This window comes from Adiantum capillus-veneris, chromosome 16, assembly GCF_014529385.1.
Source record: "Adiantum capillus-veneris isolate H3 chromosome 16, ASM1452938v2, whole genome shotgun sequence".
Classification (NCBI taxonomy): Eukaryota; Viridiplantae; Streptophyta; class Polypodiopsida; order Polypodiales; family Pteridaceae; genus Adiantum; species Adiantum capillus-veneris.
In genome coordinates, this window is record NC_140946.1 from 83213494 (window position 1) to 83357672 (window position 144179).

General features: G+C 42.1%; 1 protein-coding gene across 1 annotated transcript; it reads left to right on the forward strand.

Moving 5' to 3' along the window:
* Positions 1 to 31783: 31783 nt before the first annotated feature.
* On the forward strand, positions 31784 to 33480 carry LOC147439359 (uncharacterized). The gene is made up of 3 exons (XM_086485200.1): positions 31784 to 32230; positions 32323 to 32513; positions 32759 to 33480. The coding sequence occupies exons 2-3, from the start codon at positions 32351 to 32353 to the stop codon at positions 33433 to 33435; spliced, it is 840 nt and encodes a 279-aa protein (XP_086341326.1). The 5' UTR covers positions 31784 to 32230; positions 32323 to 32350; the 3' UTR covers positions 33436 to 33480.
* Positions 33481 to 144179: the final 110699 nt, after the last annotated feature.

A 144179-nucleotide genomic window follows, 5' to 3' on the forward strand; every position in this document is an offset into this window, starting at 1 on the left:
CAGAACCTTGCTACCTATTGTTCCAAAGTCATCTTAGGAGCATATCTCTGAAGAGTGACGAACTTTGAATAATATTCTTCGACAGATGAAGTCAGCTTGTCGAAGTGAAAAGAACTCGTTCATCTTCAAGGTTTTATAGGCGGGTGGTAAGTAATGCCCCATCACTAAGCTTTGATGTCTTCCCAGGATTGGGAAGATACCTTAACATCCAAGTCCTTGCCATGTTGCTTCCACCATATCTTGGCATCACTAGACAAGCGGAACATTGCAAGCATGGTTTGATTCATGGGTTGTGTTCCTATAGCTTCAAAGTAGTCGTCCATCGCTTCCATCCACCCTTCCGCATCTCTCTCCACATTTTCCCCCTCGCCCTTAAAGAGTGGAGGTTGGGCTTGTTTAAGGAGGAGCTTCTTCTCTTGCGCTGCCGAGTAGAGAGCAGCAAGCGGTCCTACATGGGTTACACGAGATTCTTGATACCATTACTTGGATTTCAAATAGACACAAGACTTAAATAAAATTCAAGATCCCACTTTATCAAGAGACAGAGTCTTAGAGACAAAAAAAACACTTTATTGATGAAGATTTATTACAATCGAAACCCCTCAAGGTTTAGGATAACTCATGATCAATTCATTACATGGCTTTATAAGATACACGTAGCAGGCTGTGTTCACATGATACTCTACTTTATTCGTGAAGTAGTTCCTATACTCATCCTTGAGTGGATAGTAAACTATGGTGTTGAGCCGGGATTCTTCTTTTGGTACTCCAAAAGTTCTAACTCTGTTTGCCGGGATTCTTCTTTTGATACTCCAAAAGTTCTAACTCTGTTTGCCGGGATTACATTAGTGACTTTCTCCAAAAGCCACTCGTTGAGGGTTTGATTGGTGTCTTCAGAGATAGTCAGGTCCATACGTGTGGGAAGCAAGTAGAATATCTGCAACACCCTCAATTCTTCTCCCCAACGTATTTTCTTCAAATCAGTAGCCAGGCATCCTAGCTTCTGAGCGTTGATGCAGTAAACCCCTCTACAAGTGTCCAATTGAGCCCCCATCCTCTATCGATGCGAGTGGAGTGCGGTGTATGAGCCTTCAACAGCATCTCCATGACATCTCGCCTGAACTGGTAAACTGGGGACCATCGAGCTTGCTCGTAAATAAGCTCAAACACTTGGAACTTCTGATTTTCTAGCACGGGGTCTTCCTGCAACACCAATGCAAGGAATTCGGATCAGCTACCTATATACCCTTAGTTCTTTTTAAATATTCAAACAATACGACTTTATATCTCAGTCTAACCTAAACCTTAGCTCTGATACCAGGTGTGAGGTCCCCACCCCGCCGTCTCAACGACGGATCTGATGGTAAACTTGGTGGCCACTAGATCTATAGCGGAAGCAAACAAAGTGGTCCAGGGTTCATCTAGCGGATGATCTCTCATCACAAAGTGAGTCGAGTTCGAGCCTACTAGCAACGAGATCTAGCTCCACCTCGCCGGGAAAGAGTGTTTAACTTATCTAGCGATCCTAAGATCCACCTTCCAAGATGAGAGAAGTCTCGAGTGCCTTTTTTCCCATGTTCCAAAGGCACGTACACTTGAGACCTCGCCGCTCTTGGGGCAATGAGTATTACTAGTATCGATTTATAACACTATGGGGCCGGAGAGTTCCCGACCAATCGCCTAGCTGCCCAATGGAGTTTTCGATGGAGTTTCTCAAATTTCTGATCCAATGGAGTCCTCGAGATGAGAATCGGACATCACTTCCCTCCTTTGCTTCTTCTCCAAAAACTATGTGTGCTGACAGCACCTCCCCAAGGTGTATGTGTAAGTGAGTGTGTGTGTACTGAGTGGGTGTGTGAGCATGTGTGTGTGTGTGTGTGTGTGAGCACTCTCTTAAATAGGCCCCTCCATGTTGAAAATCGACCCACGCTGCTATAAGCATCTGAATGAGCACTCACTTCATGCATGGCAGGTCTAGTTACATGCCTACCGAGTGTCCAGTTAGCTAGTGTAACTGACTCTCACACTCTCTCTCAAGCTTCACAACTCTCCCACAACTCCCAAGAGAAGAGAAGGCGCCCCCTAGCTGCTAAAGTAGGCTCTGAGTGGCCTGGGACCTGTTCCCACATAGCCTTGAGTCCCAGTGCCTCCCCGCACAACCTTATGAAATTTTGGTTTTAGGCTAAAACGGGTCATACAAGTCGGAATTTAATGCCATAAATTGCTATACTAAGCTCTAACTAAGGTGTATCTGTCCGAGTACCTGCCATATTTAGCAGCCCCCGGGGTCCGAAAATGCATTGTTTTCAAATCGGGGTACGAGTGCAGTTTTTCGAGACGGTCAAAACTAAACGGGTCGGGTGACCAAAAACTTACTATTTTTGGAAATTTTTCACAAATTATTTTAATTCACATTTGGAAGCTTTATAACATTCTAAACATCATGGCACTGACAGAATTTGGAAAATTGCTAAAAATAGTAAGTTTTTCCATTATGTTCATTCCATGGTACAAGGGTGCTCTTTTTGGTCGGGGTCAGAGACCTTACATAAAGTGATCATCATCATTATCAATGCCCGAGGATGCCCGTCAATCGGACATTGTCTGAGAAAGTATTGCATCGAGCACTGAAGAGATGGTCAATAGATTTGCTCTTGGACTCGTGGGGAGCCCTTTGTTTGTTGTCTTGAGTTCTTTGTGTGGTGCATGCACGAGGACCATAACACCAAGAAGGTTTTGGCTATTTTTAGTAGGTGACAAGCGAGGGAATCTCTCCAAATGCAATCACCTATGATATGTATTGGAAAGATATGGTTGCATAGGGATGTAATCTCTTGAAAAAGACTGATTGCAAGATATGCCAACAACCAAACGACCAAGAAGCTATGGGATGCATTAAATGGATGCAAAGCAACGGCGTCTCTCCAACTGCAATCACGTATGCTTGCATCTTGATGGCATGTGGGATTAGGTAAGATGTTGATATGGGCATTGACATTTAGGATGATAAAGTTAATTAGGGGCTATAGAACATAAACCTACAGCTTGGCAATGCCTTGGAAAAATTGTATGCCGAATGTGGTGTGCAAGAAAACACAAAAAATGTACATTTGTCTTTGGGATGCCATCTCTTTACACACACTGATTGCAGTATATGCTCAACAATGGTATGACTAGGAAGCTATGGATTGCTTTCAATGATTAAGGCTTGCTGGAGCAATGCCCTTAGCTCCGCGTAATGTTGTGGCCATTGACAAGAGAATGCATATCCATGATGAGATTTCTAGGTGGGGATTGTCTATTTTGTGCTATGATTGACACTAGAGGGTGAGTTTCATGGATGGATCTCAATGCAAGAGTTGTTGAACCATCGTAATGTGCTAGGTAAATACTCTCACAAACATGTATGTTGTAATCGAAGCCAGTTGAGGCCAACAGGCTCTTCGTCTTTGTTGTAAATCAATCAACCAATTGTGTGCATTGGAGTTGGGTTATTCAAATGAAAGGCACTTTTTTTTGTGAGCTACAAGTTGAAGTTGAAAGGGATTTCATTCACGTGATCACAAACATGTGAACACGTTAATAACATTGAGTGAGCACATTTCAAAATACGTGATCACGTTAACTATTCACATGACTTCCCCTTAACCTATAGAAATCATCCAATTCGGTAAGCCCACTGGGATTTTTTCATTTCTTAATGGTCTCAATTTAGGATTCACATAGTTTCCTAGTAAGCTCGTTAAGAAAAACATATACCTCGGTGGGTTGCCAAGTCACCACTTACTGGCATTTTTGTGATCACGTTAATGTGATTATGTGGATGTGATTATAAACATTGTGATCAGAAGAAATTTCATGTGATTACGTGAATATTAAATCCCCTACAACTTGCCCTACCTTCGTGTATCATCCTTTCTTAGAGTGCTCCGATTGCAAGTTAAGCTCAACTAGGGCTGGGGTATTTTAGAAAGTAGTAATGCTCTCGTTAATATGTATGCTAATATGCTCTCTTTTACCTTTCTCAATTGTTTTTGAGTTTCCATAGGCTTTAAGAATAGGTGACTGTATCTGGAGGGTGACCTTGCTACTACAATTTCTCAAAATAGCTTAGAGTATATGGAATCTACTCTTGACAAACCTGACTAGCTATAGGTGAGGACCAAAACAGAATCTCTTGAGTAGACAACTCATCACATTAAGGACTTGTGCTATCTTCACTAGAGCCTCGCATTTGACATACATCTCCACTAGAGCATTTCTTAAACATAATTATAACTATGATTTATAATCCTCTATTTTTCTATGTTAAAAATATGAATCTTTTAGTTTCATATAATCTAATAATTATGTGAATTAGTGCTCTTAATCAAAGAATTATTATTTTAGCATTACAAATATATAAAATTAAGTTAATTTTTATGTAGAAAGTCTTGATCCTTTCTATTTTATGATGTAAATGTATAAAAACAGTCTTAGATTAATTATCCTTCACTAATCTAAGTGATTTATGGTTAATTAACTTGATTAGGTCACTAGAATTTTAGCTCTCATGGTGATTCTGAGTAGAGTCCTCAAAGCAAGAGAGTATTTTGATAGGGTCTCCGAATTAAAGTGAATTTGGGAGAGTTGGTAGCTTTTTATAGACTTTTGTCTCAGTAAGCTACGTACAAATGAGCTTAAGTATCCTCCCAGCTTCAAGTGAATTTGGGAGAGTTAGTAGCTTTTTATAGACTTTTGTCTCAGTAAGCTACGTACAAATGAGCTTAAGTAGCCTCCCAGCTTCCCCAAGCACCCCTTCTGCTATTTCTAGCCTTCACATGACCTGCTCATAGTCCTCAATAGCTATACAACTTGAAAATGAATCCATTCTATCTTGGTTGCATTCCTTGCTTGAATCAAGAATATCTATCCATGTGGTTAGGACCTTGTGACACCTTGTCCAAGCCATATGATATAATATCTACAAAGGTCTCCTCTTATTTATTCATTTAAAGTAACTATGTAAAGTATTGGAGGAGATTCAAGGATTAATTTACATTCAATATTGATTTGAAAAATTTCTAGCTGAATTAATGTTGTGCTTCACTTATAAATATACCAAGAATCACTACTTCTATGATAAGAATTTATCAATTTTTGACCCTGATATTTTTAAATAGGAACAAAACACCTTTTACTTAGTTTATTAAGCACACAATCTATGGCAAAATGAGGTAGGCTACATGATAATTGCATGCTTGAGATAGATGGCATACCTCAAACACCATGTACACTAGCCATCTATTACAAAAATAAATTTCACATGTACAAGTTGGATCAGATTCTCAAAGCAAAACATGCTCACCTTCCCTTATGTGTGCATAGTTGAGTACAACCATGATTGAAAATAGGGTAGTGTCATCAAAATAGACTTTTTGATGGATGAAGCAATTTTAAAATATTTAATGAACTATGTTGACTTCATTCCATTCCAACTATGGGTCATGCAAGAATTAACCAAAAACAATGATGCTCTCTCTCTTGACCTTAAAGACAAAAATGCTCTAGAAATGCCTCAAACTGAGCTAGAAATGCAAGAGCAACCAAGGCACTACTTATTAATGCTAAATAGGTTGTGGAACATTCAAAAGCCACAAGATGATTTCATGAGAATTTTGACAATCTACTACAAAACTGAAATGGCCCAAAAGAAGTCTTGCAATGTGACTTCCTCTAATTGGAAATTGGGTCTTGCAATGTGACTTCCTCTAATTGGAAATTGTTTTCTATGGGCCCAAGTGTTAATGTTGAGGTTACAATAAACCCAAAAGCCCATGAAAATTGAAAAAAGATTGAAAAATTTCATTTGGTTCAAAAAATATTTTCTAGAACCAAAGGGGGTTAAGACGACCCAAGAATTGGTCGTTTCTCTCTCGTTGCACCCTAGCTAGGGAACAAGGGCTAGTGACCAAATATGGGCAAAGATCAACATTTATTATCATTAAGATTTCATTAAATTCCATTGTGTATAATTTTTGTTGGCCCCATAAGTGAGGGAAGAAGAAATAAAGTTGACTAAAATGAAAAACTGGGCACCCACTTTCCATCTTTTGTGTAGCCTCACCCTGTATCTCCACATGTCATGCAAGCTATGGGTGCACTCTCTGAGGTTTGACGAGTGTGGACTAAGGGAGCCTCACTTAGGATTTGGAGCACGTTTAGGCTCATAAAGGAGCTCTTTGCTCTCTCTCTCTCTCTCTCTCTCACACACACACACACACACACACACACCCACACACACACACATTAATTATCTGTCACATCTTCATACAATGCGATCATGGTGATTACTACAGTATTTTCCTGTCAAGATTACAATGGATATTAATACATCTATATTTATCTAGTTATGAATATTTTGCAAGGCTCTACCTACCCTTTGTAGGTACTTAATAGTTACATAGCTAATAGGCCTTGAGAGAAGGGGCTAGAATTGTCTGGTTTATAGATATTAGATATTGCTTGGTTAAGGAGATAATTAGCATATGTTATGTGATGGCCTTAGACTTCACATTCCATATTAGCTAAACAAGAGTTTAAATCAAACTGTACACAAGCTTTTACTCTCTTTAGTACAAAATCCTTATGGATCAAGCTCACATAGCCGATAGGCCTCAAGAGAAGGGGCTAGGACTATCTTGTTTAAAAAAAATTCCTTATTAAGGAGCTAATTAACATATGGTTTTTGAGTTGAAGAAAAGAAATTAGCCTTCTAAATCTGTATTAGCAAAACAAGATCTAAGGCCGGATTGTACAACATAAGATATTGCTCTCTTTTGTACGAAACCCTTTTTTGTTTTCACTCCGAGGCGATGTTGGCCTCAGTAAATTTGACCCGCATCAAGTCTCCAATTCTCCCTCTAATCTTCTCCATTAGTACTATTACTTAAATTTTTTTGTGATACTACTATTGTTAATGCATGCTAAATAATTGCTAGTCTATTTGTTTCAAATTCTTTCTACTCAAAAGAGAGGGAATGTGATAAAATTGTGGTAGAATGCTACCAATCTTTTGGAAGAGAGAAACATGTTAGATTTATGGATGATGGTGATGAAAATGAGGCCACACATAGGAGCCACTACTCCATAAGTCATTGGGAAAGAGCTACAACTAAAACTTTGGTCGACGTGAGCGATCTTGAGGAGCCATTTTTGCATTGATAAATCATAGCTCTAACATCAATCTCATGCCTTTGAAAAATTACAAAGCTGTTGTACCTATGGGGATGATTGGAAACTTTTGGTTCAATTCTCCAACATTTGGAAAATTAGAGAACATATGTGTGCATGCCATCACATTTGGCATCAATTAATGAGCTTCAAGCCAAATCGATAGTGTCAAGTATTGCATGCAGGGTTTGTATTCAATGCATCTTTTGACAACAAGGTGAAAACATGTATTGGTGGTACTACTCTAAACACTATTTGGTGGTACCCTTTACAAAAAGTGGAGACTCGTCAATTTTTAAGGAATCACAAAACTTAACATACCTTATACTTTTAGATTCTTCTTTAAGAAATCTATCCATTGATATATGACAAGCTTGTTTATTTTATAGGGTGGCCTTTGAAATATTAGATTGAAAGGACTTTCTTCTAAAGAATGAATATGATCAGAACTAGAAAGATTTGGATATACGTTGGATGTATATCTTACATACTCTCTTGCTCTACTAGCTTTATTGTCTCATTAACGGGAATCTCGTCAGATCCCTCTCCAAACAAAAAGACGTAAAGCAACCCTCTCTCTCCTCTCTCTTCCATCTCTCCTCTCTCTTCCCTTGCGTGGTTCGCCATCGTTGCCCTCTGCGGCCCTGGCCTCTTGTTCCATCTGCAACGCATTGAACAATCCTGCAGCTCCCCTTCCCCATGCGCCCAATGATGGTTTGCAAATGTCTCGCATACCAACGGAGCAGACATCACAGGCATTATGGCTTCCGCTACCAGAGAGAGAGAGCCTTTAGGCTCAGAGCGCGGGCGCAAACACACACACACACACACGCCGACATTCTCTGGCTCTGCTGCAGGTCCCTCTCCCGGCTCGACCTGATGCGCCGCCCGTGCACAACGAAATGTCCTTCTCTCTCTCTCTCTCTCTCTCTGAGCGTGTGTTGCTCTCGACGCATTCATCCTCAATTCCTGCAACCTGGCCACCGTCACCTCACCTTTTGCTTGCCTTTTCTCTCACGCCAATCCAGAGTCCATGTATCTTCTTTGATTCCTCTTAACGAGACCAGCTTGAAAATTGGGGACGCTTACTTGATACTTAACCAATTTGTTTCAAGCACAAGAAGTTTTGGACAAATTCTCACAATAATTCCCACATTGTGACTTGCCTCAACATCATGAGCTTCTGTGAGGGAGGCACCACATACCTAGCTAGATACGATTGGGGGCAGGGGACCGCCGGCCCGGTGGGGGGGACCGGGGGTCCCCTACCCCCAATCGTACCTAGTTAGGTATGCGGTGCCTCTCGAGAAGAAGCTCATGATGTTATTCATTGTATGAAAAACACTGAAAAGGACTCGATTTTCCTACATGAGAAAATTTCTGAATCTTCTTGTGAAGGTATCCGACTTGTATTCCTAAGCTGATGAACCTAGATGACTTACTGAAAGGTGCATAGGGTCATATGCATCCTGGACAAGGAACCTTTGCATAACGTACATACTCAAATCACTAAAAACTTTGAAGATGCATATAAAAGTGTACAAATCTACGACATCTAATCAAATAAGAAAATAGTCTTTAGTCAAGATGGAACTCAAAGAGTATTTGCTCCTTTTTGCACATAGAAACAAGAAAAACCTACCCCTAACTTATGCATTAGAGCCAGTTAAGGAAGTTATGGCTCTCTCTCTCCATTGGATAATTTGTCTTTCACATGAGCATGAAAAAATTGTTGTCCTAAAGAAAAATGTCGAACAAAATGTCAATATACTAAAAGTAGAAAATATAATCTTTTCAAATCCTTATGCCTAAATCGAGATTAGATAAATAAAGCCTACCGGCAAAATGCTATGAATTCAAGAAGAGGTTAGATTCAAAGAAAGCGATAGGTAAAGTTTGTACTCAAAAAAAGGATAGGCAATTAGGAACAATTACTTCAGTTTATGAAAAAGAGAGTAGTAACTCAATACAAAATGTCAAGATAATGCATCCTACATAGTTTTGGCAATCTCACTTGACCAACAAGCTACAGTGTCGGATTTGTAAAAACTCCGACAACATTTCCTTTGTTTTATGTCCACATTTTCAAAAAACCATTCATGATATCTCACATTTCCTTTGTTTTATGTACATATTCTAAAAAAAACCATTCATGCGATCTCACATGAGGTTCTAGGCATATCAATACAGCAAAAGTATAATTGTGCTATAATAAACAAAAATCATAACACCAGCTAATGTTGTACAATATGTACCTAGCCATGATGATAGGGCTCGTCTTAGATGTCGGACTCTCTATCGACGTGGCAAGGAGTCGCGTCCACCGGAAACCGGTTCATTTGAAAAAGGTTTAAACAAACCACCACCCCCCGCGAGGTTTAAACATAATAGCCGTTTGAGCACGTGTTGAGAATGAGCAACGTGGTTATGCTAGTGGTAAAGCTGTGGTCTCTCATAGCGGGCGTCCGTGTTCAAACCCTGCTAGTGAAGTTGAAATGATTAAACACTTTTGGTGATTGAGCATTTCGCTTTGTGCAAACTAAGCGGCTTGCGAAAAAAACTAAGGGTTGAAATATGACCTGCTGGACCGGCCCTGCAGGTCAAAACATTTGCCACTTGGACGACTCTCAAGGGTGCCACCTCCTTGAGAGTCCGATATTTAGAGAGAGCCTGATGATAGTAATCTCCACATAGAAAGTAGATATGTTTTGATATGTACATGCCAAAGAAATCATTTCAAACCTTCCTAGCCCAATCTCAAAAATGTATCAGTTCTTATTGAATGGTAGCCACATTTTCTTCAATAAAGCAAACAAAATATGTGAAGTCATACAAACTAGCAAGTAGACTATAAGTCATACAAACTAGCAAGTAGAGACATCCCCATTTTACTAAACAATAAAGTAGACTATAAGAGTAAAGACATCCCCATTTTACTAAACAAAACAAAAAAGATATGTGAAACCACTTAGACCAACTAGCAAAAATAGGTTGTACAAACAATGTACCAAAAAGTGTACTGAGTAGATGCAGTGCACTACCTGGGTTTCATTTTCATAATACAATGGGTTGGTGATGAAGGTTGGATGTACCCAAGACCTCGATTTTGCAACCACCAAATAGGACATGTGGTTGGCTGTGTCTCAAGCAAGAGAAATCTTGTGGCAATAGATGCATCCCTTCAATTATAAGCTCGATAATGATGCCATTTGTTCAATACCCAAGGATTTGGAGGAGCCCATGAATGTTGACATCTTTTAAATAGATACTGATGTTTTAATTTGTGTGTAGTAAAGTGTATGGGGAATCCTTTTCCTAGCCAGTCTCTTTAGTGCTAAATTTTTTGCCTAAGATGAACCGCACACACGCAATGTGCAAGGCTATGTATGTTAGAGAGAATGTTCAAGTCATGAGGGGAATATGCACTAGCGCCAAGCCTACACCTTAATAAAGAATGCAACAAATTCACTAGAATTAAAAAAGGCAAGCATGCGTCTGCGAGAGGGAAGAAAGCAATCTGGGAATGATCATATCTAAATTATACATATATGTGCCAAAGATGGTGTCCAACCTTGCACTAGAGCTTCTATATTTGTTTGTTTGTTTGTGTGTGTGTGTGTGTGTGTGTGTGTGTGTGTGTGTGTGTGTGTGTGTTGATAAAATCCTCATGTGAGGAGCCAAGAGCAAGGCTTGCATAAGAGCGTGCGCATGTGTGTGTTTTGAGAAAATCCCCGTGGCAAGGAGCCACAAACCATGCTTTCCGAGCAAGAGTAGACCCAAAACAAAGGATGCAGTGAGAACTTCTTGATATTTCATAAGAGAGAACAATCCAAAATGATGGATAGAAGCAGTTGAGAGTTTCTTCTTGTTTTGTTGATGATTATAGTCACTTTGATTGACTTTGAGGCTGATTTTCAAGACTTTGTGGTTGTTCCTTGAGAGTGTAATTGATGCATAAATTGTCTTTGCTGCTTTTCTTCAATTGTTTGCATCGTTGAGCCCACTATGTGGGGGATGGTGCACACCTCGGGAGCTTTGGACTTAATAATGGAGTCTTTTTAGACTTGCCTACGGCTTTACCATTATCGAGCCATAAGACGTCCGAAAGGAGCTAGCCCTTGGCAACTCTGCTATGTTAGACCTACTCCTCTACTCTCTATAATTAACCACTCTGAGCCGTGGGTGTAGATATTTAAGAGCCGATTTTTAAAGGATAAGAGGAGTGGCAAGTAAGGTTTTGAATTGCCAAAGCATACACTAAGTACATACATAAATTTTGTTAACATGGCTGACAATAATCAAGAGAGTAGAATGAACATTGATAGCTTTGATTTTGCACATGAAGGTGCTAATGATGATGCTCCCATGTTTGCGAATTATCTCGTCACTAGGTTGCACCAAGCTATGGGCAACCCTGCTTTGCAAGCCGAAGTTACTCAACAACTTCGTGCTTATGGAATTTCCCTTCCTCTCCAAGAGGAGAGAGCTTAGGAGGCCTCTTGAAGAGACCCCCAAAAGAAGACTCTCTCCCATTCGAGAGGAGGAATCCAAAGAGCAAGAAAGCAATGAAAGTTTAAGTTCTTCTGAAGATGTGGCTCCATGAAGACGGCGGTCTAGACGATCGCCCACTCCTCCCAAGAGGAAAAGATCAACACATAGTCCTTCTCCTCATCACTCTGAAAGGCAAGAGAGGAAACAAAGGAAGAAAAGGGCTAGGAAGAGCTCACCCTCTTCTCCTTATTCTTCACCTCCCTCCTCTTCTGACAAAAGTTATGATTATTCTCCTAGAGAATACAAGAGGGGAGGACATCGCAAATCATTTCTTGCATGGCGAAGGTGACAAAAGCTAAAGAATTTCAAGGAGGGAGGAAAGAGTATCTCTTTTCTCACCTATGAGGCACCTTCGGTGCTACCGACAAAGTGTTGGCCTTCATCCAGCAATTTGATGCAGCCTTTGGAGATGAGGGCTTCACAGAGTCCTCTAAGCTACGCCATGTAGCTATGCACTTCCAAAAATCAGCTCGTCAATGGTGGGCTAGCCTTCGTGGAAATGGTGAAGCCCCAAAGACATGGAAAACTCTACGAGTTTCCATCATGAAGCAATTCCTTGCAAGCGATGCAAAGGACAAAGTGCTTACCGAATGGCACAGCTTGAAGCTCCTCTCCCATGATTCTATCCACAAATATGTAGACAAGTTTTGGGATTTACATCTCAAGGCTACTGTCTTTCAAAAGATAGACTTTGCCGAGCAAAGGCAGCAATTCTGTGCGGGATTACCTGAAGAGATGGCCGAATACATCAACTCTCAACGGCATGGTACTATTAGCGAAGTAATCCATCACACCATGGTTTCTTCACGCATCAATTTCCATCAAGGGGCTAGACGTAATGTCAAGCCCATGGAAAACAAAGACAAAAATGATGCAAAGGGAAAAACCAATGTTCAAAATACTTCCCAAGTCAATTCCAACAACAACAACAATCGGTCCAAGGAGAAGGGAGTTTACAAAGGTAAAAACAAACTCTCTCTTGAAGAGCTTGAAGCTTTTCGCAAGGACCATAAGTGTTTCAAGTGTGGGGAGCAAGGACATGGCTATCGTTCTTGCCCCAAGAAGAATACTCGCAATGAGACTCCTAGGGATTCCAGTATCTCTTTTCTCACCTATGATGTCACCTTTGGTGCTACCAGCAAAGTGTTGGCCTTCGTCCATTAATTTGATGCGGCCTTTGGAGACGAGGGCTTCACAGAGTCCTCCAAGTTGCACCATGTAGCTATGCACGTCCAAAAATCAGCTCGTCAATGGTGGGCTAGCCTTCGTGGCAATGGTGAAGCCCCAAAGACATGGAAAACTCTACGAGTTTCCATCATGAAGCAATTCCTTGCAAGCGATGCAAAAGGCAAAGTGCTTACTGAATGGCGTAGCTTGAAGCTTCTCTCTCATTAGTCTATCCACAAGTACGTACACAAGTTTTGGGATTTACATCTCAAGGCTACTGTCTTTCAAAAGATATACTTTGCCGAGCAAAGGCAGCAATTCTGTGCGGGATTACCTGAAGAGATGGCTGAATACATCAACTCTCAACGGCCTGGTACTATTAGCGAAGTAATCTATCACACTATGGTTGCTTCATGCATCAATTTCCATCAAGGGGCTAGATGTAATGTCAAGCCCATGGAAAACAAAGACAAAAATGATGCAAAGGGGAAAACCAATGTTCAAATTACTTCCCAAGTCTCTTCCAACAACAACAACAATTGGTCCAAGGAGAAGGGAGTTTACAAAGGTAAAAACAAACTCTCTCCTGAAGAGCTTGAAGCTTTTCACAAGGACCATAAGTGTTTCAAGTGTGGGGAGCAAGGACATGGCTATTGTTCCTCCCCTAAGAAGAATACTTGCAATGAGACTCCTAGGGCTTCCACCATCGAAGCTCCAAAAGAGGATGCTCATTGCAAAGGATCATCACTTTCCTATGCTTGGGGAAAGGTAAGAGAGCAGGATGCCTTCATCTTGTTTGACCTTGGCTCTGACCTTGGCTCTACTCTTAACTTCATATCAATGGAGTTGGCCACCAAGTTGGGCATTCAAGCTTTTGAGATGGGAGATATAGTAGTGGCTGATGCAGCTTTCAAGGGACAACAAGCCTCCGTTACTTCCTTGATTGGGAAGTTCAGGCTTCATGTCCAAAGCTATGTCGACAAAGAAGACTTCTTCATCTCTCCTCTCCAACATGAGGATGTTATCCTAGGGGCACCATGGTTTGATCGCATGGTTGCCAACATGAAGTTCCCTGAAAGAAGAATCTACTTCACCTCAAGGGAAAGAACATGTATATAGATGCTAGTGAGCGTGGTCGCACTATTCCACTTGTAAATCCTCTTGCTTTTGATAATTCAATGAAGAGCTCAGTTTCTGCGTACATGATTTTTGTCAAAGAGTCTCTAAAAGATACTAATGTTTCATCAAATGTAAATGGTAGGAATCAAGAAGAGTTAGACTTGTCTAATTTTCTAAAAGGATTCCAAGATGTGTTCATCGATGATATCCCTATGGATTTACCTCCAAAACGAGGGGATGATGACCATCGCATTGAGCTCCTTCCTGGAAGCTCACCACCTAACAAGGCTCCTTATCGAGTCTCACAAGCTCAACAAAAGCAGATCATGAGGCAAGTACAAGAGCTGGTAGACAAAGGGATGGTGAGGCCTAGTTCCTCTCCCTTTTGTTCTCCAGTCCTTTTAGTGCAAAAGAAAGATGGTACATACCGTATGTGTGTGGAGTATCGAGCACTAAACCATATCACTATCAAAAACAGATTTCCTGTACCACGGGTAGAAGATCTATTTGATAAGCTACAAGGCTCTACCTACTTCAGTAGGATTGACTTTAAGAGTGGCTATCATCAAATAAGGATAGTGGATGAAGATATCTTAAAGACCGCGTTTCGCACAACGTTTGGTCTTTATGAATATCTAGTCATGCCTTTTGGCTTGACTAATGCACCAGCTACGTTCAATCATTTGATGGAGAAAATTTTTAGACCATACCGCAAATTCACTGGAGTGTTCTTTGATGATATCATCATCTACTCCAAGTCTTTGGAGGAACATAAGCAACATCTCCAAGTGATTTTTCAAACATTGAGGGAGAACAAGCTTTTTCTCAACCAAAAGAAAAGCGAATTCTTCCTTCAAGAGATTCAATACCTAGGTCATATTATCTCTAAAGATGGTATCCAAATGGATCCCCCAAAGTTAGAGGTAATAAAAGCATGGCCTAACCCAAGAAATCTACATGAGCTAAGAAGCTTTGTTGGTATGTGCGCATACTATAGACGCTTCATAGCAAAATTCTCTCAAGTAGCAGGACCACTACACGACTTAACTAAGAAGAACGTTAAGTTTGTATGGACTGCTAAGGAGAAAAATGCTTTTGAAAAGCTCAAAGAGAAGCTTACTTCCCAACCAGTCCTCGTGCTTCCGGATCTTTCAAATCCATTTGAGGTCCATGTGATGCTTGTGGTGATTGCCTTGGAGCAGTTTTGCTTCAAGAAGGGCATGCCATAGCATATGAGAGCCGAAGACTCAATATTGATGATGAACAAGTCTTGGACATTTATGAGAAAGAGCTTTTAGCTGTTCTACATGCCCTAGACACATGGAAGCACTACCTATTGGGGACTCCATTTATCCTACGAACTGACCACCAAAGTCTCAAGTATTTCATGACGCAAACCAAGCTTTCCGACAAACAAATGAGGTGGGAAAATTTTCTTTCGCAATTTAATTTCCATATTGCTCACATAGCTGGTATGCACAATGAAGTGGCCGATGCACTTTCACGATGACCCAAAGTTAATGCGGTGTCTATAGCTACTCACAATGATCTATCCTCTATGATAGATGAGTATGCTACTGACCTTGACTTTAGAGACATAATGTCAGCCCTTGCTTTGGGGAAGAAAGAGGAACCATTCACCTTGCAGGATGGTTATCTTCTCCACGGCAATAGGCTACGTGTTACCCATTCCCTTCGTGAGAAAGTTATGTATGAATCCCATGCTCCTCCATATGCGGGGCATAGAGGTATTCAACCTACTCTCCGAGGAGTAGAGACGTATTTCTATTGGCCTACCATGAAAGTGGACATACAAGAGTATGTTTCAAAATGTGTAGTATGCCAAAAGACCAAGTATGATAGAGGGAAGCAACCTAGATTACTCCAGCCATTGCCTATCCCAAATTCACCATGGGAGAGTATATCCATGGATTTCATCTTTGGATTACCCAAGTCTATCCATCGGAATACAGTAATATGGACAATAGTTGACAGGTTTAGCAAGCAAGCACATTTTATTCCTGTCAAAAAGACTATTAAGGCACATCAAATGGAAACTCTCTTCATATCTCAGATTTTCAAGCACCATGGATTACCCACATCCACCGTGTCAGATAGAGATCCTAGAATGACCAATAAGTTTTGGAAAGGTCTCTTTGAAAATCTAGGAACAAGATTGAATTTCTCTTCGGCCTATCACCCACAAACGGATGGCCAAAGTGAGATAGCCAATCTTACGATACTCGATCTACTCAAGACTTATGTTACCTAAGTAGATCAACGCTCACAATGGAAAAAGTACTTACCTCTTGTAGAGTATGCCTACAATAATATTGTACATACTTCTACGGGAAAAGCACCTTTTGAGATCATTGAGGGAAGACCTAAAAGTCCCTTGCTACTCAAAGTACATGGGAAGATCTTCGCCGCCGCTGATGAGTATAGCCGTGACCTACAAGAATCTTTTCAAAAGATTAAGGAGGCTATATCCATCTCTCAACAAAGGCAAAAAGCTGCTGTTGATAAGCACAGAAGAGCCTTAATGTTCAAAGAAAATGATTGGGTCTTACTCAAGTTTCCTAAGGCTCAATTAAGGCAAACGACGGGCAAAAATCCTACAGGCCATCAAAAGTATTATGCTAAACTAGCAAAAAGATACTATGGTCCTTTCCAAATCTTGAAGCCCATCAATGAGACGGCTTATCAACTCAAGTTGCCCAACCATTGTCTCTTACACAATGCCTTTCATGTAAGCCTACTTAAGCCCTACAAAGGAGAGCCACCAATTGAACCAATTATTGAAGACCCTCCCGAAGTTGAAGACCAAGAAGAGGTGCTACAACCCGAAGCTGTTCTTCGGCATGAAGACAAGGTACTACGACATGGTAGGATTATCCGACGGTATCTTATTAAGTTTAAAAATTATCCTTTTGAAGATGCTAGATGGATGTAAAGAATACAGCTTAAGGATAGTATGAACCTTGTCAATGCTTACAATGCTACATTAGAGTAAGAAAATGTACAAATTTCTTTTAAATGACTCATGTTTTTGTCTTATAAGACTAGTCCTCTTTTAAATTGTGCACAAATTTAACTAGTATGCATGCTTAGAATCATGTTTGTGATGACGAAGTCTCTCAAACACCAAGTAGAATTTGTCACTCTACTTTGGGAGAATGAAATGGACTAAAGAGCAGACATGCTTGCGGCAGCTATGTCTCCCAAGCACCAAATGGACATCCATCTTGGAAAGATGTCGTAGGGTAAAAACGGATCCTCTACCCGCTAAGTAAAATTGACTAATGACTAAGGCTTTAAATCTTCTACCTCATAGTTGTGCGCGTATGTCGCACGTGTCAATGCAAGGAACTTGCCGATACACCGTGTGTGAGCCACAAATGGCTCCAAGTACACAACAAGCCTGAACTAGTAAGCTCAAAGAAGGTGATGGTGTGTCACTCACCGCGCTACGCTTGCTTCGTGGATGATTCCTCTCCGCGAAGAAGAAGGAGCCGTCGCTTCGCCGCGCTCAACCGCTTCGCCGCCGCCGTGCCGTCGTTGCAATGCTCAATCGCACTCTCTCTCTCTCTCTCTCTCTCTCTCTCTCTCTCTCTCTCTCTCTCTGTGTGTGTGTGTCTCACGCATACACACACACACACACAAGGAGATGAAGAAGAAGAAGATGGAGATGGAGCAAGAGCACTCTTCTATTGCACAAATGAGAGAATGAGTGAATTTTAGGTTTAGTTGACTTTTATATGAGCTCGCCCATGCTTAGCCAACTAATCCCTTGAATGTTCCAGTTAGAGTGCGCTAATAAATAATACAATGTCTGCCATAGGTTACAACGTTAGTCGTAGGTGATAGGGTGTCCGTGAGCCGTGAGGGTTAACATGCCCCCCTTCCTGATGTAGATTCCGTCCTTGGAAGCTATTGAGTTGAAGATCGTTGGTCGAGGTGGAAGAGCATTTGAGATGAATGTCCTTAGCCTTCTTCAGTCACTGCAAAATCAAACAACATTGGCACAGTAATTGCATTCTCATAAGCGATTAAAAAGCATATGCAGTTTTAGGCAGACAAATTGATTGGTAACAAAATTTTAAACAATTTGTCAGCAATAAACATTAAATTGCAATATAATCAAATGCATAAACAGATGTAAAGGTAAAAAATTAAACAAGTATGGGGTCGCTAATTTAACGGTCGAAAGGCCCTAGAGATCGACTATTAATACCATGGGTAAGCTTCTTAATTTTCTCTTGTCAATTAAGTTGTTTAATCGCGAGAGACAAGTATTTCATGTTCGAGGGTTGACTAGAGGCTATACCTAGAAGACCTTGTAGTTAAGCTACGATAAAAGTAATTTCTCATGAAATCATCGCCTGACTGATTACCTTTTCTTTGAGCCCCCAAAGTCTTTTCACAGTGATTCAATTTTGATGTGTGTGCTTATTTTGTACACCTTGGGTTTTTTTCTTTTCAAGGAAAAGCGCACACACTGGGAACCTCTAGGGCTCTAGTACCATAGGCGATACATGTGAGTGAAGTACCCAATCAAGCCCAGATTTCTCTTCCAGCTTAAGATTTTACAATGTGGCACTTTGATTTTTTGTTTGTTCATTTTCAACATTTTAATTTTGTAACTTTGGGGGGTCATATAACACTGATACACCTCCCCAGGCTCATCACACTAGTAAACTCCCTTTATAATACTTAAGCTAAAGGTCAATAGGGTCAAGCCCACTAGAAAGCCCTAGTACATTTCACACAATGCTGCCTAAATTGGATTAAGAACCTAACTAACCATTGATTATTAGGAAGGCATTCCCCATGGTATTAAGAGAAGATCTCTAACACCTAGCTTGGTCAAACTAGCTTAGTCAGACTGCTTGATTTTTAAACCTAGACAAGTGAGTATGACAAAAAATCACATTGAATTTAATGTTTGATACTAAGAAAATGTGTTGAATATTATGCTACCAATCACAATCAAAGCAGACAAACATGGATGCAAAAAGATAAGGGGCAATGCTAATGGACAAGAAACACCTGCTTGTGTCGATGGTCGCGCTTGATTTGAAGTGTGAATGAGAGAAAGATCCCATGAAGGTCCAAATCCTAACAAAAGCAACACGTTCCTGTACACACTAAGAAACACAAAGAATACCTCTAGGAGGCACATCAGTGGGAAGAAAAAACGTTGCTAATTACTCAACTCTAAAACAGAAACACTCCTATCATACGAATTCTACCTACCCTCCATCACTCGAGTGATGAGGATCAAAGGTGTTTTATGGCATAGGTTTCTGTTTCAGTGTACCGGATGCGAATGTGTAGGTCTGAGTCAATGTTTTGACTTTAATTGTGCATACTCATTTGCTAATTTCTCTTGATCTTTAAAAATAAAATAAAATGAGTATAAGGCTATATATATACATTCCCTAAGATTGGAGATTAAGAGGTCAGGGAAAAAGGTTGAGAGGGAAGCAAGTGAATGATGGACGTCAACAAACACTCCCCCCTTGCTTGGGTAGATCATACCGTTTGAAATGAGCTTGTCACCTTTTGAAACCAATTGTTCCAGTTGGTAATAGGTGGGGATTTTTGCCAGTAGTTTCCTATTACCTTAGGTGCCTCGTCGAGTTGCAAGGGTGGTAAGGTACCCTCCCAGGGTAACTTGAAGTGGTTCTTCAGGTGATTCTTGAACACTGGGAGGTGTGGATTTCTTTGTAGCTTTATGGAGGTCCACTATTGTAGGTGGAGACTGTGGAGAAGGCTTTACCTCTATGGATGCATTACATGAGGAGCTAGAAGATTCATGGGACTCCCCCCTTCCTGAGCTAGGTGGAACAAATTGTTCTTTCTTCGGTACCCAAACTAGCTCTAGAACGGGTGTGTAGCATTTTGTGATTTTTTTCTTTCCGCGATTGTTGATTTGTTTTGGAGCTACGGGATTGGGCTCACATGGGTCAGGTGACACGTAAGAACACAATCTACGTTTTGGCACCCAGATTTGATCATTTCCTTGATAGTAGCCTTGGGCTTCCAATAGTCGTTTAGGAATCCAGCGCCATGTTTTCTCACATTTCTTGGAGCGAGTGGAACATTTCTTACAAGGCTTCTGTTTTTTTGCACTAGCCATGGTTGCTAAAGAAGCTTTAGGGACCCACTTGTATGTTTTCTTCGTTATTTTAGGATGAGTCTTGTCAGAAGCTATATGCATTGCTTGTAGCATATTTAAGGGTGCGAGTGGTGGTATTTCATCCCCCTCAAGTGTTACCCAAGTCGTCCCCCTATTTCCCCAAGTGTCTATGGTTGCTGCTAGGTGAACCCAATCCACATTGTCCAACTCAATCATCCCAGGTAGTACATCCATATAAGGAGAATCTTCCCCAACATCAGTGTCCGCTTTACACGTGTAACAATACTGCAATGGGGCCAAGTGAATTGTGGTGTCAGATCTATGATCAATTATAAACCTATTTCTTAGAGGATGTGCTCGACCCGTCACAAGATCCACTCGAATGACAGAATCTTGGAACTGCAGGTAGACATGGTTTTTAGACCAGCCATGCACCATTTTTGCTTCCCTCATGAAAGGACGTCCTAAGATCATCTCCGATGCCATAGTGTGTTTGGACAAATCCATAACAATAAAGGTAATCCTTATTTTATGTCCAAAGACCTTGATCTTGAGATCTTCTAGCATCCCAATAGGTTTAACAATAGACCCATTGGCCATCTTCACTACTATGGTTGTGGTCGCAAGGTGAGGTCTTCCCATAGTCTCCCAGCAATTTTTAGTCACAATGCTAACCCCAGCGCCACCATCAAGGATTCCCTTCACAGTTAATCCCATAGTAGTGATTGGTATAGTCGCATTGGATTCATCACCATCAAAGTATTGTCCCAACTTGTTAACAGGTATTTCTATAACAAGGTTCTCATCTAGGTTGGGCTGTGGATCTATGTATTCCTCCTCTATTGGCATCTCCTCAGCTCCATCCATCTGTGCAAATTGTGGTAGCCCAAACTTCAGTTCTCCATTGAGGAAGGCTCGAAGAGCTGAGACTAGCTCAGGGTCTTTATATAGTTTGGACATGATGGTGGTTCTAACTTCTGAAGTCATGAAATCCATCAATTTGGCAATGTTTAACGGCACCTTTTGGCCTTGAGTCCCTTGACGTGGAGAAGATGGGATCTCCATTTCTTCGATAGGATCAAGTAGTCTCTCTGTAAACATTCTTTCCGTCAAGAAGTGAGTACGCCCACTTTCCCATGACTTTAAGTCACTTTCTTCTTGGATGAAACTAGGTATGTCCAAGGGTCTATGGACTTGGTGAGGTTGTTGTTGCGTAAGGAACACGGTGTCTGTAATCTAGATCTTCCTAGGTGCTGGTTCTAGATCCCTTTAGGTATCTTCTACCAAAATCCTTAATTGCTTGACTCGCTCGATCTCCTCTGTAGGGTTTGGATAAGTTCCTATCTTATTTTTGGATTCTGGCCATTGTGGCTCATGAAGATCTTCCTTGTTGGTTTCTATGTTAGTGGTCGTTTTGGTCTCCATGGTTTCACTTGAATCAGAATCTTCTTCAGCGTCATTCATATATACGGGGTCCTCACTAGTCCCTATGTTGGTCTTTGAACTGGGGTCTGACTTCGCTGCTTTTTGCGATCTCTTTCTTCGTGTTTTCTTCTTTTTCTAAGATTGGGAAATTGATGTCGTGTCTCTTTACTCAAGAATATAGTTTTGTTTTTGGAGCATCGATCGTGTGAGTACGTTTACTGGTACCACGGGTGTACTTGGTGATGGATCCTCGGTAACTTCAATCAAGTTTAATGGAATGATCTTTGGTGCATTTGGATTATTTGGACATTGGGCAATCAAATGATCTATGCCACATCGATTACACATGAGTATCGGCATTGTAGACGTACTCGCTTGATTGGTTTGCATTAGTGTGGCGTTCTTTTGTAGCCTAATAGGACACTCGGCTACACGATGTGGACCTCCACACTCATAGCATTGAGGAGGTGGTCTCTTAGCAATGTAATTGATATTTTGGTCTCTTGCCGCAAGAGCAGCTACTTGATATACAGGTTTGACTTGTCCCCAATAGTCCTCCATGTAGTATTGTGGACTTTCTTCAAGCACATCCATCCCATAGGCGATATTAGGATCTATATCTTCCTCACAGCCTTCCAAACAAGAAATAGGTGACTCACAACCCACTTGATTCACATAAGTGATTCTCGGATGTGGTGGTTGCGGTCCTAGCACTGGAGGTGGTAAGGGTGTTGTTTGAACAACATTTTGGGCCCTAGGGACCATATGTTGTGATGTTTGTTTAAGAGGTGGGGCTGGAATCAATGCAGGCACTCGAGGTGTGTCTGTCCATGCTAAGGTTGGTCTATTGGCCATCGCGGGCTTAAATACTATGCAATCCTTAACTTGATGACCATACCCTCCACATGCATTGCAGTTCCCATTGAATTTTACTCTAAAAGTAGGGAATTCACTGGTACCATGCGGTCCATAGCATACTGAGCACCATTGTTGCTCCCGTCTTGGATACATATGATTGTTTTGCGGAGCACGATTGTCTCTAAGACTCTCTTGAATAGCCTTGGTGAGATCTGCTAAAGTCATCTCAGATATCTTTGGCTCTTTAGCAATAGGCTTTAGGGTCATTGGTTGATGCCCTGATGCTTGCGAGCTGATAGATTTAGACTCAACAGACACTCTTTCTCCTTGAATCATTAAATTATCCTCCAATTGGATCGCATTGGTGGTGACTGCTTCCCAAGTGGTGATACCTCTAATGACTAGGCCATTGTAGATATCCTCATGTCGTAATACCCTAATGAATCTATCAAGCAATTGGTTATTGTTGAAGCGCTCATTTGGATTACAACGAGAATTCAAATGCTTCAAGCGACTTATAAAGTCTCTTACCGACTCTCCTTCCTCTCGTTGGGCTTTCTGGAGCTGAGAGGATACACCCCAAAGCACTCTCTCTCATATGTATTCTTTTAAGAACAGTTTCTTAAGAGTAGGGTAAATCGTTTTTTCTTCCACCCTTAGGGTTCTATACCAATCCCCAGCCTTTCCACATAAGGTTAGGCTTAAAGCATTTCTATTATGTAGGTCATTGTGTTCTCCTAGAGAATCGCATATTTGTTCAAACACTTCGATATGCTTTCTCACATCCCAGTCTCCACTAAATTTTTGTGTGAGCTTGGCTATTTGTACTGCCTTACTTCTAGGCTCTCTATCAGGCATGTTACGCATATTCTCAACAATCGATCGACCAATAGCTTGAGCAAATGTTGCCAAGTCACCTAAGTGAGCAGGCACCGTGGGTGAAGGCACTCCAGAGACTACATGTGGAGTAGGTATTGGCATTGGGCTTGGCGCATAGGAAGCCCTTGGGTTCCACGTTGGGTACGATGTTGTGCCATGTGGTGGTCCATAGTTCATATGGGTGGCCCTAGGCATAGCAGACGTTGGATGTGACATGCTAATGCTAGCCGGTATAGTCCCATGGAAATAAGAACTTGTCTATTGTGGTTGTGGAGCATAGGTAGTTGAAACAATGGGGGGAGTAGAGATTACATGAGTACGATGACCCATAGGTGCATACGATTGGTACACACTTGTAGGTACTATTGCAGGCATTGAGCTACCATGTAGCGGTGCTTTACTAACAAACGAGGTCCATGGTGTGTTTCTTGGCATGCCCATCATTGGGGTAGGCATGGTATCCGTGGTGTCATCCAGGGAAAGATGAGCTAGACTTGGAAAAGTAAAGCTATCACTTGTGGGCTCAGATTGCATTGAGACCCTTGGTGAAACAACATATGGGGGATCGATGGGACTCACTGGGGGAGTCTCCATTTGTGATAGAGTGGGTTGTTTCCCTTTGCCCGTGTCTAAAAATTGCATAGGACCCGTCGAAGGTATGTTTATTCCTTGATTTTGCCTCTCGGATTGGATAATCCTATGGATGACATTGCAGATCATGTGTTGTTGTTCTTCTAGACCAGTGGCACTAGATGTATATTGTACAACTTCTAACCAACCCACATGGTATGTGTAGCCCATGTATAGGTCGGTCAAAGTCTCCGTGTGTAGGTCATATTCCCAATTTTCATTGAGAAATACCCCGTCCAAACTTGGTGTACTAGAGGGTTGCCGTGAGGTGAATGCAATGTTGCTTCCCGTGTTTTGACTTTTAGTCGCCGCTACCTTAGAGGCGACTTTGGAAGGTGGTAGCTCGGTAGGGCCCTCATTAAATGAGGTAGGTGGAATGTCCACGTGGACACTCTGAGGGAGTGTGGGGTCTACAGGAGATGTGAATGGTGATTCTAATTCCCCACCCTCTTCGTTTACTTCACTAGCCGTAGGTTCAGAGCGCGTAGCTCTACTAAAATTTTCCATCAAACGGCTAAAAACACTAGTTCCAGGTTGTTGGGCCCAGCTAGCACAGTTTCATTTGTTCCCCCGGGGCTTTGTGTAAGATGCTCTTCCATAATATCGTAGTCAGAGGAAGAGTCGCTAGCCGCTATATTTGGGTCTTGGGTTGCACTACCTTGGGTCCCCGCCGAGGGCGTAGACCCTAGCGTGGAAGGATAGTGAGTACCCCCGTAAATCGAAGCACCAGCTAGTTGTTCGGACTCTAGCACACGACCAGAGCGTAGATACATGTGCTTTGGGTGCCCTACAAGTGTCGGCAAGTACCCTCAAAGGTTACTTGCTTTGTTTTGTGGGTGTTTTGCACCCCGTTTTCTACTTGATTTTTTCTTGTTTTTGATGTTTTTTGAATGTTTTTTAATGTTTGATTTTTTTGATTAAAGTGTGTGATAGCTTGAAACGAGCGTATCACTTAGAGGGTCGCTGTGAGCTTTACAACACAATTTTCGGGCATCTAACGTTCCGTTGGTCCTCAAAAAATCGATTTTTAGCTACGTGTGAAGCTAAAATTCGTTTTTTTAAAAGGCGACTGAGGCCTAGGCTTGAGCGTGAGCTTGGGCTTGGGTCTGGGAGATATTTCCGATCCCGATCCTACCTTTAAAATTTTTAATTTTTTTGATTTTTTTAAAAATTTTAATTTAAAAAAAAGGATAAGTTCGCCGCGACCTGCACGAGAGCACACACACACACACTCTATCTACCTAATTCTAACTAATACACCTACTCTTACAGACTAACACACTCTATTAACTCTCACTAATCTACTTCCTACTTACTGTACACAGAAAACGAACTACCTTAATACAAAGAGAATAAACACAGTACCTTTGAAATCTCTATTAACAAAGAAAAGTAACTACCTTAATACACAGAGAATAAACACAGTACCTTTGAAAACTCCATTAACAAAAAAAACACACAGTATAACACCAAATCCCTCTTCTCAACACACACACTCCTTCCCTATCTTTCCTATAATTGAAATTGCACCACTGAGAAGCACAAAGTGCTACTCGAGCTTGGTGTATGGCATTCCCCGGCAACGGTGCCAAAAATGTGCGTGTATGTCACACGTGTCAATGCAAGAAACTTGCTGATACACCGTGTGCGAGCCATAAATGGATCCAAGCACACGCCAAGCCTAAACTAGTAAGCTCAAAGAAGGCGATGGTGTGTCACTCACTGCTCTACGCTTGCTTCGTGGAGGATTCCTTGCCGCGAAGAAGGAGCCGCCGCTTCGCCACGCTCAACCGCTTCGCTTCTGTCGTGCCGTCATCGCAATGCTCGATCACACACTCTCTGTCTCTCTCACGCATACACACACACACACAAGGAGATGAAGAAGAAGAAGATGGAGATGGAGCAAGAGCACTCTTCTATTGCACAAATGAGAGAATGAGTGAATTTTAGGTTTAGTTGACTTTTATATGAGCTCGCCCCATTCACACTTGGGCGTCCATTCTTAGCCAACTAATCCTTGAATGTTCCAGTTAGAGTGTGCTAATAAATAATGCAATGTCCGCCGTAGGTTACAACGTCAGTCGTAGGTGATAGGGTGTCCGTGAGCCGTGAGGGTTAACAATAGTCGAGGACGACTATGATTTCAAGAGAGAGGTAATGTCATAAAATTTAATATCTAATATCTAACCAACCCAAATGATTTTCTCATATTAAATTGATCACTTAATGTGGGAGAATAAATGGGAACAAGTGTTAAGATATAGACATGTGCTTATAGATCTATCTCTGGTAAAGGGGCCCAAATGAGAGATGGTCTATCAAAGAGCAAGGCTAACAAATAGAGCATAAGACCTTAGGGTTAGCTTCATTGAAGACCTCCAATAATGTGTGTAAAAGGCCTTTGACCTTAGGTACGCTAGGGCTGAGCTTGAGGCGCGGGAACCCGACCCAACTCGAGGTGCTTGTCCTGCTTGTCATGCTTGACGACTAAGGTGCTTGAGGTGCTTGATGATTGAGGTGCTTGAGATGCTTGAGGTGCTTAATTATTGAGATGCTTGAGGTGCTTGACATGCTTGAGATGCTAGGGTTGCACTTAAGGTGAGAACCAAGCCCAAGCTTAAAGTGCTTATGAGCCAAGCTTGTGGTGGGAACTGGGCCTATGCATGAGGGGCTTGAGGTGTCAAAAAGTCAAAGATTCAATCCCTACAAGGAGGGGCGAGCCCTACATGGGGGGGATGAGAGAGAACACCCACACACTCACACAAGGCATACATGGTACAAAGAAAGCAAAAGGGACACTTGTCAAGTTCCTCCTCATGTTGCCCTCATGGTGTGCCTGAAGCCTATAAGTTGGCCACCCAAGGGTCCAATAATAATTTAGGAGATTTATTTATTGATTTAACATTTATCTAGCCCTCTCTCTCAAAGAGGAAAGGGGGACACTTGTCTCAAGGCTACCCTTGCTGCTTGTAATGCCTCCTGCTTGTGATTGGCTAGGCCTGGAGGGGTCCAATGAGCTTCAAGCATGAGCTACAAGAGGGGGTCGACCCAAGCAAGCTAGGGGGTTGCTTAGGGGGTATACTCACCCACACACACTCAAAAACACTCTCATTGTGTGCTATGCAAAGTGCAAGAGCTCTCTCTCCTTCTCCAAGCAAGTAGAGGTTGAGAGCCTACACCAACACTCTTGGATATGGAGTGCAAATCCAACCAAGAGCCATGATTCAATGCTTAAGCTTTCCATCTCCTTCTTCTTCATTACTATGCTATATGTATGCTAGAAACAAGAGTTATGATAAGTGAGGAACTAATTCTTTCTCGTACGAAATGTTTCTTCTTCCTCTTCCCTACCCTCATTCCCTGCTAGCTCTCTCCACCTTCGAAGGTGTTTGAGGTCTTGGGACTGAGGCTTGGGATAGTTAAAGCTTTCTTCAAGTTTATGTTATGTTTGTGATGCATGAAGCTTTCCATCTTCATTGCATCACCTAGGTCACAAGGAACACAAAGATTGTATTGTAACAAGTCTCTCTTAATGGGAGAAATCATAATACAAATGCCTATTGGAGGGGGGACCGGCTCCACATAAATCCGGTCCTCAACTGTTGTCATGTTCTCTAAATTCTCTCTCTTGCAAAAGTATTGTTCATGCCAAGTTAACTAATTGCTATGATTATGTTGCTATCTTCAATTATGTTCACCCGCTATGCTCACAAAGTCATTTCTCAAAAGTACTCTCATTAATTTCCACTACTCTCAAATTAAATAGGCCAATTTCATTACAGTTATTAATCAAGTTATGTTTTGGGTCTACTCTCTCTCTCTCTCTCTCATTACTAGTGTACTTATTAATGCTACAATAATGAATGCTAGTCTTGTTGATCCACCCTACCCATCAATTGGTATCAGAGTGTATGGTTTGAGTAGCAATCTCTAATTGCTTTCTCCATTAATTGCACATCCCAATAATTGAGCACTAACGGGCTTGTCTTTGGTAGACCCAAGAGGCCACTACTCTCAATGGATTAGTCGAGGTTAGCAAAAGAGCAGTAGGATTTGTTAATTAGAAATTAGTGTGTGCTTAGACTAGCATTTAGGTTTCAATTTGTTCTGATTTTGCATGAAATTTTTCTCCTCTATGTAGTCTCTATTCGAGCTCCAAACCGCCGCATTAATCGTATGTGTGATTAGTGCTCCCTGAGCTCTCTTTGAAAAGAAATTAAGTTCCATAAATTGATGCTCCTGGCCTAACTAATATAATTTGTTATTTTTAGGTGTGTGCTGAGCTGTGTGTGAGTTTATGTGTGTCATTTATGGAGATGATGTTGCGTTGTGCACATGTGAGGAGACACACACTATCCTTGGAGAGTTTCCAAGTAATAAGATCGCTCCATCAAGCACTATGAGAGAGAAGAAAAAGCCGTCTTCAAGGGCCGGAGGAGGATCAACAATATCAACTTGTTATGCATGTAGTTTTTCTTGCACCACATCTAGTCTTTCATCAAATAAAGGTATCAAGAAATTTGCTATGAGTGTAGAAAGCCCGAACACTTAGCAAAGGTTTTCACAAAGATTAAAGAATTTAGCAGCAGTAGCAACATCCAAACAATAGCATTGTAGAAGGTATGAATATGAAGCTAGTTTCCCGAGACGTGGCACTGACAATGGCGACTTGTAGGCAAAATATGGGTGAGTCCCAACCTCATTTTTGGAGTCATCTTAGTGGAAAACTCAGCCCCAACCTCATTTTTGGAGTCATCTTGGTGGACATCTCATCCCCAACCTCATTTTTGGAGTCATCTTGGTGAACAACTTGATCCTATGAGACTCATGGTTTGAGGGGAGGCCTATTTAGCCTTTGTGGCACCATACTCCAAAGAGTCATTATATATAACCTGTGTAATCTGGTCTTCGGGACAATTGATCTCTTGGTAGTTGGTTACTAGTCTAGTCCAAAGTCCAAGGGGAGGTTTGTTGGGTTTGTGGTCTTTGGCCTAGCATCCACAACTGTTATGTAAGAATCATCTCTTGCACAGTTAGCAATCCAGTAAGCATGTAAGCATGTGAGGACACATAGCTTAGCACCTCTTGGAAGGTGAGTTGCACAAGAGTCCAAATGCCATCCCAATCAGCATAGATTTTCCACATTCTATGGACACTCTTGACTTTTGGAGAGTTGCCCCTTGACCTTTGGGAAAAGGTACTCGTGACTCTTGAGAGGTGCACCTAGTCATATGAGCTACTATATAAGTAGCAAGAGCTTGTACAAACTCTGCAACCCAATCAATCATTGTAAGCATGTTGTCGATTTATCATTAATCAAGTTATGTCTTGAGTCTACACACACTCTCTCTCTCTCTCTCTCTCTCTCTCTCTCTCTCTAATTCTCTAATTACTAGTGTAACTAGCAATGATATATTCATGAATCTTAGTCTCGTTGATCCACCCTAACCCAACAATAAGAATTATTGTTCTTTTAAAGAAGATGGGATCTTTATTTTGCACGTAACGATCGTTCCAAAGCTCTTTGATGAATGTGTCGAAAACACACTAGCTCACTAGTAACATCTTAAGGGTCAAGATCAAAGATTGATAAGAGTAAAAGCATACATAAGAGTATGAATGGAGGTCTTAATCTACTTGGTCACTAGTCATAAGCCATGTAAGCAAGCTTTGTCATAATCACCAACAATAACACTGATAGATGTAAGGGACTCACATATGTATTTTATCTTCAAGACAAAGTCATTCATAGCTAGGTCCTTATTTTGCATAGCCTATTGAATTCTACGTTCAAGTGAAACTTCCTTGCCTTGCTGTTGGTGAGACCAAATTATTCCAAGTTTCCTTGGGTAAATTGGCATCTTGTAGATGCCGCACCTTGGTATCCTAAACATCGATAGATAACCAATACATGACCTTTCATGCTCCATAATTCAAGTATTTAAAGGTGAAAATTAGCCGAAAAAGAAACCCAAAATACACGTGTGAAGCTCAACACACATGCACAGTCATCTATGTCGAGTGTATCAAGGAGGGTAATGGCTCATTGGACCACACACATGTACTTGCCTATAGTTGAGTAATTGCATATGGATGACTGGAGAGGACACTAGATTAATGAAGATGTTTAGGTTGGAGGTGCTAATTCTCATTGGCTCAATCCACTTAAAGAGATGAGAGAGAGAGAGAGAGAGAGAGAGAGAGAGAGAGAGAGAGAGCCATTCATATTGAAAATATCACCATAACTTGCATTGTTCAAAGCATGTATACAATGAGCATTAGTATATATAGGAGATGGAAGAGGATTTAGGGATGACACACAACTACACACACCTCATGGGCACACATGCCTTAAGTGAAAGTTCACATAAGAAGAGAATAAGCTACAACAAAAATTTTACAAGGAGAAATTGGACCTTGGGAGTGAGCATGCAAGCATAGCCTAATCTACATAATATTAATAGAGGTTAGTCGTCCATGATTAGTTGAAGAACCCGTGTCGTAATCACTTTCTGCTCCCTCTCTCCCCATCCTACTTAAGCAGGCTATCATGAACACTTATTTAATGCAGTAAGAATTATTGATCATAAAAGAAGATGGGATCTTTATTTCGCACGTAACGATCATCACAAAGCTCTTTGATGAATGTGTCAACAACACGCTAGCTCATGGCAAGTAACATCTTAAGGGTCAACATCCAAGATTTTCAAGTGCAAAAGCATACATAGAGGCACATCTATGTCCATAAATAAGTGCGCATAATACACACATAAACAGAAATACTTTTTTTTGCATATATACATGTATAGAAGTATATTTTCATAGCATAGAAAATGACCAAAATACCCCTCTAATTTGTGGAAATTCCCAAAATACCCCTCAAATTTCAAATATTCCCTATGTACCCCCCATATTCCAAAATGTCTTCAAATTTTCAAAATTCCCATTGTTGTGAGAGTAAATTTCTCCAAAGAGATTTTTTTTTGTAGCTTTTCATAAGAAGACTGATTGTCTATCAATACAAGATACTAAAACTAGAGTTTGAGTGGTTATGTAGGCTTTGGAGATGAATTGCTTCATTACACCTTTAGACATAATTGCCTCTTTTGAGAGGTAATTTATGACAAATTACATGCTAAGCACTCAAAAACGAACTGCGATTGTAAAAAAGGAATAAAGATTAGGGAATTGTGAACGATCCAACCAAAATAGACACAAAGGTATTTCGGGAATTTTTGAAATTTGAAGGATATTTTGGGAATTTCCAAAAATTAGAGGGGTATTTTGATAATTTTCCCATTTTCATATTTATATGCATATATGTTATGCACACATGAGTTGAGTATATACATTTATTTGTTGATTAATTAAGCATACATGCATAAAGATAGTGAACTTAGAGAGAGAGAGACGGCGGGGGGCAAAGAAAGAATTCAAAGAAGGTGAAAACGCTAGGGAAGGTCGGTCACGGTCACTGGATCATGGCGTTTGGCTGTCTGTGGCGAGAGAGAGAGAGAGAGAAGAGAGAGATGACGTGTGAATTAAGAGGAGAGAGAACGTCAGTGCTGATGGGTAGCGCCCTAGACAATCTCTGCCCTAATGACTCCGCTTTTGGCAAACTTAGCTTGGTGGATTACCTACCTAAGGCTATACCTTCTCTCTCTCTCTCTCTCTCTCTCTCTCTCTCTCTCTCTCTCTCTCTCTCTCTCTCTCTGTGCCTGCATCCTTCAGCAATGCACGCCCTAATTTTGTGTAGTGATTTGTCATACCATAAAAAAATATTTAGAAGAATAAAACCATCCAGCCAATGCATGACCCCGAGCATTTCCATTATCTGAGTACTTAGTCAGGCCGATTTTGATTGGTGGATTTCAATAAATAATTCAAAGTGATTATTGGGATTTATCTCTAGTTAATGCGGAAGTGGGGCGTGAGCTTGTCCCCTTTGCATTCATGGGCAGGACATAGATTTTGGCTGCCAGCTGGAAGATTGTGATAGAGCTCTATATTATAGGCTCCCATAGCCTATTGCATCTCTTGCTTTTAGCTAACTCATCTTTGCTTAATCCTCCATTTTCTTGCCTAATTATACCCATTTCCTTGCTTAATCCTCCCCCCACTCTCCCTGTCAAGCTCTGACACATTTCCCGCATCAGTATAATATTCCTGATTTTGATGGCCTAGCAGCGAGCATTACCCTCCTTCCTCATCGCCCTCATATTATGGACTCACTCAGCAATTATATTGGTATGTGGGTTTACTCAGCAATGTTTAAATTTGCACCATCACCCTCCATTCCATCTCATCTTCGTTACTATCTTGTTAATGTGTACATCCAGGGCTTTTGGCCAAATACTTGAGTACTCGATGAATATCGACAAAGATGTTCGCACTGCTGCATCGCCACACTTAATTTCCTGCCAAATTATGTCAGATTCAGGGTCGGATGACTACCTACGGTTGACACTATCACCGCCTGGATCGCGCTCACAATCAGAGACATCATCTTCACAGACCCCATCCACAACAAGTGGGTATAGTATAGCCTTTCAACTCAGCATTTAACTTATGATATATCACTAGCTGGCTACATTGAATGTGTCTCTTCATTATTACTATCATGTTACTAACATTTTCCTACTAAGCATTTGGGGCTCATTATGATGATGATGATTGTACTTTTATTTAACTTTGTGTACTTCAACCCAAGCATGACAGCCATACTGTTTTTGTACTTTGTGTACTACATTAAGGGATGCATTTTAACATGTGCAGCCTCAAGGACCGATGACAATATTGCGGCGATGGGTGCGGCATCGTTGCCACATGCGGGCATGCTCTCCGAGGTGTACAGCCACCAAAGGGCAGCTGGAGGAAGCGGAGGGCCCATGCGACGGGCAGGCAGCTCGCAAAGACGTACAGCAACAACAGAGAGGCCAGCGTCTGGAAGTGGCATGCCGAAGGAAGAGAGAATAGAACCACCATATCCATGGGCGACAGACAAGAGAGCAGCGGTCGAAACCCTAGACATGTTGAGAGTGAAGGGCATAAAGAGCATATGGGGGGAAGTGATATGCAAGAAGTGTGATGGGCAACAAAGATTGGAGCTGGAGGTAGAGGAGGAATTTGCAAGAGTGAGCAGTTTTTTTTTGGGCAATAGGGATAGCATGCATGATAGGGCACCAATGGTGTGGTATAGTCCGCGACTCCTCGACTGTCCGCTGTGCCGGCAAGGCGATTGTGTGCGGCCTGTTGTGGCCTCCAAGAAGAGGGCAATTAACTGGCTCTTCTTGTTCCTGACTCAAACTCTTGGGCTTTGCACTCTTGAGCAGCTCAAGTACTTCTGCAAGCACAACCGCAAACATCGCACCGGCGCCAAAGACCGTGTGCTCTACCTCACCTATGCAGGAATACTTAAACAGCTCCATCCTTCTGGCCCTTATGATCCATAGCTTAATTATCCGGTCTCTGTCAATAAGCAAAAGATAATTATTCAAGGTGTAATGGCCAAAATCTCTCTCTCTCTCTCTTTCTGCTCAAATTACGATTAGGGTTTTTTCTCACCATTTTCACTCAATGAGTTGCCTTCGGGACCTTACAATTGCCAAATTATAGTACGTCATCATCCTCTCCCCTCAGTATGTGTCCCTCTTGCACTTCCAACTTCTATCATGCATAAATATCACCTACACAAGAAGCTTCTACAACCTGATTGAGAATTTCCTTCATAGCACCTTTGAAGCTAATGGTGAATGGGATACTAGAGGATGAGAGATTCTCCAAAGCTAGCAATGTTTCTTTCTTTCCAAATGTGGTGGAGAAAAACACCTCTGATACATGTCCAGAGTGGCACATCACTGAAGGTGCACTCCCCGAGAAGGATACAGGTGCACTCCCCGAGAAGGATAGATCTCCAATTGAACTTGGCACTGTCAACCCTAAAAACTCTTTGTGCTAGTAATAGCAAGGTAGATTGTTGGTTGAAAATTATGTGAGGGAAGCAAGCTTGAATGCGAGCAAAAGCCCAACTCTCAATATGATACACGACTCTCAAACTTGCAAGGGGCATCGTTTGCTGTGAGAGAGAGAGAGAGAGAGAGAGAGAGAGAGAGAGAGTGAGGGGGGGATTTCATATGTGTGCAAGAATCTCACTAATTTTGGTGAGAATAACCCCACTAGCCCATTCAAAATTGAAGGCGTTAAGCTATCCTTTAGGGGTATGTCAAAGGGGAGTGTTTCTCTCACCTTTCAACCAATAGATGTGCTGACCTTTTTGTGAATTTCAGCAGGATTTTCTTTTCCTCATGGGTGCAACCACATGATTTCAACTTCTTCAATAAACCCTCATGACCCTACTAGAATCCAGTGCGACTCAGCTCTTATATGTGTGTTCAAAGAGCGATCATATGTATTTTAAGCACACTTTAACTCTGTCTTTCTCACTCACTCAGTCTTACTGTGTGCACATGCGTTGGTGCCGGTTGATAGCCGATTCAAGATGAACGATCACCACCTATCAAGAGTCTACGCACATGAACGATCACCACCTATTGGGAGTCTACGCACATGCTAAGCTCTAGCCGTCGTAGACAGCATAATCAACTAGATCTGTTGCGTTGTCCATTGTGTCAATCAATAAGGCCTCTTTCCCTACTCTCTCCTCCACCGAAATGGCTCTCCATCGGGGGTGACCCGTTTATGCTTTCATTCGCGCGTTGCGGTGGTACCGGTGAGAGCCCCCATGGTTGAGTGTAGGGCATGTGGTGGGGCTTTGTGCACTTTTTGCTGGAAGCATCCAATGTTGCACCGCTTGTGTGTAGGCTCTCTCTCTCTCTCTCTCTCTCTCTCTCTCTCACACACACACACACACACACACACATAAACATTGTATTACTTAAAACCCTTAGCATAAAGGACACATACTTTTTAAGTTTCACTAGGTTGGATCTCCACCATGGGACTTGGCCCTTCTGAGATACTAACACGTTTTGATTAAAAAGAGGGGCGGTTTACTACCTTGGGTAATACTGGCCGTGAAGGCGTTAGGTAATTCTCTCATATCGCTTAATAGGCGGCCTCACTATCGCAGGAGGGGGTCTCTCCACTCATGGCGCTCTGCTCATTACAAAGGATTCACGGCCTTCCTCCTTCCTCTATTTAAAGAGGTGAGGGTGTAACTCTATCCTCACTTAGCTTTGGTTGTTGTTATGCTTGCATTAAGTAGAATTGTGTGTCTTTGTTACACTGAAGTACGGAGCTCACAACACAAGTTACTCAGGTTTTTCACTCTGCCCATGCATATTTCTTTGCGGACCTACTTTTTAAGGGGCAGTTTCACTGTGAGAATGATGCTGTAGCTATTTTTGATAATGTGATTCTTTATATGAATTTCGCTATGTATAAACAGAACCTGGTTGAGGCCCTTGTTGGTCAGTGAGTATATATATGGTGATGGTATTTTGGCATGGCTTTGATCCTTCCACTGGTTTTTGGGTTGCTGTTAACACTGTGACGTAGTTACTGATTCGAGGTGGTAAATAATTGAACTTTTTACACTCAAAAGAACTTTTATACATGATGGTGGTTGGGATGGCTTTGACCCCTCCACTGGGTCCAGGTGGTCGTTAACACTGCATGGTTATTGTTCGTGGTGGTTTCGTTGTATAATATACCAGATGTTTCTGTTTAAAATCTCTGAAAAAAACTGGTTTAATTTTTAAGGGGTGGTTGCTCTACGACAACATTGGTGTTAACCCTCGTGGCTCACGGGCACCCTATCGCCTACGACGGACACTGTAACCGTATTATTTATTTAAGTAGAGTCAGGCACCGGGCTTGTCGGTCCAATAGGAAAAGGTAGAGTGATCGCCGATGAGAGGCGCACTCTAACACGAACATGCTAGGGTTAGTTGGCTAAGCATGGGCGCCCAAGTGTGAATGGGGTGAGCTCACATAAAAGCCAATTAAACCTAAAATTGAGTCATTCTCTCATTGTGCAATAGAAGCTGCTCTTGCTCCATCTCCACCTTCTCCTTCACCATCTCCTTGTGTGTGTGCGAGAGAGAGAGAGAGAGAGAGAGAGAGAGAGAGAGAGAGAGAGAGAGAGAGAGAGAGAGAGAGAGAGTGTGCGATCGAGCGTTGCGGCGGCACGACGGCGGCGAGCGGTTGAGCGCGGCGTAGCAGCGTCTCCCTCTTCTTCGCGGCGAGGAATCCTCTACGACAGGAGCATAAGGCGGTGAGTGACACACCATTGCCCTCTTTGAGCATACTAGTTAAACTAGTTGTGTGCTTGGAGCCGTCTGCGGCTCTCGTACACGGTGTATCGGCAAGTCCCTTGCTTTGACAGTGCGGCAAGGAGTGCACATTTTTGGCGCCGTTGCCGGGGAATCGCCCTGCACTAAGCCCAAGAGGCACTTTGTGCTTCTTGTATGAGTGGTTTGCAGTAGGAAACAAGAGGGAGAGGAAGGCGTATTTTTTCTGCAAGTTGTTAATTCTGTTTTTCTGTTGCGCACAGTTTGCATTTTCTATGTTTTCCGCTGCGTACATTTAGTATTAGTTAGACAATTAGCAAAATTCTGTTTTTCTATTTACACACAGTTAGCATTTCTTGCCTTTTTTTGCATTTTCTGTGTTTTCACTGCACAGTTCTGTCAAGTTTCAATTTCTGCATTTTCTGTGTTTTCTGTGTTTTCTGGTTTGTGCACAGTTAGGCGCACAGTTAGTTAATTAAGTAGGTTAGTAATTAGGTGAACCACTGATTAGCAGGTCAGTAGGTAGGTGAGGTCAACGCGCACCAAAACGCGTACCAAATAATATCTCAAAAAAAAAAAGTTTTCGAAAAAAAATAATAATAAAAAATCGGAAAAAAAATTATTTGTGAAAAAAAAAATCCGAAAAATAAAAACGCGAGTGAGTGGGAGGTTAAATTTTCGAAAATAAAAAACGTGAGTTATAAAAACGTACGGGTTGGTCTATATAAAAGATAGATCGGGATCATTTCCCTAAGCCCAAGCCCAAGCCCAAGCCCAGGCCCAGGCCTCAGTCCTCAATCTTGTGATACATACTAGACTCACTCTTATATATATACCCTACTCCCTCAAGAGAGAATGAGAGCATGTGGGACAAGTCCTCCACTCTCCTCCCTTCTCTTCCCACTTGCACCCTTAGACTTTCTAGTTTGGGCCTAGTTCCCTACTGGAAATTGACAGTTTTAAGGATTCCGAGGACATAGAGTGACCAAACGGAGGGCTGTAAAGCACGGCACGACCCTCTGACCGATACGCTCGTTTCGAGCTATCACACGGCCCATTCCACGACACGCTCTAAAAACTCTAGCAAAAAAACAAACAAAAAACACGCTAAAAACTAGTCACAAGGCCTCCTAGAGCAGCTTTTTGACACCTTAGGGTATCAAAAGCACATGCACTTACGCTCTGGGCGGGTGCTAGAACACGAGCATATTGAGGGTGCCTCTGTTCATACGGACACCCATTACCCATCCACGATAGGATCTAGACCCTCAGCGGGGACACAAGGTAGCACCACCCAAGACCCTAAAATAGCCGCTAGTGATTCCTCCTCCGACTCAGAAATCATGGAAGCATACCCTACCCAAAACACTGAGAGAGAAGGCCATGCACCTCCCGAAGCTCCACAGCCTAGTACTAGTATGTTTAGCCATTTCATGGAAACATTAGGTAGAGCTACTCGCTCGGAACCTGATGCAAATGAAGCACACGAAGGGGGTGGGGAAGTGGACTCTCCTTTCACATCGCACGTGGACCCCACACCCCCAAAGAGTGTCCATGTGGATATCCTGCCAACTTCTTACCAAGAAGGCCCTGTTGAGCTGCCTCCTTCAGAAGTTCCCTCTAGAGTACCGTTGGTGACAAGTAAAACCACGGGGAGCAACATTGCTTCTACCTCACAAGAAACCGTTAACACGTCGACTCTAGAAGGATTGTTCATTAATGATCATTGGACATACGACCTCCACATTGAGGTGTTGACGGATCTACACTCTGGCCATGCCTACCATGTAGGATGGATAGAGATTGTACAATCCACCTCTAGTGCCACGAGCATCGAAGATCAACAGAAAATGATCTGTAATGTTATCCATGGCATTATTCAATTAGAAAGGCAAAACCGAGGGGTAAATATACTCTCAACTGGCCCCATGAGATTTCTGGATACGAGCAGGGCTCAACAGCCTACTCTATCACAAATGGAGACTCCTCTAATGAGCCCCATGGACCCATCTTACGTCATTTCACCTGGGGTCTCTATGCAATCTGAGCCTCCGAGCGACAACTTTAGCTTCCCTAACTTGGCTCAACCCTGTATTAAGGAAAACACAGTGCTTACTCCAGGGATAAGCCTGACAGAGAATGTACCGATGACATCTACGGTTAGCGCAGTGCCACTACCTAGTGTCGTAGTACCTAATATGGGGCCTCGACCGTATGTGCCTCTAGCCCCTTATGCACACATGGCCCCCACACCTCCAATTGTACCACTTGTTTATGCTCCTCGAGTGCCGCTCCCTAGCCCTTATCCGAGTGGACCTATGCCCGGTTATGTTCCATATCCTGCATCATCCACACATATGCCAAGACCGGTACCCGTCCCTCTCCCACATATGATTCCAAGAGTACCTCCACCGGCCCTGCCTCCTCACATAGGTGACTTGGCAGCGTTTGCTCAAACCATAGGTCGATCTATCGCGGAAAATATGCGTCATGCATCTGATAGAGAGCCTAGAAGTAAGGCAGTACAAATTGCCAAACTCACGCAAAAATTCAATGGGGACGAAGATGCTAGAAAACATATTGAAGTGTTTGAACAAGTATGTGATTCCTTAGGGGAACGCAACGAACTACATAAGTGCAATGCCTTAAGCTTGACATTAAGTGGGAAGGTTGGAGATTGGTATAGGACCCTAAGGGTGGACGAGAAAACAATCTACCCTACCCTTCGAAGGTTGTTTCTAAAGGAGTACATACGAGAAGGTGTGCTTTGGGGTGTAGCATCTCAGCTACAGAAGGCCGAACGTAAGGAAGGAGAGTCAGTAAGGGACTTCATTAGTCGTCTAAAGCACTTAAACTCTCGCTGCCCTGTAAATGAGCGCTTCAACAATAACCAATTGCTTGATCGATTCATTCGAGGGTTGAGGAATGAAGGAATCTATAATGGACTAGTGATTAGAGGTATCACAACCTGGGAAGATGTCACTGCCAATGCAATCCAATTAGAGGACAACTTGATGATAGCAGGCATGAGGGTGTCTACTGACACGAGATCCACTAGCTCACAAGCCATTGAGTATGAACCCATGATTGCAAAGCCCATTGCCAATGAGCCAAAGGTATTTGAGACATTCTTGACAGACCTCACCAAGGCAATCCAAGAGTCTCTTAAGGATAATCGACCCCCTCAAAAAAGTCACATGTATCCAAGAAGGGAGCAACAATGGTGTTCCATTTGCTTAGGTCCACATAGCACTAGTGAGTGCCCTACGTTTAGAGTAAAATTTAATGGAACTTGCAACGCATGTGGTAGGTATGGTCACCAAGCTAAGGATTGTTTAATGATCAAACGTATGATGGCAAATAGACCACCTGTAGCCTGGACGGATGCACCTCGAGCTCCTGTATTGATGCCTGCTCCACCTGTTGAGCAACTACCGCAACACATGGTCCCTAGATCTCAAAATGTTGTACAAGCTACACCGCTACCACCTCCTGTGCTAGGACCGCAGCCCCCGTATCCAAGAGTCGCCCCTATGAACCAAGTGGGTTGCGAGCCATCAAATGCTTATGCAGATGGCTGTGAGGAGGAAATAGACACTAGTATTGCCTACGGACTTGATACATTGGAAGAGTGTCCTATATACTACATGGAAGATTGTTGGGGGCAAGTCAAGCCGGTTTATCAAGCTGCTGCTCTCGCATCCAGAGGTCAAAATATCAACACCCAGGCTAGGAGGCCACCTCTTCAATGCTACGAGTGTGGTGGACCACATCGGGCAGCGGAGTGCCCTATTAGGCTGCAAAAGAATGCTGCACAGATGCAAATGAATCAAGGGAGCACGTCTGCAATGCCAATACTCACATGTAATCGTTGTGGCATAGATCACTTGATTGCCCAATGCCCCTATAACCCAAATGCGCCTAAAATCACACCCCTAAATTTGGTCGAAATTGCTAGTGTGACATCGCCAATACCACCCGTCGCACCCGCTTATGCGATTACACGGTCCATGCTTCAAGGGCCAGGCCATATCCTCGAAGAGAGAGATACCGCGTCAGTTATCCAAGCAAAGAAAAAGAAGACGCGAAGGAAGAGGTCGATGAATACGGGAAATTCAAAGCCAAGTTCCAAAACAAACATAGGAACAGGAGATGACCCCGTGTATATGAATGACCTTGAGGATGATTCAGATTCAATCGAGACAATGGAGACTAGAACCAACACCACAAAGGGAAAGACCGACAAAGAAAACCGTAACATGGAACCGAATGAAAACCGAATAAGAGAAAACCATAAAGAGCCTCTGAAAACACCACAAGTGTTTCCAAATCCAATCCAAGACCCCCAAGATAAACCGCAGGGGCAAAAAGGGAAGAATCGTAAAAAGAATATTGGGATGTATCCAAACCCAGTAGACGAGATTGAGCAGGTGAAACATCTAAGAGGTTTAGTGGAGGAGACTCAAGGAAAACTAGAACCTGAACCCATGCATGTCAAAATTCATGACACAGTGTTTCCCACGCAAGTTCATCCAGCCCACATGAACCATAGACCGTTAGCCATATCTAGTATCATCCAAGAAGGGAGTGAGGACGGGGCATCAGAAAGTGAGCATACACCTTTCTTGTTGGAAAGGATGTTTAACGAAGGAATACCTGATCCCATTGAGGAATATGAGATTCCATCCTCACCAGTTCCTAGTCAAGGACCTACACCCTGCAAAATGCCAATGAATGTTGCCAAACTAGTGGACTTCATGTCTTCTGAGGTCCGAACCACGATCATAGCAAAGCTGTATGGAGATCCTGAGTTATTCCTTGCACTTCGAGCATTCCTTAACGGAGAGCTACGAACGGGATTACCGCAGTTTGCGCAACCAAATAGGCCTGACTCGATTATGATTGATGAGGAAAATCATGTGCAATCACTTGACTTAGATGGACACGAGTCTGTGATCGAGGTACCCATTAACGAATTAGGGCAGTATTTTGAAGGCGACGAGTCTAATGCGACCCTACCCATCACTACCAAGGGATTAACTATAAAGGGAATTCTTGATGGTGGTGCGGGAGTTAGCATCGTTACAAAAGATTGTTGGGAATCCATGGGAAAACCCTGCCTCAGTGTTACTAACATTGTGGTAAAGATGGCAAATGGTACCATAGCCAAACCTATGGGGATGCTCAAGGATCTTAAGATCAAAGTTCTAGGACACAAGGTACGACATACTTTCATTGTAATGGATTTCTCTAAACACCTTATGTCATATGAAATGATTTTAGGACGACCATTCATGAGGGAAGCACAAATGGTTCATGATTGGTCTAAAAATCATGTCTATTTGCAATTCCAGGATTCTGTCCTTAGAGTGGATTTGGTGACTGGTAAGGTACACCCCTTAGGGAGTAAAACCATTATTGATCATCGCTCTGACACCACAGTTCACTCGGCCCCACTACAATATTGTTACACTTGTAAGAAGGATACAGACATTGGCCAAGATTCTCCTTACATGGATGTGTTACCGGGTATGACGGAATCAGACAACGTAGACTGGGTACACCTAGCTGCAACCATAGATACCTAGGGAAATAGAGGAACCACTTGGGTCACACCAGAGGGGGAAGAGGTACCACAAATTGCACCTCTGAACATGATAAGTGCCATACATGCATCTTCTAAGGGTAAGGCAATTGTGGACCAATCTGACAGTGACATCGATAGCTCAATAGAAGACTTTGACCAACACGACTTGGACACTGACTCCCAGAGTGAAACGGATTCTGAATCTCATGAATTAGAGAGTGGAGCAAGTTTAGAGTCAAAAAATTCGGAAGGACCGAGCACATCAACCGATGATAGCTCCCCCGAGAGTGAAGAGGACACCAACGAAGACTCCTTTAGTGAGCCAGATCTAAATGCAAATCAAAAGCAGGTCTCAAATAAGAAAAATAAAAACCTTAAGAGGCGTCGATATCGAGCCAATGTACGTGCTAGGATAAAAAAGAAGAGATCCTCAGCAGAATGGCTCAGTTATATAGGGGCATGTGATGCTCATCGAAAATTGGTAGACAATTGGGGTGAATATCTCCAAAATGTTATGTGGTGTAGACCACGACCCCATGACATAGCCCAATTAGAGATCATAGACAAGCCAAAGTTGAGCCGCACTGCAAGGAGGCGTCAAAACCAAGAGTTAGCTCGACAACACAAGAAAGCAGAAATGGAAGCACAAACCAAAGCACAACCAGAATCCACAGACTTGCATCCTGCACCAGAACATTTCAAATCTTACACCACAGGTGAAGCAAAGGTTGTGTACGCAAAAGCCCAAAGAATACCTATCGATGGGAATAATGGAATCTATGATGGTCCGGCAATAGTTAAAGAAATAGAATTAGCTGACCCCGGTGAAGAATCAAAACCTGTTTTTATTGCCCAAGACCTCACAGAAGTTGAAGAGGCGGTCCTCAAAGAGCTTCTCAAGGAATTCAAGGACGTATTCGCTTGGACATACCATGATATGAAAGGTGTTCCACCTTCTGTGGTCCAACATACAATCCCTATGATTAGCACTGCGAAGCCCGTACAACAAAGACCCTACCCGATGAATCCTAAGTACACAAAGATCATTCAAGAAGAACTAGAAAAGCTTATCAAATGTGGGTTCATATATCCTATTGAACACTCTGAATGGGTGTCTCCAATAGTTATCGTGCCAAAAAAGAATGGGAAACTCAGGGTGTGCGTGGACCTCAAAAAAGTTAATGCAGCTACTAGAAGAGACCATTACCCCCTACCATATTCCGAACATGTACTCGAAAGAGTTGCAGGCAAGGAAGCTTATAGCTTTCTAGATGGGTACTCAGGCTACAACCAAATCACGATAGCGCTAGAGGACCAAGCTAAAACTGCCTTCATCACAGAATTTGGCGTATTCGCATTTCGTGTGATGGCTTTTGGCTTAACAAATGCCCCTGCTACATTCCAACGATTAATAAACACTGCTTTTAAAGAATATTTGAGAGAGTTTTGCGAAGCTTTCTTAGACGACCTTTGTGTTTACTCTTCTTGGAAAGAACATCTATCATGTTTGCGGAAGGTGTTTGAAAAGTGTAGGTTATATCGTATCTCATTGAACCCGTTCAAATGCCAATTTTGGGTCAAGCATGGAGTTATTTTAGGGCATATAGTATCCAAGAATGGTATCTCAACCGATGAGAGCAAAATTAAAGTGATTCTAGAGTTACCACCACCAACCAATTACAAGGGAGTTCAAAGGTTCATGGGACACGTGGGTTATTATCGACGGTTTATTTTATTTTTCGCTGAGATAGCACGTCCTTTGTACAAGCTACTCATTGAATTTAAATGGAATGAAGAGTGTGACCAGGCCTATGAACAATTGAAGAAAACACTAGCAAGTGCTCCGATTTTAAGGACACCTAACTGGGATGTCATTTTCCATGTGCATATTGATGCATCAAACTTTGCTATTGGGTGTGTTCTCACTCAACCAGGAGAACATAAATTGGACTATCCCATTAGCTTTGCAAGCCGTCAATTGAACGATGCTGAAAGGAACTACACCACTACAGAGCGAGAAGGTTTGGCAATGGTTTATGCAGTAAAGAAATTTCGCTACTACCTTCTGGCAAACAAGTTTGTATTTTATGTGGACCATCAAGCGTTGCTGTATTTGGTAAACAAGCCATGCTCCACAGGAAGAATCACACGATGGTTGTTAATTCTTCTGGAGTTTGATTTCACGATTGTAGTGAGACCCGGTAAAAGGCACGTCATGGCTGATCATTTGTCTCGCATACCCAATGGTGAAGCCCCTACAGGAGTTGATGATGAATTACCCGATACTTCCCTATTCATAGTTGAGACTATGCCTGAATGGAGTGAGAACATTGTTAACTTTTTAGTTAATGGTTTTCCACCCAAGGAACTTCGTAAGGATATCGCTCGAAGGCTAGTAAAAGAATGTGAACCCTATTGTTTGATTGCCGGAACTCTGTATAGATTAGGCAAGGATGATATTCTTAGGCGTTGTGCCCGGGAGGATGAATATTTGTATATCTTGCAAGAAGCACATATGGGCATAGCAAGAGGACACTTTTCAGGAGACCTGACTGCTAGAAAGGTGCTGCAATCAGGCTATTGGTGGCCAACTTTATTTAAGGATGCATCACTTTTTGCAAAAGGGTGTGATGAGTGCCAACGTTACAAGACCACACGGCGCAAAGACAGAATGCCCTTACATCCTATTAAAGTAACCCAACCATTTGAAAAATGGGGCTTAGACTTTGTAGGTCCAATTAGTCCCGCAGCTCGCAACACTCAATCTCGATATATTCTAGTTGCTACGGACTATGTAACAAAGTGGGCTGAAGCTAAGGCTTCACAAAAAGCTGACGCGAGGACAACAACTAAGTTTCTTTTTGAGAACATTATCACAAGATTTGGTTGCCCTTTTGAAATTGTTAGTGATAATGGTACCCATTTTATAAATGAGGTAATAAGAGAGCTTACCACGACCTTTATGATATCCCACCATAAGTCTACACCTTATTACCCGCAAGCTAATGGACAAGACGAGAGCACCAACAAGACTCTAATCTCTATTTTAACCAAGACGGTAGAAGCTCATCGCACTGATTGGGATTTGAAGTTGACATCTGCTCTATGGGCTTATCGTACTGCTTATAAAGTGTCTATTAATTGTACGCCATTCAAAATGGTATACGGCCAAGAAGCGGTTATGCCTTGGGAGTTTGTCATTCCTAGTCTTAGGGTAGCTTCGCAAGAAGGATGGAATGGTAACCCCTTAACCGAGCGTTTGTATATCTTAGAAAAACTAGACGAAGAGAGACAGTTGGCTGTGCAAAATGCTCTTGTGGAAAAGGATAGGAGAAAGAAGTGGTTTGATCGCCATGTGAAGGACAAGGACATCAAAGTTGGTGATAAAGTCCTTATGTATGGAGTACGTAAAGAGAAGAAAAAGTTGAAATATGCTGGTAAAGGACCATATAGAGTATGTGAAATTACCCCACAAGGTACCCTTCGTGTGGAAACTCTTGATGGAGTTGAAGCCATTGGATTCCTCAATGGGAGTAAATTCAAAAGATATTATGATCCTTTAAGCCAAGAAGAACTACGGGCCATTCATCAAAAGAAGGCCGCCAAAGCACAAACCGAGTTAAACAAGATACAAGCTCAGGCTGAGGCTAAGGAGCGACAACAACGTATAAGACAAAAACGAGAGGCTAACCTTGGAGTCACAAATGCATTCCACGTGGAAATCGAAGAGGATGGGTTGGACTCTGACACACCTCTACGATACCTATTGAGTTAAATAGTGCCTATGGAAAAGTGCTATATAACGCCTTATTGGACACGGGTGCTAAATATAATCTGCTATCCTATGGGGTGTGGTGTCAGTTAGGGAAGCCACCTCTATCTGAGAGTATTATCCAAGTCAAGGGTGTCAACAAGAAAAAAACTACGGTTTTTGGAATCTGGCACACTTCTGTCAGTTATGACAATGGAATTGTAGCTCAAGACTTTTTGGTCATGCCTACTGGAACTATGGAGGGTAATATAAACCTAGGCCGCACGTGGATGATAGCCACCAAATGCACTATTGATTGGGGGACTGGGGGTGTTACAACGCAAAAACCAACTCTTAGCCCTACCACTCAAGCCATAGTCCCTGAGATATCGCCTAAGGAAATAAAACCCAAGACATTGTATGTCCAAGAGGTTGAACCATACGTCCCCATAGCCCAACTCTCTAGAGCTTCAACTGATGTAGTTGAAAGAAAGCTTGAGACACACAAGAACCATCCTAATATAACACAGAAAACATACAAGTGGGTCCCTAAAGCCTCTGTAATGAGCATGGTTGATGCAAAAAAACAGAAACCTAGTAAGAACCGTCCCACTCACTCCAAGAAATGTAAAGAAACGTTGCGTTGGATTCCTAAACGACTATTGGAAGCCCAAGGATACTATGAAGGAAATGATCAAATCTGGGTGCCCAAACGTAAAGTGTACTCTTACCTGTCACCTGGCCCATGTAAACCCAATCCTGTGGCTCCAAAACAAATTGAAAATCGCGGAAAAGAAAAAATCATGGAATGTTACACACCCGATCTAGAGCTAGTTTGGGTACCAAAGAAAGAACGATTTGTTCCACCTAGCTCAGGAATAGGGAAATCAAATGAAGCTTCTTGCTCTTCATGTAGTTCCTATACGCAAATAGAAGCTTCGACACAACCTCCACCTACCACTGTACATATCCATACAAGCACGAAAGAGTTTGCACCTCCCGGGGTAAGTTCACCACCGACAACAACGTTGCCAATAAAATCATGGGAGAGTACCTTACCACCCTTGCAACTAGATGAAACACATAGGGCGGTCGAAAACATTTGGTTAAAACCTTCACCCATAACAACTTGGAACAATTGGTTTCAAAAGGTGACGACCTCCTTCCAAAAGGTATGATCTACCCAAGGAAGGGGGGAGTGTTTGCTAACATCAATCATTCACTCGCTCCCCTCTCAACCTTCCTCCCTGACCTCTCAATTCCAATCTTAGGGAATGTATATATATAGCCTTATACTCACAAAAAACAAAAATAGTAAAGAGCAAGAGCGACTAGCAACGAGAGAGCACCCTATCAGATCTTACATATAAGTCCAAATTCACCGTGTCAATTCAAGCAACACACAAAAACAACTCTTATGTTTTAAAGGCCTAACCAAATCTATCTGTCTTGTCAGAAATGGCTACTTCACCAGACACATGTACTTCTATTTTTGATGAAAGGTACCCCTTGTCTTTTCCTCAAGTGTTCTACGTATGCTACCCTATACTTTCTTGCGAATGGGATTTGATAGAGAGCCTTGCATGTGAGAGAAATTTTGAGGAGTTAGAATGGCTGATACGTCTATGGATAACTAGTGATCCCTACCCAGTAGCGAATGTGTCTCCAATGGCACATGCTTATTCTTTTGCACAAGATGAGTATCCACGCATCGCGAGGTTCTTGATTAGCATGCTTGCACAAGAGGATGATGAAGAGGAACTAATAGAGACCGAGGAAGACTATGGCCTCATGGACAACGATTTTATTTATCTAGATGATGAGGATAGAGGTGTTGAGATGTCGAGCTCTACACCTTGAGCTGGCATCCACTACGGGTCTTGGCCGATTACGGCATTTACTCACTGGCGCGTTAGGTGACCGACACGGAGGATCTCTGCCAGTGATTCTACAGCTGGACTACACTTATAGTGCCAGCCTAGTACGCTTCTAGCGAGTTCACACTTAGTGACCGCATGTACATATGTGCTACTTTTCAGCTTTAGCACTTAGTCATTTTGTACTCTCTTTTCTGTGAAGAAGAAGAAGAAGCTTTCCATCTCTGTGTGCTTTGTGCTTGTCTTGTGTAGCTCTCTTGCATTCTCATTCTTTACATGGTATCAGAGCCTGGTGCAGGCAAGAGAGGCTAAGAGAGCAAGAGCATCACAATCCCTTCGTTCGCAATCCACGACTAGAGTGCAGTATACAGAGATTTACTGTACAAGTGCAGTGGTTGTATGTACGCTTGATTGTGGACACTCGTTGAGTGTAGAAAGCGTTACAAGAACCACAATAGCAGGTTCAACAGATTTGCAGGTTTTTGCAGATTGCAGCTATTTTGTCTTAGTGCTTCAAGATGTCTGACGGTTTCAGTCAGATTGTTACTGAGAAGCTTGAGAAAAATAACTACCCTGCATGGAAGTTCAGAATAACAAATTTCCTAAAAGGAAAAGGTTATTGGGACTATGTAGAAGGAGACAATGAAAAGGAACCAGAGATTCCCGAGGCAAATGCTACAGCAGAACAAAGGAAAGCTTTGAGGGACTGGCAACAAGGCCAGAGCAAAGTGATGTATTGACTTTCTATGAGCATCACAGATGGCATGATGGGCTATCTACAGGATGCTGAAACCCCCGCCATTGCATGGAAAAACTTAGGCAGAGTGTTCGAGGTGAACACCAAGGCCAGGAAGCTTCAACTAAAGTCGGAGCTAAATCAGGTTAAGAGGAACAACCTCTCCATCAATGATTATGCTTTGAAGATCAAGAGTATCATTGAGGCTCTTGGATCTATTAAAGTCTCAGTGGAAGACGATGACATTGTCCGTGCATGCTTGGATGGTCTAGGAGATGAGTATGTACATTTTAGGTCTTCCATGAATACAAGAGACGACATCCCCGTGTTCCAAGATTTGATTTCTATGCTTATTCTTGAGGAGAAGAACCTTGACACATCTTCTTCTCATGGCAGAAATAATTCTGAACAGGCCTTCTATTCTAACTCCAACAGAGGTAGAGGTAGAGGTCGTGGTCGAGGCCCAAGGGATTGCAGGGACCAATTTCTGGAAGGTCAATCAAATCAAAACAATACAGGTGGCAGGGGAAACCAGTCTCAAGGCAGGGGGAGTCAAAGAGGTCGTGGTGCAGGATCAAGCAGGCAGCAACATACTCCAGATAGTAGAGAATGTTGGACTTGTGGTGAAAGAGGTCACATGTCACGTGACTGTCCAAAGGGAAAATCAAGTAGAAAGAGAGAACAGGGCAACTATGCATCTACTAGCAGAGATGCAGATGACAGCAAAAACGAGCGCATGTTTGTTATGCAGCATGTAATGAATACAATGACTGCAGAGAATTCCACCTAAGATGATGTTTGGTATGTGGATTCAGGTGCCTCTAATCACATGACGTCTCGTGGAGAGTGGTTTAGAGATATGCGCAAACCAGATGTGTCAGGCTATGTGCAGACAGGAGATGACACAGCTCACCCCATTGCTCATGTAGGGGACATACCTCTAAATACGAAGAGTGGGAAATCAAAGTACTTAGCAGATGTACTTCATGTCCCAAACATTACAAAGAATCTTGTTTCTGTTGGACAAATGGTTGAGCAGGGTTTGCAGGTTCGCTTCAATCCAAATGGCTGTTATGTAGAAGATTTCCAGAATGGCTGTAAGCTGATCACAGAGGGCAAATGTGTGGGCAAAATGTTTACGCTGAATGTAGACATGCCTGAGGTAAAAGCTGCATTATTTGCACAGGGCACAGGTGTTGTGGCTGATGTTGACATTTGGCACAAACGCATTGGCCATGTCAATGAGCAGAGATTGCACAGCATGCAATCAAAACAGATTGTAAAAGGTTTGCCCAAATTCAAGGTGGATGGTATGCATAAAGTGTGTGCAGCATGCCAGTTTGGAAAACAGTCAAAGGGCTCATTTCCACATGAGCGCAATGTATGTAAAAAGCCACTTGAGGTGGTGCACACAGATGTTTGGGGTCCAACCGATACTGCAAGTATACATGGTTGCAGATATTATGTCTCTTTCATTGATGACCATACAAGGAAAGTATGGGTCTACTTCATGCGTAACAAAAGTGAAGTGTTTGGTCACTTTCAAGACTTCAAAGTCATGATTGAGAAGGAGACAGATATGCAAATCAAGACATTGAGGTCAGATGGAGGGGGAGAGTACTTCTCCAATGATTTTTCAGATTTTCTGCGAATGCATGGTATACCCAGGCAGTTTACATGCAGATATACTCCACAGCAGAATGGGGTCGCAGAAAGGAAAAACAGGCACATTGCAGAGGTTGCACGTGCATTGATGAATGAGAAGAACATGCCTCATCATTTCTGGGCTGAAGCTGTGAATACAGCTGTGTACATTATGAACAGGACACCTACAGCTGCGGTGCATGATGTAACACCTGAGGAAAAGTTTACAGGTACAAAGCCTGATTTGGCACACTTGAAAGTGTTTGGCTGCATAGCTTACATGCATGTACCAGATGAGTTGCGTAGAAAATTGGATCCTAAAGCAGAGAAATGTATTCTTGTGGGATATTCCCTTGAACAAAAGGGGTACAGGTGCTACAATCCTACTACACGAGAATTACGAGTGAGCAGAGATGTAGTCTTTGATGAGATGAGCAGCTGGTACAGTAATGCACATGGCACTATTGGGGCTGATGTAAAAGATGATGTGGTTGTACAAAATGTGAGGCCACAGTCACAGGTTTTGAGTGGACCACAAGAGTCCTCTTCTCGTGGCTCTGTTGAGAAACCATGGAATGGTAGACTACGTACGCAGGTTACTCCACCAACAGGTACAGGGAATATATCACGAAAAGGAAAGGAAAAGGTTGATGAACCTCCCTTTATGGTTGATGCATCATCAGGTTTTTCACATGTAGACATGGATTCAGATGGTTCTGAACAAAGTCTTGATGAGGAATTTGGAATTCCGGCTGTCAGGACAAGAAGATGCTAGAGGGCAAAGGAGTGACCCAGGACCGCGCAGATCTAATAGAGTCAGAAATCCAGTTCAGAAATTGACTTATGATGGGTATCTAGCGCATCACCAAGCCTACATGGCTAAGGTGATATAGGATGTGGAGCCCACATGTTTTGAGGATGCAGTTGGAAATGTGCATTGGGATGATGCAATGAATGAAGAGATGGCTGCATTGGAAGCAAATGACACATGGGAGTTGGTGCCATTGCCAAGTGGCAAGAAAGCTATTGGCTGTAAATGGGTGTATAAAACCAAGCATAAGGCTGATGGTAACATTGAGCGTCACAAGGCAAGGCTGGTCACAAAGGGTTATGCACAGACGTATGGCATAGACTATGAGGAGACCTTTGCTCCAGTGGCAAAGATGACGACAGTGAGAGCTGTCATAGCAGTGACTGCATCTAGAGGATGGATTATGCATCAAATGGATGTAAAGAATGCCTTCTTGAATGGTGAGTTGCAAGAGGAAGTGTATATGGATCAGCCACCTGGTTATGTCGATCCAGGTTACCCAGATTATGTATGCAGACTTCTCAAAGCTTTGTATGGTTTGAAGCAGGGATCTAGAGCATGGTATGACAGGATTGCCAAGTATCTTGTCAGTATTGGTTTTAGGAGAGCTCATGCTGATCATTCACTCTATGTACGTGAGAGTGATGTGGGGATTGTGGTCATTACCATATATGTAGATGACCTTATTATTGTTGGTGACAATGCTATGGAGATTGACCATGTGAAGGGTCTTCTCAAACAGGAGTTTGAAATGAAAGATTTAGGCGAGTTGCGCTACTTTCTTGGCATTGAAGTGATCAGGACTCCAGAGGGTGTATGGCTATCACAGAGACAATATGCTTTGGACATGTTGTCAAAGTATGGTATGGCTGATTGTAAGCCAATTTCTATTACCTTGGATGTGAATGCAAAGCTGAGTGCAGAGAAGGGTGATGTTGTTGAGGATGTCAACATGTACAGGAAGATTGTGGGTAGTCTAATCTACTTGACTATCACGAGGCCAGACTTGAGATACACAGTAGGCTTGGAGAGTCAGTTCATGCAACTTCCGAGGAAGCCACATTTGGATGGAGTACGATGCACACTTAGGTATGTGCAAGGTACTCTTAACTACGCATTGTTCTATGCAGCAGATGCACCATTAGCATTGTATGGGTATACAGATGCAGATTGGGCAGGTAGCATTGTTGATAGGAGATCTACGAGTGGCTTCATGTTCTCTTTTGGGAGTGCTGCTGTTACTTGGAGCAGCAAAAAGCAGCCTACGGTTGCTTTATCGAGCACAGAGGCCGAGTACAAAGGTGCAGCAGTTGCGGCGTGCGAGGTAGCTTGGCTACGCACATTACTTGAGGACTTGGGAGTGCAGGTGGACCAGCAGATTTTCATCCATTGTGACAACCTCAGCAGCATGCAGTTGGCTAGGAACCCAGTGTTCCATGCCAGGACCAAACACATAGAGGTCCATTACCACTACGTTCGAGAGCGAGTGTTGGCGGGCGACATCGACTTGGTCTACGTCAGCACAGAGGAGCAGATAGCGGATATCTTTACCAAGGCCCTCGGAGCTGAGAAGCTTCGACGTTTCCGGACTATACTTGGACTCTGCGACATGCAGAGCTCGAGGGGGAGTGTTGAGATGTCGAGCTCTACACCTTGAGCTGGCATCCACTACGGGTCTTGGCCGATTACGGCATTTACTCACTGGCGCGTTAGGTGACCGACACGGAGGATCTCTGCCAGTGATTCTACAGCTGGACTACACTTATAGTGCCAGCCTAGTACGCTTCTAGCGAGTTCACACTTAGTGACCGCATGTACATATGTGCTACTTTTCAGCTTTAGCACTTAGTCATTTTGTACTCTCTTTTCTGTGAAGAAGAAGAAGAAGCTTTCCATCTCTGTGTGCTTTGTGCTTGTCTTGTGTAGCTCTCTTGCATTCTCATTCTTTACAAGAGGCTTAGCCTTAGGGTGGCCACCCGGTTTATATAATATCCTCTTTCCTTGATTCTAAAAGGGGTGACAGATAGGTAGGTTAGGGGTCTAGATTGTGTTTTGAGTTTGTTTTTTAGGATTTTTCACACTGACATGCCTCCTAGAGGTATAGTGCTTGTTTTGGATGTGTTAGGTAGGACTTATATGGATCTCCATCCACATGGCTGAGGACATCTGCTTCAACGAAATGAGCCACTCCATACCTCCAGGTGTACTACTTTCCATGATTCATGTTGGTGGATATGTGTAATTGCTAATAATGATTTTTCATTCTTTGTTTGAGTGTAATAGTTATGATGTTATCTGCCATTATAGATGTATAAATTTGTCTTTGCTTAAGTTGATTGAACTCCAGTTTAATCTTATGGATGAGCTTGGAGATTAGGAGACCGTGACTTTAGGTTAACTCATTTACTTGACCACTAGGCCTAGCTAATAAAATTATCCGAGTATTTGAGACCTTAGGAATGTTTTAGGCAGAGAAAGGCTTGCTCACTCAAACAACAAAAAACACTAGTGCGAATACCAAGGAAATGGAAGCAAAAAAAAAAAAAAAAACATAAGTGCCACAAATGAAAAATCTTACGCTGGAAGAGAAATCCTGGCTTGAATTGGTACTTCACTCACATGTATTGTCTATGGTACTAGAGCCCTAGAGGTTCCCAGTGTGGGCGCGTTTCCTTGAGAAGCAAAAAACCCTGGACATACAAAATAAGCACACACGTCACATGATTGTGACCTAAAGTAAAAAAGTATTAAAAATAAAAATAAAAATAAAAAATTAAAAGACTTCCATTGAGCTTACAGTTAACATTTCAAGCTTTTGTTTGCAGTTGTGAGAGCGAGTTGGCTAATCAAAGCTGAAAAGCATAATTAGGGAATCTTGCATTTAGATAATCTTCTTAGCTTAGCTAGTACTAGAGTAGTTGTTTTAACCTTAGTCATAGCTAACTAATTGATAGACTCACCCATAAGCTCAAAACTCTTGATTAATTAATTTACTCAAAGTGCAATTTATTTGTCCTTAATGGCAGTCTAACATTTCATAAATCTTGCATTTACTCATTTCCACATGTACTTTACATTCCCCTCATGATTTATGGCCATATAATTCCGCTTGCTAAAACAGTGACTTTGCCTTGCAGATTCAAATCTAGATGCTCTACAACATGGACATACCAAGCTTCAACTCAATAGCTTCCGAGGACGGAATCTACATCAAGAAGGGGGGCAATGTTAACCCTCGTGGCTCACGGGCACCCTATCGCCTACGACGGACACTATAACCGTATTATTTAATTATTTAAGTAGAGTCAGGCACCGGGCTTGTCGGTCCAATAGGGAAAGGTAGAGTTATCGCCGATGAGAGGCGCACTCTAACATGAACATGCTAGGGTTAGTTGGCTAAGCATGGGCGCCCAAGTGTGAATGGGGTGAGCTCACATAAAAGCCAATTAAACCTAAAATTGAGTCATTCTCTCATTGTGCAATAGAAGCTGCTCTTGCTCCATCTCCACCTTCTCCTTCATCATCTCCTTGTGTGTGTGCGCGTGTGTGTGTGTGTGTGTGTGTGTGTGTGTGTGTGTGTGTGTGAGAGAGAGAGAGAGAGAGAGAGAGAGAGAGAGAGAGAGAGAGAGAGAGAGAGAGAGAGAGAGAGAGTGTGTGTGCGCGATCGAGCGTTGCGGCGGAACGACGGCGGCGAGGCGGTTGAGCGCGGCATAGCGGCGTCTCCCTCTTCTTGGCGGCGAGGAATCCTCTACGGCAGGAGCATAAGGCGGTGAGTGACACACCATTGCCCTCTTTGAGCTTACTAGTTAAACTAGTTGTGTGCTTGGAGCCGTCTGCGGCTCGTACACGGTGTATCGGCAAGTCCCTTGCTTCGACAGTGCGGCAAGGAGCGCACAATTGGTTTTTGTAGGGTTTTTCTGCTGCTTTGCTTAGCATGGCCGTACTCTGACCAGACATAACATGGGGGCTTACTGAGCATCAAGAAGCCTTGTGATTTACTTGATACTGTCGCTTTTGCATATGGTTTTTCAGAACTATCATAAGAAGCCTTGTATAGGCCCTGTATACTGGTTGGCTATGGGTACTTACATGGGTGATGGTGTTTTATGTCCTACTGCGCACTGATATTGAATGGTTTTTTTGGGATGTTGGGCCCTATTGCACACCATTGCAGTACTTGGTCTTTACTTTATTTATTGGGTTAGGATATACATTACAGTATCTACATTCACTTGGACTAATGTTGCTCCTTTTGTAGCTTTGGGTATTGAGGTGGTACTAGCATTTAAAAGCATGGTATATTTTTACCTTAAACTTCATGGTTCGACTCAAGGCCTGGATTTTATCAGGGCTCCTCGTTACTTGGATTGCTAAAGAGAAGTATATGGCTAGTGATATACAAATAGTGGGATGATTTAGAGTCCATTTACCATGATGGGCGGCTGACCTAAAAACAAACTTAAACAAGCTTGATACATTATGAGAACTGTAAATGGAATTTATAAAAAAACTTCTTGTATAAACTTCATTTTGTGGAGCTTTCATAACTGATAAAATTGATGAAAATATATAAAAGGGGGGTGGATTCAGACACTTGGATTAGAAGGGGTGATGGCCTTCTAGTCAAAATGATATTCTTTTACTTGAAACTTTGGGATTTTTATAAGAAAGAGAAAACATCTTTACATAAATACTGTGGACTAAGCTTGTAAGTTAAAAAGGTTTGTAAAGTGGACATGAATAACAACTGGTATAGTCCATTGATACCTGTAAAACACATCCAAGGCTAACATATTTGTTGTCTTCTTTGGATGGATGCAGGTAAGGACTCTATCTTGTCTTGGAAAGTTTTTTTGGTTGTAGCAAGTTGTCCAACACTGGATTACACATTCATCTACTGCTTGGGAAGTTCTTCGGTTAATTGTATTAACCTGGAATAGGGCTTCATTCTTACAATCATTGTACAAAGATATTTCTAAGACTGAGTTGTTTTTGTACTTATCATTTCCTTTCTTCTAAAGCCAGCTGTCTTTTGAATGTAAAAAGTTCAGTTATGTCATATTATTTATGATAAAACAACTAAGCACGCACGCACACACTCACACACGCACGCACACACACTCACGCGTACGCGCGCGCGCGCACACACACACACACACACACACACACACACACACACACACACACACACGACATAGGTTTCTTGAAGAAGACCTTTCTATACAAAGAACATCGCATCAAGATACTCAAAGAGAGGATGTTTGTTCAATCGGGCACATTATAGTAGATAATAATGGAAATTTTAAACCTCTAGAGAGGCTTTAGGTCTTTCTTTGGATGTATTTGTAAATAAGAGTGGGTCCTCTTGAGGTGTCTAGGCTAGATGCCATTTTGAAAGCTCCATTTAAAATGTTGAATGTCTATGGAGGCTTAGACTGCCCCCATAGACCCTATTAAGGGCATGTTAGGGTTAGCCAAACTTCAGTGGCCAAGATGAAAATGTGAACATTGTAATAGACGATAACGGCCTCAAAAACCTAATAACAAATCCTCTTCATTGTGTGCAGTTGTGTCTCTTATCTCCTGCTATCCTCTCTCTTGCCAGCTCACTCTCTCCATAGCCATGTCCATCTGTGAGGCTATATGCTTCTTCTCCCAGCAAATGGTATCTGAGCTTGGATAAAGAGAGTTTGAAGCTTGAGGTTAGAGAGCTTGTGGAGAGCATCCCACAGGCGGCTAAGCAAGCACTCAACAATCTTCAGCAGTCAATGGTGCACATTCTTAACAGCCTTTAAGGGTGGTGGAGAACCCCTCCACATTAGCATCGGGGCGCACTCCACAAATTGGTGGTTGAACAACTCCTGCAATTGGCGGTTTGAGCCAATTAGCGTGTATGTACAACATAAAAAGAGGTGCAAGAAGACCCTAGAGGGATGGGAGACATAAGCCCAACCAATGGCAGCCATATTCAGTAGCCAAGTGGCCCTATCTCACTTTTAGAGGTTGTTCACACGACTATGACTATGTATGACAAAATCCATTTGAAGACAAGTGTATCACATTGTGTATGATGATTGAAATTTGGTACAAAGCCCCAAAAAATAATTTTTTGTAAATGGACTAGGCACTGCCTTGGCTAAGAGACAAAGGACAGAGTTAAGAACACAGAGTTAAGACATTCCCTTACTAACAATATGATTTGTATTACCTTAGGACTACCTTGTGAGCCTAAGATGAGTACTCTTGTGAACCATGGGTGATGAATCCGTTATGAGAACAACCATGATGTATCAAGTACTACACCTAGATATATCAGTCGAGCCTAGGAGTACACTTATGATGAAAATTATGCCAAGTCTGGTTGAAGGAGACGTTTGTTAGGGTCAACCCTACTTGGGCGGCCAAGATAGAATGTGAACATTGTATTAGATTATAAAGGCCTCAAAAACTTAATAACAAATCCTCTTTTCATTGCATGTAGTCATGTGCTTTATCTCTTTTCTCCTCTTTGTTGCTTACTCATTCTCACCATAGCCATGTCCATTTGTGAGGCTATAGGCTTCCACTCCCAACATCGTATTGTAGAGAACCCTTCAACACTAGATTGGTAACATGACACCTTTATGTCCTTGGACACTTTTGTGTCCTCTTAACTCAACAAATTTCTAGAATTATTGCTTGTTGAGATGCCAAGGAGGTTTTAAAGTGCTCTATATCTACAAAGCTGGCTTATGACCTGAAAAACTTGGAAATTTTTGGGACTCACTTTTTAGAGTCAGGTTTGAATAATAGTTTTAAACCTAACTCAAGCCAAAGAAACATGAGCTATTTTTTGTCAATTTCATGAATTTGATTAGATCACCCTAAAACACAACTTAGTGACCTCTAAAGTGCTATATAGCTAGCATATGTAGTTCTAAAGGTGTTTTTGTGCTTTTTTAAAATGGAAAGCCTATGTATTGGAAGCTATGGCCCGTTCATAGAAAAATTGTTGTGCTGAGTTTGCTAGTAGAATTCACATTTTTGATGATATTTTGGAAGTGTCTTTGTAATCAAAAGGAAATTTTGAGTGCATATATGGGGTTCTTACTATGTAACTCTTCTTCCTTGAGCGTTGGGGCACCTAATACCCTATGTAGCAAATAACACAAAGGCAGAAGCAATTTTCCATCTTACCAGAATCGGAGTCATTTTGAGTTGAACTATGTTGTCTTCAAATTGCTAAATTTCACTCAACAAACATGGTAATTTCAAGATTAGATCCAAATATAAGTGTACAATTCCAATTTGGTGCCAACTTGATAGGCTTACATACCATACACAAGGCCACATTGTGGAAGCCAATTTTTCCATCCATTGTCATGTCGCTCCACTTCCACGATGGGAAATAGGAATGAAAGATGCAGATTGAATCCGGTTGAAGTGTACATATTAATTAATTAATGAGCAAGGCACAATAACTGGCGAATGTATTGTTAAATGTATGCTAATAAATGTATGCCAAATGAGGTTTTAAAAGAAAATAACTATGTTTTTGGTGTTGTAAATGAAGAATTTCAAAGTTGTCAAAATGAGAGTTTATGGACTAAGAATATAGTAGTCCAAATTCTTTACAAATCTGTCTTTACGGCTCATTGATTGGAGTTCGAATGGAGAAGCTATGGGCAGCTTGGTATTTTCTAGGGGTCAGATTTGTTGTCTTTAGACCGGACTTGAGATACATGCTCGAGTGATGTGCTTCAACTTGATAGGGTTCCATGTGATAGAATCTGGCACAGACTTGAGTATGTGCTTTACAATTCTCAAATAGGGCAATTGGTGCACAATTTATGGACGGATGAGTTTACTTTGCACTCTCGGATATCCATGAGAAGGGAAAATTTATGGGGTGCGATTGCATTTGTGCTCGACAATGGTTCAATTGATATTTGGATCAAATATCCATGAGAAGGGAAAACTGATGGGGGTACGATTACATTTGTGCTCGACATTGGTTCGGTTGATATTTGGATCAAAGTGGGTGCTTGGCAATGCTTGGATTGATATGTAAGCTCAATGCTATACTTGTCAATGTTTGGGTGGATATGTGTTTCGTATGTATGAAAGCATAGGAGATTCAAAAAGGGTGTCCATACAAAAAGTCACCACTTGGGATGCATTGTTGAGGACAAGCCTAGCATAGAAATGTCATGAGAAAGAGAATAAATGATGGGTTGTTCGGTAGGAGGTGTCGGAGAAACAAAAGGGGGCAAGGCCACCCAAAAGCCTAAGGGGTGGCCGCCCATTTGATCGCCGTGACTATCGTGCACGGGTTGAAGAGGGGGGTTTTTCTTTTGAAAGGGGATACATAGCATGTGATGAGGAGGATACGAAGGGGAGGAAGAGGATTGGAATCTCTCTCTCTTACTCTTGACTAAGGGAAGAAATCAAAGGAAAGGAGCTCGGCTCAAAATGTCTCTCTCTCTCTCTCTCTCTCTCTCTCTCTCTCACACACACACACACACACACACACACACACACACACACACACACACTCACTTTTGACCTCAAAAAAAGGAGAGGATTCTGTCTCTCTCTCTCTCTCTCTCTCTCTCTCTCTCTCTCTCTCTCTCTCTCTCTCTCTCTCTCTCTCTCTCTCTCTCTCTCTCTCTCTTAAAACAAAGGCGGAGAAGCTTGGTGAGGAAGCTCAAATGGGGAGTCTCTCTCTCTCTCTCTCTCTCTCTCTCTCTCTCTCTCTTATTGAAGAGATTTATCTCTCAAAGGTTTTCTCCCTCACCTTCGATTAAGGAAGGCTCTCTCTTGGCACGAATGGGAGCTTCAAGGATGGCTTGAAGGAGGACATAAATGTGTGGTGAGGAAGGTATAAAGCAAGAGAGCTCGACTCAACCTTGGGGTGACGACTTGACGTTGGGTTGAAAGAGGAGATACCAAGTAGGGGATATGAAGTGGGAGATGCAAAGTAGGAGAAAATATTGGCTTGAATTTCACTCTCTTCCTCTCGACCAAGACAAAGGAGCATGAGATTTTAAGCTCTAATAGCTAACATACCAGAGTGGATAAGATTTCAAGGTGTAACCAAGATTAACGTTTTCTCTCTTGGGCAAATTTTTGGGAGGATTGAGCTCTCACAAGCTTGAAATTGCTCAACCAGTGCCGTTGATGGCCATCATTTGTAATCAAATTCCACTTTGGATAACCATTAGCATCGTAAGACTTTTAGGATGTCAATTTTAAGTAATCTAAGTGTCATTCAAGCTTTTTTATTGGTGTTGTGCATCTTGTCTCTCTTGTTTCCCACAAGGAGCAGCCCGATGCTAATGCGACTTACCTCATGAACCCATATCTCCCGACATCTTTGATGAACCCAACGTGAAATGAGCCAAGGGGGGTGGGAGGTGCATATGGGAATTTAGAGTAGATGATGAAGTTTATGGAAGCATTATTTTTTAGTAGAGATTTAGTAGTTCCAGATTTTTCAAAGATGCTTGAATACACCCAAGGATATCTGCTCGAAGTGGAAGCCATGAAGACAAAAGAGCAGATTGATGATGCGGTAGAAATGGCACTTGATGCCGTATGTGAACAATTTCTTTGCATGCTATGAAGAAGAGATAAAGAGTTGAGGGGTTCCTGAACATCAAATGGTTACAATTTTTTACGAAGTTGTAGGTTCCGAGTTCAAAGATCAAGTTTGGGAGATGGAAAAAATATATCCCACACAGTAGGACTATTTTGCAGATGCTTTCATTCATGGAAGCTCAAGGATTATGGACTTGGGAATGAAGCAACATTATTGAGGAGAGCATGATTAATTTCAGTAGAGCTTGATGGAGACCAGCTACAGGTACTTAGCTAAGAATTTTGGAAACAAATTTGTACAAGAAGTAAATATCATTAGGAAATTTTGGAGGTCATTTGGAGGGCCTTCTAAGAAGATAGAAATTTTAACATTCTCTCTCTAGAAAATAGGTGTGGTAAAAGAAAAGGTGTCCTCAGTAAAATCGTTCAAAAAGTGTACTTCCAAGTAGATTCTTTCCACACCGTCATAACGACCATGATGATTGAGGGAATGGCTCATTTTAATTACATTTAATGAACCTCATCATCTTGAAGAGAGATTCAATGACTCAACTTTCTTCTCTCCACAATGTTTCTTGCACTGATCACCAATGGATGTCTCGTCTTCCTTGCACTAAGCACTAATAAGTGTCTCCTCCACAACCACACACCTTCTTACCGAACGTCCTAAATATCATCTACACATTGACTTGGATCCTCAATATGAGCCACTATGTAAGAGAAGCAAAACCAACACACAAGTGGAAGAAGTAGAGAAAGAGAGACTCAGAGCAGAGGGAGAAAAACATGTAGAAATTTGGACACATGGTTTTCTCTATCCTATTAACCCTAAGACTAATTCCTCTCCTACATTTACAAATCCTACTGGGTAATTGACCTTTGCTGGTGATGGTGGAGAGAATGGTTTGCTTGGCTATTGCAAAGCTCTAACTGGCCAAGCTGACAGTCACAAATGCATGCTTCATGCTCAAGCAAAAGAGATTCCACGACTCTCTCATTTGCATTGTAATGACCAAAAAACGATATTGCAACACACACAGAATGTTAAGTATGGAGCCTGATTTACCCTTGTAATTTTTTGTGGTAAAAGTGTACATTTGTAAGGCCCCCATTATGAGGAGAAGCCATCGTGCCTGAAGGAAAATCACTCTCTAGAAACCAAAATTTTCACGGCAAAAAATCAGGGACAACTTTAGGGGCCTCGGGGGCGGAATCCCCTTGAGACTTTGTGCGCTCCTTGCCGCACTGTCGAAGCAAGGGACTTGCCGATACACCGTGTGCGAGCCACAAATGTCTCCAAGCACACAACAAGACTAATCTAGCACATTTTTGGCGCCGCTAACAAATTTTTTGAAATTCTTTTACCAATCAAATTGTCTACCTAAAACTGCATATGCTTTTTAATCACTTATGAGAATGCAATTACTGTGCCAATGTTGTTTGATTTTGCAGTGACTGAAGAAGGCTAAGGACATTCATCTCAAATGCTCTTCCACCTCGACGAACGAGCTTCAACTCAATAGCTTCCGAGGACGGAATCTACATCAGGAAGGGGGGCATGTTAACCCTCACGGCTCACGGACACCCCATCACCTATGACGGACTTGTATTATGTATTTGGTAGAGTCAGGTACCGGGCTTGTCGGACCAATAGGAAAAGGGTAAGAGTGATCGCCGATGAGAGGCGCACTCGAACTGGGACATTCAAGGGATTAGTGGGCTAAGCATGGGCGCCCAAGTGTGAATGGGGTGAGCTCATATAAAAGCCAACTAAACCTAAAATTCACTCATTCTCTCATTTGTGCAATAGAAGAGTGCTCTTACTCCATCTCCATCTCCATCTCCATCTTCTTCTTCTTCACCTCCTCGTGTGTGTGTGTGTATGTGTGTGTGTGAGAGAGAGAGAGGGAGAGTGTGTGTGTGCGATCGAGCATTACGAAGGCACAACGGCGGCGAAGAGGTTGAGCGCGGCACGACTGCAGCTTCTTCTTCATCGCAGCGAGGAATCCTCCACGGCAGAAGCATAGAGCGGTGAGTGACACACCATTGCCCTCTTTTGAGCTTGCTAGATTAGTCCTGTTGTGTGCTTGGAGCAATGTGCGCTCCTTGCCGCACTGTCGAAGCAAGGGACTTGCCGATACACCGTGTGCGAGCCACAAATGGCTCCAAGCACACAACAAGACTAATCTAGCAAGCTCAAAAGAGGGCAATGGTGTGTCACTCACCGCTCTATGCTCCTGTCGTGGAGGATTCCTCGCCACGATGAAGAAGAAGCTGCAGTCGTGCCGCGCTCAATCGCTTCGTCGTCGTCGTGCCTTCATAATGCTTGATCGCACACACACTCTCCCTCTCTCTCTCTCTCTCTCACACACACACACACACACACACACACACACACACACACACACACACACACACGAGGAGGTGAAGAAGAAGAAGATGGAGATGGAGATGAAGCAAGAGCACTCTTCTATTGCACAAATGAGAGAATGAGTGAATTTTAGGTTTAGTTGGCTTTTATATGAGCTCACCCCATTCACACTTGGGCGCCCATGCTTAGCCAACTAATCCCTTGAATGTCCCAGTTCAAGTGCGCCTCTCATCGGCGATCACTCTTACCCTTTTCCTATTGGTCCGACAAGCCCGGTACCTGACTCTACCAAATACATAATACACGTCCGTCGTAGGTGATGGGGTGTCCGTGAGCCGTGAGGGTTCACATGCCCCCCTTCCTGATATAGATTCCGTCCTCGAAAGCTATTGAGTTGAAGCTCGTTCGTCGAGGTGGAAGAGCATTTGAGATGAATGTCCTTAGCCTTCTTCAGTCACTGCAAAATCAAACAACATTGGCACAGCAATTGCATTCTCATAAGTGATTAAAAAGCATATGCAGTTTTAGGTAGACAATTTGATTGGTAAAAGAATTTCAAACAATTTGTTAGCAATGAACATTAAATTGCAATGTAATCAAATGCATAAACAGATGTAAAGGTAAAAAATTAAACAAGTCTGGGGTCGCTAATTTGTCGGTCGAAAGGCACTAGAGATCGAATATTAATACCATGGGTAAGCTTCTTCATTTTCTGTGGTCAATTAAGTTGTTTAATCGCGAGAGCCAAGTATTCATGTTCGAGGGATGACTAGAGGCTATATCTAGAAGACCTTGTAGTTAAGCTACCATAAAAGGAATTTCTCATGAAATCATCGCCTGACTGATTACTTTTTGTTTGATCCCCCAAAGTCTTTTCACAGTGATTCAATTTTGATGTGTGTGCTTATTTTGTATGCCTTGGGTTTTTTGCTTTTCAAGTAAAAGCGCCCATACTGGGAACCTCTAGGGCTCTAGTACCATAGGAAATACATGTGAGTGAAGTACCAAATCAAGCTGAGATTTCTCTTCCAGCTTAAGATTTTACAGTGTGGCACTTTGATTTTTTGTTTGTTCATTTTTAGCATTTTAATTTTGTAACTTTGGGGGGGTCATATAACATTGATACACCTCCTCAGGCTCATCACACTAGTAAACTCCCTTTATAATACTTAAGCGAAAGGTCAATAGGGTCAAGCCCACTAGAAAGCCCTAGTACATTTCACACAATGCTGCCTAAATCGGATTAAGAACCTAAGTAACCATTGATTAAGAACCTAAATCGGATTAAGAACCTAAGTAACCATTGATTATTAGAAAGGCATTCCCCATGGTATTAAGAGGAGATCTCTAACACCTAACTTGGTCAATTTAGCTTAGTCGAACTGCTTGAGTTTTAAACCTAGACAAGTGATTATGACGAAAAATTACATTGAATTAAATGTTCGTTATTAAGCAAAGGTGCTGGATATTAGGCTACCAATCACAATGAAAGCTGACAATCATAGATGCAAAAAAGATAAGGGGCAATGCTAATGGACAAGAAACACCTGTTTGGTCGATGGTCGCGCTTGATTTGAAGAGTGAGTCGAGATAAAGATTCCATGAAGGTCCAAATCCTACCAATAGCAACACGCTCCTGTACACACTAGGAAACAAAAGGAATACCTACAAGAGGCACATTAGTGGAAAAAGGTACCAACACTTATTGAACAGAACAAAAAACATAAGGAATTCTAACCTAATTATTTGCACTCCCCCTAGAGAGTCAAGGGGATAGGATATTGTAGAGGTTGGGGGGAAACCCTAAGGCTAAACCCCTATCGTCGTCGTCGAGATAAACAAAGTCATCATCCATGAGACCATATGTTCCATCCGTGTAGTCGTGTAAATTTTCTTCTTCATCATAGGTGCCCATGTTTACTAAGAAGGTCACTAGACGTCTATAGTCATCTTGGTCAAAAGGGTAGGCTTGCGCAATGGGAGAAACGCTCTCTACTAAGTATGTATCAAACGTGGTCAAGAGACGTATCAGCCATTCTAACTCCTCAAAATTCCTCTCACATGCTAGCGTACCTATCAAATCCCATTCACATGCAAGCAGTGGAAAGACCATGTGAAATATTTGTGAAAAGTAACGAGGGTACCTCTCACCCAAGGCAGGAGTGGATGACTCTAGCGTACTAGCCATATCTGTACACGCAAATAGATGATGGTTAGAGTGCAAATATTACAAGGGTCGTGTTCTTGTGCATAATTTGTTTTTATGATTTGTGTTATGGCTCTTGCTCTTTACTTTTTTATCTTGTTTTTGTGAGTATAAGGCTTTATATATACATTCCCTAAGATTGGAGATTAAGAGGTCAGGGAGAAAGGTTGAGAGGGAAGCAAGTGAATAACGGATGTCCACAAACACTCCCCCCTTCCTTGGGTAGATCATACCGTTTGAAATGATGTCGTCACCCTTTGAAACCAATTGTTCCAGTTGGTAATAGCTGAGGATTTTTGCCAGTAGTTTTCTATTACCCTAGGTGTCTCGTCAAGTTGCAAGGGTGGTAAGGTACTCTCCCAGGATCGAACTTGAAGTGGTTCATCAGGTGATTCTTGAACACTGGGAGGTGTGGATTCTTTTGTAGCTTCATGGAGGTCCATTACTATAGATGGAGGCTGTGTAGAAGCTTTTACCTCTATGGATGTATTACATGAGGAGCTAGAAGCTTCATGGAACTCCCCCCTTCCTGAGCTAGGTGGAATAAATTGGTTTTTCCTTGGAGCCCAAACTAGCTCTGGACTAGGTGTGTAGCATTCTGTGATCTTTCCCTTCCCACGGTCTACCATTGGCTTTAGCGTTACACTGTTCGACTCATATGGGTTTGTTGTCGATAGGGAAGGACACATTTTACGTTTAGGTACCCAAATTTTCTCATTTCCATCATAGTAGCCTTGGGCTTCTAATAGTTGTTTTGGAATCCATCGTGATTTGTTCTTGACTCTCCTAGGGCGCGCTCTTGGTTTTCCCAGGAAATTTTTTCTTGGAATGGATGGGAGGGTTGAGGTAGTTGGAAGTAAGGCCTTGGGGACCCATTGATATGTACTCTTAGGTCGTGGATGAGTACTTGCAATATTACTGCTTGCTGCAACTACAAGTGTTGAAGTGCTAGGTTCATGGGTAGCTGGCAAAGATGAGTTAACCACCTTGGCTTGTGAATGTTGGCTATCCTTCAACTTTGCTAGAGTTTGCAACGTAGGTGACTTTGCTTGAATGATAGGGGTAAGAGTTAGTGGTCGCGTCGTGACACTAACAATATCCCAATCAATAGTGCATTTGGTTGCTAACATCCACGTGCGTCCCAGGTTTACGTTGCCTTCCATAGCTCCCGCGGGCATGACTAGAAACCTCTGCACTATGCTTCCATTGTCATAGACAACAGGGCTCTGAAGGACTCCAAGAATAGCAATTTTCTTTTTATTAATGCCCTTGACTTGCATCGTACTCGGGGATAGGGTCGGTTTCCCTAATTGACACCAAACTCCATAGGATAACAAATTGTGTTTAGCTCCCGTATCTAATAAGGCATTGTATAGTACTTTTCCATAGGGGCTATTTAGCTCAATTGGGTATCGTAGGGGTGGCTCAGATTCTAATGAGTCGTAATCTGTGTCCTCGAAAAATGGTTGCGTGATTCCCAGATTAGCCTCTCGTTGGCGTCTAAGACGTTGTTGTCATTCTCGAGCCTCAACTCTTGCTTGGATTTTTTAAATCTCTGCTTGTTCCTTGGTAGCCTTCTTTTGATGGATGGCTTGCAACTCTTCCTGGCTTAGAGGATCATAATATCTTTTGAATTTACTCCCATTAAGGAATCCAATGGTTTCAACTCCATCTAGAGTCTCCACACGAATGGTACCTTGCGGGGTAATTTCACACACTCGATATGGTCCCTTACCAACGTATTTCAATTTCTTCTTTTCATTACGTACCCCGTACATAAGAACTTTATCACCAACCTTGATGTCTTTATCCTTTAAATGGCTATCAAACCACTTCTTTCTCCTATCCTTCTCCACTAGAGCATTTCGCACAGCTAATTGCCTCTCTTCATCTAGACTTTCCAGGATATATAATCGTTCCACTAAGGGGTTACCATCCCAACCTTCTTGAGAAGCTACTCGAAGACTAGGAATGACAAACTCCCATGGCATAACTGCTTCTTGGCCATACACCATCTTAAACGGTGTGCAATTAATAGCAACTTTATACGCAGTACGATAAGCCCATAAAGCTGATGTAAGCTTTAGGTCCCAATCAGTGCGATGATCCTCAACTGTCTTTGTCAAAATGGAGATGAGAGTTTTGTTGGTACTCTCAGCTTGGTCATTTGCTTGGGGATAATAGGGTGTAGACTTGTGGTGAGATATCATAAAGTTTGATGTGAGTTCTTTTATTACTTCATTTATAAAATGAGTTCCATTGTCACTCACAAGTTCAAAGGGGCATCCAAAACGTGTGATAATGTTCTCAAAGAGGAACTTAGCTGTTGTTTTTGCATCCGTCTTTCGTGTTGCTTTTGCTTCAGCCCATTTGGTCACATAGTCGGTAGCGACAATGATATATCGTGATTGTGTGTTACGTGCAACCGGACTAATCGGTCCTACAAAGTCCAAGCCCCACTTTTCAAATGGTTGGGTTACCTTGATGTGATGTTGAAGCGTTGGCATTCATCACATCCCTTTGCAAAAAGTGATGCATCCTTAAACAGAGTGGGCCACCAATAGCCTGACTGTAAGATCTTTCGGGCAGTCAAGTTTCCTGAAAAGTGACCACCAGCTACACCCATGTGTGCCTCTTGTAGAATATATAAATACTCATCCTCGCGGGCACAACGTCTAAGAACATCATCTTTTCCTCTCTTATAGAGAGTTCCAGCCAGTAAGCAATAGGGTTCGCATTCCTTGATTAATTTTTGAGCTATATCTTTTCGCATTTCTTTGGGTGGAAAACCATTAACTAAGAAGTTAACAATCTTTTCACTCCATTCAGGCATTGTCTCAACAATGAACAAAGGAGTATTAGGCAATTCATCATCAACCCTTGTAGGAGCTTCGCCATTAGGGATACGAGATAAATGATCCGCCATGACATGTTTCCTCCCAGGCCTCACAACAACGGTGAAGTCAAACTCAAGAAGAATTAACAACCATCGTGCAATTCGACCTGTGGAACACGGCTTGTTTACCAAATATAGCAATGCTTGATGATCAACATAAAACACAAACTTGGTAGCAAGAAGGTAATAGCGAAATTTATTTACTGCGTAAATCATAGCTAAACCTTCGCGCTCTGTAGTAGTGTAGTTCATCTCGGCATCATTTAATTGGTGACTTGCAAAGCTAATAAGGTAGTCCAATTTATGTTCTCCTGGTTGAGTTAGAACACACCCAATAGCAAAATTTGATACATCAATATGCACATGAAAAGGTACATTCCAATCAGGTGTTCGCAGGATTGGAGCACTTGTTAGGGCCTTCTTTAATAACTCATAAGATTGATGACATTCTTCCGTCCAGTGAAACTCGATAAGAAGCTTGTACAATGGACGCGCTATCTCGGCAAAGTTTAAAATAAATCTTCGATAATAACCAACATGGCCCATAAATCTTTGAACTCCTTTATAGTTCGTAGGTGGTGGCAAATCGGCAATGGCTTTAATCTTACTCTCATCTGTGGATATCCCATTCTTGGACACTATATGCCCTAGAATGACTCCATGCTTAACCCAAAATTGGCATTTGAAAGGGTTCAATGAGATGCGATAAAATCTGCACCTTTCAAATATTTTTCGTAGATATAACAAATGCTTCTCCCAAGAAGAATAAACACAAAGGTCGTCTAGGAAAGATTCACAAAACTCCCTTAGAAATTCTTTAAACGCAGTGTTTATTAATCGTTGGAATGTAGCAGAGGCATTCGTTAAGCCAAAAGCCATAACACGAAAGGCAAACACTCCAGACTTTGTGATAAAAGAAGTTTTAGCTTGGTCCTCTAATGCAATTGTGATTTGATTGTAACTAGAGTACCCATCTAAAAAGCTATAAGCTTCCTTGCCCGCAACTCTTTCAAGCACATGTTCTGAATATGGCAAGGGATAATGATCTCTCCTAGTGGCTGCATTAACTTTCTTGAGGTCCACGCACACTCTTAGTTTCCCATTCTTTTTTGGCACAATGACTATTGGAGAAACCCATTCTGAGTGCTCAATAGGGTATATGAATCCACATTGGATAAGTTTTTCAATCTCCTCTTGTACAATTTTGGCGTACTTAGGATTCATTGGATAGGGTCGTTGCTGGACGGGTTTAGCAGTGTTGATCATGGGAATTGTATGTTGCACCACAGAAGGTGGAACGCCCTTCATGTCATGATATGTCCAAGCAAAGATATCCTTGTATTCCTTGAGGAGCTCCTTAAGTACAACCTCTTCAGTTTCGGTAAGGTCTTGAGCAATAAAGACTGGTTTAGACTCCTCACCTGGTTCTGCTAATTCTATCTCTTTAACTACCGCTGGACCATCATAGACTCCACTGCTTCCTTTGGTAGGTATTCGTTAGGCTTTGGCATACACAACCTTTCGCTCCCCTGTGGTATAAGATTTAAAATGTTCAGGAGCCGTATGTAAGTCAGCAGGCTCTTGTCCTGACGGAGACCTTTCTTTTAGTTCTGCCTCCTTTTGTTGTTGTGCTAACTCTCGGTTTTGACGTCTTCTTATAGTTCGACTCAATTTCGGCTCTGTAACCTCCAATTGAGCGAGTTCAATGGGTCACGGGCTGCACCACATGACACTCTGGAGATGTTCACCCCAATTGTCTACTAGCTTTCGATGAGCATCACATGCCCCTAGATAGCTAAGCCATTCTGCAGTAGATCTTTCCTTGTTTATCCTAGCTCTCACATTTGCTCGATATCGTCGTCTCTTATATGACCTTTCTTTCTTGTTAAGGTTTTGATTTTGGTAAATGTTTGAACTCGACTCGCTTGATAGGTCTTCGCTTGTATCTTCTTCACTCTCATATAAATTACCATAGATGGTCGTACTAGACCTTGAGTGTTCAGTTTTTATACTTGGCTCACTCGATGTTTCCTCAGGTTCTGAATCCATTTCTCCCTGAGATTCGGTTTCTGATGTGTATTGGCCTGAAGCCTTTGAGAAATCATCGGTTTCACTCTCAGGTAGGTGTGCCTCTTTCTTATCATCGGATGTTACATGCGCTACACCTAACATGTTTACTGGTGCAATGTGTGGTATCTCTTCCCCATTTGGTATTACCCAGGTTGTTCCTCTAGCTCCCCATGTATCTATAGTTGCCGCTAGGTGTACCCAATCGACATTGTCTGACTCAGCCATTCCGGGTAGGATATCCATATAAGGAGATTTCTCCCCAATATCCGTGTCTTCGTTACACGTGTAACAATACTGTAATGGAGCTGAGTGAATTGTTGTGTCTGATCGATTATCAATGATGAATTTATTTCCTAGAGGATGCGTTCGACCACTTAAAAGATCAACTCGAATGACAGAGTCTTGGAACTGTAAGTAGACGTGGTTTTTGGACCAATCATGCACCATTTTTTCTTCCCTCATGAATGGATGCCCTAAGATCATCTCAAATGACATAGGATGCTTGGAAAAATCCATAACAATGAAAGTCTGCCTTACCTTGTGTCCCAAGACCTTGATCCTGAGATCCTTAAGCATTCCAATAGGCGTAACAATAGATCCATTAGCCATTTTTACCACTACGCTTGTGGCTTCAAGGTGAGGTCGCCCCATAGACTCCCAACAACTCTTTGTCACCATGCTGACTCTCGCACCACCGTCCAGGACTCCCTTTACAGTTAATCCTTTAGTATTGATTGGCAGAGTAGCATTAGATTCATCACCTTCAAAGTATTGCCCCAACTTGTTAACGGGTACTTCAATTACAGATTCATGTCCCGCTAGGTCAGATGGTGGTGCTAAATGTTCCTCATCATTCATTACCGAGTCAGGTTTGTTCATATGTGCAAACTGTGGTAATCCGGCCTGTAATTCTCCATTGAGGAAGGCTCGAAGAGCTGAGACTAGCTCGGGGTCTTTATATAGTTTGGACATGATGGTGGTTTTAACTTCTAAAGACATGAAATCCATCAATTTGGCACCATTTAATGGCATCTTGTGGGACGTAGGACCCTGACAAGAGAATGGTGAAGATGGAATCTCCACTTCCTCAAGGGGGTCGGGCATTCCCTCACCAAACATTCTCTCTAGTAGGAAAGGTGTGAGTCCACTTTCAGATGTCCTACCCTCACTCTCTTCCCGAATGATACTGGGTATAACTAACGGCCTATAGTTCTTGTGAGGTTGAACTTGTGTGGGAAACGCTGTGTCCGACATCTAGATATGTTTGGGTTCAGGTTCTAATGTTCGTTGAGTTTCTTCCACCAAACCCCTCAGTTGTTGGACTCGTTCAATTTCCAGTGTTGGGTTTGGATAGGTTCCAATCTTTCTCTTGCAATCCTCATTTTTTGTCTCTCGTGGCTTATCTTGGGGGTTCGCAACTGGGTAGTTTAACTTTGAATACTCTTTTGGTGTTCGTCGTAATTCCCTCTCGTGATCCTCCTCACTGGCTTTTTCCTTTGTAGTAACAGTTTTGGTCTCCGTGGTCTCTATCGAATCTGAGTCATCCTCAGGGTCATTCATATACACGGGATCCTCTCCTGTCCCTATGTTAGTCTTTGAACTAGGTTTTGAGCTAGAAGCATTAAGGGATTTCTTTCTTCGTGTTTTCTTCTTTCTCGGTCGGCCAATGGATGCAGCATCTCTCTCTTCGAGGATGTAATTTTTCTTTTGGAGCATCGACCGTGTGAGTGCATTCACTGGTGCTATGTTTATAGTTGGTGGTGTCCCATCAACAATCTCTATTATGTTCAATGGTGTGATTTTCGGAGCGTTTGGATTGTTAGGACACTGTGCGATCAAATGATCTATGCCACAACGATTACAAGTGAGTATTGGCATTGCCAATGCACTCCCTTGACTTGTTTGCATTAGTGCGGCATTCTTTTGCATTCTAATGGGGCACTCAGCTACTCGATGTGGTCCACCACATGCGTAGCACTGAAGAGGTGGTCTCCTGGCAAAACTATTAATGTTTTGGCCTCTTGCTGCTAGCACAGTAGCTTGATATTACCGGTTTGATTTGTCCCCATATAGTACATGGGACACTCCTCAAGCATGTCGACTCCATAGGTGATACTAGAGTCTATGTCCTCTTCGCAATCTACATAAGTACTAGATGACTCGCAACCTATTTGGTTCATAGGTGTAACTCTTGGATGAGGGGGTTGCGGTCCTAGCACAGGAGGGGGTTTGGACCACATTTTGGGTTCTAGGGACCATGTGCTGTAATGGCAACTGTTGCTCCATGGGTGGGGTAGGCATCAATTCAGGAACTCGAGGTGAGTTTGCCCAAGCTATAGGCGGTCTATTTTCCATGATGCGTTTAAGCATTAGGCAATCCTTCGCTTGATGGCCATACCTACCACACGCGTTACAAGTCCCGTTAAACTTTACTCTGAAAGTAGGGCATTCACTCGTAGTATGTGGGCCCAAGAAAATTGAGCACCATTGTTGCTCCCTTCTTGTATACATATGAGTGTTTTGTGGAGCACGATTACCCCTAAGGCTTTCTTGGATGGCCTTGGTGAGATCTGCCAAAGTCATCTCAGATATCGTTTGCTCTTTCACGATTGGCTTTATCTTCATTGGCTCATGCCCTGATGCTTGCAAGCTACTAGACTTTGGCTCGGCAGACACTCTTTCTCGTGCAATCATTAAATTATCCTCCAATTGGATTGCATTCATAGTGACTGCTTCCCAAGTAGTGATACCTCTAATGACTAGGCCATTATAAATACTTTCATGTTGTAGTCCCCTAATGAATCGATCGAGCAATTGGTTGTTGTTGAATCGCTCGTTTGGATTGCATCGAGAATTCAAATTCTTTAGGCGACTAATGAAGTCTCTCACAGATTCACCTTCTTCTCGTTGGGCTTTCTGGAGCTGAGGCTACACCCCAAAGTACTCCCTCTTGTATGTATTCTTTTAAGAACAGTCTCCTAAGAGTAGAGTAGATCGTTTTTTCTTCTACTCTTAAGGTTCTATACCAATCTCCAGCCTTTCCGCTTAGGGTCAAACTCAAAGCCTTACACTTATGTAGCTCATTGTGCTCTTCCAAGGAATCGCACACATGTTCAAAGACTTCCATATGCTTTCTAGCATCTCCGTCTCCATTGAATTTCTGTGTGAGCTTATCTACTTGAACTGCCTTGCTCCTAGGCTCTCTATCAAGTGCACTACGCATGTTTTCCGCAATAGAGCGACCGATAGTTTGAGCAAATGCTGCCAAATCTCCTATTTGAGCAGGTATAATGGGTGTATGTGCTCCTGGAACCACATGTGAGATGGGAGGTGGCCTTGGCCTTGGCATACGCGCGGCTCTTGGGTCCCAAATTTCGTATGGTGGTGTACCAGACGGTGGTCCAAAGTTTACAGGCGTGGCCCTAGGCATAGGGGATGCCTGATATGGCATGTTATTATTAAATGGCATGGATCCACTTGCATAAGAGCTTGGATAATTCCATTGTGGATTGTAAGCTCTTGGAATAATCGGAGGTGTAGGAGCTACATGAGGCTGAGGTACGACAGGTGCACATGATTGATACATACATGTAGGTATAGTTGGGGGCACTGTGCTACTAGGCATCGACGCAATATTAACAAATGAACTCCATGGTGTACTTCTTGTCATGCTCACCATTGGGATATGCATGGTAGCCGTAGTGTCATTAAGAGAAAGATGAGCTAGATTTGGGAAGGTAAAGCTGTCACTAGTGGGCTCAGATTGTACTGAGGCTCCTGGTGAAACAACATATGGAGGATCAATGGGGCTCACTGAGGGAGTCTCCATTTGTGACAGGGTTGGTTGGTTGGCCTTTCCCGTATCCAAGAATATCATTAGGCCTGTTGAAGGCATGTTGATCCCTGTGTTCTGTCTATCTGACTCGACAATCCTATGGAGGACATCACAGACTTTCTGTTGTTGCTCATCTATGCTAGTAGCACCCGATGTGGATTGTAGAACATCTAACCAACCCACATGATAGGTGTGTCCTGTGTACCGATCAATTAAATCTTCTTCTTGTAGGTCATACTCCCAATTTTCGTTTAGGAATATCCCATCTAGGCCTGGCGTGCTGGAGGTTTCCCTTGAAGTGGAAGCATTATTGCTCCCCATAGCTTGCCCCTCCATGACTGCTACCTTGGGAGCACTCGGTTGCTCGGCTGGCATGATTGTTGTCATAGGAGCCTTTGCTTTCAGGGCTCGACTTTGTTCTAGCCTTCGTAGGTTCTCAATTTCCCTCTCCCTTGTTGCTTGCATATAGCGTTCGATCTCTTGTACTTCGGCGAGACTCCTACCATCGGGTAGTAAAACCTCAGAGGGAGATAGTCCTAAAGGATCCGGAGGTGCAGTGGATGGAACATTCACATGCACACTCTCAAGAAGCATAGGGTCCATTTTAGGCATGAATGACGAATTTACTTCCCCACTCCCTTCATTTATTTCATTAACCGCATGTTCGGAGCAAGTAGCTCTACTAAGGGTCTCTTTTAAGCGGCTAAACACGCTGGACCCGGGCCGTGGGCCCATGGCATGCATGTCTTGACTTGAACTATCAGGGTTTTGTGTAGGATACCCCTCCATGACTTCGTAGTCAGAGAAAGAATCACTAGACGCGATATGAGCATCTTGGGTTGCGCTACCTTGAGTCCCGGCCGAAGGTCCAGAACCTAGGGTGGAGGAATAATGGGTGCCCGCGTAAATGGAGGCACTACCAATATGCTCGTGCTCTAACACTCGTCCAGAGCGTAGGTTCATATGACTTGGATCCCCTAGAAGTGTCAGTGAGGGCACGTGAAGGCTGCTCACCTAGTAATTTTGGGTGTTTTGCAACCCAAGTCTTTTCTTATTTTTTGATTTTTTGGTCCTTTTTTTCTGACCCAGCTATAGAATAGAACGTATGATAGCTCAAGACGAGCGTCTCGGTCAGAGGGACGTGCCGTGCTTTACAGCCCTCCGTTTGGTCACTTTATGCCCTCAAAATCCCTAAAACCGTCAATTTCTAGTAGGGAACTAGGCCCGAATTAGAAAGTCTAAGGGTGCAAGTGGGAAGAGAAGGGAGGAGAGTGGAAGACTTGCCCCACATGCTCTCATTCCCTCTTGAGGGGGTAGGGTATATATATAAGAGTGAGTCTAGTATATATCATAAGACTGAGGACTGAGGCTTGGGCTTGGGGAAATGATCCCGATCAAAATTTTAGTGCAGCCCCCCAGTCACTCACGCTTAAATATTTTCAGTTTATATATATATATATATATATATATATATTTTGGCGATGAACGCGCGCGGATTTGGTGACCCTTTCTTGGCCACACACTCTCACCTACCTAACCTCCAGTCAACAGCTCACAGACAGCTCACTACCTTATCTACTTACTAACTGTGCTGCTAACCACTAACTAATCTACTAACTAATCTGTTAACTGCTTGTTGACAGTGAGCTAACTGTCCACCTACTTCCTCTCTCACTACCTGCTGTGCAAACACTGTGTGCAAACACTGTGTGCAGCCAAACCTTGACAGAAAACTGTGTGCAGAACTGTGTGCAAACAGAAATTGCTAACTGCCTTCCTACTTATTCATTCACTGCAACCAAGCTAACGACTACTAATTGTGCAAAGACTGTGTGCAAACAGAAAACACAACATTATGTAGAAATCACAGAACTTGCAGACAACACAGAAATTAACAACATACAGAAAAACAACTCATTCCTCTTCCTCTTCCTCTTCTTTCCTACTACAAACAACTCATAGGAGAAGCACAAAGTGCCTCTTGGGCTTAGTGCAGGGCAATTCCCCGGCAACGGTGCCAAAAATGTGCGCTCCTTGCCGCACTGTCGAAGCAAGGGACTTGCCGATACACCGTGTGCGATCCACAAATGGCTCCAAGCACACAACAAGACTAATCTGGCAAGCTCAAAAGAGGGCAATGGTGTGTCACTCACCGCTCTATGCTCCTGCCGTGGAGGATTCCTCGCTGCGATGAAGAAGAAGCCGCAGTCGTGCCGTGCTCAACCGCTTCGCCGCCGTCGTGCCTTCGTAATGCTCGATCTCACACACACTCTCCCTCTCTCTCTCTCTCTCACATACACACACACACGAGGAGGTGAAGAAGAAGAAGATGGAGATGGAGATGGAGCAAGAGCACTCTTCTATTGCACAAATGAGAGAATGAGTGAATTTTAGGTTTAGTTGGCTTTTATATGAGCTCACCCCATTCACACTTGGGTGCCCATGCTTAGCCAACTAATCCCTTGAATGTCCCAGTTCGAGTGCGCCTCTCATCGGCGATCACTCTTACACTTTTCCTATTGGTCCGACAAGCCCGGTACCTGACTCTACCAAATACATAATACACGTCCGTCGTAGGTGATGGGGTGTCCGTGAGCCGTGAGGGTTAACATAATTTTTTTTTCCCTCGCCGGAATATTATGGCCGGACGATGGTCGGAAAGTGGTCGGAAAATGACCTATCGGTTGGCCGGTGGTCGGAAGTCAATGGCCGGTGGGGCTGGTGGCCAAATTTAAAAGCGGATTTGTCTACACAAGGGCGGCCACACATGGGCAGATTGGAGGGTCCGATTTGGACTTATTCACACAAGGGCGGCTACACATGGCTGCCTCTCATAAGAGAGGGCAACCCTTTTGGCCTATAAAAGAAGGCCATTTCTACACACATTTTATGGGGTGAAGTTGATGCAACAAGGTGAGTGTGAGGTGGTGAGAGTGAAGCAAGGTGGGAGCTCCAATAAGGGTATAATCCCTTTGTAAACTACTTCTTGTTTTGAAGTACTAAAGCCATTGAGGGGCTGCTTTCCCGTGGACATAGCCCACATTGGGTGAACCACGTATATCGTGTGTACTCTCTCTGTCTCTCTCTCTACTCTATAATCTTGTGTATGTAAATCTGTCTCTCTCCATTAAGTAATCTACTCAATTATCTATTTAGCTACGTCTTATTTCCTAGCAATTGGTATCAGAGCAAGGTTTGCTCGTAGCTAAGTTATCTCAAGGAAAGGATTCCTTGAATTGAGTGGGACTTATGGCGGAGGAAGGGAAGCTCAAGATTGAGAAGTTCAATGGAAAAAACTACCAACATTGGAAGATGCAGATTGAAGACTATCTCTACCAGAAGGACCTCTATTTGCCACTAGGCGGTCTTGCAAAGAAGCCCGCAACGATGCCAGATGAAGCATGGATTGTCCTTGATCGAAAGGCACTGGGAACAATCCGGTTAAGCTTAACATCAATGGTGGCCTTCAATGTTTCGGAGATGAAGACCACGGAGGACTTGATGAAGTCACTTGATGACTTCTACGAGAAACCGTCGGCATCCAATAAGGTATTTCTTATGAAGCGCTTGTTCAATCTAAAGATGGCAGAGAATGGTTCAGTTGCAAAACACCTAAATGACTTTAACACAAACATAAGTCAACTTCGATCGGTGAAAATCAATTTCGATGACAAAGTGAGAGCTTTTTTTATACTATCATCTCTACTAGATAGTTAGGACAGCCTTGTGATGGCTGTAAGTAATTCTGTTTCTGGCACAAATACTCTTAAGTTTGATGATGTTGTGGGTGTTCTCATAAGCGAGGAAATACGAAGGAGAAGCACAAGAGAATCATCAAGTGCTGCACTATCAGTAGAAACAAGAGGAAGGCCTAAGGAGAGGTTCAAAAACCAAAAGGGTCGTGATCGCTCAAGGCGGAGCAAGTCACGCACAAAGTCAGTTCTTGAATGTTGGAAGTGCGGCAAGAAGGGCCACGTCAAGAAGGATTGCTGGTCCAAGAAGAAGAAGGAGACAAAGTCTCAAGACAACAAGCCAACATTGGAGACCAATGTGGTAGGTAAAGTAGAGCAAGATGATCTAATTCTCTCATTAGACAATGTGTTTAATTCCTGGATAGTAAAGTCCGGGGCTTCATTCCATGCGACACCACACAAGCAAAATTTCCAAGACTACACCAAAGGTAATTTTGGGTATGTATACTTGGGAGATGATGAAGCTTGTGAGATTTTTGGCAAAGGTACAGTTTCTATCAAAACTGCTAACGGAAATGAATGGAAGCTTAAAGATGTTAGGCATGTTCCTTCTCTTCGCAAAAATTTGATCTCTATAGGACAATTGGACGATGAAGGTCACAACATTGCATTCGGAAACAAACGGTGGAAGATCTCAAAGGGATCTTTGGTGGTTGCCAAAGGAGAAAAGGTCGGTACACTTTACTTGTGTACTGTTAGCACGCAACCTTCAGCTTGTGCAGCAACTACAGAAGTTGACAATGCAGTGTGGCACTACCGGCTTGGGCATATGAGTGCTAAAGGAACGCAAATCCTTCAAACAAAGAAGCTTCTACCAAGTTTGAAAGAAGTGGACTTAGAGTTCTGTGAAGATTGTGTTTATGGTAAACAAAAGAGGGTAAATTTTCAAAAATCAAGAAATGAAAGAAAAAATAAAAAACTTGAGTTGGTTCATTCTGATGTTTGGGGTCCTGCAAGTACACCATCACTTGGTGGCTCATTGTACTATGTAACATTCATAGACGATGCGACTAGAAAAACATGGGTTTATGTCATGAAGAATAAATCCAATGTATTTTCCATATTTCAAAGGTGGAAAGCCTTTGTGGAGAATGAAACAGGTACCAAGGTTAAATGCCTCAGATCCGACAATGGAGGCGAATATTGCAGCCAAGCTTTTGGAAAGGATGAACAAGACAATCATGGAGCGAGCACAAAGCATGCGGCTACATGCAGGCCTACCGCTTGAGCTTTGGGCAGAAGCTGTAAGTACGTCTGTGTACTTAATCAATCAGTCACCCTCAACGGCATTGGATGAGGAAGTTCCAGAAGAGGCATGGACAGGTAAACCGGTGAATTATGCATTTCTCAAAGTGTTTGGGTGTGAGGCTTTCATGCACATAGATAGAAGCCTCAGATCAAAGCTAGATGCAAAGTCCAAAAAGTTTTTCTTCATTGGCTATGGAGAAGGTGACTTTGGGTAGCGCCTATGGAATCCTGAAGATGGTAAAATCTTAAGGAGTAGTGATGTAATTTTTAACGAACAAAATATGTACAAAGATTACTTGGAAAGAAAACAAACAAAAGAAATAGGTGATGAGTACATGGAGCTTGAGGACGGTGAAGACTCAAGGACCGCAAACGGTGACAATGTGCAACAACGTCAACCAAATGAGGAGCCTCAACCTATTCCTCGAAGATCTACAAGAGCAAGTAGACCTCCAGAAAGGTTTGTTCCTTCCTTCAACCATCTCTTGATCTCAGATTCTGGAGAGCCGAAATCATACGAAGAAACTATGCAACATGAATCCAAAGAAGAATGGACGAAGAGCATGTAAGTGGAGAAGGACTCACTACATCGCAACCAAACATGGGAGTTGGTTGAGTTGCCTTAAGGTAAGCGGGCACTTCAAAACAAATGGGTGTACAAGGTGAAGGAAGAAGAAGGTGGGAAGAAAAGGTACAAGTCTAGGCTTGTGGTAAAAGGGTTTTCTCAAAAGAAAGGTATTGACTTCAATGAAATATTTTCTCCTGTTTTAAGAATGAACTCAATTAGGCTTGTCTTAAGCCTTGTGGCTACTCATGATCTAAATCTCAAGCAAATGGATGTAAATCTCGAGCAAATGGGCGTCTTAAGCCTTGTGGATGCTCATGATCTAAATCTCGAGAGAATGGATGTAAATACGGCATTCCCTCATGGTGACTTAGAGGAGGAAATCTACATGCTTCAACCAAAGAGGTATGAAGTAAAAGGTAAGGAGAAAATGGTTTGCAGATTAAAGAAGAGCTTGTATGGTTTAAAGCAAGCATCAAGACAATGGTACTTGAAGTTTGATCGATGGATGTTGGATCATGGATTCACAAGATGCAACTCGGATCACTGCGTCTACACGAAGAATTTGGGAGATGGGAAATTCATCATCCTAATGTTGTATGTTGATGACATGTTGATTGCAAGTGCTAACATGCAGGACATCAAAGACCTAAAAGAGGAGTTGTCTAAATCTTTTTCAATGAAAGATTTAGGTGCTGCAAAGAGGATCTTGGTATGAAAATGTCAAGGGACAGGACGAAGAAGACAATAAAGCTATCTCAAGAGGATTACATCAAGACCAGTTTCTACACCTTTGGCTGGTCACTTTAAACTAACGAAGGATATGTGTCCAAAGACACAAGAGGAGATAACCTATATGTCTAAAGTTCCATACGCTACGGCGGTAGGTTCTCTAATGTATGCTATGGTCTGGACAAGGCCAGACATTGCACATGCAGTGGGAGTTGTGAGTAGGTTCATGGACAACCTAGGTAAAGAGCATTGGAAAGCTATGAAGTGGATACTTAGGTATCTAAAAGGAACAATAACAATTGCTTTGTATTTTGGAGGAACTGATATTTTTCTTCAAGGGTATGCTGATGCAGATATGGAAGGTGACAAAGATACTCGAAGGAGCACTACGGGCTATGTTTTCACAGTTGGAGGCACAGAAATAAGCTAGGCTTCAAAGTTGCAGAAAGTGGTCTCACTTTCTACCACGGAAGGAGAGTATGTAGCAATGACGGAGGCAAGCAAAGAAATTCTGTGGCTTCATAGATTCTTAGAAAAGCTTGGATTCAAATAAGACAATTGTGTCTTGTACAATGATAGCCAAAGCGCTATTCATCTTGTGAAGAACTCAGCCTTTCATTCAAGGACAAAGCACATTGAGGTGAGATATCACTTCATACGCACTCTTTTGGAAGAGGGACAGCTAAAGCTAGGAAAGGTGCATACAAGTGAAAATCCTGCAGACATGTTTACAAAGGTGGTCAACAAGGAGAAGTTGAGCTTTTGCTCATCTTCAATTGGAATTCAACGATAAGAAGCCATGATGGAAAGCAGTCACACAGGTTTGGTTTGGAGATCAGTCTCCAAGTGGGAGATTGTTAAGTATGGAGCCTAATTTACCCTTGTAATTTTCTGTGGTAAAAGTGCACATTTGTAAGGCCCCCATTATGAGGAGAAGCCATCGTGCATGAAGGAAAATCACTCGCTAGAAACCAAAATTTTAACGGCCAAAAATCAAGGGCAACTTTAGGGGCCTTGGGGGCGGAAGCCCCCGAGACTTTTTTTTCCCTCGTCGGAGTATTATGGCCAGACGGTGGCTGTAAAGTGGTTGGAAAATGACCTATCGGTTGGCCGGTGGTTAGTAGTCAATGGCCGGTGGCCGGTGGTCGGAAGTCAATGGCCGGTGGGGCTGGTGGCCGAATTCAAAAGCGGATTTGTCTACACAAGGGCGGATTCGAGGGTCCGATTTGGATTTATTCACACAAGGGCGGCTACACATGGCTGCCTCTCATAAGAGAGGGCAGCCCTTTTGGCCTATAAAAGGAGGCCATTTCTACACACATTTTATGGGGTGAAGTTGATGCAACAAGGTGAGTGTGAGGTGGTGAGAGTGAAGCAAGGCGGGAGCTCCATTAAGGGTATAATCCCTTTGTAAACTACTTCTTGTTTTGAAGTACTAAAGCTATTGAGTGGCTGCTTTCCCGGGGACGTAGCCCACATTGGGTGAACCACGTATATCGTGTGTACTCTCTCTCTCTCTCTCTCTCTCTCTACTCTATAATCTTGTGTATGTAAATCTGTCTCTCTCCATTAAGTAATCTACTCAATTATCTATTTATCTACGTCTTATTTCCTAACACAGAAACTACAGATTCTATGAGAAAAGGTACAAACATTACAATGAAAGATATGAGCTTGGGTGCTCGTGCGCAAAGAAGAAACTATGGAATCTAGGTTGGATCTGGTGGTCTTAAAAAAAGAATCTGAGTACTAAGGTGAGGAGTTCAATCTTTCTTTAGTATCTGAACTAGACAGTCTATGTATGTATTGCCTTGACTTATGCATTTCTTTCTTTGTAGACATGCTGTCTATCCGGACAAGGAAAACATTGATCCCGCAGCCAATGTAGGGAAGCAGCTGAAGCCCTTGATAAGCCATAGTCGTGCAAAAGATATAATTTATGAGAAAAAGTTTGTCATAAAATCTAATATCTAATATCTAACCAATCCAACTGATTTTCTCATATTAAATTGATCACTTAATGTGGGAGAATAAACAAGAACAAGTGTTAAGATATAGACATGTGCTTATAGATCTATCTCAACATGGGACCAATGGTAAAGGGGCCCAAATGAGAGATGGTCTATCAAAGAGCAAGGCTAACAAATGGAGCATAAGACCTTAGGGTTAGCTTCATTGAAGACCTCCAATAATGTGTGTAAAAGTCCTTTGAACTTAGTAAGCTAGGGTTGAGCTTGAGGCGCGGGAACCCGACCCAACTCGAGGTGCTTGTCCTGCTTGTCCTTCCCTACCCTCATTCCCTGCTAGCTCTCTCCACCTTCGAAGGTGTTTGAGGTCTTCGGACTGAGGCTTGGGATAGTTAAAGCTTTCTTCAAGTTTATGCTATGTTTGTGATGCATGAAGGTTTCCATCTTCATTGCATCACCTATGTCACAAAGAACACAAAGATTGTATTGTAACAAGTCTCTCTTAATGGGAGAAATCATAATACATGCCTATTGGAGGGGGGACCGCCTCCACATAAATCCGGTCCTCAACTGTTGTCATGTCTCTAAATTCTCTCTCTTGCAAAAGTATTGTTCATGCCAAGTTAACTAATTGCTATGATTATGTTGCTATGTTCAATCATGTTCACCCGCTATGCTCACAAAGTCATTTCTCAAAAGTACTCTCATTAATTTCCGCTACTCTCAAATTAAATAGGCCAATTCCATTACATTGGTATCAGAGCATTTGGTTTCTCGTTTCTTGCTTAAGAAGAGATGTCCTTAAGTAGCCTATAAATGGTTGATGTTGTTAATTATATTAGGGTAAGTGGAACTGGGATCTATTATCGGTTTTGTTGAGCCCACTATGTGGGGGATGGTGCACACCTCGGGAGCTTTGGACTTAATAATGGATTCTTTTAAGACTTGCCTACGGCTTTACCATTATTGAGCCATAAGAAGTCCGAAAGGAGCTAGCCCTCGACAACTCTGCTATGTTAGACCTACTCCTCTACTCTCTATAATTAACAAATTCAAGCTGTGGGTGTAGATACTTAAGAGTGGATTTTCAAAGGCTAAGAGGACTAGCAACTAAGGTTTTGAATTGCCAAAGCATACACTATGTACATACATAAGTTTTGTTAACATGGATGAAAATAATCAAGAAGTAGAATGAACATTGATAGCTTTGATTTTTCACATGAAGGTGTTAATGATGATGCTCCCATGTTTGTGAATTATCTCGTCTCACTAGGTTGCAGCAAGCTATGGGCAACCCTGGTTTGCAAGCCGATGTTACTCAACAAATTCGTGCTTATGGAATTTCCCTTCCTCTCCAAGAGGAGAGAGAGCTTAGGAGGCCTCTTGAAGAGACCCCCAAAAGAAGACTCTCTCCCATTCGAGAGGAGGAATCCAAAGAGCAACAAAGCAATGAAAGTTTAAGTTCCTCTGAAGATGTGGCTCCACGAAGACGATGGTCTAGACGATCGCCCACTCCTCCCAAGAGGAAAAGATCAACACATAGTCCTTCTCCTCATCACTCTGAAAGGCAAGAGAGGAAACAAAGGAAGAAAAGGGCTAGGAAGAGGTCACCCTCTTCTCCTTCTTCTTCACCTTCCTCCTCTTCCGATGAAAGTTATGGCTATTCTCCTAGATAATACAAGAGAGGAGGACATCACTAATCATTTCCTGCATGGAGAAGGTCACAAAAGCTAAAGAAGTATAAGGAGGGAGGAAAGAGTATCTCTTTTCTCACCTATGATGTCACCTTTGGTGCTACCAGCAAAGTGTTGGCCTTCGTCCATTAATTTGATGCGGCCTTTGGAGACGAGGGCTTCACAGAGTCCTCCAAGTTGCACCATGTAGCTATGCACGTCCAAAAATCAGCTCGTCAATGGTGGGCTAGCCTTCGTGGCAATGGTGAAGCCCCAAAGACATGGAAAACTCTACGAGTTTCCATCATGAAGCAATTCCTTGCAAGCGATGCAAAAGGCAAAGTGCTTACTGAATGGCGTAGCTTGAAGCTTCTCTCTCATTAGTCTATCCACAAGTACGTACACAAGTTTTGGGATTTACATCTCAAGGCTACTGTCTTTCAAAAGATATACTTTGCCGAGCAAAGGCAGCAATTCTGTGCGGGATTACCTGAAGAGATGGCTGAATACATCAACTCTCAACGGCCTGGTACTATTAGCGAAGTAATCTATCACACTATGGTTGCTTCATGCATCAATTTCCATCAAGGGGCTAGATATAATGTCAAGCCCATGGAAAACAAGGACAAAAATGATGCAAAGGGGAAAACCAATGTTCAAATTACTTCCCAAGTCTCTTCCAACAACAACAACAATTGGTCCAAGGAGAAGGGAGTTTACAAAGGTAAAAACAAACTCTCTCCTGAAGAGCTTGAAGCTTTTCACAAGGACCATAAGTGTTTCAAGTGTGGGGAGCAAGGACATGGCTATTGTTCCTCCCCTAAGAAGAATACTTGCAATGAGACTCCTAGGGCTTCCACCATCGAAGCTCCAAAAGAGGATGCTCATTGCAAAGGATCATCACTTTCCTATGCTTGGGGAAAGTTAAGAGAGCATGATGCCTTCATCTTGTTTGACCCTGGCTCTACTCTGAACTTCATATCAATGGAGTTGGCCACCAAGTTGGGCATTCAAGCTTTTGAGATGGGAGATATGGTAATGGCTGATGCAGCTTTCAAGGGACAGCAAGCATCTGTTACTCCCTTGATTGGGAAGTTGAGGCTTCATGTCCAAAGCTATGTCGACAAAGAAGACTTCTTTATCTCTCCTCTCCAGCATGAGGATGCTATCCTAGGGGCGCCATGGATTGATCGCATGGCTGCCAACATGAAGTTCACTGAAAGGAGAATCTACTTCACCTACATGGGAAAGAACATGTATATAGATGCTAGTGAGCGTGGTCACACTATTCCACTTGTAAATCCTCTTGCTTTTGATAAGTCAATGAAGAGCTCAGTTTCTGCGTACATGATTTTTGTGAAAGAGTCTGTAAAAGATACTAATGTTTCATCAAATGTAAATGGTAGGAATCAAGAAGAGTTAGACTTGTCTAATTTTCTAAAAGGATTCCAAGTTGTGTTCATTGATGATATCCCTATGGACTTACCTCTAACACGAGGGGATGATGACCATCGCATTGAGCTCCTTCCAATAAGCTCACCGCCTAACAAACCTCCTTATCGAGTCTCACAAGCTCAACAAGAGGAGATCATGAGGCAAGTATAGGAATTGGTAGACAAAGGGATGGTTAGGCCTAGTTCCTCTCCCTTTTGTTCTCGAGTCCTTTTAGTGCAAAAGAAAGATGGTACATACAGTATGTGTGTGGACTATCGAGCACTAAACCATATCACTATCAAAAACAGATTTCCTGTGCCTCGGGTAGAAGATCTGTTTGATAAGCTACAAGGCTCTACCTACTTCAGTAGGATTGACCTTAAGAGTGGCTATCATCAAATAAGGATAGTGGATGAATATATCTTAAAGATATCTAGTCATGCCTTTTGGCTTGACTAATGCACCAGCTACGTTCAATCGTCTGATGGAGAAAATTTTTAGACCATATTGCAAATTCACTGGAGTGTTCTTTGATGATATCATCATCTACTCCAAGTCTTTGGAGGAACATAAGCAACATCTCCAAGTGATTTTTCAAGCATTGAGGAGAACAAGCTTTTTCTCAACCAAAAGAAAAGCGAATTCTTCCTTCAAGAGATTCAATACCTAGGTCATATTATCTCTCATGATGGTATCCGTATAGATCCATCAAAGTTAGAGGTATCTGCGCATACTATAGACGCTTCATAGAAAAATTCTCTCAAGTAGCAGGACCACTACACGACTTAACTAATAAGAACATTAAGTATGTATGGACTGCTAAGGAGAAAAATGCTTTTGATAAGCTCAAAGAGAAGCTTACTTCCCAACCAGTCCTCGTGCTTCTGGATCTCTCAAAGCCATTCGAGGTCCAATGTGATGCTTCAAGAAGGGCATGTCATAGCATATGAGAGTCGAAGCCTCAATACTGATGAACGAGACTTGGGCATTTATGAGAAAGAGCTTTTAGCTGTTCTACATTCCCTAGACACATGGAAGCACTACCTATTGGGGACTCCATTTATCCTACGAACCGACCACCAAAGTCTCAAGTATTTCATGACGCAAACCAAGATTTCCGACAAACAAATGAGGCGGGCAAATTTTCTTTCGCAATTTAATTTCCATATTGCTCACATAGCTGGTAAGCACAATCAAGTGGCCGATGCACTTTCTCGATGACCAAAAGTTAATGCGGTGTCTATAGCTACTCACAATGATCTATCCTCTATGATAGATGAGTATGCTATTGACCCTGACTTTAGAGACATAATGTCAGCCCTTGCTTTGGGGAAGAAAGAGGAACCATTCACCTTTTAGGATGGTTATCTCCTCTCTCAACGGGGCATAGAGGTATTCAACCTACTCTCCGAGGAGTAGAGACGTACTTGTATTGGCCTACCATGAAAGTGGACATACAAGAGAATCTTTCAAAATGTGTAGTATGCCAAAAGACCAAGTATGAAAGAGGGAAGCAACCTGGATTACTTTAGCCATTGCCTATCCCAAATTCACCATGGGAGAGTATATCCATGTATTTCATCTTTGGATTACCGAAGTCTATCCATGGGAATACATGAATATGGACAATAGTTGACAGGTTTAGCAAGCAAGCACATTTTATTCCTATCAAAAAAACTATTAAGGCACATCAAATGGCAACTCTCTTCATATCTCAGATTTTCAAGCACCATGGATTACCCACATCCATCGTGTCATAAAGAGATCCTAGAATGACTAGTAATTTCTGGAAAGGTCTCTTTGAAAATCTAGGAACAAGATTGAATTTCTCTCAGCCTATCACCCACAAACGGATGGCCAAAGTGAGATAGCCAATCTTACGATACTCGATCTACTCAAGACTTATGTTACCAAAGTATATCAACTCTCACAATGGAAAAAGTGATTACCTCTTGTAGAGTATGCCTACAATAATATTGTACATACTTCTACGAGAAAAGCACCTTTTGAGATCATTGAGGGAAGACCTAAAAGTCCCTTGCTACTCAAAGTACATGGGAAGATCTTCGCCGCTGATGGGTATAGCCGTGACCTACAAGAATCTTTTCAAAAAATCAAGGAGGCTATATCCATCTCTCAACAAAGGAAAAAATCTACTGCTGATAAGCACAGAAGAGCCTTAATGTTCAAAGAAAATGATTGGGTCTTACTCAAGTTTCCTAAGGCTCGATTAAGGAAAACGACGGGAAAAAATCCTACAGGCCATCAAAAGTATTATGCTAAACTATCAAAAAGATACTATGGTCCTTTCCAAATCTTGAAGCCCATCAATGAGATGGCTTATCAACTCAAGTTGCCCAACCATTGGCTCATACACAATGCCTTTCATGTAAGCCTACTTAAGACCTACAAAGGAGAGCCACCAACTGAACCAATTATTGAAGACCCTCCTGAAGTTGAAGAGCAAGAAGAGGTGCTACAACCCGAAGCTATCCTTCAGCATGAAGACAAGGTACTACGACATAGTAAGATTATCCGACGATATCTTATTAAGTTCAAAAATTATCCTTTTGAAGATGCTAGATGGATGCAAGAAATACAGCTTAAGGATAGTATGAACCTTGTCAATGCTTACAATGCTACATTAGAGTAAGCAAATGTACAAATTTCTTTTAAATGACTCATGTTTTTGTCTTATAAGACTAGTCCTCTTTTTAATTGTGCACAAATTTAACTACTATGCATGCTTAGAATCATGTTTGTGATGACGACGTCTCTCAAACACTAAGTAGAATTTGTCACTCTACTTTGGGAGAATGAAATGGACTAAAGAGCAGACATGCTTGCGGCAGCTATGTCTCCCAAGTACTAAATGGATTAGTCATCCATCTTGCAAAGATGTCGTAGGGTAAAAACGGATCCTCTACCCGCTAAGTAAAATTGACTAATGACTAAGGCTTTATCTCTTCTACCTCATAGTCGAGGACGACTATGATTTCAAGAGAGAGGTAATGTCATAAAATCTAATATCTAATATCTAACCAACCCAAATTATTTTCTCATATTAAATTGATCACTAAATGTGGGAGAATAAACACGAACAAGTGTTAAGATATAGAGATGTGCTTATAGATCTATCTCAACACGGGACCAATGGTAAAGGTGCCCAAATGAGAGATGGTCTATCAAAGAGCAAGGCTAACAAATAGAGCATAAGACCTAAGGGTTAGATTCATTGAAGACCTCCAATAATGTGTGTAAAATTCCTTTGACCTTAGGTAAGCTAGGGCTGAGCTTGAGGTGCGGGAACCCGACAGAGCTCGAGGTGCTTGTCCTGCTTGTCATGCTTGATGACTAAGGTGCTTGAGGTGCTTGATGATTGAGGTGCTTGAGATGCTAGGTTGCACTTGAGGTGAGAACCCAACCCAAGCTTAAAGTGCTTAAGAGCCAAGATTTTATTGGGAACTGGGCCTATGCATGAGGGGATTGAGGTGTCAAAAAGTCAAATATTCAATCCCTACAAGGAGGGGGAAAGCCCTACATGAGGGGGGGTGGGAGAGAACACCCACACACTCACACAAGGCATGCATGGTACAAAGAAAGCAAAAGGGACACTTGTCAAGTTCCTCCTCATGTTGCCCTCATGGTGTCCCTGAAGCCTATTGGTTGGCCACCCAAGGGGTCCAATAATAATTTAGGGGATTTAATTAATTGATTCAGCATTTATCTAGCCCTCTCTCTCAAAGGGGAAAGGGAAACACTTGTCTCAAGGCTACCCTTGCTGCTTGTAATGCCTCCTGCTTATGATTGGCTAGGCCTGGAGGGGTCCAATGAGCTTCAAGCATGAGCTACAAGGGGGGGTCGACCCAAGCAAGATAGAGGGTTGTTTAGGGGGTATACTCACCCACACACACTTACAAACACTCTCATTGTGTGCTATGCAAAGTGCAAGAGCTCCCTCTCCTTCTCCAAGCAAGTAGAGGTTGAGAGCCTACACCAACACTCTTGGATATGGAGTGCAAATCCAACAAAGAGCCATGCTTCAATGCTAAAGCTTGCCATCTCCTTCTTCTTCATTACTATGCTAGTATGTATGCTAGAAACAAGAGTTATGATAAGTGAGGAACTAATTCTTTCTCGTACGAAATGTTTCTCTTCCTCTTCCCTACCCTCATTCCCTGCTAGCTCTTTCCACCTTCGAAGGTGTTTGAGGTCTTGCGACTGAGGCTTGGGATAGTTAAAGATTTCTTCAAGTTTATGCTATGTTTGTGATGCATGAAGCTTTCCATCTTCATTGCATGACCTAGGTCACAAAGAACACAAAGATTGTATTGTAACAAGTCTCTCTTAATGGGAGAAATCATAATACAAATGCCTATTGGAGGGGGGACCGCCTCCACACAAATCGGGTCCGCAACTGTTGTCATGTTCTCTAAATTCTCTCTCTTGCAAAAGTATTGTTCATGCCAAGTTAACTAATTTCTATGATTATGTTTCTATCTTCAATTATGTTCACCCGCTATGCTCACAAAGTCATTTCTCAAAAGTAATCTCATTAATTTCCGTTACTCTCAAATGAAGTAGGCCAATTCCATTACAAAGTTTAAGATTTTGCAGTGGGATGTCGTGGACCATTTTATTTCAAAGAATGTAGTACTTGCCACAGAGATACAAGGCACACTTGAATCACTTGGCGTGAGCAAGAGAGGGTATTCAACTATTCAACAGTCTATCTCCTCTATATTTGTGAAGAAATGAATAAAGTATGAGCTACTGCCAACAACAGCAAGTGTTTGGAAAGAGGGACTTCAACTCAACAATGCACAAAATGAATTCCTTGGATGTCCCTTTCATATTCAAAGTATTTACGAAGGTGAAGGAACAAATACAACTTATGATGAGTACAACAACATCTCCATGGACCGTACTTTGCTTTAAACTAGAATGGTAAAGTTCTAGAATGTCACATTTGAAGAGACTAGTGGTCTGCTATATTTTGTATTGAAGCTAGATGAGTGTGAGATGCTGAAAGAGAAAAAGGTAAAGTGACAATCACATTGATAAATAGGGAACTTCCAAAATGCTCTACCAATGATCCTTTATACTTCAGTATTCTGTCGGAAACAAGCATATGGTGTCTCAGTGGTTTTGAGGTAAGTCATATTCTTCCAACTCTTGTACTAAAATAATACATTTCATTTCACATCACATTATGACACATCTTGAAGGTAAAGAAAGAGTACCATGAAATTTTATTTTGGGTCTTCAATGAAACCCCTATTCCCGACATAATTGATCGACAAATGAATTGAGGAGAGGTGCTGGGAGGGGAGACTTTCAAGTCCAATGGCATCTTAAAGGTGACCTCAAAACACTGAAATGTATGTATAATTGTGGAATGGGTGCATTGGCAAAATCTCCATGCTTGTTCTCCATGGATTCTGCAAAGGTGATAGACACAAAGTGGTGGAGAAAGGCTCCTACTTGTCACAATGAAGACCCTAACTTCTATCCACTTGTCAATATTCGCATTTGTACAATGCATGCTCTTTGCAAAATTGTGGAGAAGTTAGTATATCTGTGTATTGGGCTTGCTTGGAAAATCAAGAAGTCATGAGATCCAGATGGCTCTAGAGGCCTTAAATTAGTATTGTCAGATATGGGTCTCCATGGGGGCAACATAAAAATTCAACAAACAAGAAAAGATCAAGCAATTAGAAGGGCATGCCTTCCAAACCATCCATTGGCAGGATCAAGTCACACAAATTTTTATCTAAACCACTAGGCATAAAATATGTGAAGTTGACAAAGCATGGGAAGATATATGCCTCCACCTAGTGTAGAAAATTTGAGTATCTGCAATGGAAAAAACTACATATGACTGTGAAGGACTAGGAGCCAGCTCCTTGCAACACCAAGGCCGATGTCTAGCATTCCATAGATGTGCTCTTTTTGATGTGTGACAAAGATGATTGGTTACAAGAGGCTCTCAATAGGTTTAAGGAGAACCTATAGCTTCTAAAGAATCATTCAAGACAACATGGACAAACACTTAGATTACTCATTACATGGTACTCTCAAAACCATTCCTATGATTAGAAACAACTATGTTAGTGTTCTATGTGCTTACCAACTTTGCTTCATTTTCAACACATCATTTTCAACCATTTACCATACTTCATTCAAAAGTTACAAAAACCCAGGTATACGGAATACCTAGGCCTTACAAAAGTCACATTACATAGTGAGGAGTGCCTACTTCAAACACACTCAGCATGGTGCCTCTCGAGACAAGGCAAACAATTTGGAAGAGATTTTCCAATGGTTCTATCATAGAATCCTTTACCACATGCAACAAAAGGAAGTATTAGCATCTTCAGCAACATCACAGACAATCAATCAATTACAATAAATAAAAATTAAACGCTCCGAGACTTTCAACAACCCCAGTGCTCATAAAGGTCAAAGCAAGTGGAGAGAGACAATGGAATATGTGAAACATAGGTGGAGCAAGAGAATCTAAGTGTTTAACACAATATGTACTCGTATATGTTATGAGAAAATTAGACAGATGGTAATGTCTTACCATAGAACATGTACAATTTGCAATAGGAAAATGGTATTGTGCTTAAGACAACATGTACAAGTCACAAGTTGTGTTTCAACTTTATGAGAATTTACATATATTTTTTGGCACATTGCCCTTGTATCTTATCATCAAGTGTTTTCCATACTCTAAGAGCTCGTTTGAATCTTGCTTTCCTAAGGATGGTGCCATTGTTGTGTATATGTAGTAATTTACAGCATGACCACCTGTATACCCAAGATTGTATCCAAAACACTCTCTCACAAAATTTTTAACGACAAGAATGATTGTCCGTGTTCTGTGGAAGCATCGGTCCACCTAGGAAGTTGGATAGTTTCTTTAGGAGAACCGTTGTCATAGTCCCCTCTTGTGACATTTTGTTGTGAAAGACAAGGATTGGTGCCTCACAAAGTTTGTCAAGATATTGTGAAAGAGCTGCATCCTTTCACAGTACTCTCGTGTCTGACAATGGAGAAAGTCATCCTTTTTAGCAATCTAGGATTGCAGCCAAAAAGAAGTGAAATATTTCAAAGAGAGACATTGGAGGGAGGGGGGGTTGTTTGGGATTTCCATGAAACTCTCATTTTGCATCCAAAGTTTGGACTTCCATAGGTCCATCGAGCGGCTCGACCCTTGTGCTGGTCACTTATACCAATCCTTTGCTTCTTAATTCCTTGTTGAGGGCTTCATGCTATCCGTGATTGCTTGGAAAGTGGCCTCATTAGAGTGTCTCCTTATACTTATCTGCTTTTGGGAAACAAATTTTGAGGCAATTTAGTGGATTATTGGAGGTTTCCATTGCCTCATCATCGCTATTGTTTTAAAAAACAAAGCCACTCCTCTCCTCATGGAATTTTGAAATTATGCCCAATGCAAAGTCTTCCCTCAGATAGAAAATACTTTGAAAGTCATGGAGAAAAATGTATGTCCTATCACCAAATCTAAATTTTGGCGCACTAGGAAGCATCAACTCAGCTTGTTTCTCATTGAATCCAGACACATCCAATGGTAGCTTGGATTTTGATGTTTTCACAGACATGATTTTGCATTATTCAACCTCCTTTGCTTCTGCCTCAAAGTTAATAGAATCCTCTATATCATCCACTTCATTTTAGTCCTTCTTTACATCCTCTTATTCACCTGGTGGTATATCTTATTCCTTCATGATTCATCAGGGTTCTTCATAATACTAGAAAATAGTAAATTCATATATAAAAGAAAGCCAAAGGACTCTTGGATTAGATTGCACTCCTTTTTGTGTATAGGGCACCACAAGGGTCTGTATGACAGTGGAAACTGGTTGTATTTTTTGTACAAATCTCCTTTGGATTACAACCTCTAAAGTAAATCACCATCATGTCATTAAGAATGACCATGCCCTTTTGCACCTCTAGTTCAAACCTCTCTCTTTTAGGCTTTAAGAAATTGGCATGTTGTGCGGCTAAAAGATTATCAAGATCAAAGTTGGCTTTAAAGATACCACATACCTTATGAAATTTATCAGCAGCTCCTGTAGATATTACAAAGTAAGAAGCCTTTCATTGATGAATGCAGGGTCTTCCACAATAACTCTTTTTTTTCCTATGCTCTTTTGTGTTGCGCTTTGACGTAGTGGCCCATAGACAGTGGTTGATGAAAAATCCACCTTCCTCTTTTGTGAGTTGAGCACACGAACCTTGGGGTGTGTAGTTTCCTCTTGACTTGCAAAAGGTTCTATACCTCTGAAACATTCACATCTGAGCTCATGGAAAGCTCCTTTACTTCCATACCAAGAATCTTCAAAGACTCATTGAAGTCAATATTTCTCTTCATTGAACCTTTTAGCAACTGTGCTAAAGAATCAACTGTGTGCTAGTGCCCAAACAAACACTCTAGATCTATTTTGTATCTCTTCCTTCTGTGAGCTCTTATGCTTGAAATTAAAACAAAGACCATTTTGAGAAATGTAAGGCAAATACTTATTTCCATTCAAATTGTGTGTAAATAAAAATGAGAAAAGCACAAAGGTGCACGGATGTAACACACACACACACACACTTATAATGTGAAGCATATCTACATTCTATCCACCTACGGTGCACAAGGAAGCATCCCTAAAAATATTGGACCTCTATGCGTGCCGTAAAGAATAGGATATCATAAAACTTCCTAGGGTGCATGCAGAAGCCATTATCTCAAGCCAAGACTCATCAACATGCCATTGGCATAAAAACCAACATAGATTTTTTAATGTTTTTATTTTTTTATTTTCCTTAGGCTTGGCACCACCGTATTCCTCCGCTGTGGGATTTGGTAGACTATTTGGTTGACTATTTCATTGACTACCTTGATTATCAAAATAACAAGTATTTTTTCCACTAAGAGCTTTGCGGGACTGGCCCTAAAATAGATTCTTTGTGTGAGAAATCTCTTTCTCTCTGTTACAACATCTAAATAAGATTCTTGTTGTGACCAATCTATGTGTGTATGTGTGTCAATTGTCTAGAACAACACTGCTTTTCTCTATCTGTGTGTGTGCTCTTCTCTCTCTCTCTCTATGCATGCACATGTGTGTGTGTGTGTGTGTGTGATTTTCTCTATCTGTGTGTGTGTGTGTGTGTGTGTGTGTGTGTGTGTGTGTGTGTGTGAATTGTATGCCACAACACTACTTTTCTCTATATGTCACTCTCTTTTTGTCCCCCTCTCTTTAGAAAAGTTAACATTTGGTCCGTTTTAGTTTGAAAGTAATGTTTATTGCTAGCTATGACACCAAGGAAGAGGATACACGAAACACAAGTTTTGTTTTGGAATTGTCTCAATGAAGTTTGCATCAACAAGCATATCCTCAAGAAAACTTTGTAGGCTTTTTGGCAGATAAAGCTAGTGCAAGTTGAGCCACCATAAAGACTACCTCTGATATAAGTGGGCTCCGAAGTCTAATGTAAAGCATGCTCATCTGGCTGCTAAGTCCTTGCTCTAAAGAATTCAGTGATTTCCCTCTGTGAATGTCTCCCACTACCTAATCTCCTCATGAGACTCTCCATGTGTCTCTACAACTTTAGTAAAAACAACCCGAGGCATTTTTGATCCTGATATCTCATGACTCTAGCAAAGGGTCCAAAGACCTCTCTTAATAGAAAATCAAAATGGCCTCTATCATGTGCACATCTAACCATATGTGCATGTGGAGATTGTACCTAGTTTTACGTTTTGGGTCAGCCTAGGAAGTGCTTTGGCACCTTTGTGAACCTGTACACAGGATGTGCATGTCCAGGCACTTAGAGTAGTTGCATACCCTTTGATTTCACAGCCCATTAGCATTAGATCAGTACCCAACACCAATCATAAGCATTTTCACCACATGGAATCTGTAACATTTAATGGCCTAATAACTTGTGTGTAGCGGAAATTAGCATGAACATAGTGGGCATTTCATTAGAATAGATTCCTAATGATAATTACAAGAGTGCTTAATGGAGAGAGCAACAAAAAGAATAACACCTAGTTAGATATCATCAACAATACTTTCAAAAGAGAAAGAAATTAAGCAATTGACAATAGTTGAGGACCGGATTTGCATGGAGCCGGTCCCCCCTCCAAAAGGCTTTGTATTATGGTTTCTCCCATCAAGAGAGACATTGTACAATACAATTCTTTGTGTTCCTTCAAGACTAGCTAGTGCAATGAAGATGAAAGCTTCATGCACTAAGCAAAACACTTAGCAAACACAACATCAATTATCCCCGTTCTCAGACCCAAGACCTCACACACCTTCGAAGATGGTGAGAGCTAGCAGGGTATGAGAGTAGATTGAGAGGAAGAAGGAGTATCTTACGAGAAAGATGTACATCTCCTCACATAATCACTCATATTAGCATAGCTTAGCTTAGTAATTAGCATGGTAGAGGAGATGAGCATGCATTGAAGCTTGGCTCTTGGTTGGATTTGCATCACAAAGCCAAGAGTTGTTGGTGTAGGCCTCCCTTCTCACAAGCTTGGAGTAGGTGATAAGCTTTCCATTAAAGCTTGAGAAGGAGAGAGATTCTTCTTTACTTCACACATGAGATTGTGTGAGTGTGTGTGTGATAATGCCTTACAAAAAGCAGCCCCCTCTCTCTCTCTCGGGCGAGCCCTCTTGCTATTTGCTCTTGCTCAACCCTCATTGGCCCTCCCCAAGTCAACAAGCCAATGACTATTAAGCAGCATAAGTGATGGCCTTCTGACATGTGTCCCCCTTTCCCTTTTTGTGAGAGCTTTAGGTTAATCAATTAAACTCTCATTGGACCCCTTTGCCTCTGGCCAATAGGAATCAGGCAAGCCATTGGGCTCCTGAATGCTCATTGGACCCATTGGGAGACTGTCCAATAGTCTTCTAGAGGACTTAATTCTCATTGGTTCTTTTATTAAGTGTTATTAAATTAATTAAACTAGATTTACTCTAGCCTAATTCTCATTGGTCCACCTCCAAGGCCATCCAATAGCAGTTGGGTACACCTTGTGGGCATCTGTTCTAGGGAGCTGACATGTGTCCCTCATTCCCTTTGTGTAAAGGGGGCTTGTGTGTGTATGTTTGTGTGTGTGTGTGGATTTCTCTCTCATCCCCTACATGCTAGGCTCGCCCCCTACTATGTAGGGATATGCAAAGACTTTTTTGGTCACACACAAAGCATCCAATTCCCTTAAGGTTGACCTTTGGACACAACCTTTGAATTTTGGAACCTTAGCATTTTGGAAGTCTTAATGGGCTGAACCTTAGGGTCTTTTTAGCCCATTGTTGCACATGGCTCTTCTGTAGATGGCCCCCCCTTTGGATCCCTATTTTCCATTCTTTGGATCCCTACTATGGCCGGTCTGCTAGCTTAACCAATATTCTAGCTTTTTCTCCCCTGGCACTTCCCCATATTAAATGATCAGTTTAACATGAGAAAATCATTTAGGAGAATTAGATATTGATTATTATGACATAATTGTTTTCCCTACACTAGTGTTTTTATTGCATAGAGCCGTTTTCACAGCAACACCAATGTTTTGTCATCCCCTTGCATCAACATTTTCAGCCAACAAAACACTAGCACGCTCTTCAATCTTGATCAGTGTTTTCAGCTCCATGATGTCGTGAAAAGTGTCATTGTGGAGTTTCATGGTTTTTTGTAAATCCATCGTGCACGTGAAGAAGCCGTGAAGATCATTGCATCCAACATATTTTGTGTCCTCTAAGAAAAGAAGGAATCACGAAAGGGGGGTGTGTGGCTCTTCCGACACTGCTGCTGCGTGGGAGGAGGATGCGCTAGCATGTGCTGCCATGACAATCTCTCTCTCTCTCTCTCTCTCTCTCTCTCTCTCTCTCTCATTGTGTCTTTCTCTCTGTCTCACTCTGAAGTGTTGACAAAAAAATAAGTAGCCCCCTCCCCTTTATATACACCCCCCCCCCTCCCGTTCCCCCCCCCCGCCGTGGCCCATTGCAAAAGAAGATACCATCCCAAAGCTCTTTGATATACATACAAACCCGTATGGGTGCACACACAAATACCCAAACAAAATCTAAAAATCTTAATCAATGAAGGTGATACTATAGCGACATTTTTTTTTAAAATTTCCATTAAACAAAACGCATTACAATGTGGCATTAGAGCCGGTTACATTGATTAATCAGATCAACTTAAAGACAGTGTGCTGCCAGCCCTCCACTCCTCTTGCACTTTCATGGATGCCTCCATCTGCCTACCAATTTAAAACAAAAAAAAATTCTTTTATTAAGACTAACAAGTGGCACATGTAGACAACATAAAAATTAAATTGACCTTTTTCCAATTGAGAAAAAGTAAGAATCTTTGTTATCTTTGTAGCCCAAGATAATCAAGTGTTCCCGTATGTTGGTGAGTGTCCAGTGTTCACTAACTTGCACAATCTCAAAAACACCATTTGACAAAATAACGAGCATGTCAAATGGCACAAAATTAGCCACACTGGATTGTAAGGGTATCCACTTTCCACTCTTACACGTCCAACGATCATAGTGGAAATGTAGGTACAAATTAGTGTTCACTTTCAAATATCATATCCCTATACTGGAAGCCCCCACCTTACACTTGTATTTATCTGCTTGGTGCACTCCCTCAACCATTCCCCAATTGTCTCCAAATACCAGTTGAAGTGCGTCATACATGACATTCTTGCTACAAAACATAGTAGGCGTGACATTGAATGGCAATGTCTTGAACAAGTGTACAAAAACATGCATAGGATAGCATCAACTGAGCGCTACTGATCTAGAAGCCTTCCCAAATTTTAATGAGGAGAAAATATTGAAAAGCATCTTCTCCTTCACAGAGAAGAGTGACCATGCATCAGGTTGTGACCATTCTAGGCTTAGTAATTGTCATGCCAAGGGCATACCCAAGGGAGGTCATGGACCTGGGCCACTATGTGGCCCACTGCCAGTGTGGAACAGGGGATTCAGTAGCCAGGGGCTATATAAGGGAGGTTGGGTGATGAATCCAAGCTAGGCAGTTCCTTGGGCATTTCACTGGTATCAGAGCCAAGGGAGAGGGGAACCAGGGAGGGGGGGAAGAAGCACGGTCTCGATTCTCTCTCTCTCTCTCTCTCTCTCTCTCTCTCTCTCTCTCTCTCTCTCTCTCTCTCTCTCTCTCTCTCTCTCTCTCTCTCTCTCTCTCTCTCTCTCTCTCTCTCTCTCTCTCTCTCTCTCGCTCTCTCTCTCTCTCTCTTTCTCTCCCACGGTTTTCCTTGGCATGGATCACTGTCAAGGTTTTATGGAGGATGCTTTTGCAACCCATATAACTGCAGCAACGACCGAGACCATATAAGGTTTGAGTTTTCCTGTTCTTGTGGTTTTCATAGCTTTATGTATCAACTTGTCCTGCAAGCTCATATAATTAGGGTGCTCACCGTCATGGCACCCAGAGAGCTTACCTATAGCTCAACTATGACCATGGTCAATGCATTATGTTCACTTCAGTTGGGCATTATTGTACTTTGGCCGAGGGAGCAAGGCTCAAATAGAGATACGATAGAGGTAATCGGCAAGGCCGATTATTGGTTTAATTCTAAGAAGCCGATCAACAAAACTGGTTAATATGGTATATTCTAGCTATATGGTACCTGTTAGTAATATTGGGCAACACAGGACTTTCTACAATGCCAACTATGTCACTTTAATCAAGTGGAGTTTGGCAATAGGTGACACTTGATAGCTAAGTTGTAGATGCTATCTCTATCAATACTAGGCAATATCACGATTCTCAATACAGTGTACGATTCGGCAAGGCCGATTCTCTATGAACTTTTGACACGGTCGATGTTCTCTACTTGGACACGCGTGTGTCACCAAGCGTACGTGTTTGCTATGAGCATTCAGTATCAATTTTCTCTCATCTTATTAATAGACTTCTCACGAGCAAGGCTTTCCTTTAAGACATACGGCATAGCAATTTTCACGTTTGGAATATGCTATCAGCATATACACTTGGGAGTCTTTGCATGTTCTCATTAGACATCGGATTAAACCAAGCCAAGAAGGCATATGTGGGACATCCACAAGTTATTCACATATATGGACATGAGCTGGATTCGAGTGCACTACCCAAAACTTTCCCACAAGTGGACGACAAGGTTGGTCAGTTTCAAGTTATGTTTGTTTTTGTCTATATTTTACTTTTCATTTTGGAAAAGATCTCTCTGCTGTGCAAAGCAAAGTGCTTGGGCAGACTCCATATGAAACAATTGTACAAAGAAAAGTGCTTTTCCTGTCTTACTGTGGTGCACGACTTCTCTTATGTGCCATAGTATTATCTATTGAATTCAAATGAATGCTAATGGCACACATCTTTGGCACTATGTGGATATTAGCTCATAGTTTACATGATGGTGCACTGTGATGTATCCATGTTAGTATAATCGCACATGGCATGTATACCAACAACTCACAAGGTTGAGATTGTCATTGAAGCCAAGGTCTTATCATTCTATTTTTTGATATGTTAGCATGGCCTACTAGTATGATGGACGTACAACACCCATCATTGCATACGCTACCGCTATAGCACTAGCAACTCTGTCCAAGACGAGCTCAGTTGTTGTAGTTTTTAGACATTTTATTTGTATGTTTATTCACAATCAACATGCCGTACATCTGCACCCTGATACAATCACGCTCACATACAAGGTACGTGGGTCAAGATGACCTTTGGTGCCTCTCTCTAGGAGGGCATGGTACAATTACACCGATGTACGCTTATAGGATAAGCTATGACACAGGCACGGTCTGCAATCAAGCATTTGAACATGGCATACAACACATTAGAATAAGGGGATTTCCTCAGCCCAACATTCTCTCTCTCCCTCTCTTTCCCACTTCTATGCGGGAAAGGTGAAACTAGACACGATTTTATTAAAATATTTTTATGCCAATACGATAACATGAAGGGCTAAGAGCCATCACTTACCACCTATTTGGGCATGGCTAAGAGCCATCTGTTTGTAAATGGACAAGCAAGAGTCTTGCCATTAGTGATTTTTTGGACATTATTTTTGCACTCCAGTGCTCCACACTTCAAGTGTGCAAGTCAAGTTGAGTTTTTGGAACATCTTAAACTCGTACGGCCTTATCTCTACCAAGGTGTAAGGATGAAGCCAGCATTTTAGACCGTACACTACTCACAAAAACCCCACATTATGGATTTTTGGGTGTGATAAAGATCTAGTTGTGCATACGACTCCAATTTCAGTGGAGCTCCTATTAGCACTAAGAGTGCCTATATGAGTACAATTTCAGGTAAGACCCAGCACATGATTACTAAATCACTTAGTAAGGGTTGATGGTCCATTCTTGGAACCTTCACACTTGCAGTTTCAAGGAAAGAAGTCCACAAACTATCAAGGGGTAGTGGAAATTTTCAACTTCAAAAGTAATAAAATGCCACGGGCAAACCCAAGGGGGGTCACAGACAAGGGCCAAGGGCCACAACTGCTCATTGAGTAGTTTTCATGCAACATTTAATCAAGGGGTTTGACAATGTTGCTTGAACCAAGGGGTTTGAATTGCAAAGGCAACACCCAAGGTTACATGTGCAATCATGTGCAATACTACTTGCATTTTACTAACTTTCAATTAGTGCCCTAGGCAGGCGGGAAATTTGGACAGATGCCTACAATAAGTGAACACTATGTTCACCCTCTAGGTACGCAGCTGATTTGGTTTTATGTTTTTTGTTTCCTTTTTCACGTAGGATGCACAAACTATGTTATCATCCATGTTTGCTCTTGCAAGAAATGACAAGGTCATGTACGAGCCACGAATTTTGGGCTGTAGTGTCCGAAATAAGTTTCTGCATTATGCAGTTATAGGCCCACTTGTAGGGTTTATTTGGTACATGTTGTCACATGGGATGCAACATGGTCTAGGAACTCAAGGAGTTCGGTTTAGCAAGTGTGGAGCATGGATAATGAGGGTCTCTCTCACGCACATCGCATGCATGTTTATAATTACCTCCACACCTAAGTACATCTTGTACTTGAAGGACGTTCTTTCAGACATCCTTACCTGAGACATCTTCCACAAGTGGAGAATATGAGTCTCTGGGATAGACACTGGCACCGCTACTTCAATTATGTGTCGCGACAATGTCCCTAGGTGCTAGTCATATTTGTTTTCTAGACCATTTTTAGCACGATGTATCAAGAGAAATTTTAGTGGCCAAAAATTGTCGGATACTTAGAATGACTTGTTAAGGTACAAGTGCTCCTAAAAAACATTACAAATGGTTGTTTATAAATATAGCAAGGGTATGAGTTGTTAGTGAACAAGTTTCATTGTTTGCACCTAGAAGTGACTTTTGTTTTACCTTCTATTATGGTTCAAACATTTCAGCAAGGCTTGCAAATGTTTGCAATAGCAAGTATTTAGTTTCTTTTTGCAACTATTTACACTCCTCTTCAATGTGTGCTAGGAACATCACATTCGCCATAAGTATTGGCAAGGATAGTTATGGATTTACAGGTTTAGATTTGTTTTTTGCTAAATTCATGCACACTAGGTGTTATGCGCCCTAGTGTTTAGCACATGCTGATTTGGAATGGCATGCGTATTTATCAAGTTGTTGCTTATGAATCATTTTGCACTCTATGTGCAGTATCTCTATGAGCTTACTTTGGGGTCTACCAATCACCAATAGAGGTCATGGATCGGTTTGGGTGTTTGTGGATTTTTCCAGTTAACCACGATGGTTATTCAGTACATTACTGCCAGAATCCAAAGAGGATAGGCAGATTACAACTTACAAGTGTACTCTTGTGCTGAAGGATATGCAAGGCGTGTATGTTAGCACCAAGCAATCCAATTAGCAAGAATGTATCGCTCTAGTTGGCGTTGCTTACAATAACGTAAACATGTTTGTGACTCACTTTAGTCCCTTCATGTTTCAATTTGGTTCTCAACCTTGAACACTAGTTATGGTGGGGTTGTTTACTGATGAAAATTGAGAACAAGTCAAAGACTTAAAACTTGGTTGATGAGTTATGTCGACAAGTTACTTTTCATGGAAAGTGATACTCTTTTGGGTACATCTTTGTTGTGATAGCTCATTTTGCATACTCATGTCCGTTCTAAACGGAGTCTACAAACTATGATTGGATAGGAACTAGTAACACAAGATGGTTACAAAGGGACAACAATGTGGAAAATCAAGATATTACTCTTGCTTTTATTGAACCTCCTATTGAACCGTATTCCACTCAAGCAAACAACTATATCCATGAAGGATGCCACTGTTGAAAATGTTAGTGTATCATCACTCTTGTTTTCAAGGACGAAAACACTTCTCCATGGGGGGATTAATGTCATGCTAAGGGCATACCTAAGGGAGGTCACGAACCTGGGCCAATAAGTGGCCGACTGCCAGTGTGGAATAGAGGATTCAGTAGCCAGGGGCTATATAAGGGAGGTTGGGTGGTGAATCCAAGCCAGGAAGTTCCCTGGGCATTTCAGTAATGAAGGTCTGTCAATATCAATGATATTACCATATCCATCCTTCGAGGCCGGCACTATATACCTGTGTGAGTAGAAGAAGATTCTGTGTTGCAGTAGAATCGAAGGTGGCGAGTTGGGAAGCATCATAACACCAATGTCGGCATGAAGAGCATTGAAGGTTTCTGTGAGACTCTTGATTGGTTGTTCCTCAACAAAGTCGGATGTGAATATGTCTAACAACACCAAAACCTATCAAGTCAAAAACAAATGACAAGCGTTTACAATCATCAATGAACAATGTTTTACGAATTACAATGTATTGAAAAATCTCTTCAGCTTCCATTTCTCAAGCACATGGAATGCCAAGAGTACATGTTTTGAACAATGGCCACTGTGCCATTGACTCTATGGTTCTTGAAACTAAGATGTCTCCTCTTCCAATGTTCTTCAAGGTTGCCACGATTTTGAACATGATTAGGCCCGATAGCTGCAGGTTGCATGAAGATCGAAGATCCATTAGAAAACACTTGTGTCACGCATTCCCCATCAAAATACCTAGTGTTATGCAAGCAAACCGCCTCTATATCATCCTTTCGCTTCCTTGAAGTGGAGGGGGTTGCCATGGTAGCACCAGAAGAAGAAGAGTTGTGGTGTTAGAGAGAGAGGCATGTTGATCAAGAATGAAGTGAGAAGGAATGCTTGAATGAGAAACAAGTGGAGAAGAAGTAGTTTAAATGGATGGTGTGGATGAAAGGGGGAGACAGGTGGTGCAACTATGAAAAGCTTCCATTTGTGATACAGTTATAGAAAGCTAGGAGGGAAGGGGAGAAGTGACTCAATGGGGAGACAGGGAGAAGAAGTAGTTGAAAGGGATGGTGTGGATGAAAGGGGGAGACAATTGGTGTAGCTATGGAAAGCTTCCTTATGTGGTGCTGCAACTATGGAAACCTTGGAGGCAGAAGGGGAAAGAGAAGAGAGAAGAGGTAGAATAGAAGGTACTGCTAAGAAATGTAGATTTTGGTTGAAAAGAAAAAGTTTTATGTCCATGTAAATGTTTAGGAGAGCTTTTGGAGAGTGAAAAGTGAGATTTAGAGATTTTAATTTTTTTTGAAATTTTAGGGCTACCTTATGGGGGGGAACCCCCCCCCCCCCCCCCCCTTTTCCCCTTTTCTCTCTTTCTAGGGGACAAACCTATAATGAGGGGAACAAATAGGCCCCTATGCCCCCTACTACCTTACCTTTTGAGAGGTTATAGCTATGGCCACCACCCTCTTCCTATTGGTCCATGCTTAATCACCCCTTAAGCTAAAGGGCCCTTTTGGGGTTCATATTTTTCCTAATGGGACCGAATATAGGACAAATGTACGATAACTTACACTCAATGCAATTGTGTGCACTTTTTCAATAGGACAGACCTCATATTATTCTCGCTCATTCTCATTCATTTGCACTCACCTAACTATTATGCTTGCATTTGACTGTATTGTATTTGCGCTCAGAAACACTCCCCCTCTCACATCTGTGTTGTGCATCTTGCCATAGAAGAATCACTAATGGAGAATAGAGGACCTCGACAACCATCCACAAGTATTAAGTTTGTCAAAATTTTCAACAGCTTCGATTTGAACAACGGTCGATGGCTTTCTACTACCATTACAGTTGAAAGCTCGGCTCTCCTGTAGACGAGCAAGAGAAGTGCATGGGCAACGAGTTTGTGAATAGCTATAAAGGCAGGGTGAAAAACTTTTATTTGTCACAAATGGACAAAACAGTCAAAGAGGCTCTCACTGAACACACACATATATGCACTCAGAGTTGCGTCTACGAACAAGGCCGACAAGATTTCCAACAAACTCACCAAATTGTAAGTTTCTTACATCCACAATAGATTTTACTCTTCACTCGTGTATTGTGTGTTTAACATGCCAATTATAGATATTTATCCTTTCGATAAAGAAGACTGACAGTCATTATTGGCATTTTTGATGCATTCCATGAAATTGTGGGAGAGCTACTCTATAATCCTAGCGCCAGAAGAGCGTCGTTGGCTGAGAGGGGGGTTTTCTTCTTTGACCACTTTTATTATGCTCCGCTTCCTTTGCAGGACAATCCAGAGTGGCCAGTCCCTTCATCTGAAACCTCTGAGTGTTACAAACTGTAACATTTAATGGCCTAACATCTTATGTGTAGCGGAAATTAGCATGAACATAGTGGGCATTTCATTAGAATAGATTCCTAATGAGAATTACAAGAGTGCTTGGGTGGAGAGAGCAACAAAAAGCATAACACCTAGTTAGATAGCATCGACAATACTTTCAAAAGAGAGAGACATTAAGCTATTGACAACAGTTGAGGACCGGATTTGCATGGAGCCGGTCCCCCCTCCAAAAGGCTTTGTATTATGGTTTCTCCCATCAAGAGAGACATTGTACAATACAATTCTTTGTGTTCCTTCAAGACTAGCTAGTGCAATGAAGATGGAAGCTTCATACACCAAGCAAAACACTTAATCAAACACAACTTGAATTATCCCCGTTCTCACACCCAAGACCTCACACACCTTCGAAGATGGTGAGAGCTAGCAGGGTATGAGAGTAGATTGAGAGGAAAAAGGAGTATCTTACGAGAAAGATGTACGTCTCCTCACATAATCACTCATATTAGCATAGCTTAGCTTAGTAATTAGCTTGGTAGAGGAGATGAGCATGCATTGAAGCTTGGCTCTTGGTTGGATTTGCATCCACATGCCAAGAGAGTGTTGATGTAGGCTTCTATCTCACAAGCTTGGAGTAGGTGATGAGCTCTCCATTAAAGCTTGGGAGGAGATAGAGTATTCTTCCTTCACACATGGTCAAGTGTGAGTGTGTGTGTGTCAATGCCCAGCAAAAATCAGCCCTCTCTCTCTCTTGGGCGAGCCCTAGCTGCTAATTAGGTCTGGCTTTTGCCTCATTGGACCTCCCCAGGTCAAGCCAATAGGAATTAAGCAGCATAAGTGATAGCCTTCTGACATGTGTCCCCCTTTCCCCTTTTGTGAGAGCTTTAGGTAATTAAATAATTAAACAAAACTCTCATTGGACCCCTTTGTCTCCTGGCCAATAGGAATCAGGCAAGCCATGAGGCTTCTGAATGCTCATTGGACCCTTTGGGAGACTGCCCAATAGTCTTCTAGGAGACTTAATTCTCATTGGTTTCTTTTATTAAATGTTTTTAAATTAATTAAACTACATTTACTCTAGCTTAATTCTCATTGGTCCACTTCAAGGGTCTTCCAATAGGAATTGGGCACACCTTGTGGGCATCTGGCTTAGGGAGCTGACATGTGTCCCTCATTCCCTTTGTGTAAAGGGAGCCTGTGTGTGTGTGTGTGTGGCTTTCTCTCTCATCCCCTACCTTTGGGGCTCGCCCCCTCCCATGTAGGGATGTGCAAAGACTTTTAGGGCACACACAAAGCATCCAATTTTCCCTAGGGTTGACCTTTGGACACAACCTTTGAATTTTGGAACCTTAGCATTTTGGAAGTCTTAATGGGCTGAACCTTAGGGTCTTTTTAGCCCATTGTTTCACATGGATCTTTTGCAGATGGCCCCCCCTTTGGATCCCTATTTTCCCTCCTTTGGATCCCTACTGTGGCCGGTCTGCTAGCTTAACCAACATTCTAGCTTTTTCTCCCTTGGTACTTCCCCACATTAAATGATCAGTTTAATATGAGAAAATCATTTAGGAGAATTAGATATTGATTATTATGACATTACCTCTCTCTTGAAATCATAGTCGTCCTCGACTATGGTGTAGAGAAGATAAAGCATATGCATGAGTCCTTTTCTTAGCGGGTAGAGGATCCCTATGTTACCCTACGACATCATTCCATAATGGATGACTAGTCCATTTGGTGCTTGAGAGCCTGAGGCTGCCGCAAGCATGTCTGCACATTAGTCCTATCAGTCTTCCATAGTAGAGTGACAAGCTCTACTTGGTGTTTGGGAGACGTTGTCTCCGCAAACTTGATCTAAGCATGCATACTACTTTATTTTTGTGCACAAATAAAGAAAAAGAGAGTCTTATAAGACAAAAATTTTGTTCATTTTTAACATTTTGTACATTTGCTTACTGTTGGGAAGCATTGTAAGCATTGACAAGGTTTAGGTTATCCTTTAATTGTATGCCTTGCATCCATCTAGCATCTTCAAAAGGATAATTCTTAAACTTAATAAGATATCGTCGGAGAGTCTTACCGCCTCTTAATACCTTGTCTTCATGTCGGAGAATGGACTCGGACTGCAGCACCTCCTCGTGGTCTTCGATCTCCGGTGGGTCTTCAATAGTTGGTTCTTGAGGTGGCTCTCCTTTGTAAGGCTTTAATAGGCTCACATGAAAAGCATTGTGTATGAGCCAATGATTGGGCAACTTAAGTTGATAGGCCATCTCATTGATTGGCCTAAGAATCTGGAAGGGACCATAATACCTTTTTGCTAGTTTAGCATAGTACTTTTGGTGGCCCGTAGGATTCTTGCCCGTCGTGTGCCTTAATCGAGCCTTGGAAAACTTTAACAAGACCCAATCGTTTTCTTTAAAGGCTTGGGCTCTTCTGTGCTTGTCAGCAGCAGCCTTTTGCCTTTGCTGTGAGATAGAGATAGCATCCTTAATCTTTTGGAAAGATTCTTGTAGGTCTCGGCTATACTCATCTGCAGCGAAGATCTTCCCATGTACCTTAAGTAGCAAGGGACTTTTTGATCTTCCCTCAATTACCTCGAAAGGTGCTTTTCCTGTGGAAGTATGTACAGTGTTATTGTAAGCATACTCTACTAAGGGTAAGTACTTCTCCCATTGGGATCTTTGATCTACTTCCGTTACATAGGCTTTTAGTAGATCAAGAATGGTTAGGTTAGCTATTTCACTTTGGCCATCAGTTTGTGGATGATAGGCCGAAGAGAAGTTTAGCCTTGTTCCTAAATTCTCAAAGAGACCCTTCCAGAAATTACTGGTCATTCTAGGATCTCTATCCGACACTATGGACATTGGCAAGCCATGGTACTTGAAAATTTGTGAAATGAAGAGGGTTGCCATTTGATGGTCTTTGATAGTCTTTTTGACAGGTATAAAATGAGCTTGTTTACTGAACCTGTCTACTATCGTCCATATTCCCGTATTCCCATGGATAGACTTAGGCAATCCAAAGATAAAATCCATGGATATGCTCTCCCAAGGTGAATTATGGATTGGCAAGGGTTGAAGCAATCCAAATTGCTTCCCTCTATCAAATTTTGTCTTTTGGCATACCACACATTTGGAAACATATTCGTGTATGTTCACTTTCATGGTAGGCCAATAGAAATATGTTTCAATTCCCTTTAGGGTAGACTGAATCCCTCTATGCCCCGCATATGGGGGAGCATGAGATTCATACATTACTTTCTCACGTAGTGAGTTAGTAACGCATAGTCTATTGCCATAGAGAAGATAACCATCTTGTAAAGTAAATGGTTCTTCTTTCTTCCCTAATGCAAGGGCTGAAATCACATCTCTAAAATCGGGATCAATAGCATACTCATCTATCATTGAAGATAGATCATTGTGAGTTGCTATGGAAACCGCATTCACTCTCGGTCGTCTTGAGAGTGCATCGGCTACTTGATTATGCTTGCCAGCAATGTGAGCAATATGAAAATGAAATTGCGAAAGGAAATTTGCCCACCTCATTTGTTTGTCGGAAAGCTTGGTCTGCGTCATGAAGTACTTAAGACTTTGGTGATCCGTTCGCAGAATGAAAGGAGTCCCCAATAAATAGTGCTTCCATGAGTCTAAGGCATGCAGAACTGCAAGGAGTTCTTTTTCGTATATGCCTAGAGTTTGCTCAACAGGGTCGAGCCTTCGACTCTCATAGCCTATGGCGTGCCCTTCTTGGAGCAGAACAGCCCCAAGGCAATCACCACAAGCATCACATTGGACCTCAAATGGTTTTGAGAGATCCGGTAGTGTAAGCACAGGTTGAGAGATAAGCTTTTCTTTAAGCTTTTCGAAAGCATTGTTCTCCTTAGCAGACCACGTATACCTAACATTTTTCTTTGTTAGGTCATGTAATAGTCCCACAATTCGTGAGAACTTTTCTATGAAGCGTCTATAGTATGCACACATACCTATAAAGCTTCTTAGTTCATGAAGATTCCTTGGTTTAGGCCATCCTTTTATTACCTCTAACTTGGATGGATCCATTTGGATTCCATCTTGAGAGATAATGTGACCTAAATATTGAATCTCTTGCAAGAAAAATTCACTTTTCTTTCGATTAACATAAAGTTTATTCTCTCTTAAAACTTGAAATATTACCTGGAGGTGTTGCTTGTGTTCCTCCAATGAATTAGAGTAGATGATAATATCATCAAAGAACACTCCAGTGAAGGTTCGATGAGGCCTGAACAGCTTCTCCATCAAGCGGTTGAATGTGGCTGGTGCATTGGTCAAGCCAAAAGGCATGACAATGTATTCGTAAAGACCAAATGTAGTACAAAATGCGGTCTTTACAATGTCTTGATCAACTATCCTTATTTGATGATAGCCACTTTTTAGGTCAATCCTACTAAAGTAGGTCGATCCTTGTAGCTTATCAAATAGGTCTTCTACCCTTGGAACGGGAAACCTATTCTTGATAGTGATCCTATTTAGTGCTCTATAGTCGACACACATACAATATGTGCCGTCTTTCTTTTGCACTAATAGCACAGGTGAGCAAAATGGAGATGAGCTAGGCCTAACCATGCCCTTCTCAACTAACTCATGCACTTGCCGCATAATCTCCTCTTGTTGAGCTTGAGAAACTCTATAAGGAGGTTTGTTAGGCGGTGAACTTCCTGGAAGAAGTTCAATTGCATGGTCGTCATTACCTCGTTTAGGAGGTAGCTCACAAGGGATGTCGTCAATAAAAACATCTCGAAACCCCTTGAGAAAATTGGATAACTCTAATTCCTTTTGGTTGCTTTTATTTTCTTTTGCTAAAGCATTAGGTTCATTTTGAGAATCTTTAACAAAAATCATGTACGCGGAAATAGAGCTCTTTATTGACTTGTTGAAAGCTGGTGTATGTACAATGGGGATGGTGTTACCCATCTCCTTAGCATCTATATACATGTCCTTTTCCCTGAACTTAAAGGAGATTCTCCTTTCAGGAAATTTAACATCGGCAGCCAGGCGGTCAAACCATGGTGCCCCTAGGATTACATCCTCATGCTTGAGAGGAGAGATAAAGAAGTCCTCTTTGTCCACATAGCCTTGGACATGAAGCCTCAATTTCCCGATTAAGGGAGTAACTGAAGCTTCTTGCCCTTTGAAGGCACTGTCTGCGGGTAGGATATCTCCCATCTCGTAGGATTGTATGCCTAGCTTGGTGGCTAACTCCATAGATATGAAATTGTGAGTAGAACCAGGGTCAAAGAGAATAAAAGCATCATGTTCTCTTACCTTTCCCCAAGCATGGCATAGAGGAGATCCTTTGTGGTGAGTTTGGTGAATCTCCTCCTCTTGGATTTCAGCCAAAGAAGCTCTAGGAGGATCTTGGCGGTTGTTCTTTTGGGGACAAGCGCGGTACGCATGCCCTTGTTCGCCGCACTTGAAACACCGGTTATCCTTACGATAACGCTCAAGCTCTTCAGGAGAGAGTTTATTCTTTCCTTTGTAAACTCCCTTCTCTTTAGCTTTGTTGGAATTGCCCTTAGGAGACTTTTGGACATTGTCCTTCCCCTTAGGCTCATTGGAACCCTTGTTTTCCGGGGGCTTATTATTTCTTTTACCCCCCGTTTGGAAATTGATTCGCGAGGCCACCATAGTATGGTGTATTACCGCCGATATGGTACGTGGCCTTTGGGAGTTGACATACTCCGCCATTTCTTCGGTTAAGCCCGCACAAAATTGTTGCTTTTGCTCTCCAAAATCCAACTTTTTGAAGACAGTGGCTTTGAGTTGTAGGTCCCAAAACTTGTCTACATATTTGTGGATGGATTCATTGGGAGAGAGCTTTAAGCTTCGCCATTCGGTGAGTACTTTGTCTTTGGCATCGGTGGCCAAAAACTGCTTCATAATGGAAGCTCTAAAAGCCTTCCATGTTCGTGGAGCTTCACCGTTGGCTCGTAGGCTAGACCACCATTGTCTGGTGGACTTTTGAAAGTGCATAGCTACATGACGTAGCTTAGAGGACTCCGTGAAGCCCTCATCTCCAAACGCCGCATCGAATTGCTGGATAAAGGCCAAAACTTTGTCTGGATAAAGGCTCTTGAGTTCTCCTTTGGGAAGGAGATGCATCATCAAGAAGTAAATTCTTGAGCCCTTCATATGGATTCTCTTCTTCTTCCCGAATCGGAGAGAGACCTCTTTTGGTAGTCTCACAAGGAGGCTTCCTAGGTGTTCTCTCGTCATGGTGATGAGCTTGGAGAATCCCGTGAGCACGGAGCTGCCGTTGCACTTCACTTTGGAGAGATGGATTGCCCATGGCTTGTTGAAGCCTAGAAACAAGATAGTTAACAAGCATTGAAGCATCATTAGTAGCTTGCTCATGAGCAAAATCAAAGTTATCACCATTAATTTCACTCTCTTTACTATTGTCAGCCATTCTAACAACTTTTAGGTGTAAACTTTTTAGGTGTACCTTGGCACTTCAAGCCCTAGTTGCTACTCCTCTTTACCCCTTTAGAAAAAGCACTCAAGCTACTGTACCCGCGGTTCGAATACCATTAATTGCAAGGAATAGAAGAGAGGGTCTTTCGACACCAAGACAGCACTGGCTCCTGTCAAGCTTCTAATAGCTCAATAGTGGTTAAGCCGTAGGCAAGCCCCGTAGGACTCCACTATTAAGACCATAGCTCTCGACGGTGATGCCCCGTTAACTGCACAAAGGCAGGCGCACTGCAAGGCTGAAAAATCCCTATTCTACTTACTCACATGCAATTAATAATACCAACCATTTGTAGCTAGCTTGAGGACCTCCCTTCTTGAGCAAGAAAAGAGAAACCTTGAGCTTTGATACCAATGTAACATTTAATGGCCTAACATCTTATGTGTAGCGGAAATTAGCATGAACATAGTGGGCATTTCATTAGAATAGATTCCTAATGAGAATTACAAGAGTGCTTGGGTGGAGAGAGCAACAAAAAGCATAACACCTAGTTAGATAGCATCGACAATACTTTCAAAAGAGAGAGAAATTAAGCTATTGACAACAGTTGAGGACCGGATTTGCATGGAGCCGGTCCCCCCTCCAAAAGGCTTTGTATTATGGTTTCTCCCATCAAGAGAGACATTGTACAATACAATTCTTTGTGTTCCTTCAAGACTAGCTAGTGCAATGAAGATGGAAGCTTCATACACCAAGCAAAACACTTAATCAAACACAACTTGAATTATTGTTAACCCTCACGGCACACGGACACCCCATCACCTACGATGGACGCGTATTATGTATTCGATAGAGTCAGGTACCGGGCTTGTCGGACCAATAGGGAAAGGTAGAGTGATCGCCGATGAGAGGCGCACTTTAACTTGAACATGCTAGGGTTAGTTGGCTAAGCATGGGCGCCCAAGTGTGAACGGGGTGAGCTCCTATAAAAGCCAACTAAACCTAATTTCTACTCATTCTCTCATTTGTGCAATTGAAGAGTGCTCTTGCTCCATCTCCATCTTCTTCTTCTTCACCTCCTTGTGTGTGTGTGTGAGAGAGAGAGAGAGAGAGGGAGAGTGTGTGTGCGATCGAGCATTACGAAGGCACAACAGCGGCGAAGCGGTTGAGCGCGGCACGACTGTAGCTTCTTCTTCATCGCGGCGAGGAATCCACCACGAAGGCGAGCGTAGAGCGGTGAGTGACACACCCTTTGTTTTCTTGAGCTTGCTAGTTTAGGCTTGTTGTGTGCTTGGAGCCGTTTGTGGCTCGCATACGGTGTATTGGCAAGTCCCTTGCTTCGACAGTGCGGCAAGGAGCGCACATTTTTGGCGCCGCTGCCGGGGATATGCCCTACACTAAGCTCGGTTAGCACTTTACTCTTCCTTCTGGTGCAATTTCTATCATACGAAAGGCAGGGAAGGAGTGTGTGGAGATTTCTGTTTTTGCGTTTTCTGCATTTGCTGTCAAGTTTCAATTTCTGCTACTGTCTGCGTGTTTTCAATTTTCGCAATTTCTGCATTTTCAAGTTCGGCGTTTTCAATTTCTGCATTTCTGCGTTTTTTAATTTTCTGCAATTTCTGCAATTTCTGCATCTCTGCGTTTTTCAATTTTCTGCATATCTGCGTTTTCTGCATTTTTTGCATACCTGCGTTTTCAATTTCTGCATTTTCTGTTGCTAAAAAAAAAATAAAAAAAAATAAATAAAATAATTTTTTCTCCCAAAAAAAAAAAAAAAAAAAAAAAAAACGGAAATAAAAAACGCGAGCGAGCGGCATAGATCGGGATCGGGATCATTTTCCCAAGCCCAAGCCCAAGCCCAGGCCTCAGTCCTCAGTCTTATGATATATACTAAACTCACTCTTATATATATACCCTACTCCCTCAAGAGAGAATGAGAGGATGTGGGACAAGTCCTCCACTCTCCTCCTTTCTCTTCCCACTTGCACCCTTAGACTTTCTAGTTTGGGCCTAGTTCCCTACTGGAAATTGATAGTTTTAGGGATTCCGAGGGCATAGAGTGACCGAACGGAGGGCTGTAAAGCACGGCACGACCCTCTGACCGATACGCTCGTTTCGAGCTATCACACGGCCCATTCCACGACACACTCTAAAAAATCTAGCAAAAAAAACAAACAAAAAACACGCTAAAAACTAGTCACAAGGCCTCCTAGAGCAGCTTTTTTGACACCTTAGGGTATCAAAAGCACATGCACTTACGCTCTGGGCGAGTGTTAGAACACGAGCATATTGAGGGTGCCTCTGTTCATACGGACACCCATTACCCATCCACGATAAGCTCTAGACCCTCAGCGGGGACACAAGGTAGCACCACCCAAGACCCTAAAATAGCCGCTAGTGATTCCTCCTCCGACTCAGAAATCATGGAAGCATACCCTACCCAAAACACTGAGAGAGAAGGCCATGCACCTCCCGAAGCTCCACAGCCTAGTACTAGTATGTTTAGCCGTTTCATGGAAACATTAGGTAGAGCTACTCGCTCGGAACCTGATGCAAATGAAGCACACGAAGGGGGTGGGGAAGTGGACTCTCCTTTCACATCGCACGTGGACCCCACACCCCCAAAGAGTGTCCATGTGGATATCCTACCAACTTCTTACCAAGAAGGCCCTGTTGAGCTGCCTCCTTCAGAAGTTCCCTCTAGAGTACCGTTGGTGAAAAGTAAAACCACGGGGAGCAACATTGCTTCTACCTCACAAGAAACCGTTAACACGTCGACTCTAGAAGGATTGTTCATTAATGATCATTGGACATACGACCTCCACACTGAGGTGTTGACGGATCTACACTCTGGCCACGCCTACCATGTAGGATGGATAGAGATTGTACAATCCACCTCTAGTGCCACGAGCATCGAAGATCAACAGAAAATGATCTGTAATGTTATCCATGGCATTATTCAATCAGAAAGGCAAAACCGAGGGGTAAATATACTCTCAACTGGCCCCATGAGATTTCTGGATACGAGCAAGGCTCAACAGCCTACTCTATCACAAATGGAGACTCCTCTAATGAGCCCCATGGACCCATCTTACGTCATTTCACCTGGGGTCTCTATGCAATCTGAGCCTCCGAGCGACAACTTTCGCTTCCCTAACTTGGCTCAACCCTCTATTAAGGAAAACACAGTGCTCACTCCAGGGATAAGCCTAACAGAGAATGTACCGATGACATCTATGGTTAGCGCAGTGCCACTACCTAGTGTTGTAGTACCTAATATGGGGCCTCGACCATATGTGCCTCTAGCCCCTTATGCACACATGGCCCCCACACCTCCAATTGTACCACTTGCTTATGCTCCTCGAGTGCCGCTCCCTAGCTCTTATCCGAGTGGACCTATGCCCGGTTATGTTCCATATCCTGCATCATCTATACATATGCCAAGACCGGTACCCGTCCCTCTCCCACATATGATTCCAAGAGTACCTCCACCGGCCCTACCTCCTCACATAGGTGACTTGGCAGCGTTTGCTCAAACCATAGGTCGATCTATCGCGGAAAATATGCGTCATGCATCTGATAGAGAGCCTAGAAGTAAGGCAGTACAAATTGCCAAACTCACGCAAAAATTCAATGGGGACGAAGATGCTAGAAAACACATTGAAGTGTTTGAACAAGTATGTGATTCCTTAGGGGAACGCAACGAACTACAGAAGTGCAATGCCTTAAGCTTGACATTAAGTGGGAAGGCTGGAGATTGGTATAGGACCCTAAGGGTGGACGAGAAAACAATCTATCCTACCCTTCGAAGGTTGTTTCTAAAGGAGTACATACGAGAAGGTGTGCTTTGGGGTGTAGCATCTCAGCTACAGAAGGCCGAACGTAAGGAAGGAGAGTCAGTAAGGGACTTCATTAGTCGTCTAAAGCACTTAAACTCTCGTTGCCCTGTAAATGAGCGCTTCAACAATAACCAACTGCTTGATCGATTCATTCAAGGGATGAGGAATGAAGGAATCTATAATGGACTAGTGATTAGAGGTATCACAACCTGGGAAGATGTCACTGCCAATGCAATCCAATTAGAGGACAACTTGATGATAGCAGGCATGAGGGTGTCTACTGACACAAGATCCACTAGCTCACAAGCCATTGAGTATGAACCCATGACTGCAAAGCCCATTGCCAATGAGCCAAAGGTATTTGAGACATTCTTAACAGACCTCACCAAGGCAATCCAAGAGTCTCTTAAGGATAATCGACCCCCTCAAAATAGTCACATGTATCCAAGAAGGGAGCAACAATGGTGTTCCATTTGCTTAGGTCCACATAGCACTAGTGAGTGCCCTACGTTTAGAGTAAAATTTAATGGAACTTGCAACGCATGTGGTAGGTATGGTCACCAAGCTAAGGATTGTTTAATGATCAAACGTATGATGGCAAATAGACCACCTGTAGCCTGGACGGATGCGCCTCGAGCTCCTGTATTGATGCCTACTCCACCTGTTGAGCAATTACCGCAACACATGGTCCCTAGATCTCAAAATGTTGTACAAGCTACACCGTTACCACCTCCTGTGCTAGGACCGCAGCCCCCGCATCCAAGAGTCGCCCCTATGAACCAAGTGGGTTGCGAGCCATCTAATGCTTATGCAGATGGTTGTGAGGAGGAAATAGACACTAGTATTGCCTACGGACTTGATACATTGGAAGAGTGTCCTATATACTACATGGAAGATTGTTGGGGACAAGTCAAGCCGGTTTATCAAGCTGCTGCTCTCGCATCCAAAGGTCAAAATATCAACACCCAGGCTAGGAGGCCACCTCTTCAATGCTACGAGTGTGGTGGACCACATCGAGTAGCGGAGTGCCCTATTAGGCTGCAAAAGAATGCTACACAGATGCAAATGAATCAAGGGAGCACGTCTGCAATGCCAATACTCACATGTAATCGTTGTGGCATAGATCACTTGATTGCCCAATGCCCCTATAACCCAAATGCGCCTAAAATCACACCCCTGAATTTGGTCGAAATTGCTAGTGTGACATCGCCAATACCACCCGTCGCACCTGCTTATGCGATTACACGGTCCATGCTTCAAGGGCCAGGACATATCCTCGAAGAGAGAGATACCGCGTCAGTTATCCAAGCAAAGAAAAAGAAGACACGAAGGAAGAAGTCGCAGAATACGGAAAATTCAAAGCCAAGTTCCAAAACAAACATAGGAACAGGAGATGACCCCGTGTATATGAATGACCTCGAGGATGATTCAGATTCAGTCGAGACAATGGAGACTAGAACCAATACCACAAAGGGAAAGACCGACAAAGAAAACCGTAACATGGAACCAAATGAAAACCGAATAAGAGAAAACCATAAAGAGTCTCTGAAAACACCACAAGTGTTTCCAAATCCAATCCAAGACCCCCAAGATAAACCGCAGGGGCAAAAAGGGAAGAATCGTAAAAAGAAGATTGGGACGTACCCAAACCTTGTAGACGAGATTAAGCAGGTGAAACATCTAAGAGGTTTAGTGGAGGAGACTCAAAGGAAACTAGAACCAGAACCCATGCATATCAAAATTCATGACACAGTGTTTCCCACGCAAGTTCATCCACCCCACATGAATCATAGACCGTTAGCCATATCTAGTATCATCCAAGAAGGGAGTGAGGACAGGACATCAGAAAGTGAGCATACACCCTTCTTGTTGGAAAGGATGTTTAACAAAGGAATACCTGATCCCATTGAGGAATATGAGATTCCATCCTCACCAGTTCTTAGTGAAGGACCTACACCCTGCAAAACGCCAATGAATGTTGCCAAACTAGTGGACTTCATGTCTTCTGAGGTCCGAACCACGATCATAGCAAAGCTGTATGGAGATCCTGAGTTATTCCTTGCACTTCGAGCATTCCTTAACGGAGAGCTACGAACGGGATTACCGCAGTTTGCGCAACCAAATAGGCCTGACTCGATTATGATTGATGAGGAAAATCATGTGCAATCACTTGACTTAGATGGACACGAGTCTGTGATCGAGGTACCCATTAACGAATTAGGGTAGTATTTTGAAGGCGACGAGTCTAATGCGACCCTACCCATCACTACCAAGGGATTAACTATAAAGGGAATTCTTGATGGTGGTGCGGGAGTTAGCATCGTTACAAAAGATTGTTGGGAATCCATGGGAAAACCCCGCCTCAGTGTTACTAACATTGTGGTAAAGATGGCAAATGGTACCATAGCCAAACCTATGGGGATGCTCAAGGATCTTAAGATCAAAGTTCTAGGACACAAGGTATGACATACGTTCATTGTAATGGATTTCTCTAAACACCTTATGTCATATGAAATGATTTTAGGACGACCATTCATGAGGGAAGCACAAATGGTTCACGATTGGTCTAAAAATCATGTCTATTTGCAATTCTAAGACTCTGTCCTTAGAGTGGATTTGGTGACTGGTAAGGTACACCCCTTAGGGAGTAAAACCATTATTGATCATCGCTCTAACACCACAGTTCACTCGGCCCCACTACAATATTGTTGCACTTGTAAGAAGGATACAGACATTGGCCAAGATTCTCCTTATATGGATGTGTTACCGGGGATGACGGAATCAGACAATGTGGATTGGGTCCACCTAGCATCAACCATAGACACTTGGGGAAATAGGGGGACGACCTGGGTAACACCTGAGGGGGATGAAATGCATATACCCTTAAATATGCTACAAGCAATGCATATCGCTTCCGACAAGACTCATCCTAATGTAACGAAGAAAACATACAAGTGGGTCCCTAAAGGTTCTTTAGTGACCATACCTAGTGCTAAAAAACAGAAGCCTTGTAAGAACCGTACCACTCACTCCAAGAAAAGTAAGAAAATGTTGCGATGGATCCCTAAACGACTATTGGAAGCCCAAGGCTACTATCAAGGAAATGATCAAATCTGGGTGCCAAAACGTAGATTGTGCTCTTACCTATCACCTGACCCAAGTGAGCCCAATCCCGTAGCTCCAAAACGAATCAATGATCGTGGAAAGAAAAAAATCACAGAATGTTACACACCCGCTCCCGAGCTAGTTTGGGTACCAAAGAAAGAACGATTTGTTCCACCTAGCTCAGGAAGGGGGGAGTCCCATGAAGATTCTAGCTCCTCATGTAATACATCCATAGAGGTAAAAGCTTCTACACAGCCTCCATCTATAGTAGTGGACCTCCATGAAGCTACAAAAGAATCCACACCTCCCAGTGTTCAAGAATCACCTAATGAACCACTTCAAGTTCAATCTTGGGAGAGCACCTTACCACCCTTGCAACTTGACGAGGCACCTAGGGTAATAAAAAACTACTGGCAAAAATCCTCACCTATTACCAACTGGAACAATTGGTTTCAAAGGGTGACAAGCTCATTTCAAACGGTATGATCTACCCAAGGAAGGGGGGAGTGTTTGTGGACATCCATCATTCACTTGTTTCCCTCTCAACCTTTTTCCCTGACCTCTCAATCTCCAATCTTAGGGAATGTACATATAAAGCTTTATACTCACAAAAAACAAAAAAATAAAGAGCAAGAGCAATTAGCAAACGAGTATGCACAATAAAAGTCAAAACATTGACTCAGACCTACACATGTCACATTTGGTACAGTGAAACAGAAACCTATGCCATAAAACACCTTTGATCCTCATCACTTGAGTGATGGAGGGTAGGTAAGATTAGTACGATAGGAGTGTTTCTGTTTTAGAGTTGAGTGATTAGCAAAGATCTCTTTTCCCACTAATGTGCCTCCTGGAGGTATTCCTTTTGTTTCCTAGTGTGTACAGGAGCGTGTTGCTATTGATAGGATTTGGACCTTCATGGAACCTTTCTCTCGTTCACACTTCAAATCAAGCGCGACCATCGACACAAACAGGTGTTTCTTGTCCATTAGCATTGCCCTTATCTTTTTTGCATCTATGATTGTCTGCTTTGATTGTGATTGGTAGCATAATATTCAGCGCATTTGTTTAGTATCCAACATTTAATTCAATGCAATCTTTTGTCATAATCACTTGTTTAGGTTTAAAAATCAAGCAGTCCGACTAAGCTAGTTTGACCAAGCTAGGTATTAGAAATCTTCTCTTAATACCATGGGGAATGCCTTCCTAATAAACAATGGTTACTTAGGTTCTTAATCCGATTTAGGCAGCATTGTATGAAATGTACTAGGGCTTTCTAGTGGGCTTAACCCTATCGACCTTTAGCTTAAGTATTATAAAGGGAGTTTACTAATGTGATGAGCCTGGGGAGTGTATCAGTTTTATATGACCCCCCAAAGTTACAAAATTTAAATGTTGAAAATGAACAAGCAAAAAATCAAAGTGCCACAATGTAAAATTTTAAGCTGGAAGAGAAATCTCATCTTGATTTGGTACTTCACTCACATGTATCGCCTATGGTACTAGAGCCCTAGAGGTTCCCAGTGTGGGCGCTTTTCCTTGAAAAGCAAAAAACCCAAGGCATACAAAATAAGCACACACATCATAATTGAATCACTGTGAAAAGACCTTGGGGGGTCAAAGAAAAAGTAATCAGTCAGGCGATGATTTCATGAGAAATTCCTTTTATGGTAGCTTAACTACAAGGTTTTCTAGATATAGCCTTTAGTCAGCCCTCGAACATGAATACTTGGCTCTCGCGATTAAACAACTTAATTGACCACAGAAAATTAAGAAGCTTACCCATGGTATTAATATTCGATCTCTAGTGCTTTTCGACCGTCAAATTAGCGACCCAGACTTGTTTAATTTTCTACCTTTACATGTGTTTATGCATTTGATTACATTGCAATTTAATGTTCATTGCTAAAAAATTGTTTGAAATTCTTTTTCCAATCAATGTGTCTACCTAAAACTGCATATGCTTTTTAAGAGAATGCAATTACTGTGCCAATGTTGTTTGATTTTGCAGTGACTGAAGAAGGCTAAGGACATTCATCTCAAATGCTCTTCCACCTCGACGATCCAGCTTCAACTCAATAGCTTCCGAGGACGGAATCTACATCAGGAAGGGGGGCATGTTAACCCTCACGGCACACGGACACCCCATCACCTACGATGGACGCGTATTATGTATTCGATAGAGTCAGGTACCGGGCTTGTCGGACCAATAGGGAAAGGTAGAGTGATCGCCGATGAGAGGCGCACTTTAACTTGAACATGCTAGGGTTAGTTGGCTAAGCATGGGCGCCCAAGTGTGAATGGGGTGAGCTCCTATAAAAGCCAACTAAATCTAATTTTTACTCATTCTCTCATTTGTGCAATTGAAGAGTGCTCTTGCTCCATCTCCATCTTCTTCTTCTTCACCTCCTTGTGTGTGTGTGAGAGAGAGAGAGAGAGAGGGAGAGTGTGTGTGCGATCGAGCATTACAAAGGCACGATGGCGGCGAATCGGTTGAGCGCGGCACGACTGCAGCTTCTTCTTCATCGCGGCGAGGAATCCACCACGAAGGCGAGCGTAGAGCGGTGAGTGACACACCCTTTGTTTTCTTGAGCTTGCTAGTTTAGGCTTGTTGTGTGCTTGGAGCCGTTTGTGGCTCGCATACGGTGTATTGGCAAGTCCCTTGCTTCGACAGTGCAGCAAGGAGCGCACAATTATCCCCGTTCTCAGACCCAAGACCTCACACACCTTCGAAGATGGTGAGAGCTAGCAGGGTATGAGAGTAGATTGAGAGGAAAAAGGAGTATCTTACGAGAAAGATGTACGTCTCCTCACATAATCACTCATATTAGCATAGCTTAGCTTAGTAATTAGCTTGGTAGAGGAGATGAGCATGCATTGAAGCTTGGCTCTTGGTTGGATTTGCATCCACATGCCAAGAGAGTGTTGATGTAGGCTTCTATCTCACAAGCTTGGAGTAGGTGATGAGCTCTCCATTAAAGCTTGGGAGGAGATAGAGTATTCTTCCTTCACACATGGTCAAGTGTGAGTGTGTGTGTGTCAATGCCCAGCAAAAATCAGCCCTCTCTCTCTCTTGGGTGAGCCCTAGCTGCTAATTAGGTCTGGCTTTTGCCTCATTGGACCTCCCCAGGTCAAGCCAATATGAATTAAGCAGCATAAGTGATAGCCTTCTGACAGGTGTCCCCCTTTCCCCTTTTGTGAGAGCTTTAGGTAATTAAATAATTAAACAAAACTCTCATTGGACCCCTTTGTCTCCTGGCCAATAGGAATCAGGCAAGCCATGAGGCTTCTGAATGCTCATTGGACCCTTTGGGAGACTGCCCAATAGTCTTCTAGGAGACTTAATTCTCATTGGTTTCTTTTATTAAATGTTTTTAAATTAATTAAACTACATTTACTCTAGCTTAATTCTCATTGGTCCACTTCAAGGGTCTTCCAATAGGAATTGGGCACACCTTGTGGGCATCTGGCTTAGGGAGCTGACATGTGTCCCTCATTCCCTTTGTGTAAAGGGAGCCTGTGTGTGTGTGTGTGGCTTTCTCTCTCATCCCCTACCTTTGGGGCTCGCCCCCTCCCATGTAGGGATGTGCAAAGACTTTTAGGGCACACACAAAGCATCCAATTTTCCCTAGGGTTGACCTTTGGACACAACCTTTGAATTTTGGAACCTTAGCATTTTGGAAGTCTTAATGGGCTGAACCTTAGGGTCTTTTTAGCCCATTGTTTCACATGGCTCTTTTGCAGATGGCCCCCCCTTTGGATCCCTATTTTCCCTCCTTTGGATCCCTACTGTGGCCGGTCTGCTAGCTTAACCAACATTCTAGCTTTTTCTCCCTTGGCACTTCCCCACATTAAATGATCAGTTTAATATGAGAAAATCATTTAGGAGAATTAGATATTGATTATTATGACACAAACTAAAGCTCCATCTAGAAATACAAAAGTTCTTAAGACCAAATATTGCTAGTCAGCTGGTATCTGTTTCAATCTTCATGCCCATGCATGTGTGCATCGGCGTTTTCCATGATGAAGAGATTAGGAAGATTTGAACTATGCTACTCTGAAAGACATAGAAATGCCTCAATTCTTTGGATGAATCTTGGGATGTCCATGATTTTGATGGCATCTTATGCAAGTAAATAAGAAGTCTACTGTGTGTAAGTGCAAGCTTTTGAAAATTTCATAGCTTCCTTCCACTACATAAGGTGGCATCGAGTGAATGGTCATCTGGTAGCTTTAGACCAAGATTTAACTGATGACTTGGATAATCCTTTGAGAATGCTTGAGGTATGGTGTGTACTACGACAAGTGTGCAAGGATTTGGAGAATGAGGTTAACCTCAGTCTGTCTCCAAAATTTCTTTTCCAATGAAACATGCAAAAGGTAGTATGTTTTGTATGTAAACATTAATGCTGTCTTAATAATTTTCTTGCCGGTTATCATCACAAATACTGGTCTAATCTAACTGTTTGATCAACCGTTGTACATGTGCCTCAGAGAAAGGAGAAGAAGACATTGTGCATAGACATAAAGGACAAGCGACTGTTTCTAGTGCAATGCAACTCTTGATTGAAGAAGGCGGAGCAAAGAATATATCACATTGCTCTGAACTACGAATATTAAAGAAAGACGTTGACAACAAGCTTGTAATCTATATTCATGCGAAAATGCATTGTTAAGGAATTTCTTGTAAATAAAGTATGAGAATAATTATCTTTTCAAATTTGACTCAAGTGGTCTTTACATTGGGTTTAATACATTGAGTTAGTAGGAATGGAAGTTGAGCGAGGAGGTGAATGAGTATCCTCGGCAGCCTCATGTGTACTGATGGTGCTGGCTCATGCTCAGGAGACGGTCTGGGGGTTGGGTGATGGGTTTGGGGTTGAGGAAAAGATTGTGCAATGGCCTCCTCTTCCTCGGTAAAATCCGGTATCACAAAAAGACTAGAGGTTGAGTGGCCTAAACACGAGGGGAGGCAGGTCCAGGCGCTTGGTGTGTTGTTGGTTGATGTGTGAGGGTGTGTGTGTTCTCTCTCTAGATCCTACAATGAGGGCTCACCCCCTCATGAGTAGGGATGTGATTTGACTTTTTGAACACCTTAACCCCTCAAGCACCTTAGTTAGGGAGCACCTTAGCACCTTAGTCATTAATAAGCACCTCAAGCACCTTAGTTAGCAAGCACCTCAAGCACCCCAAGCTAGGGTCGAGTTCCCACCTCAAGCATAGTCCTAGCTTGCCTAAGGTCAAAGGACGTTTAATGAAGCTAACCCTAAGGTCTTTAAGATCCATTAGCTAGCCTTGCTCTTTGACAAATCATGTCTCATTTGTACCCCTTTAACCTTGGCCCCGTGTCGAGATAGATCCATAAGAACACGTCTATATTCTAACCCTTGTTCTCGTTTATTCTCCCACATTAAATGATCAGTTTAATATGAGAAAATCATTTGGGTTGGTTAGATATTAAATTTTATGACAAGGGCTTGTCAAGGTTGGGCGGCCAAAATATTGAGGGTTGAGTGGTTTGAAAAGCAAGGTGGGTAGTTGTAGGAAATTGAAAAGTGGTGGTCAAGAAATTCAACAGGTGGTATTGTAATCTACCAAGGGAATTTTTAAGTTATTTTGGACGGTTGTTTGAAAGTGTAATAGGGTGAAGAGGCCTTTGAGATTTGACCCTTTAGCACCAAGTAGGTGGTCGACAATGTTCGGAAAAAAGTTCATTTTTCCTATCATGAAAAATTACTTTTCTTGAATTTTCCAAAAAAAAGTTTTAGAAAATTAGGTTTATTTTTTTATTTTTACACTATTTTTCTCTATTTTGGGGTGGAATTTCTCCTTTTCCCCTTTCCCTCAATCAAAATTTTTGAAATTGAAAAGACACGATATTAAGTTGATACACAATTTTGTGAAGCACTGGTTGTCGACCATGAATTTGAGGGGGGTGTCTGGAGACTATAAGTCTTTGGAAAGGAAGGGGAGGCCAAGGGTTTTGGGGTATGTAACGATTGTGATCAACCACATATTGGAGGTGAGGGTGAATAGGTCTTTGAGGTGATGACCTTTGGGTAACCAATGGCTGGCCAACCAAGTGATGGTTCAATTAAAGGAGACCACACCTTTAACTAAAAAGGTGTGAAAAGCTTTGCATGGCATCCAGTAAACATTGCAGAGTCAGCGTGCAACGAAAGAGGACGATGGCGATTAGCAGAGGGCTTTTCGGCCTACGAGCAAGAAGAAGAAAGAATTATTAATGCCAATGCAACCAATTAGCTACCAACTCTGCACAAATTTGCTATCGTCGATGGTGATGATTCTTGCCTGGCAAGGGAGGATTCCCACGACATTTTTTTGTTGACTCTCAGATTTGTCTCCTTTGTGTCATTTGCTTAGTGCTTCGGATACAGAGTGTCGAAGCTTCCAATTAGGACTTTCGATGCTACCCAAAAAAGTATTTTGGTGTAGTAGGTTATCATGGAAATCACCTTGAGCTTACAATTTTTTTCCAATTCCTCTTCCAAGAAAGTCTTGAAGGATCCGAGAAGCCGTCGTTTCAATTATTTTTCTCTTCATATCTCCACTAAATTTGATACCTGACTTCATAACTCCTTATAGATTGCGAGGTAAGGTATTGCAGTTGCATTCGGAGTGGTTAGTTGGTATATGGTTAATCCTAGCAAACAACATTGGATAGCAGTGAAACATGTCCTCATGTACTTGAAGGGTACAACTAGCAAAAGTGTTTACACTTCATTAATAGCGATGCATCAAAGGCTGGTTACAAGGATGCAGATTTTGTGGGTTGCAAAGACAACATGAGATCTACATCTAGCTACATTTTCATATTTGTAGGAGGAGACATTTCTTGGAGATCTTCTCTCCAAGTTTGTACTCTTCTTCTTCCACTACACAGGCTGAGTATGTTGTGTGAGATGCCAGCAAGGTCTAAGGTATTTGGTTGGCACATCTAGAGAGAGACTTGGTCATTCAATGATTCCCCACTCTACTATCAATAACTATTAAGTCAAGTTGTAGATCCTTCACATATAATGCAATAAGTAATGCATGCACACACACACTCTCACAAGGTGTGGTTCCACCCCTCCTTCCTATCTTACCTCTTTCCTCTCCACACAACACCCATGCATTGCGCATTGCATGCACCTTCAAGCACGTCGTAGAAACAATCCAAGGTTCTAATACCATGTTCGGAGTGGCAATAAAAGATGGATGAATATGGCTAAAAACATTAGTCCAGGGTGCATAAACTCTTATATTTGATGGAAAACAGTGGATAGGTAGTTGTCTTGGCAAAACATAAAATTATCTCTCTCTCTCTCTCTCTCTCTCTCTCTCTCTCTCACACACACACACACACACACACACACACAGATTATCTGCTTTGCACAAAAGTTGAAATTTTAGTGTTTTGTTCATAATAAGCTGCAGGCTATTTTAATATTTTAAGGATCATTTTTCTCTAGGTTTTACTAATTATTTTACTATTAAGAAGGGTACTTTTGGTATAAGAGAGTTAGACTTTACATAAGTGGATGCGAGTGTTAATCACTAAGTACCCCTAAGTAGGGTAAAGGTACCAATATAAGGTCATCAAAATTGGAGTGGCTTAAACTTGATGTACGTTGGGGTAAAATTTGGCATTCCACATATTTGAATGACAACAACAAACATGCCGCTTGATGAAAAGTTGGCGGATTGGCCTCTGATGTGGGGTGTGATTTGTCTCATTCACAATCGTGATCCCATGTTCAACGAAACAAGGTATTGAAGATAAGCCGCACCATATCCCAAAAGAAACACTTACGCTTTGGAAATGCTTGGCCCCCTCTATGGCCACTACAAATTGTGCATGTACGCTTATGTAACCACATCACCACCTCTCTTACTTCTTGCGACAATTGGGGCATTATCAAACTTAAAAAGTGTTCTTATTTTGGGCTCTTTTTTTTCATACAACTGTGAATGGAGATGTTGTATTAAGTCAACAACGCACGTACAAAGAGCCTCAAACACTACATGCACCTTGAGGGGACAATATTTCAAAAAAAAGGGTTGTACAATGCATGAGCAAAAAGACCCCGATTCATCCTTAACCAGCAGCTCCAACCAAAGATCAATGGTCTATTTTTCTCGTAGAGGGCTCTTATTCTTATTAGGGATTTTACTTTAGTGGTTTAACAAGATGAGGAGTCACGATGGCCAGCAAAAGTTAAGGGGTGGGAAAAATTTATCGAAAGTAGGTCTTAATCAGTGCTGCAATTGTATTGTTTTGATATAAACTTGTATTGTCTGCACACATAATTACAAAGTAGCGGTTCCAAACCAACCTCGTGATTGGTCTGGGAAAAATTTATCGAAAGTAGGTCTTAATCAGTGCTGCAATTGTATTGTTTTGATATGAACTTGTATTGTCTACATACACACATAATTACAAAGTAGCGGTTCCAAACCAACCTAGCGATTGGTCTGGCCCCCACAACTACCTTTGATGACTGATTATAGATATGGAAAATGTACTTTCCCTCTAATTCCCCACACACAAATTCACACATCTACATAGAGGTGGAATGGTGAACAAATAGTGATGTTAAAATTTGTGTATATGTAAAAAGAAAAAGGGAGTTTTTTAATAACATTCAAAATGAACAAGTGAAAGGATCACGATGGCTTTGTAAAACAATAAGAAAGTAATAAAATATTTAAGTTCAGTTTAACTAGAATTATATAAGGTGAAGCACTGTTCAAGAATGTCTCTTTTATTAAATGATCGAGTGTCTTCCTCGTGCAAAGAAGCAAACCAAGTATAGTAGTATTTTTTTTGAAATTTGTAGGATTTTGAAGCCAAGTTTTGACATCATTGCACCGGGTTTTCTTCTCTTTATCATGGTTTGCTCATATATATATATATATATATATATATATATATATATATATATATATATATATATATATATATATATATATATATATATATGTATGTGTGTGTGTGTATGTGTATGTGTATGTATGTAATATAGAACTTACTAGAATTAAGATGAAATAAAAATATCCATTTAATACTTTAAAACCAAAATAACATTTAAGGTAAGTCTCAATCATCACTGAAAACATTAAAAGTATCCTAACGCAAGACATCTCTAAGGCTTCTTTTAAAAAGCCAAAAAAGATAGTTTGTTGCCATGTATTACTAATCAACAAGCTCTTTAACCAATGGTCCACAATTTCACCCAAAATGTAACCCTTTTACAATGGCCTTATGGAGTCCTAGAAAAACAATGTGAAAGTTCATTATGGTCTACATAAGGCTATGTGAGAAAAAACAAATAAAATTTAAATAACATATATTTAAGGTAATTCTCAGTCAGGCCATTTTTTAATGTTCTTCTAGTCGATACTTGCTACTCGCAAATGGCTTATAATTAAACAATTTAGTGAAGTGATTTTTTTTAAAAGATCCTCAAATGAGAGAATCGTTTATCAATATCTTAGTGTTTGAGAAAGATGTCTTGGCTTAGGCTTAAGCCAATTGAAAATCGAGATTAGCAAGTTGCAAATGATAGCAAATGAAAAAAATCTCGATAAATATATTTTAAAAAATAGTTCGAATAGTTTGCAAATTTAAAGATTTCTACTAGTATTTCCATTTTGTATTTGTATAAGGAGGAAACTTGTCGCTTAGACAAAAAAGACTTTCTCGAAGACTGCATCATACGATCAAACTCCTATGGATATTTTGTTTAATGTTTTGATCTCTAAAGTCATTTTCAAGCATGCAGAGAAAGTAAATGCTGCCTCCCATTCCAAAACAATAGAATGCAAGAAAAGTAAAGACAGGATGTGAAATGAAAGGTAACTCTTTATCATGCACTAAAAACTATGAAAGTCCCCCTGACCCAGCCTAACACTAAGGTTTTCTTTTAGAAAGCCAGTATGTGGCTCTAATTTTTGAAGCAAGTCACAGTAGTCCGAATCTTGGAAGATGCGGACTTGTTAATCAAACAGGAAAAGGGAATGGTCGACATCTGGCAGGCGAGAGAGAAGAAGAAGAAGAAGATTTTTAACATCGTTGGCCTGCGTTGTCGGCGCAAATGTGGAGAGAGAGAGAGAGAGAGAGAGAGAGAGAGGTGACGATGACGAGGGGGTTAGTCTGCAAGGCAAGCTATGAACAAGGGAAAGGGCCGTGTTGTGTGCGCAGCACAAGACAAGCAGGTTTTGCAGAAGGGCTGTGTAGCTTCATCAAAAGGTGATGGTTACGACCATCGCGAAGAAATTGAGAGGGAGGAGTTTTGTGAGGCTGCAGGCAGAGAGATCCAAGCTCGGGGTGCGGAGGAGGCTGCGAAGCTGGTTCGTGGGAACAACACAAAAACCGGGGTCTATAGTTTTGCAAGGTAATGAAAAGGCATCTAGATGCCTAATTAATTAATGCGGGGCATGATAAAAGTGGAGTCACCCTTAGGCTTACACTTGGATGCCTTTGGGTCTCACCAATTTTCCCAAGATTCATAAAGAAGTAGTAGGGTAAAAGACCTAATAAGTGGACGGGTCCTTGAATAAGGCTCGTCCCACCCCCAATGAATAAAGTTGTGGACTCTTTAGAAGGCATACAACCGCGATTGTGTGCTTGGTTTACCTCAATTGACGCGTTATCCTAAGGTCATATCACAAGTTCGAATGTTGTAGGCGATCTGTACTTCTTTTGGCATAGGGTGAGCCTTGCAACATGGACCCTTTTTTTACATGACGAGGGACAAACACTTGTCACGTTTCTTGCACATTGAGCAAATGTGTTCAACAATTCTATTCCAACTTGGTGACCTCCTACGCTACGTACACTGCGATTGCAACCTGAGAATCTCGCACCATTGTGTGAGATTTAGGCTCGACATTTTTGTTGTCCTTAAATAGGGGCTTTTACCCTAGAGATGCCTTGTCTCATACGATAGGTCCAATTAAACAACAAGGTAAAAGGGTCACATTGGCATTCTAAAATAAAATAAAATAAAGAAAAGTAAAATAAAAAGAACAAAATAAAGAGACCCCATTACAAACTAAAAAGTAGATTTATAAGCATAGATAGTAATAAAATTATTTCTTTTAAGAGCTCCTTTAATAAAAATATTCTTTCATAATTGAGAAATGGGGATATCTCACATTATGGGATTAGACTTCAATAAATGCCATCCCTAATGTCTTTTTCTTTAAGGACTTTTTTAGCAAGCCGATAATATTTTTTGGAAGAATTAACAAAATACACCTGTAATTTGTGGAAATTCCCAAAATTTCCTTCAAATTTCAAAAATTCCCATATACCCTTGTATTATTTTGGAATGGATTTGCTTCGATTATTGCATAGTGTAATCTTTATGACAATGGAGTTGTATCTTACAATGTTTTAGACAAAATTATTCACCAATGAGCTCACCATCCGTGTCTAAAAACGATGAACAATTTCATCTTATTTGCCAATAATACCATTTAAAATCCTAGTTATATCATCTTCGATTGAGAGAGAACCAATCATCCTCCGAAAAGGTGCAAAAAAATTATGATTAGAGATGTTTTAGAGCTTAATGAGGGGTATTTTGGGTATTTTAGAGAGTTTAAAATTGAAGGGCATTATGGGAATTTTGGTCAAATATGAGGGGTATATTGGGAATTTTTGAAATTTGAGGAGTATTTTGGAAATTTCCATAAATTACAGGGGCACTTTGGTAATTTTTAATATCTTTTTTGTAGCACTTTGAGCATTTCCACTCAATCAGATACAAAGGTGTCTTCGGGCATCACTTAACCACAATTGAACCCACAACCCGAGTCAACCTGGGTCATAGAGATCAAATGCTCACCCAATTGAGGTAGCTCCCATCGACAACCAGTAATATTTTAATCCCTTCATAAGAAAAGATAGGTAAATTAAGCAAGAAATAAGAAAACAATTTCATGAAATGTCCTTCTAAGAGGTACTTAAATGAAAAAATCCTTTCACAAATCAATATATTGATAAAAATAAAAAAATAAAGAGAGCTTTAAATGAAAGAGCAAATGGAAATGATGGAAAGACCCATTTATAATTTAGAAAGAAAATGTAATCTTAAAAAAAATCATTTTTAATCCAAGAGGACACATGTCCACCATCGACAACCTTTACATCAATGGCTCAAAAAAATGCACCATTTCTTCGCCACCCCCCTATGGCCTTCTTCAGACAATAAGGATTATTTTTTCATAGTATATCAAACGATCTCAAAAAGAAGTCTTAAGATATACTCTTCGATTAACACGACACTTGCTTACTGAGGAGCTTGTTAACAAGACATTGTGGTGTCCAATTTTGGTAGCAAAACTAGGCCTATTGGAAAAGGGTAGAAAGCATGATCCTTTTATGTTTTCATACGGTCTTCATGATTCCTTGCTTTGCTTGAATGCTAAATCATATCATCTTTTATTTAGTGTAGCTTTTTTAACATTCAAATTTGCATTAAAATATGTTCATGCTATCTCATTGGCATGTTATGATATAAGGACATTGACTCAAGGGGATAAATAGTACATCTTAGAGTCTGTATCAAGTACGTGTGGCCAACGACTTTCTGAGTTATATAAAAGGGAAAGGGAATAGTATGTGGCCTAAACGTTTTTTGGCTTTCTGAAAGAATTTCTTAGAGGAGAGTTGTGTAAGGTATACTTTCAATGTTTTCAATGACGATTCAGACTTGCCTTTAATGTTATTTCAGTTTTAGAATATGGAATGGATCTTTTTGGCATGTGGAAGGCCATAAGGTTGTTAGTGCAAGGTTTTTAAGCGGATGCCTGCCACGTGTCTAGGTTTACTAAAGGCAGCGTGCAAAAGAAACCAGTCTTTTTTGCTGGCAATCTCATCGTCGCCCAAGTCGCGCAGAGGAGGTGGCGGACGTAACCTGCAGCTCTCAGGCTTTTCAACGTGCTGTTGTCAAAAAATGTGGCGTATGCAGGTTCTGCTGGCAGAGGATATGGCGTGTACATTTAGTCTTCATGCACTGTTTAAAGCTGAAGGTGGGCGTCGTCTAAAGCTTTTCAACGTGCTGTTGTCAAAAAATGTGGCGTATGCAGGTTCTGCTGGCAGAGGATATGGCGTGTACAGTTAGTCTTCATGCACTGTTTAAAGCTGAAGGTGGGCGTCGTCTACATTTTCAAGGTTGTTGAGAGTGCATTCAATGCTGGCTTGTGTAGTCTCCAGTGAGTGTTGTCCTTGTTCGAACTGTCTGTGTGAGACATGTTTGGAAGGCAGCCGAAAATGTGAATGCAAGTTAGGTGATGCCCATTGCATGTCCACTCAGTCATAGTCTTTTCTCGGTGACTAATTCGTGTAGAATGTTCTTTCTCTGTAACAAATTTTGCAAAGCACTCCACGTGCTTCTTGTAGCTTTTATAAAAGGCAAGAATGAGATTGTAAACTGCACTGTCTAATTTGTGCCTCTTTTGTGCCAACAAGTCTCGATCTTTTTTTAAACATCTAAGCTTTGAGGTGTTGTTGTCTGCTGGGATATTGTCTATTTATTGTTGAATTCCTCTTGAGAAGCCTTGTGCGTCCCAATATGTTGTAATATTTAAATTTAAAATGACTCCAGTTACCATATGCAAGGCTATGGGTTCTTCTCCCGAATTCTGTTGAAGCTTTTGTTGTGGCTTTTGAGGATTCAAAGTTTTGTGAGCGTGTGGTGTCAATTTGTCTAAGAACTTGTGTGTTGTGCCTTCAAGTACCTGCATCAATTATTGCTTGGAGCTCCTCATTGTCATAGTGTCTTTTGGTGAAGGAAGTACAAGCAATGCCTCAGCCAGCGATGCTGAGAGCATGGACTTCTCCAAAGGTTGTTGCACTAGCTTGATGGCAATTTCTTTTAATGTTTTTGTATGGCGATAATCGATTTGCTGCTTCATTGCCCCGAAGACTCATCTGAGGTATTTTCTTGCCACGTGCTGGTTTCGCATTTCTGCTTCTGGTCCTGGTTTTTTTCCCCCTACTGGTGAACCACTCCAGAGCATTTCCTTGTGCTAGTGTTGAATGTTCGCTCCTGCTGCTGTTTTTTTCCTTGCATATGAGTAGTGCACTCAAGACTGATGCAGTGCATCATTCGCTGTTTGTTGCGAGGTGGTCCCGCTTCTGAGGTATTTTCTTGCCATGTGCTGGTGTTGCATTCCTGTTTCTGGTCCTGGTTTTTTCCCCCTGCTGGGTGAACCACTCGAGAGCATTGCCTTGTGCTGGTGTTGAATGTTTCGCTCCTGCTTGATGTTATTTTTCCTTGCATAAGAGTGGTGTACTCAAGACTGATACAATGGCATGTTCATTGTTTCTTGTGAGGTGGTCCCGCTTGCTGTGTGGTTGACTGTTGTTTCCGTTCGCTTGTGATTCATGAGCAGCACCACTGACTGAACTGGTTGCTTTTCGCTTGGCGGTCAGCTTTGCTGTACATCAACACTGCTTTTTTTCTAGAATGTGCTTCGACAAACGCTCAATCTGGCTCGGAAAGCTGTTTCTTCACATGAATGTTTTAACTTAGACTGCTGGGTGTAGGTTGTGCCCTTGGATTGATGGGCGTAGTTGCCGCTTACCCTGCATGTCAACAAAGTCTTATATTGGTTTGCTATGTTATGGTCTTTCTGCTGGTCTATTATGTCATGGCTAGATTGAGTTTGGCCTAATTGGTATTTTATTGATCTTGGTAGGCTAAATGGCCTATTGCGATGGACGGCTCTGGAGGTACTGCTCATGAAGTGATTATTTTTACTGAATTAATTTGTGCTGGCCTTCATTATCTGAGTCAGCCCTCATTTTCAGAGCCATTTTAGAGTCTCAGCCTGTAGAGTTCTTGTGTCTGTGTGTGTGTGTGTGTTTGAGAGAGAGAGAGAGAGAGAGAGAGAGAGAGAGAGAGAGAGAGAGAGAGAGAGAGAGAGTGAGGTCCCCACCCCGTCGTATCAAACAACGGATCTGATGGTAAACCTGGTGGCCACTAGATCTATAGCGGAAGCAAACAAAATGGTTCAGGGTTCAACTAGCGGACGATCTCTCATCACAAAGTGAGTCGAGTTCGAGCCTACTAGCAACGAGATCTAGCTCCACCTCGCAGGGGAAGCGTACTTAACTATCTAGCGATCCTAAGACCCACCTTCCAAGAGGAGAGAAACCCCGAGTGCCTTTTTTCCCATGTTTCAGAGGCACGTACTCTCGAGAATTCCCCGCTCTAGGGGAAATGAGCATTACTAATATCGAGTAAGCACTATGGGGACAGAGAGTTCCCGACCAATCGGGACCACCCATCTCGTAGGCATTGGCAACTCGAGCCAAGCCCCCACTTTCCACCCCCACACTCACACTTCATCGTGTGACCTAATTACTACCACAAACGCTGTTCAACATAAATATTCCTTGTTTAATTTCGAATCACATGGTTCGTTAAAACAGCCCTTCAACCAGTATTGCAAACAACACCAAGACAGAATTCTAGTAAAAATTCTACTCAAACTTATTCATAAAAGTTCCAATGTTCTGGAGGTACAACATCCCCCCTCCAGCGAGAGTTTACTCCTCCCGTTGTTGCCTAGCTGCCCATACAACTAGGTATGTCCACCGCATAGAAAGCACGACATGGACATTCCCACCGCTTAACCAGCAGACGTGGGTTCCCACCGCTTAACCAGCAGTCGTGGGTATCCACCGCTTAACCAGCAATCGTGGATTCAAGAGCTCTTAACCAGGAACTCTGCCCCCTGTGATCAGGAGGGGGTTCATGACTAATTCAACATTGGAAATAGAATGAACATGCTGAGCTAAATTTTCCCTAGCAGACATTCTTTCCTATTGCAACAGTATATCCGTCAATCATTTCTTTCCTACTTTAGACTTTAATATACAAATGAATTCAATTACCGAGGTTTCCGTCGGATTTCTCCAACATGTTTGGGGATATGTTCTTTCCTAGCTAAATGTGTGCAATGTTAAATTAAATGACTTGAATAAAATTGCGACCTACCTCTTCCATTTCTTTGTCCATGGCCCGTGAGATGGCCGGTATTTGTTCCTCCATGGGAGCCTTCCCCTTCCCGTTGACATTGCTCGTTCCTGCCTCGCGATCGTGGGCACCACCAAAGCGAGTCCTCTTAACCGGGGCCATTTCTCACTACTTTAAATGATTAGCTTGGGGAAAGAGCTAAGGTTCACAGCATCATAATAGTCCAATGGGTAGATTAGTGACATCAATTAATCCCTCCTATATGAGAGTCTAGATTTCTTTCATAAAGCAATCATTAAGGATGGCACATAATCCTATGGGAACCGGCTCTAAGATAATTATTCGGCTTACATGATCAAGAATAATTAGGATTTCACTATTGGAATTACCGAGAATTGGATTAAGTATGATTAGACTATTTCCTAGCAATTAGATGATGCAAATTTACCCTATGCATATGTGTGAGGAAAAACCAATTCTTAGAGACTTATTGACGGATTAATTTCTCCTTAATTACGTCTTAATGCATAAGAGAAATGAATTCAATTAAGCTACAATGTTAATGAGTGATTACAATAGTGATTCTCTTCAATCTGCACAAATACTAGCTTACCGATTAATTACTATGCTATCTAGAGAGAGAAGATTCTGATAATTATGCTCTAATCATTAATCGAGAGTGAAGAATGGCTGATAATTCAGCTATGGGATAATGATTACATAATAGAGTACGAATAAGGAGCATTTAGAGAGTAGTCATAGAGATTTTTGGCTAGGAATAGACATAATGTACGAGAAATTTTGATGGTGGGAAAAGGGATTTTCAGATGGCATTAATTAAACTGTCGTTACCGTGATTAAGAGCTGGTAATCTTCTCAATTTTCTGATCTAATCGAGCCTCTTGAGATGAAAATTCGGTAGCACCTCCCTCCTAGCTTCTTCTTCAATAGGTGTGTGATTCGGCAGCACCTCCCCAATGTATGTGGGTGTGTGTGTATGCACTGTGTGAGTGTGTGTGATCATAAGTGTGTGTGTGTGTGTATGCAGGTCTTTAAATAGGCTCCTACAGGCTGAAAATCGATCTGGGTTGCTAAATGCATCTGGGAGCTTCTCCAGTTAAGCATGGCAAGTCCAGTTCTCTACCCACCAAGTGTCAGGTTGGCTTGGTTAACTGGTTCTGAGACTGAGTTGCAGGCTTGGCAGCTTTCCCAAGACTCCCACAAAGCAAGAGGGCGCCCCCTAGCTGCTAAAGCTAGTCTGGAGTGGCCTGGAACCTGTTCCCACACAACCCCGGGCCCTCGGTGCTTCCTGGACAATTTTATGAAAAATTGGTTTTAGGCTAAAACGGACCATACGAGTCGGATTTTGATGCCGTAAATTGCTATACTAAGCTCTAACTAAGAAGTACGGGTCTGAGTACCTGCCATATTTAGCAGCCCCCCCCAGGTCCGAAAATGCATTTTTTTCAAATTCGGGATACGGGTGCAGATTTTCGAGACGGTCGAGACTGAACGGGTCGGGTGACCAAAAACTTACTATATTTGGAAAATTTTCACAAAAATTATTTTAATTCACATTTCGAAGCTTTATGAAATTTTAAACATCATGGCACTGACAGAATTCGGAAAACTGCTAAAATTAGTAACTTTTTTTCCATTATGATCATTTCATGGTACAAGGGTGCTCTTTTTGGTTGGGGTCAGAGACCTTACAGAGAGGTAGGTCTGTTTCCCCACTGATGCAGTAAGGATGCAGTAGTTTTTAGCAATATTTCTTGTGGATCTTGAGGTGTATATCTTGTTCACCATGTCTACCATAACAGCCTGCACTAGTCCCCATGATCCACGATAGCCATTTGCATTGACTTCCCCATGGATAGCTTTCCTTATTTTATCATAGCTCCTCAATCAGCTTTATTATAGTACTCGTCTTATCTACCGATACATGGGGGGAGTAAGGATGTTTTGTCATGTTCATGAAAGTGCCAACTTTGATAGGTTTTCAACATTTGACAATGGGACAGATATAGTGTGTGCTCTAGTATAAAGGACCCAGACTGAGGAAATTGAAAATGTAGAGGTTAGATTGCGACATGTGGTGCAAGATTACGAGACAAAGTAACACATCTAATGGTTGTCGAGGTCATCTACTTGGAAAATAGTGGTCGGTTATGGCGTACAATGTGACAGTCACGATGGCATTCATGATATTTCTATCACAATATGGGCTTCAGTAGTAGGATACAACCTGCAAAGATGGGGTTTGCATATGTGGCTAGATTAGTTAGTAGTTGTTTTAGTATGTGGATTCGATCCATGATTCTTGCTTTAAATGTACCATCACGTATATTATTGTTGTAGGTGGGGCCTTGTATAGAGACCTATATAGTTCTTGTTGTATTTACCTTTTGAGTGAGAGAGAGAGAGAGAGAGAGAGAGAGAGAGAGAGAGAGAGAGAGAGAGAGAGAGAGAGAGATCTTGGAGAGGTGTGGAAGAGACGAGTGAATATTTAATGAATAGCTTTGGTTTTGCCAAGTTTTATGATTGACACAAGCTGTTTTAGCTAACTGACCATCATCTGCCTTACGTATCAGTAGTGCGTGTCCTTTCAAGAAAATGATGTTCAGTAACCAGAGTATTCCCGCTCTTTTCATTATAGCGTCCGCTTGGAACTGAGGCACATGTTGTCTGTTGTGAGGGCTTACATTATTCACTAGCTAGATTTGGAGCACTTTCTGCGTGTTTTATTCCAGTGCCCGCTTGGAGTTAAAGTGCACAAGCTCTATTATGAGGGCTTGCTCATGGTCGTTGTCGGGTTCTAGTTGTGTCCTGACTAACTTGTGCTCCGCACAAGACAGTTAGATAGTTGCCCTGCATTTTGTCCCTTGGGATTCTCCGTCTGGGATTCTCCGCCTGGCCTGCTTGGAGTTAAAGTGCACAAGCTCTATTACGAGGGCTTGCTCATGGTCGTTGTCGGGTTCTAGTTGTGTCCTGACTAACTTGTGCTCCGCACAAGACAGTTAGATAGTTGCCCTGCATTTTGTCCCTTGGGATTCTCCGTCTGGGATTCTCCGCCTGGCCTTGCGATGTGGCGCCGCAAGTCATGCTCCGTACTTTGAAGAACTTGGTTTCTATGGCTTGGTTTTCCTTGACTTTGGCGAGCTTGCTGCCTGTTGGTCGTTATCATGCACGTTTTTCTTTGCTCAACCACTCAATGTTTGCTTAAGTTGTTGCTTCATTTTCCTGTGTTGTTGTAGAGCTACGTAGATTTGTTGAAATTCCTTCATGTCCTACAAACAAGCATTCGTCGCAGCCGGCACTGGCGAGCTCTGCTGAGTCACTCCCAAATCTGGATTACGAGCAAAGTGTAGCTGGGAAGAAGTGTAGGCATGCTCTATTTCAAGAAAGCCCTGGTAGCCATCCTGCTATTATCAAAGGTATGGCTAACGCATACATTTACTCTTTTCGAACTAGTCTTGGTGTACCTATGATGTCCTCTGCTGCAGTCCACTCTTGACTACCACATCGCATTAAGATGGTGATTTGTTTCTTTTGTAGCCAAAGTAGATTTGTCACTAAAAGAGGAGTGCGAACAAGCACCATCTTCGTCTCAGCACCAGCTTGCTTACCCAGCTCATGAATTAGGCATAGCTGGAATCTCATTCCCTCAAGCTAGCAAATCTTCAACTGCTCGCAATGTCTTTGATGGTGGCAGGTTGTTGGACAAAGGAAAAAGCTTGATAGTCAAGGAAGTCTGCCACTGTTCGTGATTGGTGATATAGATGAGGGCAGCAAACCTTTCTCCATAGAGGGGAAAATCTTGAACTTCTACGGTACATTCCGTTCTATCTCCCCCAGGCAAAAGAAAAATGCACGTTACTTCAAATTCCACATCGTCGATGCCGTTTGCATCGACACAATTACGTTCGTCATTGCAGATCCCTTCATTGAGACCTACACCAAGGAACTCAAGTTTGGCTTGTTTGTCAGAATTGATTGTCCAATTGTGAGGGCTAAAAACCATAATGATGCTGGATCAGATTTATTTTCCTTGCATGTCGATGCATCGACAACCACTCGAGCTTGTGATCCATTCCCAGTGTCTTTAGCTTTCTACCCTGAGACGACGATAAGAAAATTTCTTATTGATACTGCAGTTTCAGAGACTACTAGCCCACGTCCGCCTTTGACCACACTAGCGTTCGTTGTTTTGCAAAGTCGTAACTTCCATGAGAGGATTGGCACCACATTCGGAGATTTGGTTGTTGCTGATGGCCCGACCCCAGAAGACAAAGCAGTTGTGCGTATAAAAAACAGTTTCGGAGACTACTAGCCCACGTTCGCCTTTGACCACACTAGCATTCGTTGTTTTGCAAAGTCGTAACTTCCATGAGAGGATTGGCACCACATTCGAAGATTTGGTTGTTGTTGATGGCCTGTAGACGGCTGGCGCGTCACCATGTGGGAACGTGTTCTTAGAAGATGGACAGTGAATCACTTAGTAATTACTACGATAAACCCGAAGCATAGAAAGAGGGCCCATTACTTTGATATAGGGTGGGCAATTGTTATCACTTGTATTAGCGCTTTGAGCTATAATTACACTGACAGCAACTCGGGGATTTTGCCCCTCAGGGCATTGACTCATGTAGTGCCCCATTCTATTGTGTGCGCTCCTTGCCGCACTGTCGAAGCAAGGGACTTGCCAATACACCGTGTGCGAACCACAAACGGCTCCAAGCACACAACAAGCCTAAACTAGCAAGCTCAAGAGAACAAAGGGTGTGTCACTCACCGCTCTACGCTCGCCTTTGTGGTGGATTCCTCGCCGCGATGAAGAAGAAGCTGCAGTCGTGCCGCGCTCAACCGCTTCGCCGCCGTCGTGCCTTCGTAATGCTCGATCGCACACACACTCTCCCTCTCTCTCTCTCTCTCACACACACACACACACACAAGGAGGTGAAGAAGAAGAAGATGGAGATGGAGCAAGAGCACTCTTCTATTGCACAAATGAGAGAATGAGTAAAAATTAGGTTTAGTTGGCTTTTATAGGAGCTCACCCCATTCACACTTGGGCGCCCATGCTTAGCCAACTAATCCCTTGAATGTCCCAGTTAGAGTGCGCCTCTCATCGGCGATCACTCTACCTTTCCCTATTGGTCCGACAAGCCCGGTGCCTGACTCTAAATAATACAATGTTTATAGATCATAGGGTGTCCGTGTGCCGTGAGGGTTAACATGCCCCCCTTCCTGATGTAGATTCCGTCCTCGGAAGCTATTGAGTTGAAGCTGGGTCGTCGAGGTGGAAGAGCATTTGAGATGAATGTCCTTAGCCTTCTTCAGTCACTGCAAAATCAAACAACATTGGCACAGTAATGGCATTCTCTTAAAAAGCATATGCAGTTTTAGGTAGAAAAATTGATTGGTCAAAGAATTTCAAACAATTTGTTAGCAATGAACATTAAATTGCAATGTAATCAAATGCATAAACAGATGTAAAGGTAGAAAATTAAACAAGTCTGGGGTTGCTAATTTGACGGTCAAAAGGCACTAGAGATCAAATATTAATACCATGGGTAAGCTTCTTAATTTTCTGTGGTCAATTAAGTTGTTTAATCGTGAGAGCCAAGTATTGATGTTCGAGGGCTGACTAGAGGCTATATCTAGAAAACCTTGTAGTTAAGCTACCATAAAAGGAATTTCTCATGAAATCATCGCCTGACTGATTACTTTTTCTTTGACCCCCCAAAGTCTTTTCACAGTGATTCAATTATGATGTGTGTGCTTATTTTGTATGCCTTGGGTTTTTTGCTTTTCAAGGAAAAGCGCCCACACTGGGAACCTCTAGGGCTCTAGTACCATAGGCGATACATGTGAGTGAAGTACCAAATCAAGCTGAGATTTCTCTTCCAGCTTAAAATTTTACATTGTGGCACTTTGATTTTTTGTTTGTTCATTTTCAGCATTTTAATTTTGTAACTTTGGGGGGTCATATAACACTGATACACTCCCCAGGCTCATCACATTAGTAAACTCCCTTTATAATACTTAAGCTAAAGGTCAATAGGGTTAAGCCCACTAGAAAGCCCTAGTACATTTCATACAATGCTGCCTAAATCGGATTAAGAACCTAAGTAACCATTGCTTATTAGGAAGGCATTGCCCATGGTATTAAGAGAAGATCTGTAACACCTAACTTGGTCAAACTAGCTTAGTCGGACTGCTTGATTTTTACACCTAAACAAGTGATTATGACAAAACATTACATTGAATTAAATGTTTGATACTAAGCAAATGCGCTGAATATTATGCTACCAATCACAATCAAAGCAGACAAACATGGATGCAAAAAGATAAGGGGCAATGCTAATGGACAAGAAACACCTGTTTGTGTCGATGGTCGCGCTTGATTTGAAAAGTGGACGAGATAAAGATTCCATGAAGGTCCAAACCTAACAACAGCAACAGGTTCCTGTACACACTATGAAACACAAACAACACTATGAAAAGAGAACTTCGCTAATCTCTCAACTCTAAAACAGAAACACTCCTATCGTACTAATCTTACCTACCCTCCATCACTCAAGTGATGAGGATCAAAGGTGTTTTATGGCATAGGTTTCTGTTTCACTGTACCAGATGTGACATGTGTAGGTCTGAGTCAATGTTTTGACTTTAATGTGCATACTCGTTTGCTAATTGCTCTTGCTCTTTATTTTTTGTTTTTGTGAGTATAAAGCTTTATATGTAAATTCCCTAAGATTGGAGATTAAGAGGTCAGGGAAAAAGGTTGAGAGGGAAGCAAGTGAATGATGGATGTCCACAAACACTCCCCCCTTCCTTGGGTAGATCATACCGTTTGAAATGAGCTTGTCACCCTTTGAAACCAATTGTTCCAGTTGGTAATAGGTGAGGATTTTTGCCAGTAGTTTTCTATTACCCTAGGTGCCTTGTCAAGCTGCAAGGGTGGTAAGGTACTCTCCCAGGATCGAACTTGAAGTGGTTCATCAGGTGATTCTTGAACACTGGGAGGTGTGGATTCTTTTGTAGCTTCATGGAGGTCCACTACTTTAGATGGAGGCTGTGTAGAAGCTTTTACCTCTATGGATGTATTACATGAGGAGCTAGAATCTTCATGGGACTCCCCCCTTCCTGAGCTAGGTGGAACAAATCGTTCTTTCTTTGGTACCCAAACTAGCTCGGGAGCGGGTGTGTAGCATTTTGTGATTTTTTTCTTTCCACGATCATTGATTCGTTTTGGAGCTACGGGATTGGGCTCACTGGGGTCAGGTGATAGGTAAGAGCACAATCTACGTTTTGGCACCCAGATTTGATCATTTCCTTGATAGTAGCCTTGGACTTCCAATAGTCGTTTAGGGATCCATTGCAACATTTTCTTACTTTTCTTGGAGCGAGCTGTACGTTTCTTACAAGGCTTCTGTTTTTTTGCACTAGCTATGGTCACTAAAGAAGCTTTAGGGACCCACTTGTATGTTTTCTTCGTGACATTAGGATGAGTCTTGTCAGAAGCGATATGCATTGCTTGTAGCATATTTAAGGGTACATGAATTTCATCCCCCTCAGGTGTTACCCAGGTCGTCCCCCTATTTCCCCAAGTGTCTATGGTTGATGCTAGGTGGACCCAATCTACGTTGTCTGATTCCGTCATACCCAGGTAGGATATCCATATAAGGAGAATCTTGGCCAATGTCTGTATCCTTCTTACAAGTGTAACAATATTGTAGTGGGGCCGAGTGAACTGTGGTGTCAGAGCGATGATCAATAATGGTTTTAATCCCTAAGGGGTGTACCTTACCAGTCACCAAATCCACTCTAAGGACAGAGTCTTGGAATTGCAAATAGACATGATTTTTAGACCAATCATGAACCATTTGTGCTTCCCTCATGAATGGTCGTCCTAAAATCATTTCATATGACATAAGGTGTTTAGAGAAATCCATTACAATGAACGTATGTCGTACCTTGTGTCCTAGAACTTTGATCTTAAGATCCTTGAGCATCCCCATAGGTTTGGCTATGGTACCATTTGCCATCTTTACCACAATGTTAGTAACACTGAGGCGGGGTTTTCCCATGGATTCCCAACAATCTTTTGTAACGATGCTAACTCCCGCACCACCATCAAGAATTCCCTTTATAGTTAATCCCTTGGTAGTGATGGGTAGGGTTGCATTAGACTCGTCGCCTTCAAAATACTGCCCTAATTCGTTAATGGGTACCTCGATCACAGACTCGTGTCCATCTAAGTCAAGTGATTGCACATGATTTTCCTCATCAATCATAATCGAGTCAGGCCTATTTGGTTGCGCAAACTGCGGTAATCCCGTTCGTAGCTCTCCGTTAAGGAATGCTCGAAGTGCAAGGAATAACTCAGGATCTCCATACAGCTTTGCTATGATCGTGGTTCGGACCTCAGAAGACATGAAGTCCACTAGTTTGGCAACATTCATTGGCGTTTTGCAGGGTGTAGGTCCTTGACTAGGAACTGGTGAGGATGGAATCTCATATTCCTCAATGGGATCAGGTATTCCTTCATTAAACATCCTTTCCAACAAGAAAGGTGTATGCTCACTTTCTGATGTCCCGTCCTCACTCCCTTCTTGGATGATACTAGATATGGCTAACGGTCTATGGTTCATGTGGGGTGGATGAACTTGCGTGGGAAACACTGTGTCATGAATTTTGACAAGCATGGGTTCTGGTTCTAGTTTCCTTTGAGTCTCCTCCACTAAACCTCTTAGATGTTTCACCTGCTCAATCTCGTCTACTGGGTTTGGGTACGTCCCAATCTTCTTTTTACGATTCTTCCCTTTTTGCCCCTGCGGTTTATCTTGGGGGTCTTGGATTGGATTTGGAAACACTTGTGGTGTTTTCAGAGGCTCTTTATGGTTTTCTCTTATTCGGTTTTCATTTGGTTCCATGTTACGGTTTTCTTTGTCGGTCTTTCCCTTTGTGGTATTGGTTCTAGTCTCCATTGTCTTGACTGAATCTGAATCATCCTCGAGGTCATTCATATACACGGGGTCATCTCTTGTTCCTATGTTTGTTTTGGAACTTGGCTTTGAATTTTCCGTATTCTGCGACTTCTTCCTTCGTGTCTTCTTTTTCTTTGCTTGGATAATTGACGCGGTATCTCTCTCTTCGAGGATATGGCCTGGCCCTTGAAGCATGGACCGTGTAATCGCATAAGCGGGTGCGACGGATCGTATTGGCGATGTCACACTAGCAATTTCGACCAAATTCAGGGGTGTGATTTTAGGCGCATTTGGGTTATAGGGGCATTGGGCAATCAAGTGATCTATGCCACAATGATTACATGTGAGTATTGGCATTGCAGACGTGCTCCCTTGATTCATTTGCATCTGTGCAGCATTCTTTTGCAGCCTAATAGGGCACTCCGCTGCTCGATGTGGTCCACCACACTCGTAGCATTGAAGAGGTGGCCTCCTAGCCAGGGTGTTGATATTTTGACCTCTGGATGCGAGAGCAGCAGCTTGATAAACCGGCTTGACTTGCCCCCATTAATCTTCCATGTAGTATATAGGACACTCTTCCAATGTATCAAGTCCGTAGGCAATACTAGTGTCTATTTCCTCCTCACAGCCATCTGCATAAGCATTTGATGGCTCGCAACCCACTTGGTTCATAGGGGCGACTCTTGGATGCGGGGGCTGCGGTCCTAGCACAGGAGGTGGTAGCGGTGTAGCTTGTACAACATTTTGAGATCTAGGGACCATGTGTTGCGGTAGTTGCTCAACAGGTGGAGCAGGCATCAATATAGGAGCTCGAGGTGCATCCGTCCAGGCTACAGGTGGTCTATTTGCCAGCATACGTTTGATCATTAAACAATCCTTAGCTTGGTGACCATACCTACCACATGCGTTGCAAGTTCCATTAAATTTTACTCTAAACGTAGGGCACTCACTAGTGCTATGTGGACCTAAGCAAATGGAACACCATTGTTGCTCCCTTCTTGGATACATGTGACTATTTTGAGGGGGTCGATTATCCTTAAGAGACTCTTGGATTGCCTTGGTGAGGTCTGTCAAGAAGGTCTCAAATACCTTTGGCTCATTGGCAATGGGCTTTGCAGTCAT

Bases quoted from the DNA above. Each gene is read 5' to 3' on its own strand.
- LOC147439359 (XM_086485200.1), top strand. From the start codon at position 32,351: ATGAATATCGACAAAGATGTTCGCACTGCTGCATCGCCACACTTAATT. The intron at 32,514-32,758 runs GTGGGTATAGTA...TAACATGTGCAG, and splicing joins ACAGACCCCATCCACAACAA to CCTCAAGGACCGATGACAAT.